This window comes from Bubalus bubalis, chromosome 12 (genome assembly GCF_019923935.1).
Source record: "Bubalus bubalis isolate 160015118507 breed Murrah chromosome 12, NDDB_SH_1, whole genome shotgun sequence".
Lineage (NCBI taxonomy): Eukaryota > Metazoa > Chordata > Mammalia > Artiodactyla > Bovidae > Bubalus > Bubalus bubalis.
In genome coordinates, this window is record NC_059168.1 from 46,951,727 (window position 1) to 47,095,905 (window position 144,179).

General features: G+C 42.0%; 2 protein-coding genes and 1 pseudogene across 2 annotated transcripts; 1 reads left to right on the top strand and 2 right to left on the bottom strand.

Annotated features, from left to right (window-relative positions):
• The window catches only part of LOC112578219, a 1,810-nt pseudogene extending 354 nt beyond the window's left edge, over positions 1–1,456 (bottom strand).
• A 6,573-nt stretch (positions 1,457–8,029) lies between these two features.
• Positions 8,030–90,844, top strand: EIF2AK3 (eukaryotic translation initiation factor 2 alpha kinase 3). Its single transcript, XM_006074737.4, has 17 exons — positions 8,030–8,674; positions 25,841–25,970; positions 49,607–49,801; positions 51,689–51,822; positions 55,594–55,828; positions 56,875–57,037; positions 58,017–58,157; positions 59,010–59,132; positions 61,114–61,331; positions 61,707–61,819; positions 66,878–67,000; positions 71,085–71,234; positions 72,972–73,749; positions 77,072–77,239; positions 81,516–81,617; positions 87,344–87,406; positions 89,643–90,844. Exons 1-17 carry the CDS (start codon positions 8,358–8,360, stop codon positions 89,841–89,843), a joined length of 3,354 nt encoding a protein of 1,117 aa, XP_006074799.4. The 5' UTR covers positions 8,030–8,357; the 3' UTR covers positions 89,844–90,844.
• Positions 90,845–113,447: 22,603 nt separating this feature from the next.
• On the bottom strand, positions 113,448–118,178 carry TEX37 (testis expressed 37). The gene is made up of 4 exons (XM_006074738.4): positions 118,098–118,178; positions 117,141–117,177; positions 116,311–116,403; positions 113,448–113,993 (listed from the first exon to the last, which is right to left on the bottom strand). The coding sequence occupies exons 2-4, from the start codon at positions 117,165–117,167 to the stop codon at positions 113,571–113,573; spliced, it is 543 nt and encodes a 180-aa protein (XP_006074800.2). The 5' UTR covers positions 117,168–117,177; positions 118,098–118,178; the 3' UTR covers positions 113,448–113,570.
• Positions 118,179–144,179: the final 26,001 nt, after the last annotated feature.

The following is a 144,179-nucleotide window of genomic DNA, read 5'->3' on the forward strand; positions in this document are numbered from 1 at the left end:
TCAATCATCTTGGTGGGTTGATCCTCTCTTCCCCCGCACCCTGCCCAGGCGATAGAGATGGTGAGTTTTATTTCATCTTGTCTGGATGGAGGTTTGATTTGTTCTCAAATGTTCCAGGATGGAAAGAGACACGGAGAAAGCACAGGGTTAGATTGTCAGCTTTGTTTTCGCCTTCACTGTCAAAGGAGAGAGCAGCATGACCGATTGCAGAACTGAACCTGGAGGCTGGATTTTCTTCATGTTTCTTTGGCTCCAATGTAAATCAGATCAGGTGTCTTGATCCTTTTTACCACCACCCTTCTCACCTGACTCTCTGGCAGGCTTTGTTCCCTGCACGGTCTGGATCAGGACTGGCCTTGTCACTTTGACCTTTTGGGACATTTGCTCATCTATCTTTTCACCTTTCCTGCTGGTCTTTGCTCAGATGGCAGAGCCGGAACTACTATTGCTGCTCTGTGTCTGAGCTCTGAGATCAGCAGGAGGGTTAGATTGCTTCCCCAGGAGCCTTCTTCTTTGGTGGAGCGGCTGGCATTACCTTTAGAGATTGCTCAGGTTTGGGAGGCTTAGAAGTTGAAGAGTGACAATTTTTCTCCTTAGTAAGTATTTTCTTTTCTAGAGACTTCTTCCTATCTTTTCTTCATACATTTCTGCTAGGTGCGGTCTGTGATGACTCACTTCCTGTCCTCAGCCTTTCCTTTTCCTGAATTTCTTCACTTTGTCAGCTTGTGTGTCTCTCCCGAGTTTGAAGTTCTAGTTTTGGCTCTAGAATGTCCCTAGCAGCTATGTCAACAAGCTTTGCCCCTCACTCACAGAGGCTGCTCACCCGGAGGTGCTGGTAGAGGAAATGTCTTCCTTGGGAGTACCCTGAGGCTTTACATTCACGATGAGTCTGTGGGTGGGAGGACCTGTACCATCATGCCTCTCTAATCATCTCGTCTGCCATAACTATCTTCATAGTCGTTTCCTCTTCCTTTGTATTTCTAATCCCTCTGGTGCCCACGACCAAATACTCTTCCTGCCACTGCCTGTCCTGTAATCATAGCCTCTGTCATAGTCTCTACTGCATCAGTCATCATAGCAATCCTGGCCCCCATGTCAATCCACATTCCCATGTGGACCGGACCATCCTACTATCCTATTTATCCTAACACACATCGTGATATTGGCATGAATCATAACTATCTCAACACTTGTCTCCAAAGCTATCATCACCTCTTCTGGACAAGTAGTCCTCAAAGCTGTCCGCAGCACGATGAGCCCTACAGTGTGAATCTCTTGGCCAAAAGAACCAAGTATCAGCCGAAGGATCCAGTATTGGATCAGCAATATCCATTTGAAATCTCCTGCCTTCTAGAAATCCTTCACTGATACTCAGGGTAGTACTGAGCAAGGAATCTAAACTCCGGACCTCAAAGTCAGGTTAACCAAAACCTTTCAATCTACTTGCTGGGTTCATGGGATAAATGCACTGGATGATAATGATGTATCAACTCAGGTTCATTGATTGTAGCGAATGTACCACCCTGGTGGGGGTGGACTTTGCTACTGGGGGTAGCTGTGGGTATGTGGGGAGAGGAGGTATATGGGAACTCTGTACTTCCTGCTCAATTTTGCTATAAACCTAAAATCTACTCTTTTGTTTTTTAAGATTGCTTTTTTGATGTGCACCATTTTTAAAGTCTTTACTAAATTTGTTACAATATTGTTCCTGTTTTCTGGTTTTTTATTTTTCCACCAGGAGGCATATGGGATCCTAACTCCCTGACTAGGGATCGAACCTGCACCCCCTGCATTGGAAAGTGAAGTCTTAACCATTGGACCACCAGGGAAGTCCTAAACTACTCTTAAAAAGTACAGTCTATTTAGGTCTGCCACCCATTTTTTGATTGGATTGTTTGTGTTTTGTTTTGTTTTGTTTTTTGCTATTGAGCTCCATAAGTTGTTATCACATTTTGGAGATTAATCTTTTTGTCTGACGTAAACAGACATTTCTCCAAAGACATACAGATGGCCAAGAGGCACATGAAAAGATGCTCAACATCACTAATCATTAGAGAAGTGTAAGTCAAAACCACAGTGAGGTATCACTTCATACCAGCCAGAATAGCCATCATCAAAAAATCTACAAACAATAAATGATGGAGACAGTGTGGAGAAAAGGGAACCCTCCTACTCTGTTGGTAGGGGTGTAAATTGGTACAGCCACTGTGGAGAACAGTAAAGAGGGTCCTTAAAAACCTAAATGTAGAACACCACATGACCCATCAGTCCCACTCCTGGGCATATACCCTGAGAAAACCATAATTCAAAAAGACACAAATGCCCCCATGTTCACTGATGCTCAGGGTACTGCTATTTACGATAGCCAGGACATGGAAGCAACCTAGATGTCCACTGACAGATAAATGGATAAAGAAGATGTGGTACATATATATAATGGAATATTACGCAGCCATAAAAAAGAATCAATTTGAGTCAGTTCTAATGAGGTAGATGAATCTAGAACCTATTATTTGGAGTGAAGTAAGCCAGAAAGAGAAAAATAAATATTTCATATCAACGCATATGTATGGAATCTAGAAAAATGGTACTGATGAACCTACTTGAAGGACAGAAATAGAGGCACAGATGTAGAGAACAGATTTTTCAACACAGTGGGGGAAGGAGGTGGGGATGAACTGAGAGAGTAGCATTGACACATATACACTGCTACTGCTAAGTTGCTTCAGTCGTGTCCAACTCTGTGCGACCCCATAGACGGCAGCCCACTAGGCTCCTCTGTCCCTGGGATTCTCCAGGCAAGAATACTGGAGTGGGTTTCTATTTCCTTCTCCAATGCATGAAAGTGAAAAGTGAAAGTGAAGTCACTCAGTTGTGCCCGACTCTTAGCGACTCCATGGACTGGAGCCTACCAAGCTTCTCTGTCCATGGGATTTTCCAGGCAAGAGTACTGGAGTGGGGTGCCATTGCCCTCTCCAACATATACACTACCATGAGTAAAATAGATAACCAGTGGGAAGCAACTCCCTTGCATAGCACAGGGAGTTCAGCTCAGTGCTCTGTGATGACCTAGAGGGTGGAATTGGGAGAGTGGGAGGGAGGCTCAGGAGGGAGGGGATATAGGTATACTCGGAGAAGGCAATGGCAATCCACTCCAGTACTCTTGCCTGGAAAATCCCATGGATGGAGGAGCCTGGTAGGCTGCAGTCCATGGGGTCGCTAAGAGTCGGACATGACTGAGCAACTTCACTTTCACTTTTCACTTTCATGCATTGGAGAAGGAAATGGCAACCCACTCCAGTGTTCTTGCCTGGAGAATCCCAGGGACAGGGGAGCCTGGTGGGCTGCCGTCTATGGGGTCGCACAGAGTCGGACACGACTGAAGCGACTTAGCAGCAGAAGCAGCAGCAGCATGGTTGATTCATGATGTTGAACAACAGAAACTAGCACAACATTGTAAAGCGATTATATTCCAATAAAAAAATAAAATCATCATACAATAAAAAAGTAGAATCTATTTTTAAAATGTTAAAGTCATTTTAAAAATTAACTGTTCCAGATCTAATTATGATTACATCAGATTTCTTTTTGCTATTGTTTGCATATATAACTTCTGCATGTACACCTTACAGATATGTCTCTTATCTTTTATCCAGGCAGATAAGCTTTGTATTATAACAGTTCTTATGCCATACATGCTTAATGTCAATACTGATATACTGGCATTTATAGCTACCACTTACTGTTGTTAATCTCTACCTGTCCCACCTGTTTCTTGTCCTCTTTTTCCTCTTTTTTTGCCCACTTTGAATAAATCACAGATTTTTATTATTACATTTCCTCCTATTAGTTATACCACCTTTGTATTAATATCATTCTTTAAGTGATTACCCTAAGACTATAACATGCATCCTTGACCTAATACAGTATAACTAAGTTAGTACTTTATTTTCCCAGATAATGCAAAGATGTTTGACTGCTTATTAAAAAATTTTATTTGTTTATTTTTGGCTGTGCTGGGTCTTCATTGCTGTACTAGGGCTTTCTTGAGTTGCAGAGAGCAGGGACTACTCTATTTGCTGTGTGTGAATTTCTTGTTGCAGTGGCTTATCTTATGCACGGGCTCTAGGGTGCTCAGGCTTCAGTAGTTGTGGTGCACAGGCTTAGTTGCTGTGGAACATGTGGAATCTTCCCAGACCAGGGATTGCAAATCCGTGTCCCCTGCACTGGCACTTAGATTTTCCACCACTGAACCACCTGGGAAGTTCAGTTTTAGGCTGCTTTCACTGCATTTACCTACTCCCACCTTTCAAGCTGTGGGCTTCCCCAGTGGCTCAGTGGTAAAAGAATCTGTCAATATAGGAGTCATAGAAGATGATGGTTTGATCCTTGGGTCAGGAAGATCCCCTGGAGGAGGAAATGGCAACCCATTCCAGTATTCTTGACTGGTAGCAAAGAGACAGGACACACTAAGCACACACCTCTTGTACTATTGTTACTTATTTTAGTTTTGCTATTGTCTAGTCGCTAAGTCATGTCCAACTCTTGTGTGACCCCATGGACTGTAGCCCACCAGGCTCCTCTGTCCATGGGATTTCCCAGGCAAGAATACTAGAGTTGGTTGCCATTTCCTCTTCCAGGGGATCTTCCCAACGCAGGGATCAACCTTGTTTTTGCTCCAGGCTCTTCAAAAGTGACAGTTGGGTTTTTTGGTCTCTTTGTATTTTGGGGGCCAGAATTTGCCCCAACTGTACATGCATGCACATGCATGTAGTTATTTTTAATCTCATACAGTTTCTTTATATTTTGCCGCTCGAGGAGAGATATGCCCAGGTCAAGCATTGCAGCACTGCATTAAAGAGTCCAAGGCCCCAGCCGGTCTCACTGATTCAGATTCCAGAGCTACTGTGTAGTCACTGTGACTCTGCAAGCTGTTAAAACTGGCACATACTCTTTTCCCTTCCAGTAATTTTTTATCCCATTCAGCTGACCATGACTCAGGACTTATCTTCTTTTTCCAAAATGGAACTTCTTGCATGTTTTTTTCCTTGAGTATAAAGCTTGACTCTCCTAACATTTTCAACCACTGTGCTCTCCTGCCTGTTCCCTTTCCATCATAGCACTTATCTTGATTTTAATAATATAAATATATTACTAAAATAGTGTCTGTCTCCCTAACTAGATAATTGTTAAGCTTCAGAAGGGCAGGGACCAGGCCTATTTTGTTCACATCTTTATTCCCATTACATACAGGTGGACATATGGTCCTCCCTGCATAGTAAATGAATAATAACAATAATAAAAACCTTCCACATAATTTACAAATGGCAAGCAGATTTCTGATTCATTAGCTCAGATTGTTATTGTTCAAGCCATGATCATCTTTTGAAAAAGTCACAGATCTATGAAGACTAAATCCACTAAAATATATACACAAGCTAATTTCAAATGCAGACTTCCCAGGTGGCTTGGTGGTAAAGGATCTGCTTGCCAATGCAGGATACGCAAGAGATGCAGGCCGATCCCTAGGTATGGAAGATCCCATGGAGAAGAAAATGGCAACCCTTCTCCAGTATTCTTGCCCGGAAAATGCCATGGACAGAGAAACCTGGAGGGCTACTGTCCATGGGGTCACCAAGAGTTGGACATGACTAGGCACATAGCACAGGGCAATTTCAAATGGGCATTACAAGTAGTCAACAATCATTTCTCATCTCACGTTAATTTTCTGACACTTTCCTCATATTATCTCTTATATTCTCTCACTTAGGAGATCTGATCTGTTTAGTTGAGTAGAAAGTGATTAACTAGTTTGAGCTCTCTCATCTATTTTCTCATTTCAAAATAATTTCTTTTTGGGGTACTTTCTAATCTCTACTTTCAACATGGAAGGCACAACAGTCTCTGTTTTCTCCAGATACTCTGGGTTCTTGCTTCCTTAATCACTCCCTTCTATCTACAGCAACTACAATCTCTTCCATTTATCCATTTTGCTCTGTCCTCAGATTTTCACTTATTTAACAAATATTTATTAAACACTTACTAAATACTTTGCATTGTTTTAGGCTCTTTGAACATATCAATGTGTAAATGCTAATGGAATTTATGTACGCGTGGAGGGAGATAGACAATAAATATGCAAATTATAGCATCATTGACTCAATGAACATGAGTTTGAACAAACTTGGGAGATAATGGACAGGGAAGCCTGATGTACTGCAGTCCATGGGGTCCCAAAGAATCAGACAGGACTGAGTGACTGAACCAAAAAGATTTTATTAAAGAGAAAAATAAAAGCAGGGGAGTAGTTTAGGAATTGAGGTGGGGTGGGGGGTTCAATTTTAAAAAGGGTCCGGAGAGGCTTTACTGGGAAGGTAACAGAGCCCTGAAAGAAATGAGAGAACTAGTCCCATGAGTATCTGGGTGTTACAGGCTGAATTGTGTCTCCTTTGATATTCATGCGTTTAAGTCCTGATCCTAGTACCCCCCGAATGTAACCTTATTTGGAGAGAAATCTTTTAAGGAGGAGATTAAGTTAAAATGAGGTGGTAATGAGGGCTATGATTTGGCCCACGTGGAAGCTGGAAAACCAGTGAAGTGTTTTATACATGAAAGACTGATGTACTGGGTTAGCTATTGTTGTTTGTTCCGTTGCCAAGTCCTCTCTGACTCTTTGCAACTCCATGGACTGCAGCAGTTCAGGCCTCCCTGTCCCTCACCATCACCCAGAGTTTGCCCAAGTTCATTTCCATTGAATCAGTGATGCCATCCAACCACTTCATCCTCTGTCTGGGTTTATTATATAGATGATAAAATGAAGATGGAGAATCATCTTTTGAATTTAGCAATGGCGGCCACAGCATGAGCAGTTTGGTGGAGTTGTGGCAACAAAAGTAGTGTGTTTGACAAGGGGACGAGAGGAATCGAAGACACTTTAGAGTTCTTCCTGTATTGAGCAACTATGAAATATGGTTGACTGTGGAAAGGGAAGTGGAGGGTTTTGCTTTTGGACTAAAGAAATTAAGAGCATGTCTGTATGCCAGTAGCTTAAAAAAAATAAGATCTTCAAAATTTTGATGGGGACATAGCCTCTCACATATAGCCACACAACTGGTCTCATCTTTAATGCTCTTTTGAAAACACTGCTGAGGAATTCACAGCAGTTGGGTGGTTTCTAAACCACAACTCTTATCACTTCACTCATCTGGTCAGGAATCTTCAGGGTGTCCGGAACCGCTGCATGAAAAGTTCTTATGCCTTGGCCAAACATTCAAATCTCCAGTTTGGCCTTTTGTGGTTTTATCTCTTTCTTGCCCTGTTAATGAACTACAAAGCATGGCAGACCAAGATCAGAAGGCTTGGATGAAAAGTCATGGTTCTGTAAATAACTACTTATGTGACTGCAGACAAATGACGTAAGTGCACCAGGCCTGTGCTCCTTCTCCTTTCTAACAAGGAAGGGGCGTGTCGGATAGACTAGATTGCTGTAGGTCACCGAAGAAATCAGCATCTTTAAACAGGCCGTAATTCCCAGCCCAGTGGCTGGATCTTCTACCCAACTCACGTTACCCCTTTCACCTTCAGGAACTACATGTTTTGTGCGGTCACTTATTTTTCCTGCTCTTCTTTTGGCTTTCCAAACGGACCAGGCTTTACAGCGGTAACTCCTTGAAAATCGGCCGCCTCCCCACCACCAGGGACTCGCCTTTCACTCTTCCTTTCACTTGGGACTGTCCTCTCCGCAGTCAGAATCCGCCACGTAGTAAGTGCTGCTTCCAACCAATCAAGAAGAAATTATCTCAGACTTTTGAGGGACATCCGCTTTCACCAATGATCTTCAAGTATTCTCTAGCGCCTCGCTTTGAGGGGCGAGGCCAATCAGCACAATGGCCAATCTTCTCTGGGGAATGGTGTTCTGGGTACTGCCAAATCAACCAATCAGGTAAAAATACTGCCTGGAGAGTCGTTTCTCATTGGTAAGCGCGTCCGGAAGAGGGCGGGCCTCGGGCCAAAGGCAATACAATTTGATTGGCAGCTATGCTGTTGACAACCCGGGAGAGCCCACCTGCTCCAACAAGACTAGCGTCGGTACCCAGAATGGCAGAGTCTGCAGCCAATCAGCGAGCAGATGCGCGGAAAGCTCGCTCAATGGGCGATGTCCAGAGGAGGCTGTCACTCAGGTGGCGCTGGCGGAGGCCGGGCTAAGACGTGGCCGAGGGAAAGCTGCTGGACTTCCTGACCATCTAGGCGGCGGCGGAGTCCCTAGAGCGTTCTCGCCTTAGTCGGGGATTCTGAACTGCGGGAGAGGCGGGCGCCGGCGGCTACACCTCCATGCCGGCTCGCGGGGCGGGCCGCTGATGGAGCGCGCCACCGGCCCGGGGTCGCTGGCACGGACGCTGCTACTGCCGCTGCTGCTGGGGCTCGTGGCGGGGACAGTGGCCGCGCGGCGCACCTCTGACCTCCTCGCACCGACAGCGGAGGCGGCGTTCGGCCTTGGGGCCGCGGCAGCTCCCACCTCGGCTACGCGGGTGCCGGCGACGGGCGCCGTGATTGCGGCCGAAGTGACGGTGGAGGACTCCGAGGCGCTGCCGGCGGCTGCAGGCGAGCAGGAGGCGCGGGAGCCGGAGCCGGAGCCGGAGCCGGAAGAGGAGCCCGATATTCGGCCGTGCGGCAGGTAAGGGGCGCGGGTAGAGCACCGGGATCGCTGACCCCTGGAGGCGACTTGTTTATGCGCGTGCGCCGCGGAGGTTCCGGGGGCCGCCGTCCCCCCTCCGCCGCGACTTCTAGCTGGCAGAGGACCACTGATGACCTGGGGGAGAGAGCGGGGCCGCCTGCCCATCCCCTGGACCAGAGAAGGGCCTCACTCTGCTCCCTGGCGCCCAGTTGTAGTTCCCTGGTGCGAGCAGCATCCTCGAAGGTACCTGGAGGATGCTAGGAGAACGGAGTGAGAAGTGGGAAAGAAACGTTACTTTCTTTCATTGCTTTCGAGCTTTACTCCTACCCCAATCAACTTACAGCACCCCTCATCGTTTTTTGTTTTTTGTTTTTTTATTAATGAATTACCTTATGTCTGTGCTAGTGTGACAGCTGTTTGGGGAAAGAACTTCATAAAGAGATTTCAACATTTTTCTTTAAATACATCCCTGTAGTGCCACGCACCAGGGTTGAGGTCAGTATTTCTCTAATTGAGATCTGTGGAACACCTGCATTAGAACCGCCCGGGGATGCTGGTTGACTGTACAGATTTCTAAGTCCCATTCCAGATTGACTGGATTAGACTTCCTCAGCTTAAGAAACTGGAATCTGCACATTTAATACGCACTGCAGACAATTCTTGAAGCTATGGTTTTGTTTGTTTGAATTTCGGCAGTTCTTTGATACTTAGAGGGTTTAGTATATAAACATTTAATATAGGGCTGTTTTGGTTGAGTTGTTTCATCTCCTTAAAAACGTTTCTTCAAAATACATGTTTTAAAGCACTTTTCATGGCTGGGCACATGTGAGGCATTTTAATGGTAAATTATTTCGCAGATGACTAACTTTAGCACACCCGAGGAGCAAGTGAGATCTCATTTAATGGATGGAATGATAACAGCAGCATTAGGTAAATTAAACCAGAGAGGGTTACTGGATTAGAAAGTATTTTAAGTTTAAGTGTAGTAATGACTAGATTATGACAAATTAGTTTTAATTTTTCAGTTAAATATCAGCGCTTTGATCTATATGCCTGGGTGAGGGCTCTAAGTCTCTTCAGTCGTGTCAGACTCTGCGACCCTGTGGACGGTAGCTCGGCAGGCTCCTCTGTCCATGGCATTCTCCAGGCAAGAATACTGGAGTGGGTTGCCATACCCTCCTCCAGGGGATCTTCCCGACCCAGTGATTGAACCCACCTTAGTAGGTGGGTTCTTTACCACTAGCATCACCTGGGAAGTACTAAAATTTTAGAAACACCCTTTGAATGTTTATATTTAGATGATTTTAAAATGCCAAACATTTGACAGAATTTTCAGAGGTTTTGCTAATGAATTAGCTAGCTATCCAGAAAGAATGTTTTTATTTATCTTAAACTTCTGAAGCACTTGCCCAAAGTGAGTTACATGAAGTAGAGTAGTATGTTTCATTTTTCCTAAAATACAGATCCACTGGAGCAGGTATTTATTGGTGCTTAAAAGGCCCTCCCATGATGCCCTGGGGTTACAGAGGTTAGGCAGATAGCCCCTGTGCTCCAGCAAGAGGTGCAGTCCAGCGGTGAGGATTAAATAAGATGACCCGTAATGACATTACAGGGCAGAAGCCATGCAAATTAAGTGCTATCAGTGTCCCATGTTTCTTGTGGTGTTCAGTGAGTGGTACTGGGGTGAGGTGGGAAAGAAGACAAGAAAACACTCTGGCAGAATGAGTTGCTTCCTCAAAAGTGGGTAGAAATGTGGTGAGCAGAGGCTGGACTTGAGGAAACAACGAGGGGCACAGAAGCTGTGTGTTTAGGGAGGGCTTCCCAGGTGGTGCTAGTGGTAAAGAAAATGCCTGCCAGTGCAGGAGATGCAAGAGACTCGGGTTTGATCCCTGGGTCCGGAAGATCCCCTGGAGGAGGGCATGGCAACCCACTCCAGTATTTTTGCCTGGAAAATTTCCACGGAGAGAGAAGCCTGATAGGCTGCAGTCCGCAGGGCCTCAAAGAGCTGGACACGACTGAGTGCATACACACACCCATTATTTTTGTTTGTATGCATCTGTGTGTATGTGTGCATGTGAGTGACCTGTAGGTACGAAAGAGTTACAAACATACATACATATGTGCTGGGCAGGGAGGGGTAGACGATAAGCCTAGAAAAATAGGTTGCAGCCATGCAGCCATATACAGCCATATGCTAGTAACATCATCATCACCTGGAAATGTTAGAAATCCAGAATCAGGTACCGCTGAGACCCACTGAATGAGTATCTGCATTTTAAGAAGATCAGCATGCAATTCACATGCACACTGCAGTTTGTTTGTTTTTGGCTGCACTCCTTGGCATGTAGGATCTTAGTTCCCTGAATGGATGCATGCTAAGTCACTTCAGTCGTGTCTGACTCTGTGATCCTGTGTACTGTAGCCTGCCAGGCTCCTCTTTCCATGGGATTCTCCAGGCCAGAACACTGGAGGGAGTTGCCATTTTCTCCTCAGGGGATCTTCCCAACCCAGGAATCAAACCTGTGTTGTTACGTCTACCTGCATTGGTAGGTGGGTTCTTTACCGCTAACGCTACCTGGGAAGCTCCCTTAGTTCCCCAACCAGGGATCAAACCCGTACCCCCTGCAATGAAAGTGAGGAGTCTTAACCACTAAACCATCAGGAAAGTCCCTCACGCACTACAGTTTGAGAAGTGTTGTGTAGAGTATCTCAAATGCCAGGCCTGATCTAAGTTATCTAAGTTTGTGCTTAGGGACTATTTCTCCGGCATTACTGTGTACAGTAAAAAAACTTGAGGTGTGGAAACCAAAAGGAGCATGTTATAGCAGTGCCCATGAGAGGTACACTGTCCAGTGGATAGAGAACAGAGTGGGTAGAGTTGAGAGAGAACAGAGTGGGTAGAGTTGAGAGATTGCAGGTGGAACCTTGGTTCTTGGCAAATAAATTGATTCCTCCTCTCTTGGCACCACCAGCTAAAGATGCAGATGGGATGGCTAGGGAATAGAGCACAGGTGGAAAGTGGCAAGATTAAGGGGAGCAGAGAGGAAAAGGTAACTGGGTTGGTGTTGGACATGGTGACTTGGCAGTGCTGGCAGGAAGTCTAGAGGGAGACATTAAGTAGGAACAGTGCCTGCAGGTGGAGAGATGTCAGGGTAAATGGTTGAAACTGTGCAAAGAGGAGCTTGTGATAAAAACTTCAGGAAATGCCCTTTATGTTTTAGAGAGATAAGTTGGCAAAGGAGACAGGTACAGCTGGCCAGGTTGTACAGGAGGCATAGGGTGAGGACTGAGAAGATGAAGGTAGTGGTAAAGATCCTGCCTGCCAACGCAGGTGGATGTAAGAGAGGGTTCAATCCCTGGGTCAGGAGTGACAACCCACTCTAGTATTCTTGCCTGGAAAATCCCATGGACAGAGGAGCCTCGCAGACTACAGTCCATAGGGTTGCAAAGAATTGGATGACTGAAGTGACTTACCAAGCAAGCAAGCATACTTAGAGAAGGGGTTAAAGAGTCATCATTTTTGGGAATTCCCTAGTGGTTCAGTGGTTAGGACTCTGAGCTTCCATTGCTGGGGGCATAGGTTCAGTGCCTGGCTGGGGAACTGAGATCCTTTAAGCCACGCTACACAGCTCCCTGCTCCCCACAACCCCCAAAGAAAAGATTCATCCTTTTTGGCCCCACTTCCTCAGTCCCTCACTGTTAAACCTGTTGGGATTGCTGATCTTCTTTATATATTCAGAGAGTGCGAGCTTATATAGACAGGTTGGAAAAGAAAGGAATAGGAGAGGAGGCGAAGGTAGTTGGCAAGCAGAACTGCTTCTTTCTCAGAAAGAAAAAGAGTGAAAAGAGAGGAGTTTTGCCTGCCAGAGAATAAGAGATATTTGGCAAACAGAATCGGTTAGGATAATATGGGCTGGGGTTTAGGTGTCTGCCTAGTAGCTTAAGATAGTATGGAAAGTTTGAGAAACCTTGAGTAAGTAAATTGGTAGAATCAGCAAGAGATAAATATGTAGTTTGTAAAAGACTTTTTTTAAGTGCGCTACAGAAAAAAGTGGAAAAAAAAAAGAGAATATCAGTTCTATAATAATAAACCAATATCCTGTTTATTTAAAGAAGGAAGATTAGGGGAACAAATTTGGATTAACCAAGCATTTATTGCAGATAACTGTGAAGAGCCATAGTCTTTGCAAAACTTTTAAAAGTAGGAGGTGGGAAATTGAGATCTTTGTTTTTACAGGTTGTATTTTGTCTCCCAAGAAGCAGAATGCAACTTGCTCATTCTTTTTTTTTTTCTCTTGATGGAGTTTTTATTTTCTTGTGATGGAATTTTCAATCTGGATGCTTACTCTGCATCTCAGGCATGTAAATGAGTGAATAAACTATTTTTTTTTCCCTTTAAAAAGTAGCTAAAATGAACTTGTTTTTCTGTAGCAGTCTTGTTGTCAGCGGTTCTTCTGGTAAATATTACATTTAGTTGAAATTTAAATGAGACGGTCATTTCAGAGTGTTGGGAAGAAAGTCAAAATCTCACCTCACTGTTCAGTTTTGTGTGCATGCATGTTGGCGTTAAATGATGAGTTACCAGTTTTCTGACTTCAGCACAAAAAGCAAACTGCAAGATGTCGTTTGGCATTCTTGTGATGGGTTGAGCATCCTCAGATTGACATCTGACAACCTTGGAAGTTGTAAAGCACTAGTTTTAGCTATCACACCAATTTTTAAAGTATTATGTTCCTTTTGCCTCTGATTCCCCTCTAACAAAAGAATCACTACATTTGACATTCATTTCATCTCTCATGTTTCTTTAATTTGTGCATCTGTAAACTGGAATTTTTGGATTTAATGAGTTGAAACAGGAAAACACTTCCCAAATATAAGATGATTTAATTCCTCTTTATTTCTTTCTCCTCTCTATCCTTTACAAGCTGATCTGATCTGAATCAATGGTTTAGAAATCTAGTCTTCCTTAGATTTTCAAATTCATAATCAAGCCTTTTTTTTTTCAACTAAAATGACTGTTGAATAATAGAATTACAGGATACAGAGTTGAAAGGAAACTCAGTTATCTGTTCACTTTTCTGACCCCAGACTTTTTTTTTTTTCACTTATTTAAAACTTTTTAATTTGTATTGGGGTCTGGTCCATTAATAATGTTGTGACAGTTTCAGGTGTACAGCAAAGGAACCTTATCATAGATACCATGTATCCATTCGCCCCCAAACTCCCCTCCCATCCAGCTGCCGCATAATACTGAGCAGAGTTCCATGTACTATACAGTAGGTCCTTGTTGCTTGCCATTTAAAATATAGGACTATGTACATGTCCATCCCAAACTCCCTAACTATCCTGTCCCCTCAGCAACCATAAGACCCCAGACTTTTAAAGTTGATTAAGAATCACACTGAAAGAAGAATTTGTGCATAACTTTCAAGGCAGGCTATAAGCCAAAGTAAATATACTTGGTAAACAATAGATTATCCTTCCTGTCTATAATTGTCTTTTTAGTGTAATTGACATCTGGACTCTGGCTTTGAGATTGACAGGGTAGAGGAAACTGTTCTGTATTCACACTCCTGGGTGCAGAAGGTGACCTGTCTTTATCACCTGCTGTAAGCTGTGGCTTCCACATGGTCCTTCATTCCATAAATACTGTCTGGAAACTCCATCGAGGTTTTTTTTTTTTTTTTTTTGGTAAGATAGGAGCTGATTGTATACTTCTATTACAAAACATTTTAAAATGCAGGAAGTAAAGCTGGTAGATTTTAGAACTAAGTGTGAGAGGGGGAAATTTTTTTTTTAAGTTTTTCAGAAAGAGACTTACAGACTTAAGAGAACAAACTTATTATGGTTGCCTGGGGGGAAGGGGTAGTTAGGGAATTTGGGATGGGCATGTACACACTGCTATATTTAAAATGGATAAGCAACAAGGACCTACTGTATAGCACATGGAACTCTGTTCAGTGTTATGTGGCAGCCTGGATGGGGAGTTTGTAGGAGAATGGATACATGTATATGGATGTCTGAGTGCCTTCACGGTTCACCTAAAACTAACACACTATTGTTAATTGGCTGTGTGCTAAATTACTTCAGCCACGTTGGACTCTGCGACCCTTTGGACTGTAGCCTGCCAGGCTCCTTTGTCCATGGGATTCTCCAGCAAGAATACTGGAGTGGGTTGCCATTTCCTCCTCCAGTTAATGGGCTATACCCTAATACAAAAGAAAAAGTTTAAAAAACATTGTTTTAATGTTTTCCACGCTGTTCTATTTGTCAATAACCATTTTATTTAAAAGATTTCATAGAATAAAGCAGACAAAGTGCTTTGAAAATGTTTAATTCTAATTGGAAATGGATATCTGCTGCTCTCACTTGGTTTATGCTATTGACAACTTAGACTGGATTTCTGTAAGGCTTAGCTGATATGTCAGAGTTATATAGTTGGTAATTTTTGGCACTATATTTGTTTGTATTCGGGGCATGACTAGTCTTGTGACAGGTTTAAATAAAGGAAGTTTGATCTGAACATTTACTTAGTAGGTGAGGACTACGAAGTAAAGTCCAATTAATACATTTGTTTTTCAACAAGAATATATGCTTCCTTGAGTGAGAGCATATATTTTAGGCAGAGGATTCTTTGTTACATAAAAAAAAAAAAAAGCAGATTTAACCCAATCACATTTTTAATTTTGGGACTGTTTTTTTTTCCTATGAAAGGAAATATGCAATTTTAAAATAAGCAGTTGTTAACATAGAAACCATTCATTCGATAGAACTTTCTACTGTCACCTACTTCTGTTTCAAATGGGAAAATTATTCAGGCAAAGTTCCTGTATGAAAGAATTCAGCATTTACTTATCAGACTCTGATAAACTTAATTATAAATAGGCAGGGATTCTGGGTGATGGAAGTCGGAGCAAACAAACTTTTTTAAAATTGGTATTCACTGTGGCCTAAGAGCATTTCTGCTCAGTTAAGGGCATAATCAGAGCAGTAACAGGATGTGTGACATTTTGATGAGATTTCTGGGGGGAATAAAAGCTGCACCTTATAGTAATATAGGAGTTGCCACTTATGTAGACATATAGTTAACAGAATAGTTGAATTAGAGTTAAAAAAAACCCCGAAATTTATACTTCACAGTTCTGTCCAAAATCTCTTTTAGGTGCATGACCTTAGCCAAGTCGCATCTTCTCACATCTTTCTCAGCTCCTTTTTTGTTTTATGTGAATAGTAGTATCTGCCCCAGCAAAATTTATTCATCCAACGAACATTTACTGCATCTTATTAGGAGCTCCACACTATTGGGTGCTGGGGATGGATACATGGACTGTCCTTGAGTCCAGGCCTGAGAGGGAGCTACAAGTGTTAAAGAATTAACTATACTGAGATGGATGATGATGACATAAGAGGAGTTTGAGAGCGAAGAGAACGGAGACATCAACTGAGCGGGCCCTTGAACATGAAGTGTCAAGGAAGATCTCAGCTGCTGGGATGATGTGAGCACAGGCTCAAAGCTGTGGTTGCCAAACCAGGGCTCCGGGACCCTTATGTACTTGCTTGTGGGGGAGCCAGGAGATTGGTTCTATGTTTTCCAAATAACCTAAGGGAGATTGGCCATTCACTGAGGAAAAGGCTAATTAAAAAGTCAAGTTTTCTCGGTTTTGCAGTGGAACTAAATACCAGACTTAATTAGTAATATCAGCTCTTTCTTTCCAAAAGTCTTGAATATTGTGATTAGTACTTAAATAGTTTCTCTAAAGATAGGAAAATTCATTAGAAGTGATATTTGGGGGACATATGAAATCATTTAAGACATGAGACAACAGAAAAATAAAGAAAAAGATATGAGCCAAGTTAACAAAGGAACTTTGTTCAAAGAGTTAGAAACCTAGGTAATGCCAGATTATGCATGATACCAAGCAGTGTGGCCTTTATTCATTGGGCACAGGGAGCTTTGGAAGTTGATCAGATCTCAGTTATAGAAACAAAACTGTCAGAAGAGTAGAGGAAGGAAGAAACCAGAGGAAGGAAGAACCAGAAGCAGGAAGTCTTTTTTTGTTTGTTTGTTTTGGGTTTTGTTTTCTGTTAATTTTCTTTTTAAGTCTTTTTTTTGGGGGGTGTTGTTTATTTTTGGTTTGTAGGCTGGACGTCTTTTTAAGATGTTCTAATGTCATAGAACAAGGGCACTGGGACTGAAGAAGAATGAAAAGATTTAAAGGAAGCTTGAAAAACAGATCAGGAGTACACGACTGTTGTTGAAATGCAGAGGGTGAGGGAGGAGGCAGGTTTCGTTTCTGATATAGATGTTCAGTGATAGGGTGGATGCAGAAAGCCTGGGGAGAGAAGGGAAGCTTTCTGAATGCATTGTGGTGATACCCTGCTGAAAATGCTGAACTGGGGTTGGGAGAGGGATGAACTGTAAATACTACATTAGTTTAGGGAGCTGTCAGATTACACATACAGTAAGTGACGGACTTTGGATAAAACTAGAACTCCTCGGCCTACATTTTGGAGATTGAAAACTGTCAGGATGGCAGGTGAGGATGGGGGCAAGAACTGGTCTAGAATGGGAGACAGCCAGTGTTCCAACTAAGGGCTTCCCTGGTGGCTCAATGGTAAAGAATCTGCCTGCTGATGCAGGAGACGTAGGAGACACAGGTTCAATTCCTGGGTTGGAAAGATCCCCTGGAGGAGGGCATGGCAACCCACTCCAGTATTCTTGCCTGGGAGGTACCATGGACAATGGAGTCTAGTGGGCTATAGTCCATAGGGTTGTAAAGAGTTGGACATGACTGAATGAGCACATGCACTGTGTTCCAGCTACCGCTGGAGGGACAAACCTGATGAGGGGAGGAGACCTGGCCTCAAGAGAGGTCATTGCAAACCTTTCTTGAAAGGGGCTTTGAAGAATCACACTATGAGTGAGACAAAGTGCTTGCTGCTGAATCACCCAAACAAATGACTTTGTAAACTGAAGCAGCCTGTAAGTGAGAGAAATTTCTAGAGTTTGCTGACAGCATTGATCAGTAGGCCATCTTAATCCAGGTAATGGATTATTATTATTTACTTATTTATTTGTTTTTTACTCCCAGGCAATTGCCCTTTGAGGTAAATCACTCTTTGCCAGACTGGTCTTGAGACACACTTCAGGTACTTGTTAAGCCACCATCTCTGAAACCCCTCTGCAGAGGGAACCTCTGAATCTTCACTGGTTTTTAACAAGCACTCCAGATTATTTTGGTAATCAGGTCAATTTGAGTTATGCTGAGCTGGGTGAAATCGTCCTGTTTTATCCATGAAAAAGCAATTTGAATGGAGCCATGAGCAGAACAACAGCAGGGCTGTGGGGATGGGCACACAGGGTTGACTTCAAAGCTCTGATTCTTTCCCCTGGAAATGCTGCCTGTGTAGTTCTTTTGATTTTTAAATAAGTTAAAGAGTTTTTCATCTCGTTCATAGACACTGCCAAATAGAGTGGATCATGGGGAGATAAATGGCCTTAGATTCTCCCTGTTTTTTGGGGTTTTGTTTGTTTGTTTTTGAGGAAAGGGGATCTTATTTTGACCTCTGGTTGTTCTGCATTCAGCTGGAGGACTGTTTTTCAGCAGTGTCTGTCTCCCTCATGTGGCTCTCAACCAATAGTATTTCAGAGCATCTCTCTCCAAGAATGTGATAAGATGTAACCGTCTCAACTGTTAAGTATCTTTTGCCCTCCAGCTGTTACTTATTTCCAGCAGCAGCAGAAGGGAAAGCCCTCTTCCAGTGATGTGCTTAAGACAGAGCCCATAAATTGTAGCAGTGGGGATAATGAATTTTTTGGGGGGGCACCTGACATGGGCTTCCCAGGTGGCTCAAGTGGTAAAGAATCCACCTGCCAGTGCAGGAGATGCAGGAGGCACAGGTTCAATCCCTGGGTCAGGAAGATCCCCTGGAGAAGGAAATGGCAACCCATTCCAGTATTCTTGCCTGGGAAATCCCATGGACAGAGGAGCCTGGTGGGCTACTTCATGGGGTCGCAAAGAGTTGGACATGCTTGAGCATGCAAGAAGAATTGACAGGGCTTGTTATGGAAATTTCTGTTATTCCCATGAAGAGGAGTTAAAAAGAATTAAGGATACACCATACAGATCTAAGAATTTGATTATACTAATATCAATAGCCAGTTAAGAGTGTGATGTACTTAATTGTTCCTGCCTGCATGTTTTTCTTTCTTTCACTTATTGCTTGAATTCACACATACCCTCTAGATACAATTCATCATCTGAAAATATCTTATTTTCTGAAAATATCTTGTTTATTTTAAAAAGCAGAATCTTTACGTAAGACATATGCGTCTTTTTTAAAGAAATGTTTATTCTTGGCTGTCTTGTCTTCGTAGCTGCTTGGGCTTTTCTCTAGTTGTGGTGAGCAGGGGGTTGCTCGCCATCCGCAGTGCTTTGGACTCTCATTGTCGTGGCTTCTCTTCTTGTGGAGTCCGGGCTCTAGGCACGCGGGCTTCAGTACTTGTGGCACACAGGCTCAGTAGCTATGGCTTGCAGGGTCTAGAGCATGGACTCAGTAGTTACGACAGATGGGCTTAGTTGCTCTGCAGCATCTGGGTTCTTCCCAGACCAGAGATTGAACCCATACAGCAAAGTGACTCACTCAATTGTAAGTATATAATATACTCAATTATATATACATATATGTATATTATTTTTCATTTTCTTTCCCATGGTGGTTTGTCAGGTATGAATTTTTTATACCTTTCCTTATGATATAATTTTTTGGCTTACTTTATCCTTCTTCTCCAACTCCCAGTAGATCTCTTTAGAATGCAAGATAATGTGTGGGGAAGGAAGTCCAGTTGTTCCTTTTCTTAATGGCACCCCACTCCAGTACCCTTGCTTGGAAAATCCCATGGACAGTAGGCTGCAGTCCATGGGGTAGCTAAGAGTCGGACATGACTGAGCAACTTCACTTTCACTTTTCACTTTCATGCATTGGAGAAGGAAATGGCAACCCACTCCAGTGTTCTTGCCTGGAGAATCCCAGGGACGGGGAAGCCTGGTGGGCTGCTGTCCATGGGGTTGCACAGAGTCGGACACGACTGAAGTGACTTAGCATAGCATAGCATAGCATAGTATGGCAAAATCTTATTTTCATAAATTCAGTTCAGTTCAGTCACTCAGTCGTGTCCAACTCTTTGAGACCCCATGAATTGCAGCACGCCAGGCCTCCCTGTCCATCACCAACTCCCAGAGTTCACCCAAACCCACATCCATTGAGTTGGTGATGCCATCCAGCCATCTCATCCTCTGTCGTCCCCTTCTCCTCCTGCCCCCAGTCCCTCCCAGCATCAGAGTCTTTTCCAATGAGTCAACTCTTTGCATGAGGTGGCCAAAGTACTGGAGTTTCAGCTGTAGCATCATTCCTTCCAAAGAACACTCAGGACTGATCTCCTTTAGAACAGACTGGCTGAATCTCCTTGCAGTCCAAGGGACTCTCAAGAGTCTTCTCCAACACCACAGTTCAAAAGCATCAATTCTTTGGCGCTCAGCTTTCTTCACAGTCCAACTCTCACATCCATACATGACCACTGGAAAAACCATAGCCTTGACTAGACGGACCTTTGTTGGCAAAGTTATGTCTCTGCTTTTCAATATGCTATCTAGGTTGGTCATAACTTTTCCTTCCAAGGAGTAAGCGTCTTTTAATTTCATGGCTGCAGTCACCATCTGCAGTGATTTTGGAGCCCCCCAAAATAAAGTCTTCCACTGTTTCCCCATCTATTTCCCATGAAGTGATGGGACCAGATGCCATGATCTTCATTTTCTGAATGTTGAGCTTTAAGCCAACTTTTTCACTCTCCTCTTTCATGTTTATCAAGAGGCTTTTTAGTTCCTCTTCACTTTCTGCCGTAAGGGTGGTGTCATCTGCATATCTGAGGTTATTGATATTTCTCCCAGCAACCTTGATTCCAGCTTGTGCTTCTTCCAGCCCAGTGTTTCTCATGATGTACTCTGCATAGAAGTTAAATAAGCAGGGTGACAATATACAGCCTTGACGTACTCCTTTTCCTATTTGGAACCAGTCTGTCGTTCCATGTCCAGTTCTAACTGTTGCTTCCTGACCTGCATATAGGTTTCTCAAGAGGCAGGTCAGGTGGTCTGGTATTCCCATCTCTTTCAGAATTTCCCACAGTTTATTGTGATCCACACAGTCAAAGGCTTTGGCATAGTCAATAAAGCAGAAATAGATGTTTTTCGGGAACTCTCTTGCTTTTTCCATGATCCAGCGAATGTTGGCAGTTTGATCTCTAGTTCCTCTACCTTTCCTAAAACCAGCTTGAACATCTGGAAGTTCATGATTCATGTATTGCTGAAGCCTGGCTTGGAGAATTTTGAGCATTACTTTACTAGCATGTGAGATGAGTGCCATTGTGCAGTAGTTTGAGCATTCTTTGGCATTGCCTTTCTTTGGGATTGGAATGAAAACTGACCTTTTCCAGTCCTGTGGCTACTGCTGAGTTTTCCAAATGTGCTGGCATATTGAGTGCAGCACTTTCACAGCATCATCTTTCAGGATTTGAAATAGCTCAACTGGAATTCCATCACCTCCACTAGCTTTGTTCGTAGTGATGCTTTCTAAGGCCCGCTTGACTTCACATTCCAGGATGTCTGGGTCTAGGTGAGTGATCACACCATTGTGATTATCTTGGTCTTGAAGATCTTTTTTGTATAGTTCTTCTGTGTATTCTTGCCACCTCTTCTTAATATCTTCTGCTTCTGTTAGGTCCATACCATGTCTGTCCTTTATTGAGCCCATCTTTGCATGAAATGTTCCCTTGGTATAGATAGGGAACTAAATTAAATTGACACTTTTATTCACTTGATAAATTTATTCATTTGCTAAATGAGTAAGTTCTCTGAAAGGTTTCAAAGGAGTTTACTTGAACTGGCTTGTCTTATTTTCTTTGAAAGGTTTCAGAGGAGACTTTGAAACTGGTTTGTCTTGGTCAACTTGTAGCTTTACTTTGAATTTCTATATATAGTATATGAAGTAGAATAGATAAAAGTAGCATTTTATAATCCAAACCAGGAACATAACTGTCTATGCTTGGAATTTGTATCATCTTTGAGAAGTAGACAAATACACCTAGCAAATTCCTAGAAGGACTGTTCAACACATCTTTTCATTCCACAAATATTTATTGAGAGCTTGTCATGTATCTGGGGTGTATGTTCCAGGATGTGAAGGAACAACAGGTGCAAAGATCTGAGGGAAAATTACACACCATGTGTTTGAGGAATTGGGGGAATCAGTCTGGGCATATTGATTTTAGGTATGTGGACACTGAGAAGCCTGTTACACAGTCCGAATCTGGCAGGCAGTTAGATATGTTTGCCCAGAGTTCAGGGAAGGGGCCTGGAACCAGAAATATAAATTTGGAAGTTGCAGATGTATGTCATTATTGTTGCTGCTGCTGCTAGGTCGCTTCAGTTGTGTCCGACTCTGTGTGACCCCATAGATGGCAGCCCACCAGGCTCCTCTGTCCCTGGGATTCTCCAGGCAAGAATACTGGAGTGGTTTGCTATTTCCTTCTCCAGGGGATCTTCTCAACCCAGGGGTCAAACCCACATCTTCTGCATTGCAGGTGGATTCTTTACTTTCTAAGCCACCAGGAATAGATGATATTTTAATCTAGGAGAGCACTAAAGAAAAGTACGTGTAGGTAGAGAATATTTTTGGAGATAGGAGAGATGAGGAGCAACCAGGAAACGAGACTGAGAAAGGAAGCTTAGAATGGAGAAAAAATGATCAGGAGAGAATGGTGTCCTGGAAGCTGTGTGAAGGGTGGCTGATGGAGGATCAACAACCAGGTCCTAATGTGTGTGTTATTCACTAAGTGGTGTCCCACTCTTTGCAACCCCATGTACTGGGGCCCGCCAGGCTCCTCTGTTCATGGATGGAATCCTACTGTACAACACAGGGTTGTTCAGTGGCTCAATTCTGTCCGACTCCTTGCAACCCCATGAACTGCAGCATGCCAGGCTTCCCTGTACTTCACCATCTCCTGGAGCTTGCTCAAACTCATGTGCATTGAGTTGGTGATGCCATCCAGCCATCTCATCCTCTGTCATCCCCTTCTCCTCTTGCCTTCAGTCTTTCCCAGCACCAGGGTCTTTTCAAATGAGTTGGCTCTTCACATTCAGGTGGCCAAAGTATTGGAGCTTCAGCATCAGTCCTTCCAATGAATATTCAGAACTGATTTCCTTTAGGATTGACTGGTTTGGTCTCCTTGCAGTCCCAGGGACTCTTGAGAGTCTTCTCCAACACCACAGTTCAGAAGCATCAATTCTTCAGCGCTCAGCTTTCTTTATAGTCCAACTCTCACATCCATACATGACTACTGGAAAAACCATAGCTCTGACTATACAGATCTTTGTTGGCAAAGTAATGTCTGCTTTTTAATATGCTGTCTAGGTTAGTCTTAGCTTTTCTTCCAAGGAGCAAGTGTCTTTCAATTTCATGGCTGCGGTCACCATCTGCAGTGATTTTGGAGCCCAAAAAAATAGTCTGTCACTGTTTCCATTGTTTCCCCATCTATTTGCCATGAAGTGATGGGACCGGATGCCATGATCTTAGTTTTCTGAATGTTGAGTTTTAAGCCAGCATTTTTAACTCTCCTCTTTCACCTTCATTAAGAGGCTCTTTAGTTCTTCTTGATGTAACACAGGGAATTACATTCAATATCCTATAATAAAGCAAAAAGAAGAAGTATATGAAAAAGAACATAGATATATGTAACTGAATCATTTTGCTGTATACCAGAAGCTAACGCAATACTGTAAATCAGCTACAATTTTTTTAAAAAGTGCCAGTAAACTAGGGGGAAAAATGTAGCTGATAGAGAGCAGGAGAAGTGGCTGGTCACGTGCTACTGGATGGTCAAGTGAATGGGATTTGTCAGTGTGAAAGGCATGGGTGAGTTCCATTAAAGCCTTTTCAATGGAGGGGTAGAGGCAAAAACTTGATTAGAAATAGTTCAGTACAGGAAGTGGGGAGAGGATTTGGAGACTAAGACTACACAACAACTCTTTCAAGGAGCTTTGTTCCAAAGTGGGGCAAGCAATGGATTGGAAGCTGGAGCAGGGAGAGTTGATGATTATGTGTAATCTGGTTTGGTTTTTAAGTTGGGAGAAATAGTAGCAGGTTTGATGGCTGGGGGTGGGGAGTGCCGTGTTAGAGGGGAAATAATTGATGGGAAAGCAAGAGGAGAGATTTTGAGGAATAAGTCCTCACATATGCATGGGGAAAGACCTGTTGCCTGAGTGGAAGTGTTGGGAGTGGATGGGAATGTGGACAATTCATTTGCAGTACTAGGAGGCGAGGGGGATTTCATGGGTCCAAGTACTGATACACAGAGAGATGAGATGGTGGGATCTCTTGATTATTTCTGTTTTCATTGGTAAACACCTATCTAGGAGGCCTAGTCCCTCGGATGCATGAGCTTGGAAGAAGTAGCATAGGAAGTTTGAGGACAAAGGCAGAATGAAATAGTTAACCTGGGACAGTGGGAGAGGATAGACTAGGAACCATATTATGATTGTGGAACAACATTTGTAGCCCTTTTGATGTTGATGGTAAATGAATAAAAGTGAGACCTGTCAGCATGGTTATGTTTGTCTTCAACCGCACAGATGCAAGATGGAGCAAAGGCAGAAAGTAGAGTTTAACTCAGGTTGGAGTTCTGCTAGTCCAGTGTGATGTGTAGGAGAGGAAAAAGGGAGTTGAAGGCATGAGCAGGGAAGTGCTTAAGATGAAAGATGTGGAATATAAGCTGGATAAGAGGAACTTCACTGGCAGTCTGGTGGTTAAGAGTCAGCATTCCCAATGCAGGGGTCCTGGGTTCAATCCCTGGTCAGAGAGCCAGATCACACACTCGGCAGCAAAGATCCCTCATGCAAGAACTAAGACCGGTGCAGTCAAGTAAATAAAAACTATCTTGGCTTTAAGGAAAAAACCAAAACCAAAATGAAAAACTGGATAAGGAAAAAGTAAAGGCATAATGGTAGTGAAGTTCAGGGTAACAGTGGTAGGATCAGTAGCTAATAGATTCTGGTGGGGTCAGAGAAGTAGAGGAGGTGAGCTGAAAAGAGGAGTTGGTGGCTTGGGGTTGGATGCTTAAAATTTCAGTGGGACAGAGAAGCTGTGATAGGTAATGACAGGGTCTTAGGGTCTGTTCATGGGAATGACTGAGGCAAGGTGGACAGATCATGAAAACCCACAGAATGTGTTAATAGGGACAATGAACCAGGAGCCCAGAATTCCCAAGGAATGGAGCCAGCGACCCAAAGATCAAAGGACAATTATTAGGAGGAGTAATGGATGGAATGATTTGATCCTGAGGGTTTTTAGAGAGGAAGGAAAGAAAATAGTCTAGAAATGGTAGTACGGTACGAGGACTACACTTATCCCATCACTGGACCTGGTAAAGGTGATGGAGAAAAAAAATTCTCATAGCTTCTGAAGGAGTGTCCTCAGGTTTCTTTTAGAGCAAGAAGGTGAGTGGACGTTCAGGGGAGGCTGTTTTAGGGTGAAGGCTTCAGGAGTTGGGGAAATACAAGAGTAAAGGACAGAACAGGGTATGTTGAGTTCCAAGTGGGGATTAGAGTGTGGGGAAGAGGAGTGACCTTGGATTCTGGGGCTTTTCATAAGTGGCACAAGCAGATAAAGGGCATAGTGCGGTTGTCTTGGAGGGCTCAAGACAAGATGGAAAGACTACAAGTGTCATGGGGATGTACCCCTGCTCCCGGCCCTTACTGATAGAGCCCTGGGGAGAAGCTGGTTTCTTTCTTTCATTCTTTATTGGCTGCACTGGGTCTTTGTTGCTGCTCTTTGGCTTTTCTCTCCTTGTGGTGCATGGACTTCTCCTTGTGGTGGCTTCTCTTGTTGTGGAGCACAGACTCTAGAGCTTGGGCTCAGTAGTTGTGGCACATGGACTTACTTGCACCGTGACGTGTGGGATCTTCCTGGACCGGAGATCAAACCCATGTCCCCTGCACTGGCAGGTAGATTCTTATCCACTGGACCACCAGGGAAGTCCGGGAGAGGCTGGTTTCTTTTTAAGTGTATGCCTTTGGTATCTTTTTAACTCTGTCCTTTTCGTTTTGAATTTTACAGATCATTAGTGATCATCAGCACTTTAGATGGCCGAATCGCTGCCTTGGATCCTGAGAACCGTGGGAAAAAGCAGTGGGATTTGGACGTGGGGTCTGGTTCCTTGGTGTCATCCAGCCTTAGCAAACCAGAGGTGAGACTTTTGTTATGTGTTGACAGGGAACCTTAGTTAAAATGAACACTTGTTGCTATTACTAGTAGATATTTGCTTATAGGACTGGGGCTCAGGAGCTGATCACCTAGGTGTGGGGGGTGTCTATCTCTAGCAAGCTGTGTCCCCTGGAGGCATTTGCTTAGCTCTTCTTTCCCTCAGTTCCCCCTTCTGTAAAATGAGGTGGATGATGTCACCTATTAGGATTGTTTGGGGCCTGAAATGAGTTAATCATATAAATGAGTAATTGAGGATACTATCTGCTGTACCAATAAAGCTCATTATCTGAGCTGTAACATGATCATAATTTCTTCTTCCTAACATCATCATCATCATCATCACGAGGTCCCTAGGAATAATAAAACAAATGTAAACAACTGTGTTTTAACAGTTGGAAATACATGTTGCAAAACCCCATAAATTATTCCCTTTGTGTTCCCTCAGTTGTCCATCTTAATTTTAAATATAATTCATCTGAAATTTTCTTGTAATTTTAAACAAATTGGATTATTTGCAATTAGTTGCTTTCAAAACTTTTCTGGCACATGACTCCTGAACTTGCGCAGGTGACTTAGCCCCTCAGAGCTTTAGCATCTGCATCGGTAAAGTCACAACATTGCCTGCCTACCTCGATGAGAGGAGCAGGTTGAGGGGAATTAAATGACGGAAGTTTATTTTTCTCACCTTTAGTCTAGACTTAGATGAAGACTCTCTCCTTTTCTGGCACTCTACCCTCTTGTTTAAATCATTTAAAACAGGTCCCTCTTTTGAGTTATGACTGCTGACATAGAAGCAGTCATCTGTTTTCCAGAACATTCTCAGGCTTTTACCTTGGTCTTAGAGGATAATCACTAGGGTACTCTTCCTCCTCCTGCCCCCACCCCCTCTCTTTTTTTTTGGGCCTCACCTTGTGGGACGTGGATCTTAGTTCCCTGACCAGGAATCTAACCCAAGCCCCTTGCAGTGGAAGCATGCAGTCTTAACCACTGGACCACCAGGGAAAGTGTTAATCTCTCAGTCATGTCTGACTCTTTGTGACTTCGTGGACTGTAGCCCCGCCAGGCTCCTCTGTCTGTGGAATTCTCAAGGCAAGAATACTGGAGTGGGTAGCCATTCCCTTCTCGGAGGGATCTTCCCCATCCAGAGATCGAACCCAGGTCTCATGCATTGCAGGCAGATTCTTTACTGTCTGAGCCACCAGGGAGGCCCCTCTGGAGCACCAGGGAAGTCCTCCTCTTTTTCCCCTTTCGTTATCAATCTTTCCCTTTCAAAAAGCTTTAAGCTGGTACCAAGTTTGGGAAAAACCTAGCATGAGGGGCTTGAGAATGACCTGATTAGTGGTGATGGAACATTAGGATGGAAAAACTGCATCAGTGACCCCACTGCTCTCTAGAAAACCCAGGTTGAATTATGTTCTGGAGCACCCAGGCAGATACTTAGGGAGGTGGCACTGCCCAGCCTCCACGCTTGCTGTGTGCTAAGCCTTGAGTAGACTTTCAGAGCGCCTGCTGCTTATCCAGCAGGATGCTGAAAACATCTGTCGAGAATCGTGAACTTCTGTGTTGTGAATTATTAATATAAAAGCACTTTGATTATAAATTAAGTTACAAATTTTGAATCAGGTGCAATAGTCAAATGAATTACTACCCAGACAGAAGAGTCATTTATTTGTGTCCTCCTGGGATAATGCTTGGGCATGCACATTTTGCTTTATTTTCAAACTAGACGTAAAAGATGATGAGCAAAATCAGAAGACTGTAAGCTGTTTACGCCTGAGGTAACATTCTGGTGTGTTGTAGTGGTGTAAAGCATGTGTGCTTTTACAAACTAAAATACGCATACTGACAAAAAGAGAAATTGCACGTTATGACAAATAGTTGTGATAACCTGAGTGCCATTGAGTGGGTTTAAGTTATAAGCAGCTGGTCAACCTTGAAGCTTTTCTTACTATAACAGTTATATTAGCTGTTTTTTAAACTATAATTCAATTTTCTCACTGTCCCTACCATATTCTGTGGTTTATTAGGGCTCTCTTGTTTTTTGTTTTGAAATTTATCTATTTTAACTGGAGGATAACTAGTTTACAGTGTTGTCATGGGTTTTGCCATGCATCAATAGGAATTAACCATAGGCGTACATTTGTTCCCTCCATCCTGAACCCCCCTCCCACCTCCATCCCTGCCCCATCCCTCCAGGTTGCTACAGAGCACTGGTTCTGGGTGCCCTGCTTCAAATATCAGACTCGCACTGGTTATGGGACTCTCTTGTTTTAAATGTCCTGTTTCTAGTTTAATAGAAGACAGCTTGATTTTCCTGCATGCTTCTGCCTTCAACATGTTGCATTGTTGTTTTGGTTGAGCTACTTGAAGAAGAAAATCCACAGGTAGTTGGGAAAAGGGAGTATTTTAGTAGCCTTTTCAGATAATTGTGGTCATTCATTTCTGGTTCTGCACAAGAACAGGTGAAAGTTTCTGGAAGGTTAGTTGCCCTGTGGAATCTGAAATCGTATCAATGAGCAGTTGTACTCTGTTGCAGTAACATCCATTGGCCTGTCCTGCTTTTTACTCATGCATGATCTTCTAACATCATTGGGAAAACATTGATTCATTGAGTTACACAGATCTTCCAAATGTTGACATATTTCCTTGTAGAATGTTTTATAAAGTCAAACTTTTTATTATCCCCACCAATCTCATGAGAAAATCCTTTAAGTACTGGGAAGCTCACATGGGAAGATACAGCTTTTACAAGATTCTAATTTTCACTTAGCAACTTAGATTTGATCATTAACATAGTCAATTGTTTTCCTCAAAGTAAGAGGTTCACTTTATTTTTGAGAACATGTCTGCCAGATACCCAAGTCTCATAATCGTAGCTTTTCTTTCAGTTTTTCAAGTAAAAATGGAGCTTTGTGAGCAGTGCTGCTAGTTCAGCTCAAAACTCAGTCTCACAAGTGCTTTTTCTCAAAACATGCTTCCATTTGTGGCTGAAGTCCTTCATGTATACCTCCTGGTTGGTTGGGCAGAATAGTAGAAAGGTACGTATTGGGGTCACAACTTGAAGAAATTAATTTTTATTGTTTCATCAGAACACTCTTTTTTAAAGTAATTTATTTTTAATTGGAAGATAATTGCTTTACAATGTTGCAATGGTTTCTGCCATACATCAACATGAATCAGCCATAGGCATACATATGTCTCCTCCCTTGTCCCAGAGCATCGGATTTGAGCTCCCTGCATCATACAGCAAATTCCCACTGACTATCTCTTTTACATATGGTAATATGTATGTTTCAATACTGCTTTCTCAACTAGTCCCACCCTCTCCTTCCTCCACTTTGTTCATAAGTCTGTTTTCTATGCCTGCATCTCCACTGATGCCCTGCAAATAGGTTCATCGGTATCGTCTTTCTAGATTCTATATATATGTGTTAATATATGGTATTTGTTTTTCTCTTTCTGACTTACTTCATTCTGTATATAGGCTCCAGTTTCATCCACCTCATTAAAACTGACTCAAATGCTTTCCTTTTTATGGCCGAGTAATATTCCATTGTATATATGGAGCACAACTTCTTTATCCATTCATCTGTCAGTGAACATCTAGGTTGCTTCCATGTCTTAGCTATTGTAAATAGTGCTGCAGTGAACGTTGGGGTATCATCAGAACATTCTTGAGTGAAACTTTTTCCCTTCTATTTTGTCACAAGTGTGTGACAAGTGAAGATTCCAGGACTACAGATTTGGTGCTAGATTGAGGCTGAAGCACAGTTTTGGTTACTGTTGCTTCTGCACCGTGAATGCAAGTATCACCCCAGGGAAAGGCAGATAGCACCACCTTCTTACGAAAACCGCTTGACCATCTGCACTTGAGACAGAAGCCACAGACCATGCTTTGAGACCAAGTGATCTAGTATATAATAGAAATATTAGGAGAGTATTGGTAAGGTTATAAACATTAACAAGGAGAGAGAACAGGTGAGCTTGGGTCACCTGTTACTCAGCAAGGTGTGCGTCACTCATCATCTAGAAGTTATGTTCAGAAACTGGACGACACACCACCAAAAGAGGAACAAAAACTGCTATTTGAAATGTCCCAGATTGGATACACAGCGTGACAATACCCTTCTGAACGCATCTGATAGACTATTTTATGACAGTCCTTAGCTTTTTAGGGAGAAAAATTAATTTTCTTTGTCTGAAGCTCAGCATTTGCTAGGGAGGTAGTGTAGAGAGAAGGACTGGGTAGAACCCAGCAGGCAGAAGGAACTGGTGGAGAGATGTAACAGGAGCCACCCAGGTGACAGTAAGTCTCCATTTGTTGACTCCTCTATTACAGTGTCAGTTTCTCCATACTTTCATCAGGAGTGGTATGAAGATGAAACAGATTAAACCCAGAAGACTGGAGAAGGTATATTCTCTATGCTGCTGCTGCTAAGTCACTTCAGTCGTGTCCAACTCTGTGCGACCCCATAGAAGGCAGCCCACCAGGCTCCCCCGTCCCTGGGATTCTCCAGGCAAGAACACTGGAGTGGGTTGCCATTTCCTTCTCCAATGCATGAAAGTGAAAAGTGAAAGTGAAGTCGCTCAGTCATGTCTGACACTTAGCGACCCCATGGACTGCAGCCCACCAGGCTCCTCCGTCCATGGGATTTTCCAGGCAAGAGTACTGGAGTGGGGTGCCATCGCCTTCTCCAATTCTCTATGCAGTGATTATTTTTTATTTTTATTCTTTTGCTATTTATTTATTTATTTTTGGCTGTACTGGGTCTTCACTGCTTTGTGGACTTTCTCTAGTTGTGCACGGGCTTCTCACTGCAGTGACTTCCCTTGTTGCAGAGCCCAGGCTCTAGGCACACGGGACTCAGTAGTTGCAGCATGTGGGCCCTATAGTGCAGGCTTAGTAGTTGTGGTGCTTGGGCTCAGCTGCCCGATGTCTTATAGAAACCTCCTGGACCAAGGACCAAACCTGTGTCCCCTGCATTGGCAGGCGGATTCTTAACAACTGGACCACGAGGAAAGTCCTCTGTGCAGTGATTATTAAAGTGATTGATCTGATGTTTCCCAGGTGACTCAGTGGTAAAGACACTTTTAAAGTTATTAGTGCTAGAGGAATTGGTTGTGAGTCACATGTACTTCTGTGTGATAATAAAGTGAGAGCATCACAGGAACTTTGTAGTCTGTGTGGTGTGGAGTATGCACCAGGATTCAGGGGCTAGTTCTAGTTGAGATGCTGCTGTTAACTGGCTGTGTGACTTGGCTAAATTATTTCAGTTGTTGTTGCTGTTGTTCAGTCGCTCAGTCGTGTCTGACTCTTTGTGACCCCTTGGACTGCAGCGCTCCAGGCTTCCCTGTCCTTCACCATCTCCCAGAGCTTGTACAAACTCATGTTCTTTATTTCAGGAGAGCTTTAATTTCCTTCTCTGTAAAATGATGGATAGGACTAAATTTCTAAAGATTGTCCTAACCTCAGGGCTCAGGTACCATCAAATACATGAAACACCCTTATAAATTATCTAGAGGAATTTTTTGATTTCCCTTTTTAGTACCTTTAAGGATTTGTTTAAAAATAACACAAATTCATGACCGTTAGGTACATGTCTTGTTGCCTCTCAACCTGCTCTGATGATGCCCTTAACCTTTTCTGACTTAAAAGGCATATAAAATAGCTTATTATGTTGCTTTAGTCATGTTTCAGTTATGTTAAGGAAAAAAGTAAGTTCCCAGAGCATAAGAGAGATTGATGGTTCCATTAAAAACAAGGGTTTCACATTATTTTTAGAATGAACTGTAAGCTGCAGGAAGGTTGAGTTGCCTTGGGACAGAGATCTGATTTGCCACTCTTTCCTCTTAACTAGGTATTTATAAACTTCCTCAAAAGAATAGTGATATAGACCAAGCTAAAATGTGTGTGTGTCTGTGTCTGTGTGTCAGAATGAATGATGAACCTAAAGTTTACTCTGTTACCTTCAGCGCATGTGCTCCTAGCTTCTATATCTAATACTTTCTTTAAAAATTATTTATTTTTAATTGATGGATAATTGCTTTATAATATTGTACTGATTTCTGCCATATATCGACATGCATCAGCCATAAGTATACATATGTCCCCTCCCTCCTGAACCTCCTTTCCACCTCCCATCCCATCCCACCCCTCCAAGCTGTCACAGAGCCACAGTTTGAGTTCCCTGAGTCATACAGCAAATTCCCACTGGCTATCTATTTAAATCAAATACTTTTGACAGTAGTTAAGAATTTTGTTTTCAGTTTTCAGAAGGACCACCTGAAATCCAATTTGCTTTTCTCTAGTGATTTATATGCAGAGTCAAAGCACTCAGGAGATTTGGCCGTGGTTCTTCACTAATGGTTTTAAAATTTTGTTTTGTGACATCAGTTCAGTTCAGACACTCAGTCGTGTCTGACTCTTTGTGACCCCATGTACTGCAGCACGCCAGGCCTCCCTGTCCATCACCAACTCCTGGGGTTTACCCAAACTTATGTCCGTTGAGTCGGTGATGCCATCCAGCCATCTCATCCTCTGTCGTCCCCTTCTCCTCCTGCCTTGAATCCTTCCCAGCATCAGGGTCTTTTCAAATGAGTCAGTTTTTCACATCAGGTGGCCAAAGTATTGGAGTTTCAGCTTCCACATCCGTCCTTCCAATGAACGCTCAGGACTGATCTCCTTTAGGATGGACTGGTTGGATCTCCTTAGCATGTTTTTTTTTTTTTTTTTAACCTATTTATTTATTTAAATTGGAGGCTAATTACTTTACAATATTGTAGTGGTTTTTGCCATACATTGACATGAATCAGCCATGGGTGTACATGTGTTCCCCATCCCGAACCCCACTCCCACCTCCCTCCCCATCCCATCCCATCCCTCAGGGTCATCTCAGTGCACCAGCCCTGAGCACCCTGTCTTATGCATCGAACCTGGACTGGCGATCTGTTTCATATATGATAATATACATTTTCCAATGCTGTTCTCTCAAATCATCCCACCCTCGCCTTCTCCTACAGAGTCCAGAAGACTGTTCTTTACATCTGTGTCTCTTTTGCTGTCTTGCATATAGGGTCATCGTTACCATCTTTCTAAATTCCATATATATGTGTTAGTATACTGTATTGGTGTTTTTCTTTCTAACTTACTTCACTCTGTATAATAGGCTCCAGTTTCATCCACCTCATTAGAACTGATTCAAATGCATTCCTTTTAATGGCTGAGTAATATTCCATTGTGTATATGTACCACAGCTTTCTTATCCATTCGTCTGCCAGTGGGCATCTAGGTTGCCTCTGTGTCCTGGCTATTGTAAATAGTAGCATGGTTTTTCTTTGGGGTCTCTGGATGGCATTAGGATCACAGTTCACCAAATCTAAGTAGACATCAGATTCTTGAACTATCTGCTTACTTCTCTATGTTTTGAAACACACTTATAAATACAAAGACCTTCCTTATCTGTATTTAGAATGCATATTATAACTGTGTATATATAGCTAGTCTATCCTTAGACAATATCTTTACCTTTTCTTTATTTAGAGATACCATATTTGTTTTTTGTTTCATTTTTCTGTTAAAATGTCCTCCCCTTTTTTCCTCTTAAAAGGAACAAACAATTCTATTATAAGTCTATACTTAGAGTTTGGGGTTTTGTTTTATTTTATTTTAGGCATGTTTCTCCCCAAGGGACACACTGCCCTTTGGTTTCAGACAGGTGCAGAAACAACTATAGTCTGAGAGCCTTCCAGCCTCCTCCCTGCCCTGCATCAGACTGCATTTGTTAAGATGGGCCTTCCAGAGGCTGAGGGTTGGTGGAGGGAGCCTATGAACAAGAGTACATTTTTAATGGTTACTTGATTTGTTCATAAAGGGTCCATCAGTAGACTGTTTTGAGCATTGCTTTATTAAAAGAGACTCTGTAATCTCTTTTAAAGATTCTCTAATTTATACTGAAAGATGTCTGATCGTTTGGCAGTTTTTCATTTGTACATAAACTAGCACAATGTGAGTCTTAGATGAGCACCATCTCAGGCGGTGGTTTATTTGGAAAAGTCGCTGTCAGTCATGGAGCAAGCCAATATTTAAATAATTGCTTAGGTTAATTGCTTTTCTTTTAATTATAGAAGTGAAACAGTGCTTTGATATAATTTTGTCTTTTTCATCCCTTAGCGTGGCTGAAAGCAGTGCTGTGAACTAAATCGATTTTTTCCAGCACACATGTTGTCAAGTGAGAAATTGATTAACTTTTTTTTTGTAGGAAACTGACTCCTTGTGCATATTGTTTATCTACTTTATGGATGTTTATTAATCTAAGTGAAGATATAAGTAGTTACTAAACTATTTTTCTCTATGAATGCCAAAAGTATACTTAAGCAGTTAAGCTAGTAGTTTTCCTTGAGGTATTTTGTTTTATAGGTTGAGTATAGGTTAAGGAAAGAAAGAATGAAAAAAACTTGGTATCTCACTGCTCTTGGGCAATAATTCAGAATCTTTGATGTTATAAATACCAAATTACTTCAGGATTTGTTTTTTCTTCTGCATTTTCTTTCTTTCTTTCTTCTTCTTTTAAATCTACATTTCCTTTTAAGCATGTCACACAGGATGCCTTTGACTAATACCCAAATCTACTGAAAGATTTCATAATTCTTCATGTTAGATCAACTAACTAGTTGTTAATGATGAGGCCCTCTCCTTAATCCTTGAGGAGATATGATTCCCTGGAACACCAAACGTTCAGCAAATAAGCTTCCTCTACTCTCCCTGTCACGTTAATTTCAACGTTCTCATTGAAATTTAGGGACAAAGACATCGTGTGTTAGTCGCTCAGTCGTGTCTGACTCTTTGCAAACCACCATGGACTGTAGCCTGCCAGGCTCCTCTGTCCATGGAATTCTCCAGGCAAGAATACTGGAGTGGGTTGCTATTCTCTTCTCCAAGGGGTCTTCCCAACCCAGGGATAGAACCTGGGTCTCCTGCATTACAGGCAGATTCTTTACCATCTGAACCACCAGGGAAGCCCATCATAATAGAGAGCAAACTTACCATGGTACTCAGTGCACTGTGAGCACCTGACTGCTGCTGCTTTTTTTTTTTAATATTTATTTATTTATTTTGCAGCATTGGGTCTCAGTTGCGGCACACGGGATCTTTCATACCATGTGCAGGCTTCTCTCTAGTTGCAGCTTGTGGGCTTAGTTGCCCTGCAGCATGTGAGATCTTAGTTCCCCAACCAGGAATGGAACCCATGTCCCCTGCATTGAAAGGTGGATTCTTAACCACTGGACCACCAAAGAAGTCCCTGCTTCTTAACCCTAGTGAGAGAGTCAGTGGTACTTGAACTTTAACACACCCCAAACTCAAACTGGTCTTTAAGGTGGCAGAGGGTCTTGCGGGACTGTGCAGCTGGGGTTACAACAATGTGCAGGTCCGGTAAGGTCCTAGCCTTTATGGAACTTACATGGCACTATGTGGAGCTAGCAGGGGAGCCAGATATAAAATTATTATAGTGTAAATATCATAGTCGAATTACGGTAACTGCCACAAGGAAGGGTAGAACTAAGAGAGGCTTAGCAGGGTACCTGACCTCCCAAGGTGGGAGGTCAGAGAGTGCTGCTCAGAAGAAACGGTGTTTACAACTGAGATCCTTTGAGGACAAAGAGCTGTAAGAGATGGACAGAGATGCAGAGAAGGACTGTTCTGGGAGAGAAAATGGCCAGCGTCAAGGCCTTGCAGCAGGAATGATCATGGTGTGCTCAGAGCACTAAAGAAGGCGAGGGTGGCAACTCGGATGAGGGTGAGGTAGAGATGAGTCCATAGAGGGAGGCCGGGGTCAGGCTGTACGGGGTCTCGTAATGTATGGGAAGCGTTCTGGATTTCATCCTCAGCCATGGGAAGCCGCTGAAAGGCTTTAACTGGGAGATACTCCTCCATAGTCAAAATGGAAAGGGTTTTTTGACGTTCTGTTTTGCTGAGACTTTGAATGAGACTGATGAATCAGAAGGTTGGCACAGTGAGGCATTTGTATTATAAGCCAGTAATCTCTAACTGTGGAAGTATTTACATTTAGAAAATATTTGTAAAGGGACTTCCCTGGTGGTCTAGTGGCTGGGACTCCGTGCTCCCAGTACAGGGGACACAGGTTCAATCCCTGGTCACAGAACTAGATCCCATGAGTGTGCTCAGTCGCTAAGTCGTGTCCAGCTCTGCAACTCCCGTGGACTGTAGCCCACCAGGCTCCTCTGTCCATAGGATTTTCTATATGCCACAACCAAAAGGTCACATGCAGCAACTAAAAGATCCTGCATGCTGCCATGAAAACTAAAGATCCTGAGTGCTGCAACTAAGACCTGGTGCAGCCAAACAAATAAATAAAAGTAAAATATTTATGATGTATTCACACCAGCCAGAAGTTGTGGAAATCTGGAAGAAAGTAGATAAATTCTTAAAATCCCACTAAACCAATCTCTCCTGTACTCTGCTGACTATGTATATTGTCTGTACTGACCATAGTATACTATGTTACATAGTTGTACTAACCATTAGTTTGCCAACAAAGGTCCATATAGTCAAAGCTATGGTTTTTCCAGTAATCTTGTATGGATGTGAGAGTTGGACCATAAAGAAGGCTGAACGCTGAAGAATTGATGCTTTTGAATTTTGGTGTTGGAGAAGACTCTTGAGAGTCCTTTGGACTAGAAGGAGATCAAACCAGCCAATCCTAAAGGAAGTCATTCCTGAATATTCACTGGAAGGACTGAGGCTGAAGGTGAAGCTCCAATACTTGGCCACCTGATGGGAAAAGCCGACTCATTGGAAGAGGTCCTGATGCTGGGAGAGGTTAAAGGCAGGAGGAGAAGGGGACTACAGAGGATGAGATGGTTGGAAGGCATCGCCTACTCAATGGACATGAGTTTGAGCAGGCTCCAGGAGGTGGTGAAGGATAGGGAAGATTCACTTGCTTCAGTCCATGGGGTTGCAAAGAGTCAGACACGACTGAGCAACTGAACAACAACAACCATAGAAAATGGACTGGAAGAGGAAGAAGAGCAGAAGTATGGAGACTAGTTAAGAGACTGGTCTGGAACAGATGGGGATAGCTTGCATTGGAGTGAGACAGGAAGTGGAGGGAAGTAAAGTGATAGATTAAAGAGATGTTTAGGGAGGGAAGTCTTTGTGAAATTAGAAGACCAAAGGAGGAATTAGTAGTAACTTAAGAACAAGTATGGAGAGGGAGAACATGAATTTGTTTAGATGTGATGAGTTCAAAGTGACTTTGAGAGCTCTCCAAGCAGAGATGTTAAGAAGGCATTGTATATGTGGGTCTGTTGCTCACAGAGGAAAAGTCTGCGCTGAAGAGAAAAGTTAGAAGTGTTAGTGTCCTGGGAACTGAGAGAAACCATCCCTTGGTAGAGGAGTATGGTGAGAAAATGACCTCCAACCAACCTTTCTGAATCCCTAACACTTTTTTTTTTAATTTTAAAAAATTATATTGGAGTTTTGTTGCTTTACAATGTTGGGTTGGTTTCTGCTGTACAGCAGCGTTAATCCACTCTCTGCATATATCCCCTCTTTTTTGGATTTCATTTCCATTTAGGTCATCACAGAACACTGAGTAGAGTTCCCTATGCTATATGGTAGGTTCTCATTAGTTATCTGTTTTATGCATAGTATCAATAATATATGTATGTCAATCCTAGTCTCCCAGTTCATCCCACCCCCACTTTTCCTCCTTGGTATCCATATTTGTTGTCTACATCTGTGTCTCTATTTCTGCTTTGTAAATAAGATCATCTATATCAATTTTTTCTAGATTCCACATATATGTATTAATATACAATATTTGTTTCTCTCTTTCTGACTTACTTCACTCTCTGACAGTTTCTGGGTCTATCCATGTCTCTACAAATGACCCAGTTTTGTTCCCTTTTATGGCTGAGTAGAAGGCAGTGGGACCCCACTCCAGTACTCTTGCCTGGAAAATCCCATGGATGGAGAAGCCTGGTGGGCTGCAGTCTATGGGGTCGCTAAGAGTCGGACACGACTGAGCGACTTCACTTTCACTTTTCACTTTCATGCATTGGAGAAGGAAATGGCAACCCACCCCAGTGTTCTTGCCTGGAGAATCCCAGGGACGGGGGAGCCTGGTGGGCTGCTATCTCTGGGGTCGCACGGAGTCAGACACGACTGAAGCGACTTAGCAGCAGCAGAATCACTAACTTATTAAAATTCAAGTAGAGAGTGATGAATCAGAGAGAAAAGGGTTTCAAGGATAGATTAGCTTTAGTAGAATTTTAGGATTTTCCTGCTCTCTTGTAGATTTACCCACCTGGTTGGTGTGAATTCTTTAAAAGTATTTACAAATATGCTTAGAATGCAGGTGCCTCACTAAGAGAACCCTTTGATTCGTCAAAGTCTGATTGAAGGCCTTCAAGCAGAAGAAAGTGTTAAAAAAAAAAAACAAACACCAAAACCCTTTCTGTTTTGACTGTGGAAGAATTGGGGGAACAGAAGAAGGAATGGGAAAAGCAGGATCCCCAAAATGGTAGAAACATTCATCAGTAGTTTGGGAACCAAGAGACATACCTTTTTAAAAATTAATTTATTAATTTTAATTGAAGGATAATTACTTTACAATATTATGATGGTTTTTGTCATATGTCAACATGAATCAGCCATGGGTGCACATGTGTCCCCTGTCCTGAACCCCCTTCCCACCACCCCCCAATCCCTCTGGGTTGTCTCAGGGCAATGATTTGGGTGCCCTGCTTCATGCATCAAACTTGCACTGGTCATCTATTTTACCTATGGTAATATACACGTTTCAGTTCTATTCTCTCAAATCATTCCACCCTCGCCTTCTCCCACAGAGTCCAAAAGTCTCTTCTTTACATCTGTGTCTCTTTTGCTGCCCTGCATATAGGATTATTGTTACCATCTTTCTAAATTTCATATATATGTGTTAATATGCAGTATTTGTGTTTCTCGTTCTTCCTTACTTCACTGTATATAATAGGCTCCAGGTCCATCCACCTCATTAGAACTGACTCAAATGTGTTCCTTCTTATAGCTGAGTAATATTCCATTGTGTATATGTACCACAACTTCTTAACCATTTGTCTGCTGATGGACATCTAGGTTGCTTCCATGTCCTGCTGCTGCTGCTGCAGCTGCTGCTAAGTCACTTAGTCGTGTCTGACTCTTAGCGACCCCATGGACTGCAGCCCACCAGGCTCCTCTGTCCATGGGATTTTCCAGGCAGGAGTACTGGAGTGGGGTGCCATTGCCTTCTCTGCTTCCATGTCCTAGGTATTGTAAATAGTGCTGCAGTGAACATTGGGGTACATGTATCTCTTTCATTTCTGGTTTCCTTAGGGTATATGTCCAGCAGTGGGATTGCTGGGTCATATGGCAGTTCTATTCCCAGTTTTTTAAGGAATTTCCGTACTGTTCTTCACAGTGGCTATACCAGTTTGCATTCCCACCAACAGTGTAAGAGGGTTCCCTTTTCTCCACACCCTCTCCAGTGTTTATTGTAGACTTACCTTTTTAAATAGCTGTGGAGGGGACTTTCCTGTGGTCCAGTGGTTAAGACCCCAAGCTCCCAGTTCAGGACGCACAGGTTCCATCCCTGATCAGGGAACTAGAGGCAAATCCAGCATCTAAAGCCAAACAAGGGAAGTTCTTTTTTAGAAAAATTCTAGCTAAGAAATGAAGAAAGAATGATAGAATTGAAAGTCATTCTTTTATCATTTTATTGAAGTAGTAGATCCTCAGTTGATACTAAAATGGTGAAAAGTTGATGGGACTCTTTAAAATGGAGGGACCAGACTGACTGCACTGAATCCACTGATTAATAGTAACACATATGACATAACTCAGGGGTTGGCAAACTTTTTCTGTAAAGGGCTAGATAGTAAATATCTTGGGCTTTGTGGGCTATGCAGTCTTTCTACTTGTAGTGAGAAAGCAGTAATAGGCGATACAGAAATGAATGGGAATGTCTGACCTTGATTGTTAATATAATAGGAAATATACAGCACAGCTTGTGAGGTAGTCTTGTCCCAAAACATCAAAGCTGCATCAGATCAAAGCTGCAGTTTTTATTACACCTTTTAAAGAAATACAGAGAATAGGGAGTTCCCTGGTGGACCAGTGGCTAAGACTCCATGCTCCCAATGTAGGGGGCCTGGGTTTGATCCCTGGTCGGGGAACTAGATCGCACATACTGCAACTAAGACCTGGCATAGCCAAATAAATTTTGAAAAGAAAAAGGGAGGGGGGGGAGAAAGAAAGGAAAGAAATACTGGGAATAAAGTAACAAGTCACTTGCAAAATCCACACTGAGAGACATTCTGTAGGATGAATAATCTGGTTTCTCAAGTAAATCAAAGCGAGAAAAAGGGAGTAAAAGGGGCCTGATAGGGGACAAAAAGAATAAAATGTGATATGTGGACTTTATATTCCTGTTGGAGCAAATGAATTATATAGTTCTAAGTGCTAAGTCACTTCAGTCGTGTCTGACTCTGAGACTCCATGGACTATAGCCTACCAGGCTCCTCTGTCCATGGGATTTCCCAGGTAGAAATACTGGAGTGTGTTGCCATGCCCTCCTCCAGGGGATCTTTCTGACCTAGGGATTGAACGCACGTCTCTCACATCTCCTGCCTTGGCAGGTGGGTTCTTTACCACTAGCACCACCAAGGAAGCCCCAATTATATAGTATATTTTTGCAACAGTCAGGGAAATTTGAATGTTAGATGATTTTTAAGGAATTCCTATTAATTCTGTTAGATGTAACGTTTGGCATGGTAGTTATTTCTCAGCAGCAAATACTGGAGTATGTGTAGGTGAAATGACATGATGCCTGTGACTGACTTTAAAATACTGCCCTAACAAATAGATGTAGCAGATGAGTGGAAAGTAGCAAAATGCTGATGATTGTTGAAACTGGGTCATAGACACATGGGGTTTTATTATAGTCATCTCTTTACATTTGATGTTTCAAAACTTTGATTTTAAGTTAAAGTTGAATATTACTCACCCAAAGTGTATGTGTTGATGGTGGGAGGTTAGGGCTGGATGGGTGGGGAGGTGGTCGCATAGAAAAAGAAGGAAGAACCAAATGAAAATATGTTTTTTTCAAATAAGAGGAATTTTTGTTTTTAGTCATTTCCTTTATTTTCTCAGTTGAAGTTCCTTCTGCCACTTGAAAACAGAGTTCTTATCCTCACATTCTGATTTCAAATAGCAGTCCTTGATTCTGGGTGCCACTGGTATGCATTATGCCATTCAGGTTTTGATCAGAAATGGTAACTAAATTACTTTTACTAAGCTGCTTTGTGACTTGGTGGTTAAAGACCGGGGTTGGATCTTTGATACCGAGTTTGCCTGCCAATTTGACAAACCTTTTATTTTAAAATTATTCACAGGAAAAAACAAATAGAGGGAAACCCCGCCACCACCCCCAAATAATAAGCATGTGTGTTTTTGAAAATGACTGAAGTGGGAAGCGAAGCACGTAATTAGTTTGAGATGCAGAGCAGCGAATCAGAACAAATGGCTCCTTCCAGAGACAAACTGGTGGAATGTGAAAATGCATCACCATAACCTACATTTTTTTTATACCAAGAGATTTGCAGCTGACTCTCTGGGTGACTCATTCCTATGCTGGGAGGGTGAGGTAATGCTTTTCTGAGAGGTGAGGTCATCTCTCTACCTGAACTGCAGGCCTCGACCGCTTCTGTGGCTCTCAAGGAAAAAGCGCCATCTGCTTTCACAGCTGCAGCCTCAAAGACTTCACAAAGATTGGTGCAGAGGTTAGCAGCCGTGAGTATGACTCATAAGCAGCCAATTAGTGAAGAGCAGCTATTTGAAAGTAAACTTTAAAATCATCATCCAGAAATATGACATGATCAAGGCTGGAATCATAATGCTTTTTTGTTTTGGGTTTTGTCCTCTTTTAAAATAAGTCCAAAAAAAAAAAAGGCAAATAAAATAAGGCAGTTTGTCTCCATATGGTCAATCACATGACATCTTCTTTGTTGTTTAAACCATATTTTTAATTGCAGATAAGTTTACTTTCTTTTACATTTGGAAGCAAAGGTGAACTTTAGCTCCTGTTCATCTGATGGAGGTTTTTGTTTGTTCTTTTTTGTGTGTAGGGGGTGGGGGGGGAGTGATTGAGGGTGGTTGCACTTCGAAGCCTTTGTATTCTCTAAGGACCTGCCGCTTGTTTAGAGAAAGAGAAGTTGTTTAATGAAGAGGAAACAAGTAAAAATAAATGTTATTTGTTTCCTGCAGACCCACCAACCGCTCTTCCTCTTTCTTGTAGTGATACACACCTGCTCTGCCTATTTGTCCTCAGCCAGTGCTTGCTGTTGACATTACCAGACAATACCTGTTTTTTAATTTTATTGAAGTTTTTATTACCGTTATTTTTATTATCATTTTTTTAAAAAATATTTATTTCACTGCATCAAGTCTGAGTTGTGGCATGTAGGACCTTTGATCTTTAGTTGCAACATGTGGGATCTAGTTCCCAGACCAGGAATTGAACTCAAACCCCAGGCATTGGGAGTGAGGAGTCTTAGCCATTGGCCCACCAAGGATGTCCCTTTTTACCATTTTTATATCATAGTTTGAATTTATTGTTCTAGTAAATAGAAGAGAGAATATAATGTGGACGGTAGAGAACAATAAACTCTTGATTTCCTAACTAATGTGTAACTTAAAAGGGGAGATTACTTTGGCTAAACACGATGGTAGCTTCACCATGACCTAAATCTGTTCTTAATGACAACTTTAAGTTGAACATTCTTCAAAAGATGAAAAGCTTTGATTTTTGAAATTAGAATTTTTTATCTGTTATCAGTAAATAGAAGAAAGCAAAGAATAAAGTAGTAATGTTAAAATTCTAAGATAATATGCAGTGGTATACATATGTATACATGCCAGTGTCATCTGAGAGCTCATTAAAAATCAAATGTTTATTTTTATTTATGTATTTATTTACTTTTGACCATGCTACATGGCTTGTGGGATCTTAGTTCCCGACCAGGGATTGAACCCAGGCCCCTGGCAGTGGAGGTGAAGAGTCCTAACCACTGGGCTTCCAGGGAAGTCCCCCCAAATTTAGATTTTTAAAAAATAAAGAGAAATAGTTGGAGATCTTTAAATAGCAAGAATTATGATGAACCTTCAATTTCATGGTATAGCCTTCTGAGTTTAATTACAGCTGCAAAGCTGAGTATCTGTTCTCTTTAATCTCTTATTTGGAAGTAATTTCACAGTACAAGAAGTTGCACACTTTTTGGTATGAAAAGTAGTACCAAAAAAAAAAAAAAAGAACCAACCCTTGTATTCCCAGATTAATCTGCTCAAAACTTATTTGCTCTATCATTTGAGTTGTATGTGTAATCTCTCCTCTCCCAAACCCCCATACATACTTTTTTTTTCTTGAAATATCTAAAGATAAATGAAATATCCATTATAGCTCTTTACTCCTAGATGCTTCAGTGTGCATTTCTTAATAGAGATACTCTCTTACATAACCACAGTACAGTCATCAACTTTTAATCTGTCGTCTATATTCCAGTTTTATCAGTTGACTTAATAATGTCTTCTATGGTGTCTTTCATTCCCAGTGTAGCATCTAGTCTAGGGTCAGGTAGTACAGTTACTTGTCACATTAGCTTCTTTTAATCTGGATTTTTTTCCCCACAGACTCTATCTTTTATGACATTGACATTTTTGAAAAATATTGTCTCTCTGGCTTTTTACTTAAAATTAAATAGAATTTTCCTTCTTTTGTGCTTGTCTGATGTTTTCTGATAATTAGATCCAGGCTGTGCATTCTTGGTTCAGAATGCTGTATGGGTAACCTTCTCTTAGGGTTTCCTGTCTATCAAACTCATTTGATCATCTAGTCAAGGTATTGTCTAAATTCTCCTATAAAATGACTTTTCTGTTTTTTTGTTTTTAATCAATTGTTACTAATAAGCAGTTGGGAAGATACTTTGTTGTTGTTTAGTTGCTAAGTCATGTCCAACTCTTTTGCGACCCTGTAGACTAGAACCTGCCAGGCTCATCTGTCCATGAAATTCTCTAGGCAAGAATATTGGACTGGGTTGCCATTTTTTCCTCCAGGGGATCTTCCCGACCCAGGGATTGAACTTGCATCTCCTGCGTTGGCAGTTGGATTCCTTACCACTGAGACACCAGGGAAGCACAGGAAGATACTTTACGACCATGCAGATATCCTGCTCCTCATCAAAATTACCCCCTAGATTTAACACCATGGCTGATTTTTGCCTGACACAGTCTTAACTGTGATGACTGCAAGATGCTAATTTTTCCAACTGCAGTCCTCCCTTCAAATATATCAGTAGACTCTTGGCATTTTATTGCAGTAAAAGCATTTCCTTCTCTCCCATATGTTGTTTATTTTATCTATTTGTTAATAATATGGACTCATAAATTCCTTTTTTTTTTTCAATGCTTTATAATTCAGTAGTTAATCATTCTGGTGCTTCAGTTCCAGATGTGGTCAGTGACATGTTTCCATCTTTTTTTTGTATATATTCTTACTTTTCAGACCAATAAGATATTAAAGATTCACCTTCTACCTGCCTTGCCCCAGCCCAAGAGTCAGCCATGTCTCTCAGAGGCCTTTGTTCTTTTGCTGAGGGAACGGAATTTGATAAAATCTGCCCACTAGGTTTGAGTGCATTAATTTTACAGCCACTGTATATGCATAAACATGTACACATTAACATATTTAATATTTAACAGTACAGTGAACAGTTTTTGAGACTGTAATATTGTCTCAGTATAGTTACAGCAAAAAGTATAGTAGGAAGACTTCTGTCAGTGAACTTCCACTGCTAAAATTTTCTTGGATTTCAAAGGAAAAGCATAAGCGATGCTAGCCTGAAGGCCGAATGGGATTTCAGTGGGCAGAGTTGGTACTGGGGTGTTCCAGGGAGAATGAATGACATTGACAGTGACATAAGTGAACAATAACAGTAATAACATTAAATATCCTGCCTAAGTAATGATGCCTGATTTCCACCCACGTGGGGAAAGGTGAAAGACAAGGAGGAAAAAAAATAAATAAAAAAATTAAAAAAAGAAAGACAAGGAGGAGAAGGTTGTATGAGGTTGTGTTTAGAGGACTTTGAATGTTGGACTTAGGATTTGGGGTCTTTAGTTAGAAGAAAATGGAGAGCTATTGAGGATTTTTGAATAGTGTCATAACAAGCTTAACTGACTTAGAGATTAATCTAGAAGATACGCAGAGGTTGGGTTGAGGAAATTTCCAGCTAAGACCTGTGAAGAGATTATTATAATAGTTCAAGCCAGAGATATAAGGATTTGAACTACGAAATGAAGGAAAGAAGTGGATTAGAGTCGTGTTTTTCAACCTGTTTTCTAGAACTCCAGGAGTGTGGGACAAACCTGGGGGTAGCGGGTGGGGGAAAGAATATATTAACTGAACAACAACTTAAAACTCTTTGTGACAGAAAAGGATCTCTTTAAAATATCCCTGTAAGTATCTCTTTAAAGAAAAGATTCTGCTGCTTAAGGAAAAAAGAAGTCCATAGAGAAAAAAAAAAAATTTTTTTTAAGTTTATATCGACATTTGTTTGGAGGCTTTTGGTTTTTAAACTCATACTTCTTTCATAGCCCCTTTTCCAAAGTTTTGAGCCTTCACAGTCAGGAAAATAGTTGTGGCATTAGCTGAAATAAGTCAAGCTGTGTCCTTTTTTTTTTTTTTTTTGCACCACATGGCTTGCAGGATCTTAGTTCCTTGACCAGGAATTGAACTTGGACCCCAGCACTGACAGCACCAAGTCCTAACCACTGAACCACCAGAGAATTCCTGAGTTGTGTCTATTTGTTAATGCTGAAAGGCCAGTGTCACAAAGGCATGTACTAATTTAAACTCTTTCTCCAGAAACAAGGTGTTCTTGGCCAAAACCTTTAGAGTCATCCTGGGCTCCTTTAGAGTCATCCTGGGCTCTTTTCTTTTGCTCGTGTGTATAGGGAATCCACCACGAAATCCTACTGGCTTTACCTTCCAATTGCATCCCTAATCTAACCACCGGCATCACCTCCACTGTCCACAACCACCACAGTCTCGGGCTTTCCGCTTGCTCTCCATCCTTGCCTCTCCAGCCTGTTCCCCTCCGCTGTCACCGTGTACTTCCTGCTTAAGACCTTTGCAAGGGCTGTTCCCCTATATCAGCAGAGTTAGCACTTGTGTTTAGAGTTTGCTCAGATGTTACTTTCTCTATGGGAGCCTGCCCTGAACTTAACCATTAATGACAGTCCCTTCCCTTCCTATGCATATACTTTCCCTTCCTCCTTTATCTTGTTCCATTTTTTTTCCTTATGGCATTTATCCCCTAACATAGTCTGTAATTATTTACTATGTTATTTAACTCCCCAGTCCAGAGTTTGAGAGCCACATTGGCAGGTGTTTTTGTTTTCTTTTTATTTGTTTTGCTTACTTGTGTATCCTAAGCAACTGAATAGTCCCTGACGTGTAATCAGTTTAGTTCAGTTCAGTCGCTCATCGTGTCCGACTCTTTGCAACCCCATGAACCGCAGCACTCCAGGCCTCCCTTTCCATCACCGACTCCCGGAGTTTACCCAAACTCATGTCCATTGAGTCGGTGATGCCATCTAACCATCTCATCCTCTGTCGTCCCCTTCTCCTCCTGCCCCCAATCCCTCCCAGCATCAGAGTCTTTTCCAATGAATCAACTCTTCCCATGAGGTGGCCAAAGTATTGGAGTTTCAGCTTCAGCATCATTCCCTCCAAAGAAATCCCAGGACTGATCTCCTTTAGGATGGACTGGTTGGACCTTCTTGCAGTCCAAGGGACTCTCAAGAGTCTTCTCCAACACCACAGTTCAAAAGCATCAGTTCTTCAGCGCTCAGCTTTCTTTATAGTCCAACTCTCACATCCATACATGACTACTGGAAAAACCATAGCCTTGACTAGATGGACCTTTGTTGACAAAGTAATGTCTCTGCTTTTTAATATGCTGTCTAGGTTGGTCATAACTTTCCTTCCGAGGAGTAAGCATCTTTTAATTTCATGGCTGCAATCACCACCTGCAGTGATTTTTGGAGCCCCCCAAAATAAAGTCAGCAACTGTTTCCACTGTTTCCCCATCTATTTACCATGAAGTGATGGGACCAGATGCCATGATCTTCGTTTTCTGAATGTTGAGCTTTAAGCCAACTTTTTCACTCTCCTCTTTCACTTTCATCAAGAGGCTCTTTAGTTCTTTTTCACTTTCTGCCATAAGGGTGGTGTCATCTGCATGTCTGAAGTTATTGGTATTTCTTTGGGCAATCTTGATTCCAGCTTGTGCTTTGTCCAGCCCAGCGTTCCTCATGATGTACCCTGCATATAAGTTAAATAAGCAGGGTAACAATATACAGCCTTGACGTACTCCTTTTCCTATTTGGAACCAGTCTGTTCCATGTCCAGTTCTACCTGTTGCTTCCTGACCTGCATACAGATTTCTCAAAAGGCAGTTCAGGTGGTCTGGTATTCCCATCTCTTTCATAATTTTCCACAGTTTATTGTGATCCACACAGTCAAAGGCTTTGGCATAGTCAGTAAAGTAGAAATAGATGTTTTCCTGGAACTCTTTTGCTTTTTCGATGATCCAGCGAATGTTGGCAATTTGATCTCTGATTCCTCTGCCTTTTCTAAAACCAGCTTGAACATCAGGAAGTTCACGGTTAACGTATTGCTGAAGCCTGGCTTGAAGAATTTTGAGCATTACTTTCCTAGCATGTGAGCTGAGTGCAATTGTGTGGTAGTTTGAGCATTCTTTGGCATTGCCTTTCTTTGGGATTGGAATGAAAACTGACCTTCTCCAGTCCTGTGGCCACTGCTGAGTTTTCCAAATTTGCTGACATATTGAGTGCAGCATTTTCACAACAGCGTCTTTTAGGATTTGAAATAGCTCAACTGGATTTCCATCACCTCCACTAGCTTTGTTCTTAGTGATACTTCCTAAGGCCCACTTGACTTCACATTCCAGGATATCTGGCTCTAGGTGAATGATCACAGCATCCTGATTATCTGGGTCGTGAAGATCATTTTTGTATAGTTCTTCTGTGTGTTCTTGCCACCTCTTCTTAGTATCTTTTGCTTCTGTTAGGTTCCTACCATTTCTGTCCTTTATTGAGCCCATCTTTGCATGAAATATTCCCTTGGTATCTCTAATTTTCTTGAAGAGATCTCTAGTCTTTCCTATTCTGTTTCCTATGAAAACCATACTGGAGTGTACCTGTGGGCCCCAGGAGAGACAGGTGGTTCTTTTAAATTGCTTTTGGTTGATAAGCTGTGCAACTTCGTATGCTGCTCCAGAGGCCAAAGTACATCAGGCATGAGACCACGGCAGTATTTCCTATGACATGTAATAGGCCCTCCATAAACGTTGTTAAAAGAAGGAAGGACAACTAAGAGCATGAAATCATTAAGCTTGGTTACCAGGCTTCTTGCTCGTAGCAGATCTGAGAAATTGAATGAAAGAAAGAGTGGGATGCTGCTTAAATCAATCTATGTTCCTTAGACCTGAATCATTGATGGTAACTGGCTTAGATAAAATAGGCCTGGAAAGTGCTGCATAAACTGTCCCTTTACTAGAAAATCACATTATCCATTAGCGTAGTAATCACCATAAGAACTCCTATAGTAACCTCTGCTTGAACTCACTTAGTCACAGAACTCTCATTTGGTCTTGTTATGGAACACTCTTGGCTCCTGGTGAACAGAGTTTGAGGAAAACCATACCTGTGGGCCCCAGGAGGGACAGGTGGTTCTTTTAAATTGCTTTTGGTTAATAAGCTGTATAACTTCGTATGCTGCTCCGGAGGCCAAAGTACATCAGGCATGAGGCCACAGCTCTTAGTTCCTGCTAATTCTTTTATTTATTTTTAAAATTATTATTTAATCATTAATTAAGTTGGTAATTATTTAATTATTAATTAGTCAATGTTTAACTATTAATTATTTATATTTATTTTTATTTTTATCCTTTTATTTTTATTATTTATTTGTTTTATTGACATATAATTGATTTACAATGTTGTGTTAATTTCTATGTACAGCAAAGTGATTCAGTTATATATACATATATATATATCCTTTTTCATATTCTTTTCCTATTTGATTTATCACAGGATATTGAATATAATTCCCTATGCTATACAGTGGGACCTTGTGGTTGGTTTATTCATTCTATGTATAATAGTTCACATCTGCTAGTTTTAACCTTCCAATCCATCCCTCCCCCACCCTCCATCCCTTGGCAACCGCAGGTGTATTCTCAGTGTCTGTTGTGAGTCTGTTTCTTTTGTGTAGTTAGGTTCATTTGTGTTGTGTTTTAGATTCCACATATAAGTGATATCGTATGATATTTATCTTTGTATGGTTTACCTCATTTAGCATGATAATCTCTAGGTCCATCCATGTTGCTGCAAATGGCATTGTTCCGCTCTTTTTTATGACTGAGTAATATTCCATTGCATATGTGTAGCACATCTTCTTTATTCATTCATAGAATCCTTTTAAAAGTTAGCTTTTATTTTAGGTATTTGGGAACAAGATGATCATTCCTTCCCTGGATGGAGACCTCTTCCAGTGGGACCGGGATCGTGAGAGCATGGAAACAGTTCCGTTTACAGTTGAATCACTTCTCGAGTCGTCTTATAAGTTTGGAGATGATGTTGTCTTGGTTGGAGGAAAGTCTCTCACTACGTATGGACTCAGTGCATATAGTGGAAAGGTGAGTAAAAATGTTCAGTTTGTTTGGGGAGAAGTCAGACTAAATAAGAATAGAAGAAATAATTTCTTAAACTGGACTATTACTGGTTGAGGTCTGTTATAATTTTCCCCCAAGGATATCATTTCTTTTGATAAAAGAACTGTGAAGTAGAAAGTGGGGGATATACTATTAAGAGAAACTGAATTTATCCAGAATAACAGAATAAACGACAGAGTCAAACAGCAGAGCCAGGAACAGCAGAAGGAAGAGAAGGAATAACTGGTCTTCTGTGTGTCAGGTGCATTTTTCATGCATCATTTTGAAATCATCACAATATTTCTAATGGTTACATTTAAAAATTTTTATTTGGATAAGGAACGCTCCAAGGATTAATAATAATCCTGATGGTAAGAATAATTGCTACTACTTATTTATTTCTCTAGTTTGAGCCTGTCATGAGAGAATCTAAGAAGCAAGTTCGTGCTCATTTTAGGATGAGAAAATTGAGGGTTTCAAAGGTTCAGAAACTTCCAAGGTCAGATTTGATTTAAATCTGTCTGATGAAAAAGTCATACTGTTAATGACCTATGCTTTCTCCATTATTAGCTTTTAGGAAATAAACTGACTCTTAAGATTGGGTCTTATAAATCCATTGTTGGGAATAACTAAAAATATGCTTTTTTAGAAAGGTAAAAAATCTCTTTCTAACCCCTGAATACATCAGTACTTGAATATTTGTATATAGACTTGAAAACAAGGAAGAATAGAAAAAAGGTCTTTGATCCTTGAGTTTTTCAAACTTGATGATCCCTTGTCTGAGTGTTCGGCCCATGGGCCCTCCTTGTTCTCGCAAGCTTTTTGCCTTCTCCAGCCACCTGCATCTGTATTGTTCTGAGGAGGCCTTATGGTCCTGTCTCTCCTTCAGTGCTCTCATCTGTAAAGCAGTGGGACTGAACCTGGGCAGCTAGTTTTGTGGTTTGATGTGCTGCTCCAAAATTCTGGTATCCTAGCAGGTACACTTCTTTCTGTGAGGATTTTGGTTACACCATCCAAAGAATTTCCCCTTTCCTTCGAATGAGGATTTGAAAGAGGTACTTGAAAATGCTAACAGCTGTTAGAGAAGGTTTAAATTTTTTAGAACTAAATGCTTCTGTTGTATGGAAACTCCAAGGTGGTTTTTCTTTTTTTTTAGCTCACCTTGGATTTTATTCATGGTATTATTACAAGAGATCACAACTAGCTCTCCATTTCTTCATGGAAATAAGTGCTCACAGTAAGACTGAAGTTGTCTAAATCCTGAAACTTGTTCCCTGAAGTAAATATTCACTGGCACTTCTATGGTTCTGAATGTTTCATTTTAGGAACTGGTGGTAATCTAGCTATTGCTGCTTTTTTTTTCCAGTTTTTTAAAATTTATTTTTTAAAAATTTATTGGAGTATAGTTGATTTACAGTGCTATGTTAGTTTCAGGTATACAGCAAAGTGAATCAGTTATACATATATCCACTCTTTTTTAAGATTCTTTTCCCATATAGGCCACTGTCATCGTTGTTCAGTCGCTAAGTGGTGTCCAGCTCTTTGCGACCCCTTGGACTGTAGCTTTCATGGGATTTTCCAGGCAAGAATACTAGAGTGGGTTGCCATTTCCTTCTCCATTGAACCCATGTCTCCTGCTTTGGCAGGCGAATTCTGTACTGCTGAGCCACCAGGGAAGCCCATATAGGCCATTACAGAGTATTGAGTAGAGGCCCCTGTGCTAAACGGTATAGCTGTTGCTTCTTAATCCTTGGGTACTTTTTACACATTTCCTCAATTTCCTTTCACTTTTTATAAATTATCGAGAGTCTTTTACTGTCTCTGATCTCCTGAAATGTGTTCTCTTTACTAATTTTACACCTGTCTTTTCAGGTGAGGTACATCTGTTCAGCTCTGGGTTGTCGCCAGTGGGATAATGATGAAATGGAACAAGAAGAAGACATCTTGCTTCTGCAGCGCACCCAGAAAACTGTGAGAGCCGTTGGACCTCGCAGTGGCAATGAGAAGTGTGTATTTAGATGATGTTGCTGTTGATGTTTAGAAGTACAGTAAGACCAGAGTTCATCGGCTTTTTCTTTGTTGAGATTTTCTGAACTGTTTTTGTTTCCCCAAAAGCATACTACTTTTTAAAGAGAAATGAAGCCCCTCAATTTATCTGTTTATTTAGGCTGTGCTGGGTGTTGGCTGCAGCATACAGGCTTCTCCAGTTGTGATGTGTGGCATGTGGGATCTTAGTTCCCCCACCAGGGGTTGAACCCACATCCCCTGCATCTGAAGGCAGATTCTTTACCACTGGACCATCAGGGAAGTCCCTGTAGCCCCTAAATTTAAAACGGCTTCATGACTATTAATATTAACAAATCTTGAGCTGAACTTCTCACCATGTGCTTTCAGATATGGTAACCAGGAGGAGTCCCATACAATGACTGTATATTAGCTTTGTTATTGTTATTGCTTAGTCGCTCAGTTGTGTTTGAATCTTGGCGACCCCATGGATTGTGGCCCCCCAGGTGTTTCTTTCCATGGGGTTTCCTAGGCAAGAATACTGGAGTGAGTTGCCATTTCCTCCTCCAGGGGATCTTCCCGACTCAGGGATTGAAGCCAAATCTCTGCGTCTCCTGCATTGCAGGAAGATTCTTTACCAGAGTCACCAGGGAAGCCCATATATTAGCTTAGTTTTAGGTTATGATACTTTTCACAGCAACCTCACTGGTCAAAGTTCTTTGAATACAGACAGACAAAGCTGATATGCTTTGCTTTACTTGGGCCTGTTGGACTCTGAAATTCTCTCTGGTAGATAGTTTTGTGGTTTGTCTGACTACCACCTCAATTTTAAAATAATACTTTAATCTATTTTCTTAAAGTGTTAAAGTATAATTTATTTGGTCAAATACTTTTTTGTTTCCTTTTTCAAATAATGTAAATTTTTACATTTAAAATAACGTGATTAGGAGGCAAGAATATACAATGGATTAAAGACAATCTCTTTAACAAGTGGTGCTGGGAAATCTGGTCAACCACTTGTAAAAGAATGAAACTAGAACACTTTCTAACACCATACACAAAAATAAACTCAAAATGGATTAAAGATCTAAACGTAAGACCAGAAACTATAAAACTCCTAGAGGAGAACATAGGCAAAACACTCTCTGACATACATCACAGCAGGATCCTCTATGACCCACCTCCCAGAATATTGGAAATAAAAGCAAAAATAAACAAATGGGACCTAATTAACCTTAAAAGCTTCTGCACATCAAAGGAAACTATTAGCAAGGTGAAAAGACAGCCTTCAGAATGGGAGAAGATAATAGCAAATGAAGCAACTGACAAACAACTAATCTCGAGAATATACAAGCAACTCCTACAGCTCAACTCCAGAAAAATAAATGACCCAATCAAAAAATGGGCCAAAGAACTAAATAGACATTTCTCCAAAGAAGACATACAGATGGCTAACAAACACATGAAAAGATGCTCAACATCACTCATTATCAGAGAAATGCAAATCAAAACCATTATGAGGTACCATTTCACACCAGTCAGAATGGCTGCGATCCAAAAGTCTACAAGTAATAAATGCTGGAGAGGGTGTGGAGAAAAGGGAACCCTCTTACACTGTTGGTGGGAATGCAAACTAGTACAGCCACTATGGAGAACAGTGTGGAGATTCCTTAAAAAACTGGAAATAGACCTGCCTTATGATCCAGCAATCCCACTGCTGGGCATACACACTGAGGAAACCAGAAGGGAAAGAGACACGTGTACCCCAATGTTCATCGCAGCACTGTTTATAATAGCCAGGACATGGAAGCAACCTAGATGTCCATCAGCAGATGAATGGATAAGAAAGCTGTGGTACATATACACAATGGAGTATTACTCAGCCATTAAACAGAATACATTTGAATCAGTTCTAATGAGGTGGATGAAACTGGAGCCTATTATACAGAGTGAAGTAAGCCAGAAAGAAAAACACCGATACAGTATACTAACACATATATATGGAATTTAGAAAGATGGTAACAATAACCCTGTGTACGAGACAGCAAAAGAGACACTGATATATAGAACAGTCTTATGGACTCTGTGAGAGAAGGAGAGGGTGGGAAGATTTGGGAGAATGGCATTGAAACATGTAAAATATCATGTATGAAATGAGTTGCCAGTCCAGGTTCGACGCACGATACTGGATGCTTGGGGCTGGTGCACTGGGACGACCCAGAGGGATGGAATGGGGAGGGAGGAGGGAGGAGGGTTCAGGATGGGGAACACATGTATACCTGTGGCGGATTCATTTTGATATTTGGCAAAACTAATACAATTATGTAAAGTTTAAAAATAAAATAAAATTAAAAAAAAAAAATAACGTGATTAGGAACTTCCCTGGTGGTCCAGTGGTTGAGAATCTGCCTTCCAATGTGGGGGGTGGGGATCTGGGATCAATCCCTGACAGGGAACTAAGATCCCACACGCTAGGGCAAATAAGCCCACATGCCACATCTGCTGAGCCCACAAGGCAAAACTAGAGAGAAGCCCGCACACCACAGCAAAGGGTCCTGCTTGCCACAACTAAGACCCAATGCAGCCAAATAAATAAATATTAAAAAACTAAGATAAAATTATGTGATTGGATTAAGATATGCTAGTGGTCATAAATTACATGCTTGAGTTTTTTAAACCTAATGTTTAAATTCTAAATTGCCGTGCAATAAAAAGAATTTGAGAGCCCATGTTTATCTTTTTGAAAGTGAACCAGACTTTGAACCATTCTTTGAGATTTTGTCTAATTTGATGCACAATCATTGTTTCCTGAAAACATTTCTCAAGTTCAATGAAGAATGTATTCTCTCTTCATTCCCTGGACTGTAAGTCGAGGGCTTTGCTGGCAACCGGAGCTCCTTTATCCTGATGAGATTTTGTTTCCCTAAATGTTGAGTGCTTGTTGGGTGTTCAGCCACCATAGGAGCAGATGTGCAACTTAACAGAATTTGAATTATCAGAATGGGAAGAGTCTGCCGTCTGAGATCCATATTCTTTGAGTATCTACTTTTTAACAGATGTCAGAATTATAGGGCCATTTTATATCTAAGTGTCAAGACCATTATAGTGTCAATAGACATATGATTTTTCTATATGTTAATTATAGAGGAAACATTACTGCTACCACTTTACAGATACGGACACTGAAACTCAGGTAAGGTTAAGGCTAACCAGATCTCAGTCAGAAGAAAACTAAGATTGAAACTGAGGTGTTATGACCTTCAGACTTGGTATTCTGGGTCACATTGCCTTTCAAGGCTCTATTTTCATAAAAATCTAAACTTGATGTATTCATCTTGCCTTTTACATTGGCTTATTGGGATATCCCAATAAGGGTTAATTTCTCTACACTTGAGTGAAATGTTTCCACACTTTAATTAAGAAGTAGGACCGACTGTAAGCTGCATCATTTTGATGTGACTTTGATGTGTTTTGAGAAGATTGTCTTGATTTAGAAATGTGAACATTTGTTAATCTTTGAGAGAAAAATCTATCCCATAGCTGTTGTCAGATCACAGCTCTCAGAACCAGTTTCTAAAGGGTCAGGACCCAACTTACGCCCTCTTGTGGCTGAAATCAGTATAGTGTGCTCTTTTCCAGAAGATTGTGTGTTAATTGTTCCTTTTCTCATCACCCAAATTTTAGTGTTTGTTTCTTCACTCTACAAGAGTTCTTTATTATTTGGTCCCTTTTTTAAAATGTAAATTTCTAAAACACGCCTTTGTAAATTTAAGGTGGAATTTCAGTGTTGGCCACTTTGAACTTCGGTATATTCCAGACATGGAAACTAGAGCCGGATTTATTGAAAGCACCTTAAAGCCCAGTGGAAACAAAGAACAGTCTAAAATTATTTCAGACGTGGAAGAGCAGGAAGCTGTCATGATGGATACAGTGATAAAGGTCTCCGTTGCGGATTGGAAAGTTATGGCGTTTAATAAGAAGGGAGGACACCTGGAGTGGGAATACCAGGTACCTAGAACCACTGAGAATTTATGACTGTGTTTCTTTCCTTCTCAGTCTGACCAGACATGTTGGGTAAGGGGAGGTGACTGCCATTTTGCAATTTTTCAACTTGTTCTCTGTGCTCTAAGAAATTTGTGATTTTACATCGGTTAGAATGTAAAAGTTGCTCAGTTGTGTTTGACCCCATGGACTATACAGTGACCCCATGGACTATACAGTCCTTGGAATTCTCCAGGCCAGAATACTGGAGTGGGGAGCCTTTCCCTTCTCCAGGGGATCTTCCCAACCCAGGGATCGAATCCAGGTCTCCTGCATTGCAGGTGGATTCTTTACCAGCTGAGCCACAAGGGAAGCCCTCTGTTAGAATGTGGCTATTATGAAAAAGACAGAAGATAGCAAGTGTGGGTGAGGTGAACAGGTTATAGCAGCATTTCTTTGAGCTAGATGTTATGGGAAACAGCATGGAGGATCCTTATAATATTAAACAGAAGTGAAGAGTTGATCTTAAATGTTCTTAAAACACACATACAAAGTAACTATGAAATGATGGCTATATCAGCTTGATTGTGCTAATTATTTCACAGTGTGTACATGTACCAAAATATCATACTCTATACGATAAATGGCTTCCCAGGTAGCTCAGTGGTATAGACCCGTCTGCCATGCAGAAGACACAGATTCAATCCCTGGGTCGGGAAGATCCTAGAGAAGATCCTGGGTCTAGGAAGATCTGCCTAGAGAAGGAAATGGCAACCCCCACCAGTATTCTTGCCTGGGAAATTCTGTGGAGAGAGAATCCTGGCAGGCTATAGCCCATGGGGTCACAAAAGAGTTGGACATGACTTAGCAACTAAACAACAATATCATAAGTACATACATTTTTATTTGTCAGTTATACCTCAGTAAAGCTGAACAACAACAAAAAAGCTGGAAAATGAAAACTTTTTAAATAAATCTGTGTCTTTAAATGGTATTTCAGGAGTTGGGATACATATAAATACTGCTTGTAGATATCTAAATTTTCTTTTCCTTTTTTGTTATTGTTTGTTTAGTTTTGTACTCCCATTGCATCTGCCTGGTTGGTTAAGGATGGCAAAGTCATTCCCATCAGTCTTTTTGATGATACAAGTTACACGCCCAATGATGGAGTTTTAGAAGATGAAGAAGATATTGTAGAAGCCGCCCGGGGAGCCACAGAAAACAGTGTTTACTTGGGTGAGTGGATGTCTCTTATCTCGAGATAGTACATGTTGAATCCAGGTTTTATTTCTACATGGTCTCTCCCTACTTCAGGTGTGCCTATAGTAGTTTTAATTCCTTAGTACATTCTCTGGCCTTAAGATTTATACTTTGATTTCTGTTCTGCAGTGTTTTCTCATTCTTTCAGTTCTGAAACTTCTAATTGCCATAGTGTATTCTTTTTCTCAGAGACCTTTATTTAAAATGCTTAAAAATGTTGCCATTATATAGCATGGTTTCATGTTACTTATGTATCCTCAAAGTCTAAAACTTTTTACATTTGTATTTGTATCTCTATCAACTTGCACCCTCTTAAAGATTATATTTAGTTTTTTCTATACATCTATACAGCTTATCTGAAAAATCAAAACAAAATTCTTGTGTGCTACTGGGCAATTGAAAGCCTTTAATATAATACATTTTGAAAACCCTAAAATCTAATTATTTGAACTAATTTTGTGGCCAAATACTCATAAAATTCTTTTAGCGCTATCAATGTGCTACCCACCCCTCAATCTCAGTGAAATGCAAGAATTTGAAAGAGTAACACGTCACACACATGATATGACAGTATTTAATTGAATTGTTAGTATCTTGTGAACGATAGGTGTTTAGGTTTTCTTAAAGAAAAGGTTACTTCATCTAAGCTATTAGTTTCCTAAAAGTACAATTATTTCTTTCAGTTTTCCTGCCAGAGGGGTTTTCCAGTTTTTACCAAAGATTATTCAGTGAGAACATTGTAACGTGTACATAATTTTCCTGCCCTGTTTTTGTTGAATAACCTTTGGGTCAAATTTGAGTGCTTCGCTCATGAGTCTTTGAAAAGAGCTGTGTAGCACATGAATAAATAACTGAAATTCGTCTAATTTTATTAAATCAAAATGAACCTTTTTGGAAAAAAAAAATCATTGGCACTTGATTCTAAATGTAATTGACAGGGTTCTGGTTGATTTAGGAATGTACAGAGGCCAGCTGTATCTGCAGTCATCAGTCAGAATTTCAGAAAAGTTTCCTACGAGCCCCAAGGCCTTGGAATCTGTCAATAGTGAAAATGCTATTATTCCTTTGCCAACCATCAAATGGAAACCTCTAATTCGTAAGTGAACTGTGAACTTTTATAAATGTTATTAAAATGTTCAGAGGCCTGATCATGACTGTCTTTGCCCTAGTTTTGAGTATCACAAGGATCACAACTATTATATACTCTGTACTGTCTAATGGCCCTCCTAATGGCTCAGCAGGTAAAGAACCCGCCTGCCAATGCAGAAACAGGTTCTCTCCCTCGAGTCGGGAAAATCCCCTGGAGGAGGAAATGGCTACCCACTCCAGTATTCTTGCCTGGAGAACCCCATGGATAGAGGAGCCTGGTGGGCTACAGTCCTTGGGATCGCAAAGAGTAGGACACGACTGAGCACACATGCTCGTACTTTCTAATAAATGGGGAAGGTATTTCAGAAGTTAATGAATTTTAATTATCATTTACAACATTATTTCATCGAAGCAACAGCTGCTTCTGTAGAAATCAGTGTTAATAAAATGTTTCTCTAGACAGGTTAGAAAAATTTTTAATCATTCTCTGACCATGCCTTGGTATCATTTAGTTTATATTTATGTTAAGAATATTTGTGAAACATTATCTGGCTATCACATCATATTCTTTGAGACACTCAAATGAATTGAATTCAAATATTAAGCCATCTGTTTTCTTCGGCTGTCTTTCTGTACCTTGTATATGTTTTTTTGTCACATACACCACATCAGATTTTAATGACTTGTATAAATGATTCATCTTCTCTACAAGACTGCTTTTCAAGGGAAAAAACCTTGGGCCATTGTTTGACTAACGTATTTAAACTGAACTGTGGTTGAATATCTGTGTTTTGAATGAATGAGGCATACACATTTTCATTAAAATCATAACAGTGAAGATTTCACCGTTTTCTTTTAGATTCTCCTTCTAGAACTCCTGTCTTGGTGGGCTCTGATGAATTTGACAAATGTCTTAGTAATGATAAGTTTTCTCACGAAGAGTACAGTAACGGTGCACTTTCAATCTTGCAGTATCCTTACGGTAAGTGTGATTACCTTTGAACTGAAGATGGTGTCTGACTCTTCTGTTTATTTTAGTTTATTAATTTGAAATTTAATTAATAGAATTCAAATGCAGGGTAATCAGTTGAAGGGCAAAAAATAAAATATCTTGAGAAGCAAAAGTTGTATATGATGGCCAAGGTTCCAGAGACTGTTTGCAGGGGTTTTGTCACATGCTAGATTGGACACACCTAACTTACCTATGTCTCTATTCCTTCATCTGTAAAACAAAGATATAATAATCCTGTGTATATCTACTTATCAAATTGTTCTAAGGTCTAAATGAGATAATGTAGTGTTTTTTTTTGTTTTGACGTGTACACAGTGCTATATTTATTTATTTTAAAAAACGTATTTGTTTTTGGCTGCACTGGGTCCTCGTTGCTGCATGTGGGCTTTCTTTGGTTATACAGAGCAGGGGCCTCCCACCATGAGTACGCAAGGGCTTCTCATTGTGTTGGCTTCTCTTGTTGCAGGGCACAGGCTCTAGGGCACGAGGGCTTCAACAGTTCTGGTGCCCTGGCTCATTAGTTGTGGCTTGTGGGACCTAAGGCATACAGGCTTCAGTAATTTGTGGCTCAATGGTTGTGACTCAACAGGCTCTGGAACACAGTTGTGGCACATGCGCTTAGGTACCCCTCAGCATGTGGAATCTTCCCAGACCAGGGATTGAACCCATGTCCCCTGCACTGGCAGGTGGATTCTTATCCACTGCTCCACCAGGGAAATCCAATAATGCTTAGTCTTAATTAGCACCAAGTCTGGCAAATAGTAAATGTTCAGTAAGCATTAGTTCTTGTTATTACCTCTTATTTAATGATCAGCTTATATAATATAGTCTATGTAATATCTGTATAGTGAAAATAGATATTTCCCATAAGAGCTATGTGAAAATGCTATACAATGGGATTATTTTAATTTTGTTTTAAGACAAAGAAAATTAGCTTGGAAGTCGAAAATAGGTGAAATTTGGCATGCAACACATTCCTATTTATTTAGGAAAGTGAAAGTAAAGTCGCTCAGTCGTGTCTGACTCTTTGTGACCTCATGGACTGTAGCCTACCAGGTTCCTCTGTCCATGGGATTTTTCAGGCAAGAATACTAGAGTGGGTTGCCATTTCCTTCTCCAGGAGATCTTCCCGACCCAGGGATTGAACCCAGGTCTCCTGCATTGTAGGCAGACACTTTACCATCTGAGCCACCAGGAAAGCTGGATATATTCAGATATGAAAGTTGAACATCTTTTAAACAGTTGAACATTAAAAAAAAAAAAATCCTCGAATCTGTATTAGACAAAAACATAGGCTCCTCGTCAGTTAGTTACCCTAGATGGTAGAACTGGGAAGTTATTGTAGAATTTAAATTGATTTAGTTAAAAAACAACAACAACAAGGTGCTAAAGTCTGTTATTGATCAACATAGAATGTAAAAGAGAACTGTGTAATCTGCCCACACTGTGTAAAACAGAAGTTAAAAAGAAAAGCTGCTTTCTAGGACAGACTCATTTTGACAGCCTGAAATGAACCAGAGAGCACAGTGGAAATGTTTTCCTTTCCTTGTGAAGAATGAATCATGCTAAAATTTGGTATTTTGTTGGGGCTAAATGGAAGGAAAGTTTAAAATCCTCGAAGGAAGTTTGAATACTAATTTTATTTTCCACTTAAAGGATTGAATTATTAATGAGATAATGAATAAGAGTTGTTTTTTTTAGTCTTATTATTATTCAGTAGAAAGAAAATGTATGGTGTTATGGAATAAAGAAAAATATATCTGTGTAGAAGGAAGAAAAAGCACAGTAAATGAGGCTGTGGAAATGTGCTAAAGAAGAGATGAAACTTTAAAAAAAGGAATTGAAAGTGTTATAAGTCATAGGAAATTAGATAATTATTAGCAATTAATGGTGGAACCATATTGGTATATCTTTTTAAAGAAACCCACTTCTAATGTTTATTTTTTTGAAGATAATGGTTATTATCTGCCATACTATAAGAGGGAAAGAAACAAACGGAGCACGCAGATCACAGTCAGATTTCTTGACAACCCGAATTACAAGAACATCCGCAAGAAGGACCCTGTTCTTCTCTTACACTGGTGGAAAGAAATAGTTGGAACCATCGTGTTTTGTATTGTAGCAACAACTTTCATTGTACGCAGACTCTTCCATCCTCATCCTCACAGAGTAAGACATTTTTTAGAATCTCATTTATTTCAAAGTGTTGGGACTATAGAAAACTTTGTGTGTGTGCATGTGTGTGCGCGCGTGCACGCGCCCATGTGCTGGGCAAGGGGTACATTTCCTTAAATTTCACCCTAAAATCACTGTTGCCTATACTTTTGTTTCCATGTGCTTGTCACCCCTGCTTCACTCTTCAACCCTGGCTCCACCCTGATCATTTCCCTTCCCTTTGACAAAGAAAATGCTGTTGTTTTGTGTTCTTCTAATACATTTTCTCAGTATTGTTTGTTCTTCCATGTTATTTTACAGCCTAATATTGTTAGCTAACTTCAGTTCAGCTTTTGTACTGAGAGTGATTTTTTTCCCCCACCTCTTCAGCAAAGGAAGGAATCTGAAACTCAGTGTCAAACTGAAAATAAATATGATGCTGTCAGTGGAGAAGCTAATGACAGTAGCTGGAATGACATAAAAAATTCTGGATACGTGTCACGGTAAGAGTCTTATGCTAAAGTGTGTGTGTGCTGTAGCTTCTGCTGGCAACTGTTCAAATCCAGAAAGGAATAGCCCTAGATATAGAGAACAAATGGATTGCCAGAATGGAGAGGAGTGGGACTGGTGAGCGAAATAGATGAAGACTAGAGTAGTTGTTCATTTGACATGTGCTCTAAACCTCCAGTTATATGGTAAGTCACAGGGATATAAGAGACAGTGTAAGGAATATGGTTAATGATACTGCAATAACTGTCTATGGAAACAGATGATCACTAGACTTACCGTGGTGATCATTTTATATTGTATACAAATGCCAAATCATTATATAGTGCACCTGAAACTTACATATTATATGCCAACTCTATTTCGATTAAAAAAGAAGAAACAACCTCTAAACTAAGATCTTGTTTAACTTTTTTTTTCTTTTTAATGTATGTGTACTAAGTCACTTCAGTCATGTCCAACTCTTTTTGACCTTGTGGACTGTGGCCCATCAGGCTTCTCTGTCCTTGGGATTCTCCAGGCAAGAATACTGGAGTGGGTTGCCATGCCCTCCTTCAGGGGATTTTCCAGACCCAGGGATCAAACCCTATTCTCTTATGTCTCCTTCATTGGCAGGCGAGTTCTTTACCACTAGCACCACCTGGGAAGCCCTGAAACAGACTTATCCTTCAAATGACTTAAACTCATTCAAAGTGGCATATAAGACGGATAGAAGTATAGTGTTACAAAAGTTTAGAATTACAGCCACCAATTACATCTCAGTAAAACTGAAATTAAAAAAAGAATTATGGTCACCAAATTGAGTTGTTATTCAGGTAACTTAGTTATTGAGGGTTTACCATGTACTGGGCTTGACATTAATAATTGATAATTATTACATTACTAAAATATGATATAAATAATAATGTTAATTATTATATTATTAGAGTATGATATAAATCTCCTGTGTTACTTAATCCTCAGTTATTTATCTTATCCTTATTCTGTCTAAAATAAAAAGCAGAAAAAGGGGAGAAATACACCAATAGAATAGATTATTGTTAACAGCAGAAAAAAGAGATTGGTTACTTAAAAAGCAGCCAATTCAAATAATTTGAAAGTAAAATATAAGTAGAGAATCTGTTAGCAGGTCTGTCAGGTGTACAGATTTTAATGCTTTGTGGGACTAGAAATGGTGCTATGGTTCGGTTTTCTTATTCCATGGATTATTGCTACATTTCCCCTTGGTTTTGATATTGTGCCTAGCACTTCCGTAATGTGGGGACAAGGGGAAGTTCTGTATGAAACTTATTGCTTAATATCCAGGATAACCACAGCTTTATGACAGAAAAGACTGATAATTACAACTAAAATGTGTGTTATTTTGATCATCTGTGGGTTTATCTAAGCTGCATTCATACTGTATCCTCAAAAATTGAGAATTGACTGTAATCAGTATGTTCTAGCAAAACGTACTGGGTGACCAGCAAGTGGGAAAGGCTTTAATACCCTTGCTAATAGAGATGCTGACTTATATGTCAGTGGCCAACACCACCAGCAGGCAGGGAGGGAGAGGAGACGGGCCCACCAGCTTCACGGACAATTCACTACCCGAGCCATTCATTGTTCATTCAACATCTATGCTGAGGAACTGGGTACAGGACAGTAGCTCAGGCTCTGGGGGAAATATCAATAAACCGGACTGGGCTTATCACCTGGAGGAGCTTAAAGTCTGTGGAGGAAGGTGATACTAGATAAAACATAAACATATAAGAAAAAAAACCATGAGCTAAGTGACTAATCCTGACCGTGATAATTCAAGAAGGTGTCATAAATGAGGTCACATTTTAATTAAACCATAAATCATGAGTAAGTGACAGGTAGAGATGGAGGGTGAGTGGGGTATGATGAATAAGCATATATTTGTAAGGCTGTTCTGAAGAGAATTGGAATAATGTACTCTAAAACTGAATCAGGCTTAATTTTCCTTTCATTTTATTCAATATGAAGAGAATGCTGGTTGTTTTTAAAATACCGGAGCTCTGTGTTTGTTGAGTGCCTGGTGTTTATTGAGTGCCTACTATGTTCTAAGCATCATTAACAGCATGAACTCTGGATTTAGTCATGAATTTAAGTCCAAAGTTGGGACCTGAGTCAAGGTGATACTTAGGTTTATAGAGTCTGTAATCATGTATAGGATATGATTTTATATATATATTAATACATATATATATATATAAAATAAATATATCTCTTTTTCAAAAGATATATCCATTTTCATATTAGTGTTTTCTTTAATGTAGGAAGATAATTCAGTTGGCCCTCCAGGAGGAGGACGTGAACTTCTGGGGCTTTTGCAGTTGGGGAGATGGATTTGTACTGAAGTACCTTGAGTAGCTATTTTTAGGTATACAGATTATTACTCTTCATTCTCTGGACAGTAATTGGCCCATGGAGGGTTGGGATATATTGTCTCTCCTCCTAACACCACGCTCTAACCAGCTGAGCCAACTGCTAAATTAATATGAGTGTACAAGTCATAAAGTAATAAACTTAGCCTTATAAGGGACACCAAAGGTAATGTAGTTCAACTCTCCTTTCCGTGGCCGGAAGAATATCTTCCACAGCACACATGCATGCATTCATTTACTTATTAATTCATGCATTATTTGATTGATATTTGTTAGACCTTCTATTTGCCAAGTAAAACTAGACTATGGAAATACAAAGAGAAAAAAGAATGCTTTCCTGCAGTCAAGGCTGTTAGTCGCTCAGTCATGTCCAACTCTTTGCAACCCCATGGACTATAGCCTGTCAAGCTCCTCTGTCCATGGGATTCTCCAGGCAAGAATACTGAAGTGGGTTGCCATTGCCTTCTCCAGGGGATCTTCTTGACCCAGGGATTGAGTTAGGTCTCCTGCATCGCAGGCAGTTTCTTTACTGTTTGAGCCACCAGGTAGTCAAGTCCCCTACAGATTAGTGGCAGTGGAGAGAGAAAGCTGCATGTAAATAACTGCAAAATAGTAAGACTTAATTTAAATATTCCATGTACTGTGTGCAAAGTGCTATAAGATCATTAAGATAGGGGTCTAGGAAGGCCTTACAGAGGTGGTAAAATGAGCAGAATGAATGAAGAATAGAATTTTATGAAGTCCAGAGAAGTTCCCATTGGAGCCAATAGTGGAAGCAAAAGCCCTCAAGTTTGAGAAAACCTGGTGCAAGCTGACTGGAATATACAGAGCAGAGAAGCAAGGCCAGACATTAATGGGGAAATAGGCTACAAAGTGGAGGTCTGCCTGTAAGTGCCAGATGGTGAGTTAGCTTCTGTCCAAATACCTTTGGTGATGAGCACACTGTCTCCTGAGGCATCTTAGCAAATTTCAGATAGCTTTGGTTCCTAGAGAAATTTCTGGATAAAAATGTACTTAAGGGACTTCCTTGGCAGTCCATGGTTAAGACTGCATGCTTCCACTGCAGGGGGCATGGATTTGATCCCTGGTCACGGAACTAAGATCCCACATGCTGCATGGTGCAGCAAAAAAAAAAAGTTACTTAAATATAATAGGACTGATTAAATCTTTTCCATAAAATATACAGGCACTGACATAAGAGTAAAATACATTTTCTACTTGAGTACAGAATGCCACAGGAGATAAAAGGTTACAGAATTAAGGATTAATTATTTTGATGGATGATGGAAAGTTTTGGATAGGACAGAAGAGTTTTAAAATTGCTGTGAAAAGACAGCCTTCAGAATGGGAGAAAATAATAGCAAACGAAGCAACTGACAAAGAATTAATCTCAAAGATATACAAGCAGCTCCTGAATCTCAATTCCAGAAAAATGAACGACCCAGTCAAAAAATGGGCCAAAGAACTAAATAGACATTTCTCCAAAGAAGACATACAGATGGCTAACAAACACATGAAAAGATGCTCAACATCACTCATTATCAAAGAAATACAAATCAAAACCACAATATTGTACCATCTCACGCTAGTCAGAATGGCTGCTATCAAAAAGTCTACAAACAATAAATGCTGCAGAGGGTGTGGAGAAAAGGGAAGCCTCTTACACTGTTGGTGGGAATGCAAACTAGTACAGCCACTATGGAGAATACTGTGGGTATTCCTTAAAAAACTGGAAATAGAACTGCCATATGACCCAGCAATCCCACTGCTGGGCATACACACTGAGGAAACCAGAAGGGAAAGAGACACGTGTACCCCAATGTTCATCGCAGCACTGTTTACAATAGCCAGGACATGGAAGCAACTTAGATGTCCATTGGCAAACGAGTGGATAAGAAAGCTGTGGTACATATACACAATGGAATATTACTCAGCTATTGAAAAAGAATACATTTGAATCAGTTCTAATGAGGTGGATGAAACTGGAGCCTATTATACAGAGTGAAGTAAGTTAGAAAGAAAAACACCAATACAGTATACTAACGCATATATATGGAATTTAGAAAGATGGTAACGATGACCCTATATTTGAGACAGCAAAAGAGACAGATGTATAGAACAGTCTTTTGGACTCTGCGGGAGAAGGCGAGGGTGGGATGATTTGAGAGAATAGCATTGAAATATGTATATTATTATATGTGAAATAGTTTCGAGTCCAGGTTCGATGCATGAGACAGGGTGCTCAGGGCTGGTGCACTGGGATGACCCTGAGGGATGGGATGGGGAGAAAGGTGGGAGGGGGGCTGGGGAACACATGTACACCCATGGCTGATTCATGGTAATGTATGGCAAAAACCACTACAATATTCTAAAGTAATTAGCCTCCAATTAAAATAAATAAGAAAAAAAAATTGCTGTAAGAATAAATGATTAACAAGTGATTCCCCATGAAGCAGAAGCTTTTTAACTTTTTATAAATTTCCCAAGGAAAAAATTAAAATGTATTTGCTTCATTTATACAAATAGAAAAGCAAAGAAAGCTAAATAAGAGTTTATTTACAGTCTATTAAGATAATTTCTAGGAGATTTAGTTTATACAAAGCAAAATTTAAAACTATTACAAACTTTTAGAAATTTACTTTTTTTTTTTTTTTTTTTTTTTAGGTATCTAACAGACTTTGAACCAATTCAGTGCATGGGCCGTGGGGGGTTTGGAGTTGTCTTTGAAGCTAGAAACAAGGTTGATGACTGCAATTATGCTATCAAGAGAATCCGTCTCCCCAACAGGTAATGGATGGCACTTTTAGTAAACTTGGAGTTGGAACTATATTATCTAATCTCAAAGGCAATATGTCCTTCTTACTGTACTCCATAGAGACTACAGAAAACATAGTTTCTGAATCTTATATCCTAAGTGCCACCAGGTATTCAGCTCTTTTAAAAATGTCCTTTACTCTGACTGCTTTGTATCCTCTTAAAAAATGTGCCCTGTTTTTGATTCTTAACAACTCAGGGCATTCCCACAGTGAATTTTTGATAACTACAAACTTCTAATACATATCACCATTGAAACATAATCTATATTTATTGTGGAAAATAAGAAATAGTGTTAAAACAAAGACCAATCCATGTCTGCTCTACCCAGTAATAAAGACTTTTAACATTTTAGGGTATTTTCTTTTGATTTTTTTTACTGGTCATAAATTTACCTCATTGGTAGCACAGTTATCAATATAATACAGTTTATCTATTGCTTCCTTTGTTGTGTGCTCAGTATTTTCCTTGCAATTAAGGATTTGTTATTGAAATGCTAAAATATTTTGAAGATATTTTATGACTGGATAATAGTCCAGTGAATACTTGTACCATATCTTATTTAACTGTTTGCTGTTATTAAATACTTAGGTTTCCAATTTGTTGAAATTAAAAATAACTTTGCAGTGTTCATCTTTTATAGAAAATTTTGATCACATCTATTTCCTTAGGAGAGATTCCTGAAAATAGAATTTTGGGGTCAGAACGTGTGCTGCTTAAAATGATTGGCTTTCAGTAATACCTTTCTTGCCATCTATTGTGGAAGCCTCCTGTGGGTTCTTTTCTTTAAATAATGACTTTATTTATTTTTGGCTGTTCTGGGTCTTTGTTGCTGCACGAGGGTGTTCTCTAGACGTGGCGAGCTGGGGACTTCTGTTCCTGCGCAGCACGGGCTCTAGGGCACATGGCTTCAATAGTTGAGGCGCACAGGCTCAGTTGCTCCAGCAGGGCATCTGGGATCTTCCTGGACCAGGGGCCAAACCCGTGTCCCCTGCATTGGCAGGTGGATTCTTAACCACTAGACCACCAGGGACATCCTCTCCTTTGGATTCTTGATGAAACGTTCACTAATTGCTGGACTGTCATTCTATTGAATAGTTAAACGTGCTGTCCAACAGATAGAGACACAGGAATGAGACGGTCTGAGTGAGACAGGCTGGAACCTGGACCCTTTGCTGCGATGCTTGCACCTGGACACACTTCTCCTCAAGCAACAAAATACAAAGAAACTATTAATACATAGGACTAATAAATAGTGCATGCATGTGCAGTTGTGGCGAATTGTGGACAAAAGATACAAAGAGATCAAAAAACCCAACTGCCTCCTTTGAAGATCGTGGATCAAGAGCAGGGTACTGCGCATGCCCTCTGCACACAACACCACCTAAGGGGTGGGCAGACCACCTAAGCCACCCCTCTGGCACAACCCCTGGACACATGCCTACACTCACCCCATGTAAGGAACTAACTTGCTCCTCCTCAGGCAGCGAGTGAGCAAGGGAACCTGTTGTTTATTCTCACTGCCCCTGCTATAGCAGGGGTACCTGTAAAGCCTTGCCTGAATTTCTTATCTGGCTTCTGATCAATTTCTATTGATTAAAGAAGCCAAGAACCCTGGTTGGTAACATGAGTGCTTTGATATATAATTTTCTTTTCTTTGGTATATAATTTTTGAGTAGTTTAAATATTCCTATATATTAGGCTCTGGATAGGATGTAAAATTAAGAAAGGCTTCTGCCCCCCAGACCCTGTAAGCATTTGAGGCGCTTGTATATGTACTCAAATAACTGCAAAGCAAGTAAGATTGTCACCCATGGCTTAGCTTAGTAAATAGGTTCTCATGAAGAAAGCACAGATGTAGCCAAAAAGCCATCAAGGAAAGCAAGCCTTATGATGGTGGTGATGTCTGCACCGTGTTCAAGGGGAGCCTGTCCCTTGGTGGACACATGTAGGGGAAGGACAGCCAAATGCACTAAATGGGCTGAGCGTAGTCTAGGCAAACACTTGCAGAGGTGTAAAGATTAGTAAGGATTCTGGCAGGAGTGAAGCAAGGGTGAAAATGGAGGGGTAGGACTTCCCTGGTGAACCAGTGGTTAAGACTCCATGCTTCCACTGCTCAGGTCATGGGTTTGATCCCTGGTCAGAGAAATAAGGTCCTGTAAGCTTTGCAGCATGGCCAAAAAAAAAAAAAAAAAAAATAGAGGAGAGTATGGAAGAAAGATGGGAAAAGTGGCTTCCAGCACCTGAAATGCCATGCAGAGGAGTTTAGATTTTATTCCATAGACAATCAACTTTGTGCCTTTGAGCAGAAGAATGACATGATCAAAGTGGAGGTGGTATGTAGTAAGAGACAAGCATGTAAGCATGTTCAGTAGATTTTTTTTTTTTTTAGAAGTTCAATCCTAAGATGCAGAGCATTAGTGCAGCAGAAGTGGAGACAGATGAGGAAGGAATTGTTCAGTCGCTCACTCGTGTCCGACTCTGTGGCACCCCATAAACTGCAGCACAACAGGCTTCCCTGTCCTTCACTGTCTCCCAGAGTTTGCTCAAACTCATGTCCATTGAGTCAGTGATGCCATCCAACCATCTCATCCTCTGTCGCCCCCTTCTCCTCCTGCCTTCAGTCTTTTCCAGCATCAGGGTCTTTTCCAATGAGTAGGCTCTTCAAATCAGGTGGCCAAAGGATTGGGGCTTCAGCATCAGTCCTTCCAGTGAATATTCAGGGTTGATTTCTTTTCGGATTGACTAGTTTGATCTCCTTGCAGTCCAAGGGACTCTCAAGAGTCTTCTCCAGCACCACAGTTCAAAAGCATCAATTCTTCCACACTTAGTCTTTTTTATGGTCCAACTCTCACATCCGTATATGACTACTGGTAAAGCTATAGCTTTGACTGTATGGACCTTTGTCAGCAAAATGATGTCTCTGCTTTTCAAATGCTTTCTAGGTTTGTCATAGCTTTTCTTCTAAGGAGCAAGCATCTTTTAAGTTCATGAGTGCAGTGGCCACCACAGTGATTTTGGAGCCCAAGAAAATAAAGTCTGTCACTGTTTCCATTATTTCCTCATCTGTTCTCTATGAAGTGAGGAAGAAATGAGTGTCAGGAATTAAAAGGAGGAGCTGATAGGATTTGGTCACTGAATGTGAAGAATTCAGAAATCTATTGGAATTTTCAGGGCAGGACCATTAACAGTAATAAAGCCCAGCAAGAAGAGTGGGAGTAGCTGACTCTCTCTTGGAGAAGGAAGAGGATATAACATATTCATTAATATTATGTTGTTTCAGGTGATGGCTGAATCCCTTGAATGTGAGCTTAGATCCATCAGAAAAGGTGTCAGAGCAGATCAACTCCAGATGCTTTTCTGGCTAAACATTATTGCCTGTGATATTCAGTGAAAGTGAAAGTGTTAGTCACACAGTCATGTCCGACTCTTTGCGACCCCATGGACTGTAGCCCGCCAGGCTCCACTGTCCATGGAATTCTCCAGGCAAGAATACTGGAGTGGGTTTCCATTCCCTTCTCCAGGGGATCTTCCTGACCCAGGAATCAAAGCTGGGTCTCCTTCATTGCAGGTGGATTCCTTACCGTATGAGCCACCAGAGAAGCCTGAGGCTTTAAACAGAGAAGGAAACACATACAAGCCTTTTGGATTCTTGTGTATACCTTGTCGGGGTGCTTCTTCTCTGTCCTCCAGAGCTGCCAGGCTGAGCCCTCTTTTCTGAATATTTCACTTCCACCTCTTCATCTCCCTATTAAGGAATGAGCATTAAGCAATTACCTTTAAGGGTCTGTAGTCATTCATTTTTCATCAGTTAAGAACTCTTTATTTGAATGGATGGGTATACTTGTAGCACTTATTTCTAGAAGAGAAAATAAATACTATACATTTTTTTTTAATACAACACTTTGTTGGTTTTTAGAATTATGCTACTAGGCTGATTTTTCTGTTTCTGATTTTTAGAGTCAAGCAAGAATTCTTTTTTTTACTATTTTGCACTGTTGGATATAATTGCTTCTTCAGAGCAACCTTCAGTGGCTTCTTTGTTTCTCTGTTTCAGAGAACTGGCTCGGGAGAAGGTAATGCGAGAAGTGAAAGCCTTAGCCAAGCTTGAACACCCAGGAATTGTGAGATATTTCAATGCTTGGTTGGAAGCGCCACCAGAAAAGTGGCAAGAAAAAATGGATGAAATTTGGCTGAAAGATGACAGGTAACTTGGTTTGACATAGACTTAAAAATGAGTGTTTCTTTCAGGTTAGTCTTTGATTTACATGAATAAAATATCCTTTCTATTACTATAACTTTAGAGGTTGTTTTTTTTTTTTTTTTAAACAAAAGAATAGCACATTACTGATTCTGTTTCATGTTTTAGAATTTTCTCTAGTTACTTACGTTGGTTTAGTTTTTAGAACATGAACTTTTTTTCCCTTTTTTTGCCCAGAACGTGAATTTCTAAACTCATTGGTAGATAGGGCTCTATGATTTATAATTCATTGAGGGATTTACAGTAGCCTTTCTCAATGAGAGACATTGTCTGACTTTTGTCTCCATTTTTTATTTTCAATTTTCATTTAGTTTCTTAGAATTGATGGTTAGCAATTTTACAACTCCTTTCTGAAGTAGTTTTAAACTACTTGCATTTAAAAATATATGACCTTAGGCAACCTGTAGATAACTCCTATGTTAAATATGCTATTCCCTAGGAGAGAAGGTCCTTTTAAAAACTACTAAATAAAAAGAAAAAGGAAACAGGTTACTTACCAAAGGGCTGGAGTAAAAATAGACTACTTACTCAATAGCATGAGTACATGCGTGTATGCGAACACGTGCGTACTCAGTTGTGTCCGACTCTGTGACCCAAAGGACTGTAACCCACCAGGTTCCTACGTCCATGGAATTTTCCAGGGAAGAATACTGGAGTGGAATTTCCTCCTCCAAAGGATCTTCCCCACCCAGGGATCAAACCTACATCTCCTGTGTCTCCTGCATTGGCAGGTGGATTCTTTACCACTGAGCCACCTAGGAAGCCTACTTACTAAGTAGACTACTTAGCTACTAAGTAAGCTACATTTTATTCAGCTGGAATAAAATTTCTGCCTAAAAGTACCTAACACAGCCCTAGGTCCACATGAGGTACCTAGTTAGCTGCAGTGACCATTGTCTATAGCCCAACCACAGAAGGACCAGGAGAAGTGGCTCTGTATGTCAAGCCCTGATTTGGATGGGGGCTTCCAAATCACAGGTACTGAGGGTTCCTGGCCTTGATCTTCCTTTGTGCCTTGTGTTTTACATAGAACCTGGCTGCTCTGGGCATGACAGTCCCAGATGACAGTTTCTGGTATGAAATCAAGCTTTTCAGTTAAGGAATGGCCCGACTGTGATCTTTGTCTCCTGTGGCATGTTTTCATTGAATTTCTGTGTCCTCCTTTGGTAACTGGCTTTATTATAGTTGAAGCTTTGGAAGCAAAGGGTGTAGTTACAACATTGTAAGTCAAGCTATACCTCAATAAAAATAAATCAATAGAGGGTAGGAGGGAGGCTCAAGAAGGAGGGCATATATGTATACTTATAGCTGATTCATGTTGTACAGCATGCATGCTAAGTCGCTTCAGTTGTGTCAGACTCTGCAACCCTATGATCCGTGGCCCGCCAGGCTCCTCCCTCCATGGTATTCTCCAGGCAAGAATACTGGAATGGGCTGCCATGCCCTCCTCCAGGGGATCTTCCTGACCCAGGGATCAACCCCACGTTTCTTACATCTCCTGCATTACCACTAGTGCCACTTGGGAAGAACATAACATTGTAAAACAATTATACTTCAGTAAAAAAATCAATTAAAAAAAAGATACTCTAAAAAAAATTAATAAACAAGCAGACAGAGGATGTAGTTCATGCAATTTAATCTGCACATGTTCACTCTTGTACCTTTTACTTCTCCCATTCTTAGCACAGACTGGCCACTCAGCTCTCCTAGTCCCGTGGATGCGCCTTCTGTTAAAATACGCAGAATGGATCCTTTCTCTACAAAGGAATGTATTGAAATCATAGCTCCTTCGCCACACAGCAGCAGGTCTTTTTCAGTTGGGATTTCTTGCAGCCAGACCAGTTCATCCGAGAGCCAGTTCTCTCCGCTGGAGTTTTCCGGGATGGACCACGGAAATGTGAGCAAGTCAGCAGATGTGGTATGCCAACTCCAGGACAGCTGCCTTACAGACTGCGAGGGGGAGGATGGTACCATGGATGGTAATGATGAAGGGCACTCCTTTGAACTTTGTCCTTCAGAAGCTTCTCCTTACATAAGGTCCAGGGAGCGAACCTCCTCGTCTATAGTATTTGAAGATTCTGGCTGTGATAACGCGTCCAGCAAAGAGGAGCCCAGAATGAACCAACCACCTGTGGGCAACCATTATGCAAATAAACTATCTGCGCTCCGGCATTCCGGTAGCAAATCTTCGGAACCTACTGTGTCTGTTTCTCCGTCAAGACCAACCACTTTAAGTTTAGACCTCACTAAAAGCTCGGTGGGAAAACTCCAGCCCAGTTCGCCCAAGGTGTATCTGTACATCCAGATGCAGCTGTGCAGAAAGGAAAACCTCAAAGACTGGCTGAACAGCCGCTGCACCATTGAGGCGAGAGAGAGGAGCGTATGTTTGCACATCTTTCTGCAGATTGCAGAGGCGGTGGAGTTTCTGCACAGCAAAGGGCTCATGCACAGGGACCTCAAGGTCTGTTATCTGTGGTTTGTCACCCGAGGGTTTCAACCTGTTTTATTTTTCTATTTATTTCATTTACTTATTTTTTAAAAATTGATCTTATTTATTTGAGTGCATTGGGTCTTTGTTGCAGCACACAGGGTCTTTCAGTGCGGTGGCTTCTCTTGTTGCAGAGCACAGACTCTAGAGTGCTTTGACTTCGTTAGTTGTGGTGCATGGGCATGCTGCAGTCCATGGGGTTGCAAAGAGTTGGACGTGACTGAGCAACTGAATTGAACTGAACTGATGGGCTTAGTTGCTCCCCAACACGTGGGATCGAACCAGTGTCCCCTGCATTGGCAGGTGGATTCTTAACCACTGGCCCACCAAGGAAGTCCTTTACTTATTTATTTTTCTTTTTAGAAGATTGACTTGACTTTTCTGAACCACTTTTCAGAGTCAGGCCCATCTGGGCCAGCCCCCTGGGAGCTGAGTGACTGCACGTCCCAGCCTCAGTTTGTTGTTACTGTTCAGTCGCTTGGTCGCGTCTGACTCTTTGCCACCCCGTGGACTGTAGCCAGCCAGGCTCCTCTGTCTGTGGAATTTCCCAAGCAAGAATACTGGAATGGGTTGCCATTTCTTTCTCCAGTACTTATTTATTTTTATTGAAGTAACACAATGTTGTGTTAGTTTCAGGTGAACAGCAAAGGGATTCAGTTATATATATATTCCCAGTTGAAAAGTTCTTTACTGTGTTCATTCTGACCTGTCACTAAGCCTAATGTTAAGCCTTCTAGGCCCTCTAACCTTTTTATATTTTGGTCACGTGTTTGTCACATGTCAGTCTCAGCATAACTGCCAGCAGTTCTCAGGGCTCCATATTTTAAGTCTTTTGGAGGTGCTGGGGAGAAAAGTATTTTTTTCTGCTGCTGTTGATCAAGAAGTCCTGGGTTTTCTTCTAATTGATAAGCCAAGGACACACTGTTGTTGTTCAGGTGCCGATTGTCTTCAACTCTTTGTGACCCCATGAACTGCAGCACACCAGGCCTCAGTGTCCCTTACCATCTCCCAGAGTTTGCACAAGTTGATGTCCATTGCATGCCAACCAGTCATCTCATCCTCTGACTTCCTCTTCTCCTTCTGCCCTTAATCTTTCCCAGCATCAGGAACTTTCCCAATGAGTCGGCTGTTCCCATCAGGTGACCGAAATACTGGACACATACCTATCCCCAAACCAGTCTTCTGGCAGGAGCTGGGATTATGCTTATTGGTGGATGCAAGCTCTAGATGCCACCTCCAGATAACATCCCACATGAACCATGAACTTGCTGCCCAGAAGAAGGGAATCCCTAAAGTCACTTCCAGATGCTTCCGGTGGAAGCATAGAGGGATGGATAGATGCTGGAGAACCAAAAAGAAACCAACGTCTGTTAGTGTTGGGTACATAGAAGCTGACACCAGAGCCCAGAGAGGGGAGGAATGAGGAAATTGAAGGCAGCACAGTCTAATCCTATCTCTTGTACAAGGTTATTTGAGGAAGAGTAGGGTGTTGTGTGCTAAGTCAGTCAGTCATGTCCAACTCTTCTTGATCCCGTGGACTGTAGCCCACCTGGCTCCTCTGTCCATGGGATTCTCCAGGCAAAATACTGGAGTGAGTTGCTATTTCCTTCTCCAGGGGATCTTTCTGACCCAAGGATTGAAACTGCATCTCCAGCATCTCCTGCATTGGCAGGCAGATTCTTTACCACTAGTACCACTTGGGAAGCCCCATTTGAAGCCCAACGAAAGTAAATTTTATGAGCTAAATGGCTTTTTTTTCCCCCTTATTTCAAAGGCCTATGAATGGTGGTCATGTTAGCTGAGGTTAGAGTAACCTGTAGGAAAAGATGATAATATTATATATGCATATATATATATATATATATATATATTTTTTTTTTTTTTTTTTTTTTTTTTGCTGTGGACCATTTTTAAAGTCTTTATTGAATTTGTTACTATGACTTATGTTTTGGTTTTTTGGCCAAGAGGCATGTGGGATCTTAGCTCCCCAAGACCAGGAATCCAACCTGATTCTCTGCATTGGAAGGCGAAGTCTTAGCTTCTGGGCTGCCGGGGAAGTCCCAAGATGATATATTTCTTGTGCAGGATTTTGAATGTGAGGAGCCCATGGTTAGGTGTATCCAATGAGCAGCTGCATATAAGAGTTTAGAATTTGGGACAAAGTTTAGAATTTGGGACAAGGTTTATGGGACCCTGTATTAGAAGAGACAACATAAGATTGTAGTTAAGGGAATTCCCTGGCAGTCCAGTGGTTAGGACTCTGCACTTTCACTAATGTGGGGCCCAGGTTCAATCTCTGATCAGGGAACCAAGATTCCTCAAGCTGCACAGCCAGGAAAAAAAAAAAAAAAATATATATATATATATATATATATATATATAAAAATTGTTGTTAAGAGCTCTTATTATTCTCCTTGACAGCCTATATTTCCCTTTTATAACAAGCTCAAAGATCAGTCTGTTTCATTCATTCACCATGTAGTAGTGATTTGCTACCGTAGGGCAAGAATTGGACACCTGGCAGTGGAGCAGATACCCTTTTCTCAAGGAGCCAGACTGCCTGGGTTTGAACCTGCTCTACTCCTTACTAACTGGGTGACCTTGGGTGATTTACTTAGCTTCTCTGGGCCTCAGTTTTCATATCTGTGAAAGGAGGGACCAATAGGACTAAAAGGGTTATGAGTATTGCATGAGTTAATAAACAGTAATAAACCACTTAGATCATCTTCTGGCCTATTGCAAGTGCTCTGTATGTGTTTGTTATTATTATAATCATCCTTTAGGTCAGAATGTAGAGGAGCTTGCCGAGTGTATAGAATAATGAGATTTAGTGTTATGTGGCTGCCCGGATGGGAAAAGGAGTTTGGGGGTAAATGGATACGTGTGTGTGTGTGTGTGTGTGTGTGTGTGTGTATGTGGCTGAGTCCCTTTGCTGTTCACCTGAAATTGGCATAACATTGTTAATTGGCTGTACCCCCAATACAAAATTAAAAATTAAAAAAAGAATAAGGAGATTGAGAATTAAGTACCCTAGACACTAGGGAATGTGAATCTCTAAGGATTTATTTAAACAGATGTTCAATGAACACTTGTTCCCCTTGCCTTTTCTTTATTCACAGTACTTGTCTAGAATTGAAGGATTGTTTTCATTTTCCTATTAGTCCATTGTAAAGGGAAAGATGCTTGAGAATATCAAGTGTCCTGTATTTATTTTCTGTAGTCATTTAAATGGTTCTCTTCCCTGTCTCTCCTCCATACACACCCACTGTGCTTTTACTTGCTTTTTTTTTTCCAGCCTTCCAACATATTCTTTACAATGGATGATGTGGTCAAGGTTGGAGATTTTGGATTGGTGACAGCAATGGACCAAGATGAGGAAGATCAGATGGTTCTGACCCCAATGCCAGGTTACGCCAGGCACACGGGACAAGTGGGGACCAAGCTGTATATGAGCCCAGAACAGGTGAGCTGTTCCTTTTCCTTCTGAGGAATAAATAGATTTTTGTTAAAATAGTTTTTTTAGGTATGCTCTGTCCTTTTTTTTTTTTTTTTTTTGGCCATGAAGTCTGGCCTGCAGGATCTTAGTTCCCTGATGATAGATCGAACCTATGCCACCTACTTTGGAAGCACAGAGTCTTAACCACTGGACCTCCAGGGAAGTCCCTAAATAATTTATTAATGAGGATGGCAGCAAGCTAGATATACCCCTGTGAATCTCCATCTGTGCTACATTTAAAATACCCAATAAAATAAAAATCTGAAAATGATGAAAACTGATAGTAGTGTTCCACAGGCAACACAGCTAGGGTGCAGTTCCTCAGCCTGGATCGGGGTGGATAAAGAAAAACACTCACAATGCATGAAGTGTGCTTGCCTTCTGAACCAGAACCTGACAACAGCCAGAAATTTAATGTTTGTTTATTTTTGGCTCTGCTGGGTCTTCATTGCTGCAGGCTTTTCTCTAGTTGTGGCAAGCAGGGGCTGCTCTTTGTTGTGGTGCGCAGGCTTCTCATTGTGGTGGCTTCTTTTATTGCAGAGCACAGGCTCTAGGCAGCGGGTTTCGGTTGTAGCCCATGGGCTCAGTAGTTGCAGTTCCCAGGCTCTAGATCTCTGCTCAATAGTTGTAGCCCACGAGCTTAGTTGCTCTGTGGCAGGTGGGACCCTCCCAGACCAGGGATCAAACCTGTGTCTGTTACATTGGCAGGCAGACTCTTTACCACTGGACCACCAGGGAAGTCCCAGAAATTTAGAGGAGACTTTGAATGTCCTCCTCCCAAACCTAACTCTCATTTCCCCTTATGTGAACGAGGTAGGAACTGTTTTCAGAGACAGTTGGAGGTAGTTTAGTGAACTGCCCTCTGTGTTCATCCACAGGCACGGCAGGAAACAGCGGCGGACAGGCTGAGCTGTGTTGCCTTGTGGGAAAAACTGTAAACGGAACGGAGACTGGAAGTGGTGGGAGCAGGGCATCCTGGGAGATTCAGTGTAGCATCCCCAGCGCTGTGATATTCACAAGCTTATAGATGCTTAGATGAGTGGTTCTCAGACTTTTGGGCCAGTGCCTGTTTATACTTAAATATGATTGAGAGCTTAATAATTTTTCTTGTGAGATTATATCTATCAATATTTGCCACATTAGAGATGAAAGCAGAAATTTATAAAATTTTAGTAATTCAATTAAAAATAACTGTCTTAAATCTATCAAATCTTCAAGATACTTTCTGAAAAATAAATATTTTCCCAAAGAAAACTAGTGAGAATAGTGGTATTTATTTCCATTTTTTTAAAGCTCTTTACTATCTGACTTAAAAGGGTTAGATTTCATATCTGCTTTTGCATTTAATCCCTTGAACTATGTTATTTTGGTTCAAGTATATTAAGCAAATCTGACCTCAAACAGATACGCAGTGGGGAAGGGAGGAACGTTTTAATACCATTTCCAGGTAGATATGGGCATCACCAAAACTCAATAAGCAAAAGTTTCTGAAGTTTCTGAAGAATCATTTGCCTGTGGAATCTAAAACCATAGCAGTGGACATTCTGTATTCTGCTACTGTTACACCCATTTCACACTTTGAATGGACCTCTTTTTCATGCATGAGTTTTTAAAGTTGTGCATTGGTCATTTGGAAATTATTGGGTCTCTACGTTATGTGTCTTCCAAAAATTGTCACAATTCAGTATTGTTGTTGTTTATTCGCTAAGTCGTGTCCAACTCTTTGCAATGCCATGGACTGTAGCCACCAGGCTTCCCTGTCCTTTATTATCCCCCAGAGTTTGCTCAAACTCATGTCCATTGAGTCGGTGATGCCATCCAACCATCTCATCCTCTGTCACCCCCTTCTCCTATTCCTCTCAATCTCATATAGTATTTTTAAAAATCATCAATATTTTAATATCACCAACCAAGCTCACCAGAAAGTGCTTTTAAGTATTAGGAAAGCTGTCAGGTTCCCAGTGATGAACACAAATTTTCCAAAATTCTGAAGTTCACTTCAAAGTTCAACTTTTATCTTTGGCAACAACTGTCAGTTTTCCTTGAAGTGCCATTCTCACTTCATTCATCTTTAAGAAAATACTGTCAAGTATCCAAGTCTGAATAACCACAGTTGGTCTACCAGTTTTTCTTTCAAGTCAAAGTGGTGCTCGATGAGAAGAGCTCAGTGAGAAGTTCATATAGGAACTCGAACAATTGCATAAATGCTTTCTCTTGAGACAGCATTTTACTTCAGCATGGAGCAGAACTGCTTTATGAACACTGCTCACTGTGTCACACAGAATATTAAAAAGATGCGTGCCTAAGGGGCAAGACGTAATAAAATTAATCCGTTTTACTGCTTCAGCAAGGATATTTTAAGTGAAACTGTCCTTCTCTGTCTTACTTCCACTTTCTCTTTCTCTTTTTCTCTTTTCTTTCTTGCTTTCTCTTTCCCTTTTTTTCTTTCTCTTGCTGTTGCTTTCTCTCTCACTTTCTCTTTTTCCTTTTCTCTCTTTCTCTTTCTCTCTCTTGCTTTCTCTTTCTCCTTTTCTCTCTTTCTTTCTCTTTCTCTATCTGTATCTCTTACTTTCACTTTCTCTCTTTTTTCTGTTTCTCTCTCGCTTTTTCTTTCTCTTTCTCTCTCACTAGCTCTCTTGCTTTCTCCTTTTCTCTTTCTCTCTTTCTTTTTCTTTCTTGCTTTCTTTTTTCTCCCACCCTACTCCCCCAGTATGTAAACTGAAGAACATAATTACTACTAGTATGGTTTGGTGTCACTGCCTTAGTTTGTGCTAAGATTCAGCAGAGCAAATGTCAACAGAGTGAAAAGACAAATCATATCTTAGAATTATTATGAAAATAGTCTTGACTTTGTAGACCTCCTGAAAGGATATTGGGATCCATAGGCCACACTTTAAGAACCAATGGATTAGATTATCTTTGGAAGGTTTTATCAGAGACCAGTCATAGGAATCAGCCTTTATTTTACTGTTGTACAGTATCCTTCTAGACTGCCTGAGTTGTTTGCATTATTTAAGTGTGTTATTTTTCATGCTTAACATTTTCATTTTTTAATTTAATTGGTTTTTTTTATATAGTCCTATACTTAGACATCGTGAATTTCAAGATAAAGGAAAAATAGTATTAAAGTATTTAGGTAGGGAAAAAAACAGGTTACAGCTTAAAGAGCTTGTTTTCTGTAAGACTCAACTCTAGAAGACAATAAACCAATAAGTACTGTTTTGATGAAAAATAGCTATGACCTGCAAAACATGTTTCTGGACAAAAGTCATTCATGTAAAAGAAAATAGGCATTTTTAGGTAAATAAGAGTTGAAAAAAAAATCTTGGGGTATTGGCTGGTGGTCCAGCGGTTAAGACTCCATCCTTTCACTTTTGGGTGTTTGATCCCTGGTTGGGGAACTAAGATTCTGCATGCCTCATGCTGTAGCCAAAACATTTAAAAACTAACTAACTAAATAAAAAATATTGATGTGAGTATTCTCAAAGTTCCAGCCCTCCTTGGCCTTTGCCAAATGTCAAGTTATGTGTCTAGCTTCATTTTCCCAAATGAAAGGCTTCTTATGAGTCCTAGAAGGTCACTTTTAATTTGAATGAGACTTTTTAAGAGTCTGTTGGGTTGTAATTCGTTTGTTCCTTTTAGCAAGTAAGTTTTTGTTAACACCTTCTCTCTACTTAGCCCAGTTCTGGATGGTAGGAATACAAAAGAAGCAGCTCCCTTCCCTCCAGGTCTTTATAATCTAGTTGTGAAGAGTAAGAAATAACACACATGAAAAATACAGCCGAGAATGCAGAGAAGTCCATAATTAAGTGCCGTAATGAGGGCTAACCACAGTTGATGAGTGGTTTGGAAGATTTTCTCATAAAAATAGGTGAGGACTAAAATAGTCAGAAATGAGAGATTTGCTTTAGATAGTGCCGGCTTTGAAAAACTTCACCTCAGGGGTATGGGGGCAGCTTTTCCTGGCTCCTGGCTTCCGCTGGGCCTATTTTACTGATGCATATCTCAGAGCTATACCTGGGCTTCCTTCTGTGATGCTGAGTAGTTTAATTACTCTTGCTGTGGGTGATTTGAAGAAAAGAGGCTTCAGAGATGATTAACTCTTTGCTAACATTTTTACCTGCAGGATTACATTTAAACCAAGTAGGGACTAAGTCAGTGTTGGGATTCACTCACGCTATATGATCATCTGTGATACTGTCTCTGTGACTGTTCTCCTAATCTTCTTTATTTGGGATTTCAGATTCATGGCAACAGCTACTCTCATAAAGTGGACATCTTTTCTTTGGGCCTCATTCTGTTTGAATTACTATACCCGTTCGGCACTCAGATGGAAAGGGTCAGGGTAAGTTCTTCCCCTCCCCTCCAAAAAGGCAGAAGAAAATACTCTTCAATTGACAAAAGAATGAGTTGGAAGAGAAAAATAAGTTATTCTTAATACCAACAACTTGGTTGACTGCAGGTAGAAGAGAAATAATTTGTAGACTCTTTGCTTCCATTTAAAGCTCAGTCTTCAAAAATTATTGCGGTGAATTGTCTGTTTTCTTGCTGTTGCTTAAATTCATCATAACTTAACCATATTTTGCACTCAAATTTGTCATAAGGGCAAAGCTAGGGGAACCACAGGGTGGGGCGATGGTGGCGGTTAAGAGAATTTTCCAGAGAACAAATGACCACACAGTCATATGCTTAAAAGCTGAAAAACTAAGCATAGTTAAGTTTTCTTTCCCCTCTCAAACTAAACCATGACTATTGCCCTTAAGGAGTATAGTACTGAAAGTCTTAAAAATAGTGTCTAGAATATATAAAGGATGACTAGAGTTCAACAACAAAAACCAAACAACCCTGTTAAAAAATGGGCAAAGGACTTGAATATATATTTCTCTGAAGATTACAGATGGCCAATAAGTACAGCATCACTATTCATCAGGGAAATGTGAATTAAAATCACAGTGAGATACCACTTCACACCATCCAGAGTAGCTATCATAGAATAAAATAAAAGCAGAAAATAAGTGTTGGCGAGGATATGGAGATATTAGTGCTCTCCTGCATTGCTGGTAGGAGTGTAAAGTGGTACATTCCACTGTGTAAGACAGTGTGACACTTCCTCAAAAAGGTAAACATGGAATGACTGTGTTCTCCTAGGTTCTACTCCTATTTCTCCAAGAGAAATTAAAACATAGGTCCACACAAAAACCGGTACACAAATGTTCATAGTAGCATTTTCATAATGACTAGAAGGTAGGAGCAACCTAGATGTTAATCAGCTTGGATCCTGGCTTGGATCCCTTGTTTCCTAGATTTCATGTTTTGTTTTGTTTACTCTCTTATTATTATTACTCTCTTATTTTGCTGGAGCACATTCTGCCGTAAATTTCTCAGAAAGAATGTATGAGAAGGAAAATTTTAGAGTCCTCGGGTATCTGAAAATGTATTTTTTTTTCCCTATCCTTATACATAATTGATAAATTGACTAGGTTCTAGTTCTAGATTGAAAATAACTTTCCTTCAGAACCTTGAGGGCATTGCCCCATTCTCTTATAGCTTCCAACAGTGCTGTTGAAAAGCTGGTACCATTCTGATGTGTCTTTTTTTTTATATGGGGTATTTTGGACCTGTTATATCTTCCTTTCTGAGGGCTTTAGGGATTTAGTTTTTATCAGTGCCGTTGTGAAATTTAGTCCTCTCAGATCCTTCCAGATCTCCCCACCAACCCCGCCCACCCCCTGCTCACTTACTGTACTTGGCACTTGGTAGATTCTTTCAGTTAGAAGGATTCATCCTTCAGTCTAGTAAGTTTCTCATATTTTTTTTGGATAAATTCTTCGATTTTTTTTGTTTTTTTTCTGGGACTCCTGACTTATTCCTAAAAATGTGTAATTTTTTTCCCTCCTATTTTCTATCATTGTCTTTTTGTACAATTTTTTGCAGAAGTTCTTAACTTGTTCTTCTAACTTTCCTAATTCCTTTGACAATTCAGTTTTTATCGTCTAAGATTGTTCCTTTTTTGTAGTATTTGCACTCTTTTTACATGAATTCAGTCTCTTCATATTGCTGAGAATCTCAATTATATGTATGTATGTGTTTCTTCCCCCATACTGTCTCTTTCCTTTATTTTTTTTTTTTTAGCTTTCTGTTTGAAATTATTATAGATGCACAGAAAGTTGCAAAAATAATACAAGAGATACCCTCCATCTAATTTCTAAGTGTTACATCTTACATAATTATAGTACAACATAAATTTGACATTGGTACTTTGTATTCTATATAGCTCCATGGTATTTTATCTCTTTATGGTTTCTGTAACCAACATTGCAGTCTAGATACAGAAGTGTTCCATCCCTCTTGCTACCCCTTTATAGTCACACTTACTTTCTCCCTACTAATATCTCTGAGTTTTGTGATGATTTGTGTGTGTGTTTCACATGTTGACAATCCTGTCTGTTCATATTTAACAATGGTGCTCTAAAATGGTAACCAGAAGTGGACATTAAAAAATAAACAAAAAAGGGAATTCCCTGGCAGTCCAGTGGTTAGGACTCAGAGCTTTCATCTGCTGTGGAACCCTATTCTATCCCTGGACAGGGAACTAAGATCCTGCAAGCCACGCAACCGAAAAAAAAAACCAAACAAACCTGAAGTGGACGTGACTGTTAAGTATTATGATCCAGTGCTTTCTTTGGGGATGCGGTGGGGGAGAACACTCACATGTTAGCATCTTGGACTTTCCTCATTCTCTCCAGAGAAGAAGCTTCATTCTCCTGCCTGAGAAAGAATTGGGATGGATGGGGGTGGAGAGTGTCTTATTGTTGCAGATCTTCACTCGTTCTGTTTTCCATGCCCACCCCCGACTCATCCTTATGCCTCTGTTTGGAATGCCTTGGTTCAGTTTCTTCAAAGGACAAACCTCTGGTGTCCTGTGAACAGTGAAAGCGTTAGTTGCTCAGTCCTGTCTGACTCTTTGCGATCCCATGGACTGTAGCCTGCCAGGCTCCTCTGTCCATGGGATTCTCCAGGGAAGAATACTGGAGTGGGTTGCCATTCTGTTCTCCAGAGGATCTTCCTGACTCAGGGATTGAATCTGGGTCTCCCGCATTGCAGGCAGATTCTTTACTGTTTGAGCCATCAGGGAAGCCCTTTGTGTCCTATGGGGGTATATAATATCACTTCATATACAGAACTTCCGACAGCTCTCCTACAGCCATCTTCATCCCTCACCCCCACCTCCTGCAGGTTCCACACAGCTAAGCAGTCCCCATCTGTTGGCCTATCCCCCGCGGGCACCCTGTTTACCTTTCTCTGTTGAGCTAAAGTAGTTACACTATGTTTCCATCTACTTTCTCTCTCTTTCCAAAGATGTGATCTTTTCTTCCATTGCACTCATTTTAAAGATTTAAAATGTTTTTCCTTTCTTTGGAGTTGTTTTTGTGAAACTGTTTACTTCGAAATGTAGTTAAAAAAACAAATCTGCCATGTTTACTCTTTTTTTTTTTTATTTGGTTGCACTGGATCTTAGTTGTAGCACAGAGGATCTCTGATCTTTTGTTGTGGCATGTGGGATCTAGTTCCCCGACAAGGGATTGAACCCAGGCCCCCGGCAGTGGGAGTGCAGAGTCCTAGCCACTGGACCATCAAGGAATTCCAGAAAATCTGTGTTGTTCAGCCAGAACCCCTCTGAGATTCTATTAGTGAATGTAAAAGAGACTATTCAGTGATTTGACCAAGATGTTTTTTGAAAAACTAATTTTATTGAGGTATAATTTACATACAGTACAGTGTACCCACTTTGTACATTTTTATGTGATTTTGATACTTTTAAACCTTCCTGTAACAACCACTACATTCAAAGTACAGAATATTTCTATCATCCCCCAAAGTTGCCTTTTGTTCCTTCCCAGTCAGTCTCCTGTTCTTTCATCCCTTCCTGATTCCAAGCAACCACTAATCTATTTTGTCTTAGAAAGTTTCATATGAATGGAATCATACATGTATATAATTTGTGTCTGCCTTCTTTGACTCACCTTAAAGGTTTTAAGGTTCACTCATTACTCAGTGTGTCAGTACTTTTTATTAAGTAACGTGCCATGGTATCTATAGTTCCTGTGTCCATTTACCTGTTGGAAACACCTGTAGTGGAAGTTGCTGTGAACATTTGTAAACTGGTCTCTTTGTAGACATACATCTGTTTTTCATTAGTCTTGGGTAATGAGGAGGTAGGATTGGTAAATTATGTGTAAGTGGTTTAACTGTATAAGAAAGTGCCATTTTATATTCTCACTCACAGTGTAGGCGAGTTCTAGGTCCTCGGCATCCTTATCAACACTTAGGTTTTAGTCTTTACATTTTTGGGGTATTCTAATAGGAGTACAATACAATCAGATTGTGGTTTCAGTTTGCGTTTCTCTGATGACTAATGACCTTGATCATCTTTTCAAGTCCTTTGCCAAGTACATGTATTATGACTAATTTATTCCAGCCAGTGGGTTGCCATTTCATTTTCTTAATGATGTCTTTGAAAGGGCAGCAGGTTTAAAAAAAAAAACAAACATGTTATGGGATTAAAAATTCTGTGATTCAAGACTCCAGCATTTATCTGCACATTGTTTGGTTCAGTTCAGTTCAGTTCAGTCGCTCAGTCGTGTCCAACACTTTGCAACCCCATGAATTGCAGCACGCCAGGCCTCCCTGTCCATTACCAGCTCCCGGAGTTCACTCAGACTCACGTCCATCGAGTCAGTGATGCCAGCCAGCCATCTCATCCTCTATCGTCCCCTTCTCCTCCTGCCCCCAATCCCTCCCAGCATCAGAGTCTTTTCCAATGAGTCAACTCTTCGCATGAGGTGGCCAAAGTACTGGAGTTTCAGCTTTAGCATCATTCCTTCCAAAGAAATCCCAGGGCTGATCTCCTTCAGAATGGACTGGTTGGATCTCCTTGCAGTCCAAGGGACTCTCAAGAGTCTTCTCCAGCACCACAGTTCAAAAGCATCAATTCTTAGGACCTACCTATTAGCAGGTGAAACACTCCCTTCTATGGCCCATGTCATAGATTCTTCTAGTGAAGTTTCTGTTTTCCTTTAGTGGGAAGTGACAAATGCCAGCCCAGTTCATGTTTTTGTTTAAGTACATTTTAGCTTATTTCTCAAGAAATATGAAGACATACTTTATTTCATTTCTCAAAACTGATTCATTACAAAAGGAGTATCAGGGACTTCCCTGGTGGCACAGTGGTAAAGAATCCACCTGCCAATGCAGGGGACATGGGTTTGATCCCTGGTCCAGGAAGATTCCATATGCTGTGGGGCAACTAAGCCCCTGAGCCACAACTACTGAGCCCACGTGCCACAGCTACTGAAACCCATGTGCCTAGAGCCTGTGTTCTGCAACAAGAGAAGCCACCACGATGAGAAACCCACACACCACAGCTAGAGAATAGCCCCCACTTGCTGCAACTAGAGACAGCCCAAGTGTAGCAACGAAGACCCAGAGCAACCAAAAATAAGTAAGTAGTAAGAATGTTTTAGTGGACTTTAAAGCACTGTGCCAAATAGTTTGCCTGAATTACCTCATTTAAACCTCAAAGGAATCATACAAAGTAGACACTGTTACCCTGTTTGTATGAAAATTTCCCAAAAAGCTAGTTTATTTTTTATATTCAGAATTTAGCACAATTGACTTAGTTTTCTTCACTCAAAAAGAACACTATGTCCTTTTATATCAAATACAAGTGATTAATGACTAGTAGAAAAAGTTACCCACTTAAGAACACAAATGTGTGTTCATGAATGATTGAATTATTTTTTATGCAGATCAGTCCATTTTCAGTTAAAATCCAGATGTCAGGATCATGTACATTTCTAATATATGTAAATTATTTGGTGATTTGATGGCAGGTAAATCTGTGCCCAGGAAGCACTGATGTGTAGATTATCAAGTCAGGAAAAGCTATTGATAAATTTTCCATTTGCTTAATGTTCAGCCTTTCTTACAGTATCAAAAAATACCTCTGTTTAAATAGATCCACATATCAAAATAGATTTAAAGATAAGTAACACTTTTCTTTCTTTTCAGATCCTAACTGATGTAAGAGATCTCAAATTTCCACCACTATTTACTCAAAAATATCCTCGTGAGGTTGGTATAATTCTCATCTTTTATTTTCTTTAAAATAGGACATGAAGTCAGCAGTCAGTTCATCAGTTTCCACGTTTTATAGATGAGGAGGCCTAAGGTCTAAAGAGGAAAGTGACCAGATCCTGACAACATACAACTTGTTAAAACCAAAGGCTGGGGAATTCCCTGGTTAAGAGTGTGACCTTCCACTGCAGGGGTGCGAGTTTGGTCCCTGTTCTGGCAGCTAGGAGTCTGCTCCATGCTGCATGACAGCCCATTCAGGGATTGTAACAACCTTACCTTTTAGTAGGGCTTCCCAGGTAGCTCAGTGGTAAAGAACCTGCCTGCCAATGCAGAAGATGCAAGAGACGCAGGTTCGATCATGGCAACCACTCCAATATTCTTATCTGGAAAACTCCATGGACAGAGGAGCCTGGCAGGCTGTATGTAGTCCATGGGGTCACAAAGAGTGTGACATGACTGAGCAATTGAGCTTATGCGTGCCTTTCAGTAAGGCTGAACCTAAAGACCTCACCTTCATAGGAATCAAGTTGCCATTATAATCAGGCCATTAATTTCTTTATCTTAATGAATTTGAGACAGATCTTTAAAACCAGCTTCTTAAAAAAAAGTCACTCATTTCCCTTGATTTTGTGTGTTGGAATTATACCCCTCAGAGAAACAGTAAACGATTCAGAATAGTGGGAAGAGAAAGTTAAAATGGTCTTGATGGTGAAAACTGTGTGTAATGAACTTTTGAAGTTTCTTTTTGCAGTTTTTGTTTTTTTATATTATGTCCACAAACATATCACTTTAAAATTTACGCATTGATGGATCTTGGATTTTCTTAGTAAATTCAGTTGAAGTAAATTAAAATTTGTGGCTAATTATCAAATTGGAAAAAGTCTAATTGATCTTTCAGTATTTTAAGTATATTGAAGGATTGCATTAAAAATGAACTTTATAACAATATAGAGATATGCTAACTTAAAGTGACATTTATTTTACTAAAAATTAGTTTGTTGTGTATTTTGCAAAGTGGTGAATCAGTTCCTGGGGGAATCACAAGGATCTGTGTTATATTAAAGTGGTTCCAAAAAAATCAGGAAAAGGGGCTAGGTACTGACCACTGGCATGATTTATTTTTCTTTTATTTATTGGGGTATAATTGCTTTACAGTGTTGTGTTAGTCTCCGCTGTACAATGAAGTGAACCAGCTATGCATTTACATATATCCTCTCCCTCTTGTATCCCTCTATTTGCCCCCTTATCCCACCCATCTAAGTCATCACAGAGCACTGAGCTGAGCTTCCTGTGATATAGCAGCTTCCCACTAGCTGTCTCTTTTACACATGGGAGTGTATGTACATCAACGCTCCTCTCCCTGTTCATCCCATCCTCCCCGTCTCTCTGTGTCCACATGTCCCTTCTTGGTGTCCCTATTTGGTATGATTATTTTTTAACTGAAATCTTTATTGAAGTAATTGTACATTCACATGCAATTGTAAGATGAATTTATTTTAAAGGTCAGATTGTGTTTCAGAGATGTGATTTAAGGCCCTTTATATTAGGAAACAACCAATTAACCTGAAATAGTCCATGTGTATTTGGAGCAAGACTTGGCCGAACTATGACCTATAGGCCAAATCCAGCCTGCTACCTGTTTTGGTAATAAAATTTCATGGGAACACTGGCAGGCCCACCTGTTTATGTACGGTTACGTACGGTCTGTGGCTGCTTTTGTATTTCAGTGGCAGAGCTGAGAAGTTGCTCACACACAGATGTAGAGAACAAACATATGGACAAGGGAGGGTGAGGTGAGGTGGGTGGGATTGGGTGGGATGACTTGGGAGATTGGGATTGACATACATACCCTGCTGATCCTATGTATAAAATAGATAACCAGTGAGAAGCTTCTGTATAGCAAAGGGAACTCTACTCAGTGCTCTGTGGTGAGCTAAATGGGAAGGAAATCCAAAAATGGGGGGATATATGTGTACCTATAACTGATTCCCTATGGAATCAAGTGGCTCAGATGGTAAAGAATCTGCCTGCAATGCCAGAAACCCAGGTTCGACAACATTCAGCACAACTAACACAACATTGTAGAGCAACTATATTCCAATAAAAATTAATTTAGAAAAAAAGAGAAACTGGCTCACCAACTTAACATAGTTACAAAAACATATTTGGCAGACTCCTGATTTAGGCAATGGTTTAGTGGCCCCTTGATCACAAAACAATTTTTATCTTTCAGTATGCCATGGTGCAAGACATGCTGTCCCCATCCCCTACTGAACGGCCAGAAGCGGCGAGCATCATTGAAAACGCGATCTTCGAGGACTTGGAGTTTCCAGAAAAGACACTCCTCAGGCAGAGGTCTCGCTCCATGAGCTCGCCGGGAGCAAAACATTCAAGACACTCCAGCAGCCCCCACAGCCCTTTGCCCAGCAATTAGCCTTAAGTTCCGCTCACGCCCCTAACAAGTGACGTCAGAATAGCCTGCTTCAGAGGAATGTTGCTTTTCCAAAATCGCAAACTTGAAAATATGGTTCTCCACTTGATTTTGTTTTAGGCTGCCTTTTCTAAATCAGATTTTAAACTGGATTTTGGAGCTCACACCTCATCTGAGCCAACTTTTGATTTTCGCTCCAGTCGAGGGGAGGGCTGTCACGTGCGGTCCTTTCCCTCGTTGGTCTGTTGAAACTGGCTGGCCAAGCATTCTGTCCTCACGTTTTGCCTAGGGAGGTAGAAGCAATCCCTAAAATGTACAGAGAGAATTACGAAATGGAAATATTTTTATAGTACAGAAAAATGAAAGTCCCTACATGGTGGTAACCATATTGTTCTAGAAAGACGCTTTCTAGAGAGATAGTGGAAGTTTTAAAACTGATTTCAAAACAAAGCTGACTCCATTTTTGTCCCTGGTGGGTGAATTAGGAAGCTGCATTATTTTGGAGGACAAGTAGCACAAATTATATAGCTAGTTTTCTAGGGTCATTTGTAGCATTAAATAGCTTTATTCCTCAGATAGTTCTAGGGAGAAAGGTTTTTAAGAGTTTTTTGTACTTTTACCTCCAATAAAAGGAAAATGAAGCTTTTTGTGTAAATTGGTCAAAAATTCTGGCTTGGAGAAGGAAAAAAAGCCGTAGTAAGAAACGAATCATATATTACAACTAACTGCTTCATTTATGGACTTTTTAAATGTAACGAAATCTTAAATGTCTTAAATATAATACTGTAGGTTGATACTGTCTCAGAACTGATTGTAGATAACAGTTTAATCATCTAACTTGCTAACATGTTTTTATTTTTCACTGTAAATAAGTTTATTTTTTATTTATAAAAATTCTGAACTCAATCCATTTGGGTTGGTGGTGTACAGAACGCACTTAAAAGTGTGTTAACTATTGTGACTTCTTTCAAGTCTAAATGGTTTAATAAAACTTTTAGAAATGATTTATGGTTGATTCTTATTTGAAGGAACTAGCTCCAAAATGGAATTTTTCAGATTTTAAAATGGGATCATAGGTCTCAAAAGAGTCATAACCCTACTCTCAAGAAAACTTATTCCTTATAGATGATCTTATTTACAAAGCAGAAATAGAGACACAAATGTAGAGAAGAAACATATGGACATCAAGGGCCAGGGGATGAAATGGGAGATTGGACTTGACACATATACACTATTGATACTATGTATAAAATAGATAATTAATGAGAACCTACTGTGTAGCACAGGGCTTCCCAGGTAGCTCTGTGGTCAAGAATCTGCCTGACGATGCTGCAGTCGCAAGAGACAAGGGTTCAGATCCTGGATTGGGAAGATCCCCTGGAGTAGGAAATGGCAACTTGCTCCAATATTCTTGCCTGAAAAATTCCATGGACAGAGGAGCCTGGTGGGCTACAGTCCATGGAGTCGCAGAGTTAGACACGACTGAGCACACACACACACATACACACACACACACACGCTGTATAGCACAAGGAGCTCTATTACAGTGCTCTGTGGTGACCTAAAGGAGAAGGAAACCCCAAAAGGGGGATATACGTGTATGTATAACTGATTCACTTTGTTATACAGCAGAAACTAACACATTTCAAGCAACTATACTCCAATAAAAATTAATTGAAGACAATAGAAAGAAAACTTACTCCTAACCTGTTCTAATGGACATGAGTTTGGGTAAACTCCGGGAGTTGGTGATGGACAGGGAGGCCTGGCGTGCTGTGGGTTCATGGGGTCGCAAAGAGTCGGACACTGAACTGAACCTGTTCTAAATAGGCATCTTCTCGTCCTCTCCCAAAGACTTCACAGGACCACGTCCTTTTCAAAATTCACTGGACTCATAATCCAAACACATTAGCTCAGTTTCTACTCTGTTCCAGAGACATAAAGACCATCCTACCCTAAAGGGAGGCTGCGCAGAGCAAAGGCTATGGCAAAGCCAGTTATGTTGGGATCACAATGTGTCTGATGGAGGCATCCGGCATGCAGAGCTGCCAGGCACAAACTCGCCAGTCACAGCCTTCAGGGTTGTGATGATTGTTTCCATCTTACAGACACGTCATGTCTGCCCCATAGAGTTTGAGCAGTTTGTAAGCTGGGCACACGTCACAGATCTTTGTGTGCTCTTCCCAGATTCTCACTGCTTAACGAGGCTCCAACTGTCTTTCTTCCCTGTTCGGCTTGGCTCCTAGCCAGTTCAACTCTTTTTTTTCTTCCTCTCTTAGCCTGCTTCAGTTACTATTTTCCTCTTCACCCCAGCGAGGGATCCTGTTGATTTCTTGCCATTCTGCCAACTTGGTTCCAGCTGCAGACCCTTTGACCCTCACAACCACCCTGAGAGCTAGCTATTTAGGGATTTCCCTGGTGGTCCAGTAACTAGGACTCCAAGCTCCCAATGCAGGAGGCCCAGGTTTGATCCCTGGTCAGGGAGCTGCAGATTCCACATGCAGCAACTGGAAAAAAAAAAAAAAAAAAAAGATCTCGCTTGCTGAGACTGGGACCTGGTGCAGTCAAATAAATAAAAATATATAGTAAAATAATAATAAAATTAAAAGTTATAAAAAATACCATGGCAGATGTTATTATTACCATTCTTATTGTAAAACTCAGGTCCAGAAAGATGTTGTGATTTGCCCCTTGATAACAGCCAATCAGAGCAGAACTGGGACCAAATCCCAGGAATTCCAGTCCCTAGTTAAGGTTTTTGTCTACTCCCTCATACCAAGCCGTCTTAAGGATTTGCAAGTATCTAACCTGGGCTTCCTTGGTGGCTCAGATGGTAAAGAATCCACCTGCAATGCAGGAGACCCGGGTTTGATCCCTAGGTCTGGAAGAACCCTGGAGAACAGAATGGCTACCCACTCCAGTATTCCTGCCTGGGAAATCCCATGGACAGAGGACACTGGTGGGCTACAATCCATGGGGTCATAAAGAGTTGGACATGACTGAGAGACTAACACACTTTCACATGGGGTCTGTAATCTTTGTTGCGACACATTCGAATCTAGTTCCCTGGCCAGGGATGGAACTCTGGCCCTCTGCATTAGGACCTCGGAGTCTTAGCCAATGGATTAGCAGGGAAGCAAGCCCCCCTTCTTTCATTTTAATTCTGCCTGTGCCTCTGCTGGCTATCAGTAGGAAAGCAGTGTTGGAAGCTCAGGGGCTGGGCCACAAGAACCTGACAACTCCTCAGGGGCCGCCAGAATGGACTCTCCTGCATTGTCTCCCAGAGCTCTTTTTCTGGACTCCAAACCCTACCTCCTCCTTCAAGTTGTTGCTTTTCTGACATCTTTTCAAGCCCCCTCCCTCCAGATTTGCCCCACAGTATGCAGTTGAGCCAGTAACTGGTACAAATCAATCTCCTTAATAGCTAAGATCCCAGAAGGTACGGGTACCCCTTCTTGTAATCCCATCAGCATCCAGCATAAGGTGTGGTACTTGATCACTTATTTGTCAGATTGGATTTGGAGAACATAACATGTAACTGACATAGCTGCAGCCCTCAGGAAATAGCCAAATGAGGAGGAAAGGAAATGTACCAGTTACGGCAATAAATATTTGCAAAGTGAAGGAGAAAAGATGGTTCACCAATCCTAATGTTAAAAACAGATTAAAAAATCTCAAATCCTGGACATTTTCTAAAGGAACAAGATCTTAGGGTTTAATTTAAATGAGAGGAAAAGTGGGCTGGGACCCTGAGCATCCATTTGGCTCTGCCTGATGCTGTTGCTTTAGCCTACTACCTTCTCCATTTTTCACTGAAGTGGGTTACATCCCCCACCCCTGCAGGGCTGGGGTCCCATAGGGAAGTCACACAGCTTATAGACTCTATGCTGGGAGTGAGCACATGCACACAGCTTCCAGATTCCCCCAGTCAGGAAAGCAATACCTTGGCAGTGAGTACTGGTCCAGAGGTCAGGAAGACTGTGAGAAATTCTGAAAACGAGCTACCTAGCCTGCCCTTTGCCTCCTAGAAAACAGAAAAGCGGACACTTAGGATGTTCCAGTTTTTTTTTTCCGGATTGTTTCTCACTGATACTTTCCTATGGATGCATTTACAGCAAAAGTGATTGTATTTCTCCAAGGAAGTGGAGACAAAACAAGTTTCCAGTGCAATCACGGATCATGGAGTGACTCCGTCTTACTCCTGGAGTAAGTCAAGGGCAAAGCAGGAACTCTGGATGTTTTCTGGATCACTTCCAGGGACGTTTGCTCTTTCGAGAACTAGATTTGTAAGGCACTTTGCTTAAGGAGACTTTCCCCTCCAGATTCTAGTCCTGCAACTACCGTAACTGCCACCAGGGGGCTCATTTTCACCTTTTCTCCCAAGAAATCGAGTCGGACACGGCTGAGCAATTTTCCTTTCACTTTTCACTTTCATGCATTGGAGAAGGAAATGGCAACCCACTCCAGTGTTCTTGCCTGGAGAATCCCAGGGACGGGGGAGCCTGGTGGGCTGCCGTCTATGGAGTCACACAGAGTCGGACATGACTGAAATGACTTAGTAGTAGTGGTATTAGTAATACAGACCTTTCAGGGGCTTCCCTTGAAGCTCAGCTGGTAAAGAAACCACCTGCAGCGCGGGAGACCTGGGTTTGATCCCTTCGTTGGGAAGATCCCCTGAAGGGAAAGGCTACCCACTCCAGTATTCTGGCCTGAAAAATTCCATGGACAGTCCATGGGGTCACAAAGAGTCGGACACGACTGAGCAACTTTCACTTCACTTTCACAGACCTTTCAAACAGGATCTTTGGACATTATAGTGATGTGAAAGTGAAATACATTCAGTAGAAACTGTACTTGGAATTTAAAATTTTGATCTCTTCCTGAGCTAGTGATACATTGCGTGACATATTCTCTAGTGATGCTGGGAATTCGGCCACACAGGAAGAGAAACAACAAGTACCACTTAAAATCATTCTGCACCCAGACAGCTATCCTGTTTTTCACTTTCAGTACTATCTTAAAAAAACGAGGACTTCCCTGGTGGTTCAGTGGATAGGAACCCACCTGCCGAAGCAGCGGAACAGGTTCAATTCCCAATCCAGGAAGATTCCACATGCCACAGAGCTGCTAAGCCTGTGATCCACAACTACTGAGCCCGCACTTTAGAGCTCCAGTGGCACAACTACCGAGCCCGTGTGCTGCAACTGCTGAAGTTCGTGCACCTAGCCTGTGCTCAGCAACAAGAGCCGCCACTGCAGTGAGAAGCCTGCATGCGCACCGCAACTAGAGAGTAGTCCCCGCTCACTGCAGCTGGGAAAGCCTGCCACAGCAATGAAAGGCCCAGTGCAATTAAAAATAATAATAGGCTTTGTATTAGAAGATTTTGCCTGACTGATATGCAGATGACATCACCCTTACGGCAGAAAGTGAAGGGGAACTCACGAGCCTTTTGATGAAAGTGAAAGAGGAGAGTAAAAAACCTGGCTTAAATCAACATTCAAAAAACTAAGATCATGGCATCCGGTCTCAGCACTTCATGGCAAATAGATGGGGAAACAATGGAAACAGTGACAGACTTTATTTTCTTGGGCTCCAAAATCACTGAAGATGGTGACTGAAGCCACGAAATTAAAAGACACTTGCTCCTTGGAAGAAAAACTATGACCAACCTAGACAGCATATTAAAACGCAGAGACATTACTTTGCCAACAAAGTTGCGTATAGTAAAAGCTATGGTTTTTCCAGTAGTCATGTATGGATGTGAGAGTTGGACCATAAAGAAAGCTGAGCACCAAAGAATTGATTCTTTTGATCTGTGGTGTTGGAGAAGACTCATGAGAGTCCCTTGGGGTGCAAGAAGATCAAACCAGTCAATCCCAAGGAAATCAGTCCTGAATATTCATTTGAAGGACTGATGCTGAAGTTGCAGCTTCAATACTTTGGCCACCTGGTGTGAAGAACTGACTCCTTGTAAAAGACCCTGATGCTAGGAAAGATTGAAGGCAGGAGGAGAAGGGGATGACAGAGGATGAGATGGTTGGACGGCATCACTGACTCCATGGACATGAGTTTGAGTAAGCTAAAGGTGTTGGTGATGGACACGGAAACCTGGTGTGCTGCAGTCCACAAGAATCGCACAGTCAGACACGACTGAGGGACTGAACTGAACTGAGGCTAATATTCTGAGCACATTTAAAATAGGTGAGGCTATAATATTCAGAAGGTTGGCTGATTTAAATGCATTTTTGACTTAGGGGTGTATGGGTATGTAACTCCATGGTAAGTTGAGGAAAATATATAGTTGAGAGCTGGAATAGAAAACACTCTTCCACCTGTAAAGGTATTCCCCCTCCTCCAGACATCATGAGAACACCATAACAAGCAGGTCCACAGTAACTGACTTAAACATGCCAGACATAAAAAAATTCAACCATCACAAGTCCCATAATGCCTCTGCCATGAGCTACTTTTAAATTCCTCAAGTGGGCAATGACTTAAAATAATAAACCTAGGGCAATATGTACTGGCTACTTCCAACAGCTTTAGCATCCCTCATCCTTGGCTCAGCATCCCTCTTTAGAGCAAGAGAGTAGCTTCTTTTGCTGCTTCCCCTGCTCGGGCTGGTGCAATAAGAAAAATGGGGAAGGCAGGAGGAACAGCCCAATCAAAGGCTTGGTGGGGAGGGGAGGAATGAGAAAGTGAGATCTCCGTAATGGGAGTGGAGAGAAATAAAAGAACTTGACAATTATTTTTGAGGCGGGAAGGCCAGGGACACTGGAATTAAGTGAATAATTCAGTCAGTCAGTCAGTCAATTCAGTCGCTCAATTGTGTCCGACTCTGCAACCCCATGGACTGCAGCACGCCAGGCTTCCCTGTCCATCACCAACTCCCTGAGCTTACTCAAATTCATGTCCATCAAGTTGGTGATGCCATCCAACCACTTCATTCTCCGTCTTCCCCTTCTCCTTCCGCCTTCAATCTTTCCAGCATCACCGACCCTTTCAGGGTCTTTTCAAATAAGTCAGTTCTTCCCATCAGATGGCCAAAGTATTGGAGTTTCAGCTTGAGCATCAGTCCTTCCAACGAATATTCAGGACTGATTTCCTTTCGGATGGACTGGTTGGATCTCCTTGCTGTCTGAGGGACTCTCAAGAGTCTTCTCCAATACCACAGATCAAAAGCATCAATTCTTCAGCACTCAACTTTCTTTATAGTCCAAGTCTCACATCCACATATGACTACTGGAAAAACCATGGCTTTGACTAGATGGACCTTTGTCTGCAAAGTAATGTCTCTGCTTTTTAATATGCCGTTTAGGTTGGTCATAACTTTCTTCCAAGGAGCAAGCGTCTTTTAATTTCAAGGCTGAAATTACCGTCTGCAGCAATTTTGGAGCCCCAAAAAATAAAGTCAGTGAATAAGTGGTAGAGGAGAAAAAGATGAATCTTGGATTTCTTTTTTTCTTAAGGTTTATTTTATTATTTATTTATTTTTAATTGATGGATAATTGTTTTACAGTACTGTGTTGGTTTCTGCTAAACATCAACATGAATCAGCCATAGGTATACATATGTCCCCTCCCTCTTGAACCTCCCTCCTACCTCCCTTCCCAGGCTCTTGGATTTCTAGCGCAGAAACTTGCATAGAATCTAAAAGAAGGAGGAGGTGGTTTGGTTTGCTGCCTTTTGAAAATAATGGATTTCCCAGGTCTCTGTGGTAAAAAAAAAAAAAAAAACCTGGGGCTTTAGTCGGGAGAAAATGGGAAACCATTCCAAGTTTCTGAGCCAGGGAGGCTCAGATGTGATGTGATCCTTAAGATCCCTGTGGCAAGTGAGGAAGAGAATGGACTGGAGAGAGAGGCCTTCACCCAGCAGAGGGGGAAAAGGACCTGTGCCTGGTCTGCGGGAGCCAGAAGACACCTCTTGTCCAGTGATTAAGCCTGGGCTGGCTCCCAGGAGCCCAGGGCCACTCCTCTGTCATCACTCTCTAGTGCTGAGAATGGAAGGATTTCTCCAGGCGCTGTTGCAGTGGGAGGCTCCCCGTCTTCTGCCTCCTGAAAAGAAGGGAACTTTTATTTTATGATTTTTTTGTAGTTCTACTTTAACTTTTTTAAAATCAATTTTTATTGGAGTATAGTTGCTTTACAATGTTGTGTTTCTACTGTACAGCAAAGTGAGTCAGCTATATGTATACATATATCCCCCCTCTTTTAAAAATTTCCTTCCCATTTAGGTCACCACAGAGTACTGAGTTCTCTGAGCTATACAGTAGGTTCTTAGTTGTTGTCTATTTTTATATACAGTATAAATAGTATATATATGTCATTCCCAATCTCACAATTCATTTAGAAAAATGGTACAGATGAACCTATTTGCAAAGCAGAAATAGAGACACAGAGAACAAACAAACAAATGTATGGATACCAAATGGGGAAGGAAAGAGGGGTGGGATGAATTGGGAAATAAGGACTTTTAGAACTCACTCTTTTCATACTGTTCATGGACAGCAAGGAGATCAAACTAGTCAATTCTAAAGGAAATCAACCCTGAATATTCATTGGAAGAAATGATGCTGACGCTGAAGCTCCAGTCCTTTGGCCACCTGATGTAAAGAGCCAACTTACTGGAAAAGACCCTGATACTAGGAAAAATTGAGGGCAGGAGGAGAAGAGGGTGACAGAGGATGAAATGGTTGGATGACATCATCAACTCAGTGAACATGAAATTAACAAACTCTGGGAGATGGTAATGGACAGGGAAGCCTGGCATGATGCAGTCCATGGGGTTGCAAAGAGTCAGACATGATTGACCTATTGAACAACAAGAGCTCACTCAGAGAATATGTCAGGAAGGATAACAGCAAGGTTGGGATCAGCTCAACCTTGGCATCTGCTTTGTTGCTAGCAGAAAGAACATGGGTAGGAAAAGGAGCCCAGACGATGCAGAGTTCACTAGTCAGAACTCAGGTGCTTTCAGGAGACAGAAGAAATCCTCACTCCCCAGAAAGGTCAGAAATTTGCCCAGTGGCAGAGAGAGGCTTTGATACTGAGAAGTAATGAAGGGGAGAGGGTGTTCTTTCTTCAAAAGGATCTTTTGAAGAAATACTCAGACTAAAGGCTGAATGGATGAAGATACAGTTGTACTCTGATATGTTGCAAATGAGTCAGCAGCCTAGATGGAATGATTAAATGTCCGTGAGGCAGATAAGTGACAAATCTCCAGGTTGCAGAGGAGTGTGAGTAGTATGATTGCAGCCAAATGGAATGGCTTCTATATCTGTTTAAATGGAATATTTTCATCGGGATAAAGTTTAGAAGTACCTACACCAAACACCACACTGGTTATCTCAGGAGAGAGGAGTAGGGGAGGAGGGTCAAAGGAAGAGATTATTAACTCCAATCTTCATCTCATCCATCCTTTGACCTCTTTCAACAGAGGCACTATTTTCAGGATTAACAATAGTCAAGGGCTTCCCTGGTGGCTCAGTAATAAACAATTCGACTGCCAATGCAGGGACATGGGTTCGATCCCTGGTCCGGGAGGATTTCACATGCCACGGAGCAACTAAGCCCATGCATCACAACTACTGAGCCTGTGCTCTAGAGCCTGGGAGCCAAAGCTACTGAAGCCTGTGAGACCTAGAGTCCATGCTCTGCAACAAGAGAAACCACCACAATAAGAAGCCAGTGCACCGAAACTAGAGTAGCCCCCGCTCACCACAACTAGAGAAAAGTGTGTACAGCAGTGAAAACACAGCACAGCCAAAACTAAACAAGTAAATAAAAATAAAATTATAAAATATCAAATAATATCAATTAATAAAACAAGAAAAAGGAAACCAATAAACTATTTCCACTATTTTAATTGATCTCATCTTTGTATCCTGCTGTTTATAGTTTAGACAGATGTGATATGGTCTCATTTAATTCTGCTGGGCCCTCTGCAACTCAGATATTTTCACGGCAGTTTTATCCATAAGGAACCAACACCATTGTTAAAATAACTACAGTCACAAAACAGGAAGCTTGTAATAATCCACTTATCATCCCACTACCCACAATTTCACATCTGAATTTCCTTCAATCCAGAGGGCAATTTCAAAGAGTGACAGGTAAAAAGAGAGACTGCTTTGTAGTCACAATCAGCCATATTACTATTTACTTGTTTATTATAATTTTCCTTGAGCTCTTTAATCTGTTTCCACAACTGCAAGTAACAGGTTTTGAAGATCAAGGGGATAAGATATATAACGTTTAGCACAGAATCCTACAAGTAGTAAACACTCAATAAATAGAAATGAAAACAAAATCATAACCTCAGTTTCCTCAAGTCTAAAATGGGTATAATTTGGGACTTCCCTGGTGGTCCAGTGATTAAGACTCCCCACTGCCAATGCAGGGAGCTCGGTTTCCCTCCCTGATCTGGGAACTAGGATCCCCCATGCCCTGCAGCATGGCCAAAAAAGAAAACAACAATAGAAGTAAACAAATAGGGCTTCCCTGGTGGCTCAGTGGAAAAGAATCTACCCGCCAATGCAGGAGACAGGGGTTCAATCCCTAATTTGGGAAGATCCCAGTTGCCAAAGAGCAACCCAGCCTGCAAGCTGCAACTACTGAAGCCAGAGTGCCCTAGAGCCCATGCTCCACAGTAAGAGAAGCCACTGCAATGAGAAACCCACACACTGCAATGAACACTAATCCCCACTTGTTGCCTGCAACTAGAGAAAAGCCGGAGCAGCAACGAAGACCAAGCACAGTCAAAATTAAATACATAAAATGGGCATAATTTGTTGCAGAGTTACTATGAGGATTAAGTGACATAATTTCAGTTAAAGAGTCACACAAAAGTGCATATATGCAAATCTACGATTACCTGATGGGGGAGACAGAAAGGTAGAGAAAGAACCCCTGGCTGTTAACTACCCTCAAGGAGTAGAAAAGAAGGAAACAGGAGACGAAAGCAGGAAAGATCCCAAAGTAAAATATGTAGCTTATAAATTTCATACTGTTTCTGCAAAACTACAGACATTGAATATACATATGACAAAGACCAGAGGCTGACAGTTGATGTTACGAGGATAATGTGTTAGGTTAAGATGAAAGTGTGGTTATTATTAAAGTAATCAAGAGACGCCCTTTGTTACCCGAGGGGTGTGGGGCTGCCCTGTGGGGCCAGGCAGGTGGGGGGTGGTGCTGAAAATTCCCCCTTTCTTTCAGAACTTTGACCCTAAGCTTCAGGTCAACAGGGCAGCCTGAGAATCTTCCTTGGTTTGACTCCGCGGGGAGCCGGGGCGCAGGGTGGCCAGAGGGTTTGAAGACCAAAGGTATGTGAATGAGACATCTATTCTCTGGCCCGCGGTCTGATGTCTGGCTCCTGCGCAGCCGGGAGCGGCGCCAGGAATTGTCGGTGCAAAGACCGGTCCGGGAGGAAGACAGCTCCGATTGACCACGTGGGGGCGATAAGACACCGAGGGAAGGCTGGAGCTCCGCGGACCGTGGGGTTTGACTGGGTGGTACCTAGTCAGTCCAGTGGCTTGTCCCTATGTGGGGCAGATGCAGGAAGGCGAACTGGACAGGGGGCACTTTAGTGGGGATGTGATGGACCGCGGACGCTGCGCGAATGGTGTGCGCTGCGCGAAGGAGCTGGTACCTCCGCGTTGTTAATTACCTCCCACCTCCAGCCCTCTTTCCCTCTCCCCTCCCTTGGGTGGAATGAACCTGCCTGGGGCTCAGACCTGCTGCCCGCGGTAGGGTGGGCTCCTGCGCGAGTTTCAAAGGCAAACATTCCTGGAACGCCGACTGTACATCCACTCCTATACTAAGCACTGTATATTCATGAGATCTCTTCTAATCTTCACAACCGCCTTGGGAGACAGTATTGCCTCCATTCTATAGCGGAGGAAAGGAAAACAGTCGAAGGATTTACCCACAATAGGGATAATCAGGCACACCAGGCGGATTGTAAATATTTTAAAATAAATATATGAATGAAGAGAACTCAACCTCCCTGCTCAACAGGGAAATACGAACGAAAGCAACAACGGGGATCCCATTTTTCCACTCGTCGATGGCAAGAATTTGAAAGATTCACCTGTGGGTGTGCGTGTGTGATAAAAAGAATTCTCCACAGTGTTAGGAATGCAAAGAAGAATGCATTTGAATGAATTTTGGTATCTGTTGAAATTTGCAAACAAATTCTTCTTGATACAGAAATTCCCCTTGTGGAATCTATTCTTCAGAAATAGCCACACACTATATTAACCTTAGTGGGAAAGGCAAATAAGGTTTTGTTTTGTTTTGTTTTAAGGTGATTTACCTGCAATTATGCAGCTATTGAATGAGCCTGGAGTCCAAACCCGCTGTATCTGATTCAGATAATCGCTGGCCTTGGGCATCGTTTGGAGCGGGGGAGGGGGAGCGCTCCCGCGTGAATGCGATTCATGGGCAGTGGAGTCTCTAGGGGTGCCTGCTAAATCGCACATTTCTTTGGGAACCTTTTCTAAGGTTTGAAAAATCAAAGGCTTTAGGAATTGTTATCCTAGAACATGTTGTTGTTTAGTCCTTAAGCCTTGTCAGCTCTTTGCGACCCCATGGACTCCTCTGTCCAAGGGATTCTCCAGGCTAGAACACTGGATTGGGTTGCCATGCCCTCCTCCAGGGGATCTTCCCATCCCAGGTATGGAACCTGCCTCTCCTGCTTTGGCAAGCGGATTCTTCACTACTGAGCCACCTGGGAACCTACATTTAAAAAAAACAAAAAAAAAAAAAAAAAAAAAACAAAAAACTCCCTGGATGATTTTTAAAGCTCTGCTTTTCTATCTCTGCAGCAGGTTAGAATACTGGGACCTTTAAAAATGCCATTAACCCCCCGCCACACTCCAGCCTTAAAAACCCACACTCTCTGTCTGTGACGTCCAGACATCAGGCTTTTTTTTAAGCTCCCAGGTGATTCCCAGATACAATCAAGGCTGGGAACCACAAGCCTCAACAGTCATAGTCCTGCTGGCCCAGGAGTGTGGGCAGAAATGCAGAATCTCAGGTTCAACACCTCAGACTGGCTGGTTCAGAATCCACACTTTAACTGGAGCCCCCAAATGATTCATAAGCAAATTAACGTTTGAGGTAGATGTGGGTGAGGTTTTCCATTTATTTCAGCACTCCTCCAGTAGCCTAGCCTCAGTATGATAGTGTGGAGAGAAGACTGGAACTATGAGTAGCCACCTACAAGTAGCATAAACAACTGGGCCATGGTTAATTCTACCAGCATCTCCTGCTGTTGGTCAATCGCTAAGTCATGTCCAACTCCTTGCAACCCCAATGAACTGCAGCACACCAGGCTTCCCTGTCCATCACCAACTCCGGGAGCTTGCTCAAACTCATGTCCATTGAGTCATTGATGCCATCCAGCCATCTCATCCTCTGACACCTCCTTCTTCTCCTGCACTCAGTCTTTCCCAGTATCAAGATCTTTTCCAATGAGTCAGCTTTTTGCATCAGGTGGCCAAAGGACTGGAGCTTTAGCTTCAGCATCAGTCCTTCCAATGAATATTCAGGGTTGATTTCCTTTAGGATTGACACTTTGATCTCCTTGCTGTCCAAGGGACTCTCTTGAAGTCTATCGACTTCAGCACCACAGTTCAAAAGCATCAATTCTTCAGTGCTCAGCCTTCTTGCTTTTCTTTTTAGTTTATTATCATTTTTCCAATTGGTATGGAATCTCCTTGTCTTACTGTTCTTGCTGTATTCCCAGCCCTTAGACTTGTGCCTGGCATATACCATTAAACAAATATTTGCAAACAAGTAAGGAGTTGAATTCAAAAATAATTTTTCTCCTGCACTGTTGGCCTTTTTTCTTTTTTGGTATGTAAGGGACTCAGATGCTTCTTTCATTTGTGTTCTAAATACATACACACACACACACACACACACACACACTATATATATATATATAGGCCTCCCAGGTGGCACTAGTGGTAAAGAACCTGCCTGCCAATGCAGGAGACATAAAGTGATGTGGGTTCGATCCCTGAGTCAGGAAGATCCCCTGGAGGAGGACATGGCAACCCACTCCAATATTCTTGCCTGGAGAATCCCATGGACAGAGGAGCCTGGTGGCCAGACATGAAGAACCAGACACGACTTAAGTGAGTTAACACACACACATATTTATATATTTTGTGTGTGATAAAATATACACATAACATAAAATGTACCATTCAAACCACATTTAAGTGTATAGTTCAATAGCATTGAGTATATTCAGACTTTTGTGTAACCATCACCAATCCCCCTCCAGAACTTTTACATCATCACCTTTCCACCTCCTCCTATCCCTGGGCAATCACCATTTCTCTTTCTGTCTCTATTGGTTTGACTACTCCAAGTACTTCTTATAAGTGAAACATATACATATATACACATACACATATGTGTACACGTATGTGCACATATGTGTATATGTGTACATACATATGTATAAACACATACACACATATTTTGAAAGTGAAAGTCATTCAGTTGTGTCTGACTCTTTGTGACCCCATGACTGTATAGTTCATGGAATTCTCCAGGCCAGAACACTGGAGTGGGTAGCCTTTCCCTTCTCCAGGGGATCTTCCCAACCCTGAGATCGACGCCAGGTCTCCCACATCGCAGGTGGATTCTTTACCAGCTGAGCCACAAGGGAGATGTTTGGAAATTAATGCACACGTTCTGGCTTGTTGTGTGGCCAAAATACTCTTGAGACATTTAAATAGGTGTTGAAATTCCCTGACGGTCCAGTGATTAGGACTTGGGGCTTTCTCTGCCAAGGTTATTGCTGTTGTTTGTTGTTTAGTCTGTAAGTAGTATCCGACTCTTTTATGACTCCATGGACTGTAACCCATCAGGCTCCTCTGTCCATGGGATTTCCCAGACAAGAATACTGGAACGGGTTGCTGCTGAGTCACTAAGGGAAGCCCTCATTGCAAAGGGTCCAGGTTTAATCTCTGATCAGGGAAGGAAGATCCCATAAGCCAGTGTGTCTCGGTCAAAAAAAAAAGCTGCTACTCTGATCCACCTCCACCCCTCCATGCTGTCTCTTGCACCCCACTTTGTGATTTAGCTCCATCAGAGATTTACTACTGGCTGATCTTGTCAAGACTTCCAGGAACTCGGCATTCTCTTCTGCTGCTTCTCAGAGCACCAGGGAGCCAATCTCCAGGTAAACTGGATAAAAATGCAGATGCTTGACATTTGCTCCAGACCTAGTGACTTTCCACCCACACCTGGTGGGGCTGAGGAATCAGCATTTTATCAAGGTGCTCAGATAGTATTGCCTTCTAGGCGTGACTTCAGAGTTTCCAATCCACAGTGGACGGCCACTTGATCCAGAAGAGGGCACACTGCAGCACAAGCCTGAGGTCTGCAGCCCTGCCCTGCCTTAGGTACTTATCCTTCTGTGAAATGGGGCTAAGAATTCCCAAGTCACAGAGATGAGATGAACATCTTGGGAGATAGCATCTGCGATTGTGTTTTGTAAACGCTGAAGAATATACACATGTAAGGGCTGTTAGTATTATCTCAGAGAAGCCTCCCAGTCCTGTTTCTGCAGCCTCATCATCAAGGCCCCACCCCAGGCCAAGGAATGACAAAAACATCCCATCAGGTTGACATCATGGTGGGGGCAGGGAGCTCAGTTCATGTGTCATGTCTTAAGCAAATGAAGTAAAACACTTTACTAACATTTACCAAAAATTTTAAAATATCCATTAATGTACATTCTTTTTATTTTCTTTTAAGTACACCTCTTTATTTTTTTAAATTGAGGTATAGTTGATTTACAATGTTGTGTTAGTTTCAGGTATACAGCAGAGTGATTCACTTATATATATAATCAGTTATATATATATATATATATATTCTGTTTCAGATTCTTTTCCCCTATAGATTATTACAAGGTACTGAGTATAGTTCCCTGTGTTATCATGTTTCATGTACTGGTTTGAATGGTAAATAATCCACCTGCAGTGCAGGGGCCCTGGTTTGATACCTAGGACGAGCAGATCCCCTGGAGAAGGAAATGGCAACCCAATCCAGTATTCTTGCCTGGAGAATTCCATGGACAGAGGAGCTTGGCGGGCTACAGTCCATGGGGTCACAAAAGAGTCAGACACGACTGAGCAACTAATGTGCACATTTGCACCTTGTAAGATGGGTATAATTATCCTCATTTTACAGATGAAAAAACTGAAGGTTTTAATGGAAATGGGATTTCATGAAAGAAAGAAGCCAAGCTTCAGATCCTGTGACATTTGGCTAAATCACCTGATCCTTCAGGTTCCTCGGCTATAAAGCAGAGTGAGAGGTAGATTATCTCCTCAATGGTTATGAGGGGTATTTCATAAGGCATGTGCCTGGCCTGACACTGGGATTGGCACATGGGTCCCCTCCATAGCCCCTGCTCCCTATTCTGTGCTCTACTCCTATTCCCCGGGGACCTCAGGGAGCTCTAAATATGGAAAGCAATGAAGACAGATGGGGTGGCTACTAGTACCCAGCCATGTTCATGCAGGAATAACCAGGCATGGAGCTAAAAGCCTTCTGCTGAGAAAATTGCCATGTCTGTTGGCCATAGCAGGCTTCTCCTGGATCCATTGATCAACCGGTCCAGGCTAGGATCAGGACTGGGAAGGCATGGGGTCAGGGATATTGGGGGTGGGGGCATGGCGCGGGGGGCTGACAAACTTTATTTGAAGTTCTCACCATCCTGCTTTTCCCAAAGATGACTCTGATTGGTAGACAGTAGAATTCAGTGGGCAAAGGTGTGGGCCATCTTCGAGAATGTCTGCCCAGGTAATTTCACTTGACATGGCCAGGTACAGAGAGCTTCGCTGGCTGAAGTTGGACAGACCACCTTGTCTGGAGCCTGATGCAGCTGGAGGCCAGAGCATGGAAAGCAGCTACAGAAATGTCTGGAGGTCAGGCCTGGGACTACTTCCCTTCTGTGTCTCTGCTTGGAAAGCCTGTCCTCTGCCATTCATTCCTTCGGTGTTTATCTAGCACCTGCTGTGTGCCAGGTCTCAGGAGCCACCAAGATAAATAAAAATTTTATATTTTAAGTAATAATCTTAAGTGTTAGTTGCTCAGTCATGTCCAACTCTTTGCCACCCCATGGACTGTAGCCTGCCAGGCTCCTCTGTCCATAGGATTCTCCAGGCAAGAATACTGGAGTGGGTTGCCATTCCCTTCTCCAACAGATCCTCCCGACCCAGGAATTGACCTGGTCTCCTGCATTGCAGGCAGATTCTTTACTGTCTGAACCACCAGGGAAGCCCTAATCATTGTAAAGATAATAAAAATAAAAATTAAAAATATCTTACTCTTATTGAGCCTTCACTGTTTGCCAGGCTCTAGGCATTGACTCATGTAACCCTCACAGCATCCCTATAAAGTATGGAAAAATGAAAGGACCTAGGAACCCAAACTTCTTGGGACAGGAGATTATCAAGGCAGGCTCTTTGGAGGAGGTGATAATGCAGTTGGGAGAAAGCAGGACTTTCTAGCAGACCGACAGAAGCAGCAAGTGCAAAGCACAGAAGTGTGAAATGTGTGTGTGTGTGTGTGTGTGTGTGTGTGTAGGGAAGGCAGGGAGGTGGGGTTGGAAAGGTTGATGCCACGTATGAAGGGCCTTTGCTGTGACGACCCCAAAGGTGTGGTTCTTCAGGGAGATGAGCAATAATCAGACCTTTTTTCTAAGGTTCCTCTAGGGGTAATACAAGGAGGAACTGCAGGGGGCGCTCCTGTGCCAACAGAGGACACTGCTGCAGCGCGTCCGGAGGAAGAGCCAAGTCAAGAGATTTCTGAGGCAGAAACTTGGGACTTTAGTGGCTGTTGCTCAGAGAAAGCCCAATTTATCAGTCTTCAGACTTGAGAACGTGAAGGTAGTGCCTCATATGCAGCGTGTTGGGGTCTCATCCTCCTCTTTTAAGCGGATCTCTCCTGGGATTCCCCTCCACTGTCCTCTCCTGCTCCATGTGACCCAGGGCTCAGCTAGTCTTCTTGCCCTGTCCAGTCCTGGAGCTGTCCAGGTACGTCTGGACTCTCAATTGTCTATCTTAAGCAGACCCAGTCATACCCCTTGTAACGCTAGGATGAACCCCTGAAAGGGGGCTTCCATGGTGGTCCAGTGGTTAAGAACCTACCTTGCAATGCAAGCGACACTGGTTGGATCCCTGGTCTGCGAAGATCCTACGTGCCTGAGAACAACCAAGCCCATGCACCACAAGGAGAGAAGCCACCGCACTGAGAAGCCCGGGCACCACGACTAGAGAGTAGTCCCTGCTGGCAGCAACTAGAGAAAGCCTGTGCACAGCAACAAAGTCTCAGCATAGTCAAAAATAAGTATTTTTAAAAAGAAACATGTAAAGAGAGAGGGAGACATAAAAAAAAGAAAGAAAACAATATTATTCATGTTTTCACCTCAACTAAGTCATTTTGTGGAAGAAACTATATGTTCAAACAGCTAATTCACATGACAACACTGGGGAAAATGTTAGTTATTAACAAGTACTGAGAAGTAGTGCAATTTCGTTCTTAGATACCTTTTTTATGGACATGTTGGAAGGCATCATGGATAAAAGAGATTCACTAAAGAATATAACAGTAAGGGAGAAGGGAACATACTAGGTAGGAAGCATTTTACAACTGATGAGGAGACAAATGTCTGTGAGTCCAATTGTTTGTTATATTTATTCATTTATATTTTAGATTCAACATATAAGTGAAAGCATTCAGTATTTGTCTTTCTTCTGTCTGACTTATTTCACTAAGCATATTACCCTCCAGATTCATTTGTGTTGTTGCAAATGGCAAATTTTCGTTCATTTTTATGGCTGAGTAATATTCCATTATTAGTTAGTGTAAGTTGCTCAGTCATGTCTGACTCTTTACGATTCCACGGACTGTAGTCCACTAGGTTTCTTTGTCCATGGCATTCTCTGGGCAAAAATACTGGAGTGGGTTGTCATTCCCTTCTCCCGGGGATCTTCCCAACCCAGGGATCAAACCCAGGTCTCCTACATTGCAGGTGGATTCTTTACCATCCGAGCCTCCAGGGAAGCCTAATATTCCATTATACATATATTCAGTTACACACACACACACACACACACACACACACAAGGAAATGGCGACCCACTCCAGTATTCTTGCCTGGGAAATCCCATGGACAGACGAGCCTGGTGGGCTATAGTCCATGGGGTCACAAAGTTGAACACGACTGAGCGACAAACACACACACACACACACACCACAGACATAGAGAACACACTGGAGGTTACCTGTGAGAAGAGGAAAGGGGGAGGGGCCAGAGATTGGGCTTTGGGACTAAGAGGCACAACACAACATGGTAAACCAACTTCAATAAAAATTTAAAACCAAACCTGTTTAGTAAGTGATTTGGTAATATACATCAAGAACATATATACTTTGACCCAGTAACTTCGTCTTTCTTTTTCTACTGAACTGGAGAAAAAAGTTTATTCTGTGACGTTACTTGTAAGAGAAAATACATCATTGGAAACTTGGATGCTGAACAATACTAATTATGCAATAATTAGTCCGTGCAATAATATTTATGAAGGTTTAAGGTTGAGTAACAGTGTGTTTACTTAATGCAACAAGACCAAGCAGAATGTAAAATAATGTGTTCAGTGTGAGATTTGTAAATATGCATATAAACATGTAAAATGTGCATATAACTAAACACAGACTGTATCACAGGTGTTATGTTCACTCAAAAGGTATGAGCATTATTAATACCCCTTACAGATGAGTAAGTTACTGTTCAGAGAGATGAAATAAGTCTTTGGAATACTCCTCAGCTGGTAAATTGTGAACTCAGGAACCCCAGTTTTGCCTGGCTCCCCCAAACTGGTGGATTTCCAGTTATGTCTGGCTCCACTGCACAATAATTTAAGAGTTACCTTGACTCCCTGGGCATCAAAAAGTCAACCAAAGTTGTCAGTGAGCAGTGGGATTACAGGTGGTTTCTTTTTCTTCTTCACACTTTTCTTCATTTTGCAACATATTCCAGAGAAAATATATGCAGATTACATATTTAAACTTTTATATTTGAAACTAAATAGTGAACATATTTGGAGCATGTGCTAGATAAATGTTTATATCGACCAATGTGCAAAAAGCTCCTATAAATTGATGAGAAAAAAGATAAATAACTCAAGGGAGAAAGATGCAACTCAGAAACCCAATGGTTAGATTCAGTAGCCAAAAGATTCAATATATTGCTAGAAGTTAAATTAAAACTATGATGGTACATTCTGATGAACCAGCAGTTAATACTCCATGCTTCTACTGCAGGGGACTTGGTTTCAATCCAAGAACTAAGTTCGCACATGTCTTGTGGTGTGGCCAAAAAAAAAAAAAATGCCAAAAACAAACAAAAAAAACCGCCAAAACAAAACATGATGAGATACCATTTTCCATCTTATCAAATTAGCAAAATTTTTAAAGATTCATAATATCCACAAGCTGGTGGCGAGATGGGAAAAGAGGCACTCTTACCCACTGCTGGCAGGAAGGAGGCTGTTCTGATAGGATCTATTAACACTATATACTCACATGGTTTGACCTGGAAATCCCATTTGTACAATTCTGCCTAATAGAAATCAAAGCACCATTTGTAAGGATATATGTTTATGAATAATTATTGTGGCATTATTTGTAGAGAGGGAATTGGAAAAAGCATGACTATCCACCAATATGAAAATAATAAATCAAAATCTATCAATTCAATGGATTATCAGGCTGTCATGAAAAAGAATTGGATCTATAAGTAATGGAGTGTGAAAAGGAATAGAGTACTGTGTATAGCATCACTACTGAAGTGTGATTTATCTCCCAGCAGCACTGGCATCATCTGGGAGCTTGTTTGGAAATACAGAATCTTGTTCTCATTCTTTTTTTTTTTTTTTCTTAATCTTTTTCTTTTTTTTTTTGATGTGGACCATTGACCATTTTAAAAATTTTTATTGAATTTGTTACAATATTGCTTCTTTTTTTATGTTTTTTAGGCTGTGAGGTATGTGGGATCTTAGCTCCTTGACCAGGAATCGAACCTACATCCTCTGCACTGGAAGGAGAAGTCCTAACCACTGGATCACCAGGGAAGTCCCTCGTCTCCATCCTTGACCTCCTGAACTGGAATCTGCATTTTAACAAGATTCCCTACAGAAACACCAGTGTTTAGTGTGATCCTATAAAGGGGATGCCTTCTCATATGTCATGGCAAAAATGGTCCCACCACTTCATCTGAAATAGATGGGGAAACAGTGGAAACAGTGTCAGACTTTATTTTTCTGGGCTCCAAAATCACTACAGATGGTGACTGCAGCCATGAAATTAAAAGACGTTTACTCCTTGGAAAGAAAGTTATGACCAACCTAGATAGCATATTCAAAACCAGAGACATTACTTTGCCAACAAAGGTTCGTCTAGTCAAGGCTATGGTTTTTCCTGTGGTCATGTATGGATGTGAGAGTTGGACTGTGAAGAAGGCTGAGCACCGAAGAATTGATGCTTTTGAATTGTGGTGTTGGAGAAGACTCTTGAGAGTCCCTTGGACTGCAAGGAGATCCAACCAGTCCATTCTGAAGGAGATCAGCCCTGGGATTTCTTTGGAAGGAATGATGCCAAAGCTGAAACTCCAGTACTTTGGCCACCTCATGTGAAGAGTTGACTCATTGGAAAAGACTCTGATGCTGGGAGGGACTAGGGGCAGGAGGAGAAGGAGACGACAGAGGATGAGATGGCTGGATGGCATCACTGACTCGATGGACGTGAGTCTGAGTGAACTTTGGGAGTTGGTGATGGACAGGGAGGCCTGGCGTGCTGGGATTCATGGGGTCGCAAAGAGTCGGACACGACTGAGCAACTGATCTGATCTGATCTGATCTACCAAAGTCCGACCTTTACTTCTACATTAACTTCTCACTTTTAGCTGGGTGCATGGCCACCTGGGACAAAGATTATGTTTCCCAGCCTTTCTTGCAGTTGGGTGGGACCATGTGGCTGAGCTCTGGCCAAGAGGACATGACTGGAAGTGAAGAGGGTCATTTCTGCCCCTAAAAGGGACATTGACTGAATCCCCCTGGTGGTTTCTTACTTACATTTTTTTAAGTGTGCACTTATTTTATTTATTTATTTTTGGCTCTGCGGGGTCTTTGTTGCTATGAGGACTTTTCTCTAGTTGTGGCAAGCAGGGGCTACTCTTTGATGTGGTGCAAGGGCTTCTCATTGTGGTGGCTTCTCTTGTGGAGAACCACTCTAGGGCATGCGGACTTCAGCAGATGTAGCACATGGGCTCAGTAGTTGTGGTTCCTGGGCTCTAGAGCACAGGCTCAATGGCTGTGGCACACAGGCTTAACCACTCTATGGCACTGAGATCTTCCGGGACCAGGGATCAAACCCATGTCTCCCGCATTGGTAGGTGGATTCTTTATCATAGAGCCACCAGGGAAGCCCTGTTTCTAACTCTCTGCTAACTGAAAGTTATCAGTCACAAAATCAGCCACTGTATGAGTTTGTTCAGTTGCCATAACAAAGTACAACAGTCAGAAATTTACTTTCTTCCAGTTCTGGAGGCTGGAGGATCTAAGATTAAGATCTGGCAGGGTAAGACATCTTTATGGCTCCCAGGCTAACGTTTTGCTACATCTTCACATAGCCTTTCTTTGGAGAGAGAGAGAGAGTGTGTGTGTGTGTGTATCTTCCCATAGCCTTTCTTTGGAGAGAGTGTGTGTGTGTGTGTGTGTGTAGAGCTCTCTTTGTCTGTGTGTGTTTACTTTTTTCTTTTTCTTTTTAAAGACCACCAGTCTTTTCAGATTAAGCCTTCACCCTTTTGACCTCATTTAACCTTAATTACCCCCAACTCCATGGGGTCACAAAGAATCAGACACAACTGAGTGACTGAACTGAACTGAAAGGCTCTGTTTCCAAATACAGTCACGTTAAAGGTTAGGATTTCAACATATGAATTTGGATGGGGGACACAATGGACTCCACAGCAGTCACCTGGGACTCAGAGCTAGAAACTGCTACAAAGAATGCCCTTTCCTCTTCTCTCACCTGCTTACCTCTAAACTGTTAGATGAGAGACTAACTAGTACATTTTTCAAGACTTTTTACTTTGGTTCTCTTTGTTACAGCACCTTAGCCTGTTTCCTAACTGACCCTTACATTTGTGTTCCCCAAGGTCCACTGAGCAAGAAGAAACACAGGAAATGAAGCCCTCTAAATGGTTACTGTTGATTGCTACAAGGGTTGGAGTGCAGAATGAATTAAGAGCATTGAGGTAAAAACTTATCCAACAGCATTTTAAGGTTTACAATCATACCCAACTTTCAATGACTATGGGAAACATGATTGTTTTCCCTTTTGTAAGACTCCTTACAGCAATGTTCTTACTTATACTGAAACACACATATTCCACCCTTCATACATACCAGTTTCCCTTCTTCCCTCCCTCCCATCTTCCTTCTATGGCGGGGATGCTGTGCCCTGGGGCAGGCCAGGGAGTCAAGTCAAACCAGGCAGGCCAAGTCAAGCACAGTCTTAGTGCCACTGGATTGTCTTTCCAGAGTTTTATTTTTAGTTCTCTGATCCATACATCAAGGGATTTCCTTGTGAGAGGGAGGAATTTCCACAGGGCCCTTGGAAGGTGTTCTCAGCCTACCTACTGGTAAAATGGCATCAAGGGGCCCCATCGGTTCAATATGGGAACCTTGTCTGTACAGTGATAAGGACAGGCACAGCCGGGCAGTAGAAAGTAGCCTTTGCCCACGTCTGGGGCAGGCTGGCGCTCAGGCTCTAGAAGACAGGGGAAGTCAGCACTCTGTCGAATCCGGTTCGGGTCGCCATGGGCCAGGTACAGAGCATGGGAAGCTGGGTACACGGATGGACAGTTGCTGGTGAACCTCCATTTATCCTCCACTGGGGCCACATGGTCCTGTGGTGGGAAGAAGCCAGGTTGCCCCAGGTCCTTGGCGGTCATGTGGGGTCTTTTGAAGGCAGGGTATCCATCTTCTAGCTTGGGGTTGGGGCTGGGGGTGGGTCTGTAGAACTCTTTGTCCCGGAGTTGGGTGTCCAGCTTTGCTTGCTGCGGAAATAAATCATATACAAAAAGAGGGCTGAGAGAGGCAACAGTGAGGCTTCTTCCTAGGTAGTCTCCAAGACAGAGCACACTTGGAACTTCCCTGGCAGTCCAGTGGTTAAGACACCATGATTCCACTATAGGGGCATGGGTTCAATCCCCGGTTGGAGATCTACGATCCCACATACCGCAAGGTGGCCAAAAAAAGAAAATTAAATTTAAAAATAAATAAATGAGACAGGGTATACTTTTCTTTATTTTCTAGAGATTAGTTTTTGAGTGGCAATATATACAACAGAAGGACGTACCAAAATAGTACAAAAGGGTTTATAGCGAAAAGTAAGTCTATTTCCTACCCTCCTTCTTTCTCAGGTCCCCTCTCCAGGGACACCCACTGTCATCAGAGTGTTCTGTGTCTTATTAGAAATATTTTATGTACATGTAAACTTACACGTATATATCCAGATGCCTTCCATCTGTACACAAGTGATACATATTATTATTCCAGTCTGCACTTTGCTTCTCCTAAATAATCTCAGAAACTGTTCCACCTTTGTTTGTATAGATCTTCTTATTAATTTTAGTGGGGTTACCTCAAGATATGAAAAGATGTCTTAAACAAGACTTAAAAAGAGCAAGGGCTTCCCAGGTGGCTCAGTAGTAAAGAATCTGCCTGTAATGTAGGAGTCGCAGTTTTGATCCCTGGGTCAAGAAGATTCCCCTGGAGAAGGAAATGGCAATCCACTGCAGTATTCTTGCCTGGAGAATCCCATGGACGGAGGAGCCTGTGGTGCTCCAGTCCATGGGGTCTCAAAAGAGTTGGACACGATTTAGCAACTAAACAACAATGAAAAGAGCAAATGATAAAGGAAAAGACTGACACATCTACCTATATTAAAATAAGAATTTCTATTCAGTGAAAGAGTGAAATGACGAGTCACAGACTGAATTTTGCCACTTATATAACTCACACATGTAAGATGTCCAGAATATTTAAAGAACCCATACGAATTAATAAGAAAAAGACAAGCCACTCAATAGAAAAGTGGACAAATGACATAAGCAGAAAAATAAATAGCCATGAACAAATGAAAGGATGAAATCACTGAAATGAAAATTATGACCACAAGAAAATATTATTTCAAGCCCAGCATCACCGACTTGATGGATATAAGTTTGCGCAAACTCCAGGAGTTGGTGATAAACAGGGAAGACTCGCATGCTGTAGTCCATGGGGTCGCAAAGAGTTGGACACAACTGAATGGCTGAACTGAAGTCGGCAAAAATGAAAAAAAGTCTGACACTCCCAAGGAATGACAAGATTGGAGAGCTACCTGACTGACTGTCCTGGTGGGAAAGTAAATTGATACATCCACTTTGGAACAGTGATGTCACCTCCAACGAGCAATTCCACCCCTGGGAGGGGTGAACACCTGCACAGGAGGCCCTGCCTCATCTTCATTGCAGTATTTGTGGGTGGGAGGAGTCACAAAAAATAAATAACCCCAATGTCCACTGACAGGAGAGGGGACAAATGCGTCATGGCATCTTCGTGCAATATAATATTTATACCGCAGAAAATGAAGAACATGTCATAATGTTCAGCAAAACAATAGAAGTCAGAGAAGAGGACAAATAATATGATTCAATTATATAATGAAGTTCAAAAAGAGCAACCCTAAATAATTTATTTAAAGAGATTGTTGTTGTTTAGTCACCAAGGTTTGTCTGACTCTTCCAGACCCCGTGAACTGTGGCATGCCAAGCTTCCCATTTAAAGAGATACATACATAAAGGTAAAACTATTTAAAACACACACACATATAAGGGAGTGCTTAACCCAAAACTCAGAAGAATGATTACCTCTGGAAGTCGGGGGAGGGGTGGGAACAGGGAGGGGCACGCAGGGCTCTAATGTGTTGTGTTTTAAGCTGGCTGATAATAGGTACATTGGAGTTTATCAACATTATTTAAACTGTAAATGTTTTTTATTTACTAGGTGTTGTATGGGTGACCTACTTGGTGTATATTTGAAAACAATACACACGAACTTCCCGGGTGATCCAGTGGCTAAGACTCCGCCCTCCCACTGCAAGGGGCACTGGTTCCGTTCCTGGTCAGGGAAGATCCCGCATGCCCCGAGGCATGGCCAAAAAAAGAAGTAAAACAGTACACACACGTACACACAGAATACCTCTTTAGATCTCCTGGCTTCAGACACTGTTCTCAGTAAGTGCCCTCAATGTCCACACTCACAATAAAAATGGATAAAGAGGATTTCAGTGGGCGGTTGAATGGAAGGCAGGACTGAGTGACTTCTTACCTCTTCTGATGTGACCCTGGCATATTTGTGCTTCCCATAAGGTTTGTAGTCGATCATGTAGGAGCTTTGGTATATGTCCAAATCCACAGGGGCCTAAAGGTTAAGGGAGAACACTAAACAAGAGATTTCAACATGTCGTTCTTCCACTTAAAGGCTTTCAGTGACTTCTCATTGTTTGTAGGACAAAGGTTAACTTTTGAGCCTGGAATTTGGAGCTCTTCATGATCTGGTTTCTACTTGATTCTACCATCTAAACCCCCTTGGCCCAACTCTATGCCCATTACCCCAGCCTCACTGCTTTTGACTCTTCCCAGGTAGCTGGCACATATTCTTATCTCCGGCTGAAAACATGAGCTGTATTCTTCACCTGCTGGCAAATTCCTACACATCCTCCAAAACCCATATTAAATCCCTTCCCCCCAAATTTCTCCCTCTCATCTCTCTCTACCTTCCAACAATTAAACTCTTGTTCCTCTGCTTCTATGGCACATTTTACATCCCTCAGTACAGCAGTTATCATGGTGTGCTATCACTGACTTAGTGAAGGATACTCGATTAGGATTTAATCTTAGGCATCTCTGCAACCTTAAAGCCCAATGCACTGCCCGACACACCATGGATGAACAATAAATGTACACTAAGCAAGTAAAGGAATCTCCAGAAAACTATAAACTCTTAACTTTCTTTGCTTATTTAAAAAAAAAAAAAAAGAACGCCATGCAGGGTTGGTAACCAGAGGGAGCTTCAAGGAGCCTGGCCCTCCCTGGGGCTGTTTGTCAATGCTGCCGATCTTGAGGTGGTCACAGTGGTCAGAAGCCCACAACACTCACCTGTCCGGGGAACACCACACCTGACATAGCAGACGACCTAGACACAGACAAGATGATTAGCCCCGTTTCTGCCACAGGCAGGGAAAATAGTCTAAAGCTCCACCAACCAATCACATGACTCAATCGCCAGGCATTGGTGACGGCAGCAGGGAAAAATGGGTTGGTGGACGGGGTCCTGGGGCACAGGGGCTACAGCAGGACTCAGAGGGAATCAGTTGTTGAGAACATCAGATTTACCCCTCAGGCAGAGGTGAACCTGATAGCAAGTGCTGTGCTAGTAAATGTTTAGCAATCTCCTTTTTGGGCGAGGGAGGCAAATAAACCCCAGTTTATAGTATTTGCGAAGTTCTGCTAAGTCATTTCCACCCTGGCCCATTTCGACCCACTCCAGTATTCTTGCCTGGAGAATCCCATGGGGTCGCAAAGTGTCAGACAGGACTGAAGCGACTTAGCACTCATGCAAACAGAATGTGCTCCCAGAGCCGGGATGACTCCAGTGCATGGGGTCCCTGGGAGCCAGGGTTCTGAACAGCCCTGAGAAAGCAATGGTCAGGCCTGGAACTTAGAGGCATCCTGATGCAGAAGCACAAACTATGTTTCTAGTGGAGACTGAAGGGATCCAAGGTGATGGTTTTGAGGCTCTGCGTTCTTGGTGAACAACAGCTGTGGATGAGTCCAATCACTCCCTAATCCTGATATCTTAGTGGGGAGGCCTTTCTACCTGGGCTTGGGGGAGCTCTCTGAGCCCACTCCATCTCACATACTTGGCTCTCTAGGTTCTGGATGGCTCCTCCATTTCATTCCCGTGGCATCCTGCCCTGAGCGCCATTCCATTCAGGGTCCGTGGACCATCAGGGTGGTTGAGAGACCTCAAATAGCACCCGTGTCCCTTCCTTTTTGTGCATAGACAGCTCCTCTCCCAGACAGGAAGCCAACTTCAATGCAAAGAGCACCTACCCTTCCTTCTGCAGAGAGGATAATGATGTTTCAGCCCTGCCAGTTCCAAGTGTCCCTGCCACCTGGACAGGCTTGCTGCTGTGTCCCTCACCACAGCGGTCTGTGAGATGAACCCTGACCCATATGATGTTGGCTATTTTGGTCACAGTCCCTGGGCATTGTGATGGAGTGACTGGCCAACCTCCTGTGTGTCTGTCCCCTAATCCCTGGCCCACCCTTTCTCACGGAGAGCTGATCGTATTCCAGCACACCTGAGCCAACATGAAGCCTGGCAGCATCGAAAGGTACCCAGAATGCAAGGCTTTCCAACGCTCTGCTGAATCAGTCTATTTGCAGGTTAAAAAGAATCTCATGGGGATTATGACATTAGACTTTCTGTGACTGAATCCATCTCATACCAGAGCCCTCCCAAGCATCTGTCGCTTGAAAGCCTGGCTTATCCCTCCTCTGTCTGTCAAAATTCCACTCTCTTTCACAATTATTTGGATGGTTGTAATCCAAAACAAAAAATAGTAAGTGTAGACGAGAATGGGGAGAAGCTTGTGCATTGCTGGAAGGAATGTAAAATGATGCAGTCACTGAGGGTAAGTGGATAAGTGCTTGACGGTTTCTCAGAAAATTAAGCATAGATTTGCCGTGCGTGTGTGCATTCGTGCTAAGTTGCTTCAGTCATGTCTGAGTCTTTGTAACCCTATGGACTGTAGCCCACCAGGCTCCTCTGTCCATGGGACCCTCCAGGCAAGAATACTGGAGTGGGTTGCCATTTCCTTCTCTGATAGATTTGCTGTTTGATCCTGCAATTCCACCTCTGAATATGTACCTAAAAGAACTGAAAGCAGGGACTCAAGCAGATATTTATACATCTGTGTTTCTGGCAGCATTTTTCACAATAGCCAAAGGGTTGAAACAACCCAATAATCCATCGGTGGATGAATGCATAAACAGACTGTGATGTAGACACACAATGGAATATTACTCAGCCTTCACAAGGAAGGGAATTCTGGCACATGTTACATGTGAGAACCTTGAAAACATGCTAAGTGAAATAAGCTAGACCTTAAAGGACAAATATTGCATGATTCCATTTACATAAAACACCTGGGTGGTCAAATTCATAGATACAGAAAGTAGAACGGTGGCTGCCAGGGAGCTGGGAGGAATGGGTATCGAGTTTCAGTTTGGAAAGAGGAAAGAGTTATGGAAATGGAGAGTGGTGATGATTGTGCAACATTGTCAAAGTATCTAATGCCACCAAACTGTGAACTTAGAATGGTTCAAATGATAAACTTTACATATATATACCATTTGCATAAATGTTAATATATTTACTCTCATACACACCAATTCCACTCTAAGGGCCACCTCTTCCACAAAGCTTTCCTTGGTTTCTCTCTAGATACACCATAGACTCCTTTCATTGACCCAACCAATATTTATTGAGGACTTATTTGGTGTTGGGCATTGTTCTGAACCTTGCAGATTCATCAGTGAACAAAATAGATGGAAATTCCTGCTTGCATAGGACTTACATTCTGGTGTGAACAAGACGCAGAGTAAACCAAGTCCTAAGTGATTCAGCCTCCATTAGATTCAGCAAAGAAGCAAGATAAGGGAAACTTCCTTGGTGGTCCAGTGGCTAAGACTCTGCGATACCAATGCAGGGGGCGTGGGTTTGATCCCTGGTCAGGGAACTTGATCCCCACTAAGACCCAGCATAGCCAAATAAATAATTTTTTTTTTTTTTTTTTTAAAGAAGCAAGATGGCAGAATGACTGAGGCACTTCAGATTGGGGTTGAAGTTGTCCAAAAAGGAGAGAGATATTAAAGCAGCAATCTAAGCACAGAAAGAACCAGCCATGCAACTGTATAGTTCCATATATACAGTAGGTCCTTGTTGTTTATATATTTTATATAGAGTGGTGTGTATCTATTAATACCAAATTCCCAATCTATCCCTCGTCCCCTTCCTCTTGTTAACCATGAATGTGTTTTCTGTATCTGTGAGACTATTTCTGTTTGTAAAGTCCATTTGTATCTATTTTTCTTTTAGGATCCTACATGTAAGTGATAGCATATTTTTTTTTCCCTTTCCAAACTTACTTCACCTAGTATGATCGTCTCTAGATCCCTCCCTGTTGCCAGCAAATCTTTAGTTCCTTATTGATAAAACATATATTCATAGATTGGATGGAAAACTAAAGGAGAAAAGGCTTTCCCAATAATTCGGTGGGGAAAGACCTGGAGAAAAGGGCTTCCTAGCACAGGGGTCAAGAGTCCAAAGCTTGTAAGACAGGATCAAGAGTAGAACAAGAAAAGCCAAGGAAAGGAGTGGGTGAGGGCATGAAACCAAGAGAGGGAGCATGTTGTGCATCTGTGACTGTCCCATTTTTCATTCTCGCTTCCCTTTAGAGAGCTGTTTCTCTCCCTTTCAGGAATCATGTAGTTTAAGTGGTGCTGATCCTACCCCAGCTCTAAATGGGTGTTGTTGTCCCTAGAAAATTCCAGCTCTAGGCTGCCATTCAGGGAGAGGCTGGTGACCCAAGGCGGGCTGGTGAGTACCATTCCCAGCTCTTGGGGAAGAGGATCTCTCTTTCTGAGACAGCATACCTCAGGGTCCCTATTTCTTCACTGAGAGTTGAAACACTGTGTTATGTTTCAGACTTCCTCCAACCAGACTTCAAATAGTCAGGGATTTTTGTAAAGCTTGTGATGGACCATGCAAAATATCACGTGGTGCCAATTTTTAAGTTTGTACAGTGTGATGATTGTTTTTCAGTCGCTAAGTCGTGTCTGAGTCTTTGAGACCCCATGGACTGCAGCGTGCAAGGCTTCCCCGTCCTTCACTGTTTTGACAGTCCATGGGGTTGCAGAGTCAGACACGACTGAGCATGCACGCATGCACAGGGCCAGATTGGGTCTGATAAAAACAACAGTTATAGTGCAATACATGTTATTTTTCTGAAATACACAACACAGGTAAATTTCTCATGGTTCTTGCCTTCTCCTTCAACAGCACGTGTGTGTGGCAGGGCAGGGGGGCAGGGGGCATCTTTTCCACGCTCATTAGGTATGAAAAATAAACCAGAAAGCAAATCCTGGTTGTTATTTTTAAGCCTAAATCACATACAAGTGCTAGCTTCAAATTGTGTGGGCTAAGATAAACTAAATTTCATAATACACCAACATAAGTTCATAATACACCAACACAAGTGTATTCCTAAAAGCACGGTTAAGGTGAAGTAAATGTTGTTTAAAAAGCACACACCAAAAGATAGTGTGTGGACAGGATTCAATAAACAGTGTATGACAAAGCACCGGGCACAGCAAAGGCTCTCAAAAAATCCTCCCCTTCTGCCTCTGGGAGGAAATTAACCTCTGCATCTTTATTTCTTTTCTTTTTTTACATTGAAGTGCAGTTGATTTACACTGTTTCAGGTGTACAACAAAGTGATTCAGTTATACACACACACACACACACATTCCTTTCCGATTCTTTTCCATTTTAGGTTATTAGAAGATATTGACTATAGTTCCCTGGGCTAGATAGTAGGTCCTTGCTGTTTATTTTATATATAGTAGTGTGTATCTATTAATTCCAAATTCCCAATTTATCCCTCCTCCCCTTCCCTTTCGAAAACCATGAATTTGTTTTTCCTCCCTCTCTGTAAGTCCATTTCTATTTTGTAAAGTTCATTTGTATCTATTTTTTTTAGGATTCCACATGTAAGTGATATCCTATATTTGTCTTTCTCTGTCCAAACTTACTTCACTTAGTATGATCATCTCTAGGTCCCTCCCTGTTGCTGCAAATCATCTTTGTTTCCTTATTGACAAAATACATATTCATAGATTGGAAGGGAAGGCTAAAAGAGAAAAGGGCTTTCCCAGTGGCTCAGCCGGTAAAGAATCCACCTGCAATGCAGGAGACACAGGAGACAACAGGTTCCATTCCTGGGTGGGGAAGATCCGCAGAAGGAAACTGCAATCTACACCAGTATTCTTGCCTGAGAAGTCCCACCGACAAAGGAGACTGGTGGGATAGTCCTTAAGGTTGCAAAGAGTCTGAAAGGGCTGAGCGTCTAGGCAAACAAAGGAGAAAAACGCGCACAATGCCTTGGCACCTGATCTGATATGCTGCAGGAGCTTAATTATTGCAACCTTCATTCATCTGAGAGAAATTCCTATTGGCTTTCTCTGAAGAAAAACCTGGGCCCGCAGTTTCTGTCTATGCAAATTCAGCTTGCTAATGTTGTTAAATCACAGGAGGAAATTCTTCTGGAAGCCCTCGAGTTCCTCCAGGCTTATATTAAAGGGATTACAATCCATTTCCTTCCTAATTCGCCTAATGCGCTCTGGGAAGCCCTCAGGCCGGGGATTAAAGCATTTACGCCTTTAATTAGGAGCAAACCTTCCCCCAGAGCCTGAAGCACAAACAGCGAGTCGACACTACAAAGGCCTCCTCCCAGAGCAGTGGGGATATTGATCCCCATCCGGGAGCCCGGAGTCTCGGAGGGTTTAGCAAACGCTGCTTTTCCCAAACTGGGTATCTGAGCCGGGAAGGCCCTCAGTAGAAATAGAAACCCCTTCACGCCAAGAGCAAACAAACAAACAAAAGTCGATCCGTGGAGTTCAGCAGCAGCGGAAGCATCTTCAGGAGGGGGAGGGTCCGCGGAACGGTCCCACCGCCTCGCTCTTCTAGGTTTTCCCTGTGCGCTCACCACCGGGTCATTAGCTTTGAAGTGGAGGGCTCTGAAAATTAAGCTGTGTTTGTGCATCAGCGAGGTCTGTCCCCACACGGATGCTTTCGCCAGCTCCCAACACAGTCTGCTAGCCCCTCCCACGCCAGATTCCTGGGAAATTCCTGGGTCGCCAAGCTATGGATTTCTTCAAGGGCAGCGCGGTGACTGCTTCAGAGTCGCCTGGGATGCGCATTAAAACCCAGATTTCTGCTGCCACCTTCAGCGTCAGAATTTCTGGGAGAGGGAGCCAACTAGGGAATCTACCTTTTCGGAAGCTTCCCCGGTGATTCTTAGGATTCCTACACTCCTCTGGAAGGAAATCCTGGCTGGGCCACCCCCAGCCTTTGTGCAGAAGAAGCTGAGACCCAGAGCCTTCCAGGATCTTGTACAAGGGCAGTCAATCGACTCGCTGCGATTGGTACACTGGTGGATGTGTAGGGTACTCCAGAAATTATGCCAAAAGAGCTGGGGAAATTGTTAAATTGGGACAAAATGTGGGGCATTTGGCTTCATTTATTCAACACACACGTATGACCACCTTTGGTGAGCGAGACGTGTTAAATGCTGCTGCTGTGTGCGTGTATGTGTGTGTAATAGTAGTAGTAGGAGGAAGGGTGTGTTGTTGGAGTGATGATAAAAAATGGAAAACATGGGACTTCCTTGATGGTTCAATGGTTAAGACCCTGCACTTCCAATGGTAATGGACTTCCCAGGTGGTGCAGTGGTAAAGAATCTGCCTGCCAAGGCAGGAGACGCAAGAGATGTGGGTTTGATCCCTGGGTCTGGAAGATCCCCTGGAGAAGGGCACGGCAACCGACTCCAGTATTCTTGCCTGGAGAATCCCATGGACAGAGGAGCCTGGTGGGCCACAGTCCATGGGTCACAAAAGAATTGGACATGACTGAGCATGCGCATACACACTTTCAGTGATCAGGGAACTGAGATCCCACATGCTACATGGTGCAACCAAAAAAAGAAAAAGAAAAAAACACACCAGGTTCCCGCCATCTAGCACTTTATAACCTGGTGAGTGGGGGGGAGAATGAACCAGCACAGGTGGAAGTGTGGAGGCAGGACCATGTGGTATAGAGTCGGGCCGGAGACCTAGCAGAGACGTGGTGGTGAAACCAAGTCTTAAATGAAGAGCTTTCTTTTGCCAGAAACTGGCCCTTCTCTGAAGATTCCATTTCCTGTCCACCCCTGCTCACCCACCCCCCTTTTCTCTGAACATTTAAGACACTCCAGCAGATATCTGTCACTTTATAGATGCTATTTCCATTAGGTATGCGTTTTTTACTTCCTCAAGAGATCTGAACTGCCTTTTGCCTCTCTACACCCTCTGAGCCTAGACTAGACCTGTAAATGCTGGGTCTTCCATGACACTCTTTGATTGTCTGGGGAATTTTTCAAGGTCAAGCTGGAAGGGCAGGCTGCGGTAGGACAGTGAAGGCCCTCAATGCTAAGGAGTGTGGACTTTCAGACAAGAGGCTGAGTGCGAAGAGGAAAGAGTTTGAGAGTCAGGTGACTTTGCATTTGAACCCAGCTCTATCACTTACTGGGCTTCCCAGGTGGCTCAGTGGTAAAGAATCTGCCTGCTAGTGCAGGAGATGTGGGTTCGATCTCCAGGTCAGGAAGACCCAGAGAAGGAAATGGCAACCCACTGCAGTATTCTTGACTGGGAAATCCCATGGACAGAGCAGCCTGGCAGGCTACAGTCCATGGGGTCACAAAGAGTTGGACATGACTGAGCATGCACCCATGCACTACCACTTAACAACAGTGTGTCCTTGGATAAGTTACTTATGTTCTCAAGTGGTCAAATGAAGGTTGAAAATGCCTTGCTGGCAGGAGAAAGGGATAAAATGCTGTGTTGGTCCTGCTCAGCACGATGCTGGACACATACTGCAAATGGGATGTACTCAGTGAAGGAGAATGAGTGTGGTAGATACCACGCAATAGTAACATGATGAAAGGGACGTTTTAAAGAGGTCAGTGTGGATGAGTGTGCAGCACAGACAGGAAAGGGGACACAGCCGGAGAAATGACAACAGCTGGAGCCTCTGCAATCAGCCGGGCACTTGAGAATTGGCTGGACAGTTGGAGATGCTGGTAACAAACAACAGAGCATGTACCCTGTGCTGGTCACTGTCCTGACAGCATCATCGTGACCCTACAACAGATTCTTTTTCTTTTTGATTGTGCTGGGTCTTAGATGTGGCTTGTGGGATCTAGTTCCCCAACCCAGGCCTCCACTACATTGAGAGTGCGGAGTCTTAGCCACTGGACCACCAAGGAAGTCCCTACACAAAGCCTTTTTCATCCCTCTCTTCATTTTGTAAATGAGGAAAATGAGGCACAGAGAGGTTAAGTGACTTGCTTAGGGTCCCTTGCGCCTAGTAAGTGGCAGAATCAGGATTGCAGCCTCAGCTGCCTTGGGCCAGAGTCCACATTCTCCATCTGAGGGCCGTACAGCCTCCACACACCTGGAGAGACAATGGACAGGGTTCTAGAAGAGGGCAACCTGTATGCTGCACTGCAAGGGATGGTCTTCCTTGCAGTGTCCTGAAATTGCCTGAGAAAGTGAAAAGTGGTTCCTAATCTAGAGACTGGCACCCATGGCTGGGCTGTGGTGTCCTCCTGCTAAATGTGAAGATTCATGTAACACACACATTCGACAAGACCCGTGTGACTACAGCGGATCAAGGCAGAAACAAGACTACTCTGTAATTATGTCTGAACCCAGACAAAGGAGGAACCCTGTCCAACACACAAAAATGACCAAAAAGCTTCATTCTGGCTAATGAGCCACTCCTGCTTCTCATCTTAACCCTCCTTCCTGATAGACAAAAATTATTGTGATACCCAATTATAGAGTTACACCTGCTTCCCAACATTGTCCGATACAGACCAAAGCCCCGCTTCCTCGAACTCTCCCTCAAAACCCTAACACAAGGCCAAATCCTATGATCAGTACTTCCTGACACCTCATTCTAACAACTCCCCCTTGTGTGTCTTCTCTCTCTGGACACAAACCTAGTTGTTCAGTCCCAGGCAGGTTCCTGGATGGAAGTCACTGACAAGTCATTGGAAATCCCAGTGTTTCAATATCCAAGCTGTTTCCCAGATTGCCTCTCCCTGTCAGAAGTGGGATCTTGGTCAGGCTATGCCATGACTGGAGCCTCAGAAACAGTCACTATAATTATCTTTGTGTTCCCCTAATCCCAGGTCGGAGAAGGCAATGGCACCCCACTCCAGTACTCTTGCCTGGAAAATCCCATGGATGGAGGAGCCTGGAAGGCTGCAGTCCATGTGGTTGCTGAGGGTCGGACACGACTGAGCGACTTCACTTTGACTTTTCACTTTCATGCATTGGAGAAGGATACGGCAACCCACTCCAGTGTTCTTGCCTGGAGAATCCCAGGGACGGGGAAGCCTGGTGGGCTGCCGTTTATGGGGTCGCACAGAGTTGGACACGACTGAAGTGACGTAGTAGTAGTAGTAGTAATCCCAGGTGGCTCAGTGATAAAGAATCTACCTGCCAATGCAGGAGACTCCGGTTTGATCCCTGGGTTGGGAAGATCCCCTGAAGAAGGAAATGGCAACCCACTTCAGTATTCTTGCCTGGGAAATCCCACGGAGAGAGGAACCTGGTGGGCTACAGTCCATGGGCTCACAAAAAGTCAGACACAATTGAGGGACTGAGCACACACACAATCTCCTTTACAGAAAAGAGAAAGAATTCTTCATTAAAGTGACGGTGAGGATCATATTGACATCAACAAATTGTTAAGAAGATTCAATAGGGACTTTGGTCCAGTGGTGAAGAATCCACCTTCCAACAAGGGTTCAATCCCTGATCGGGAAACCAAGATCCCACATGCCCTGGGACAACTAAGCCCATGAGCTGCAACTAGAGGGCCTGTGTGCAGCAAGCAAGACCTGACCCAGCCAAATATATATATAGGGCTTCCCTGGTGGCTCAGCTAGTAAAGAATCTGCCTGGAATGCAGAAGACCTGGGTTCGATCCCTGGGTTGGGGAGATCCCCTGGGGAAGGGAATGGTTACTCACTCCAATATTCTGGCCTGGAGAATTCCATAGACTGTATATAGTCCATGGGGTCGCAAAGAGTTGGACACGACTGAGCTACTTTCACTTTTTTATTAAAGAAAATTCAATAGCAGAACATGCAGCCATGTCTAGCATGGTGACTGGCAGAAAGAGCTTAGACTGCAATTCTTAATTCATTTTATTGTTATTTCAGCAGTTGTCAAAAGCATTTAAAAAAATTCATCCAGATTATTGGCTTCTCTGTATTAAAACAAGGCTCAAGTTATGGAATATAGGTGAAGAATGAGGTATTGAGTGCCCCTATATCATACGTTTTTCCCAATAATGAAGCTTACTCTTCTAAAAATTGAATATTACAAAAATTAAACTGTGTCATATTTAACAATCTTTTTCTTGTGTTTAGCACAGGATTAGGCATTTCTCAGAATAAAAATACACAAATGACCAATAAATGTATCATTTCAAATCAAAGGAATGCAAATAAATATGAAATTTCCTACTTATGAGTGCCAAAAGGAAGTTTTATTAATAAGTATAATGTCCAGTACTGGCATGAGGCAACAGGCACTTTTTCATACATGGTAGTCATGAGTATAAACGACCATAGCTTTTTCAAAGGCAGTTAGAGCTACCTGCCTAAAGATCAGAAGGCTGTACTCTTTGACCTAGCAGTTACACTCCTGCATGTTGGTCTGACATCAGTTATCACGCACATGTACCAAGACAGGCATAGGATGGTTCATTACGGAATTGCTTGAAACAGGAAAAACTTGCAACAAATGAAATCTACATTGGCAGGAGCTGATTAAATAAACATAGAAAAATCCACACTGAAATATTAGCACACCTTTAAAGGAAATACAATAGACCTTCAGATGAACTGAAATGAGAGGATGTTCATGTCCATGAGAAGGAGATACTATTTCTGAGAAGATATTAAAGAATAATTGTGATATCCTTAGAGATGGTTGGATAAAATCCTTTTGCCTAAAGACCTGGAGGTGAAATGGAGAATTACACCTCTCGGGGTCTCTTTTCCGTAGTAAATCTAAACTGTATCCCGTGACTGCTCAGTAACTAGTGATTATTATGATGGTTGATGATGAAGAAAGAAGTGGTAAAGATTCTATGCCCCAAAGAATTAGAACACTACTATCCCTAAAAGATCTTACTTTACCTAACAGTTACCCCAGCATATTAGCAGCCCTTATTTTGTCTCTGTTTATCTCTGTTGCCTTCCCTAAATTCTTTCCAGTGCTTTTTGGGCCATGGGTCTGGGGTCAGTGGTGGGTCGGGCTATTAGATGTTGAAAGGGCAAGGTGATCAGTAAGTCACACTCCCATCCCCTCCCTACCTGACCTGGCACTGGCACCGTAATCTGTGAGAGGATCTGCCTTTATGCCATCACGTTGGAATGAAGTGCCGAGAGGAGCATCTTCCCAAGGAACCCCGTTGACAGATTGGTCAGTCACCTTGAGGTCAGACCCCCTCATACCTCATACCACAAACCTGGCCACGAGAGGTTGGGAAAAAAGACTGACTTTTTTGAGCACAAACACTTTCAAGGTAAGCTGGTGGATCTTTAAGTGTGGTCCTTGGACCTCCACAAGTAACTGCTAAAAACAGTCTCAAAATCCCATTCCCTATCTTCCAAATCAGATTTTGATGGGAGAAGCTGGAGTCAGGCATGGGAGTCAGCATGTTAGACAAGTTCTCAAGAAGATTCTTTTGTGCCCTGAAGCTTGAGGACAACCTAGACAGACTTTGGTGATATTTTGCCCATAGGCAAGTCTTTCAGCAACCCATGATGATTGATCATATCTTTGTGTGAAGCATTTGCAGACAGTCAAGTGACCTTATGGCTCCATTATCCTGCGGTAGAGAATAACTAGAAGTAAAAAATGCAACTTGGGACTTCTCTGGCAGTCCAGGGATAAACACTTCACCTTTCAATGCAGTGGGGTACAGATTCCATCCCTGCTCCAGGTGCTAAGACCCCACATGCTTCAGGGTCAAAAAGCCAAAAAATAAAACAGAAGGAATATTGTAACAAACTCAATAAAGACTTTAAAAATGGTCCACATTAAAAAAAAAATCTTTAAGAAACAAATGAAGCTTGATTTAAGTGGGTGCCTCTGTGTATATTCCAGCAAATATCAGACGGAAGATAACACCAAAAACAGTGTTGGGAAGAGAAATAAGAAAATTTCAAGACATATTGTATAGATACAAGCCATTTACTCTGTGTGTGTGTGTGTGTGTGTGTGTGTGTGTGTGTGTGTGTCTGTACTTCATGGCATGTGGGATCTTAGTTCACCAACCAGGGATCGAACCCATGCCCCCTGCAGTAGAAGTGAGGAGTCTTAACCACTGGACTGCCAAGCAAGTCCAATATGCCATTTACTGATACTTAGCAAACATTTATTGAACAGCTCAGAGATATAGATACGAATTTATGAAAAAGAAAGATTTTAAAACTTGAAATAATTACCCTTAGTTCTGAGATTTCCTCCCTGTTTATGTCTATTTGTAAAGTATCGTGGACACAGGCGCCAAACCTTCAGTGACGATTTTTCACTCTTCCAGGCCTCACATACCAGAATGTCCTAGGCAGGGAAGGCCCCTTCCCAGCTCCAGGACAGTGTGTCTGAAGCATTCCTCGTCTGCTTTTGTAGATGGTCCCTGCTCAGTAAGGCAGTAACACCTGGCTCTGCCTCTCAAAGCCCCAACGTGCCCCAGACATCTACCCAGTTCCTGACTTCCATCAGACTTGAGCACAGGTTTTCCTCTCCATCCCACTCCTTCCAAGTCAGGCATGATCCCAGATCCCTACCAGGTCCATCCCACAGCCCAGTCTCAGCCTTGCGTCATCTCCTGCATCCCAGGGATGTTCTCCCCTCCTCTACGTCAGCTTCAATGTCCCATCTACCATCTCTCTCACCTTCTAAACCTTAAATACCAACACCGCACACCTCCTGTGAACTCAAGGCTTTCTTCTCCTCTAGAAAACATGACAGTTTCCATCAGACAGGACTGAGCAACTAACGCTTCACTTCACTGTCTTATGAGACACAGAGGAGGGCTCAGAACTCAGAATCAGTGTGTGAAGGGGACGCTGAGGGTGACAAAGGCTTCCTGGAGGAGCTGAGCCCTAGGTGAGGTGTGGGAATGACTAGGGCTCTGCCCTTCACACACTCACATACATACACACAAGCACACCTCTCAGCAGGTAAGCTGGTTTTTGCTGAATCAATCCCCTTATCTGAGGCTGTCTTTGGTATTCATTTGAGCTGAACTGAACTGACAAAGAAAAGCTGTGGAGTCTGAGACTATAATAGCTTCAACACTTGATGAGAGGGGTGAATGTTGTGGAAAGAAAGTGGACCGACTATCCAAACACTTGTTTTCATGGCCCAGCTTGCCACTAACCAGCTGTGTCACTCTGGTCATTTAATTTTTCAGGGGGCAGGAATGAGGTAGGAGCAACAGGACCTAGTGAGGAGAAAGGGAGAGAGAGAGAGACATCATTGGTACCTGGGACCTGTTTCCCCATGACACAGACTTCTAGAAGACAAGAACCTCTCGTCATTAAAAAAAAAAAAAAAAAAAAAAACTATTTATTTATCTGGTGTGTCTGGTCTTAGTCGTGGTGCATGGGCTTAGTTGCCCCCTGGCATGTGGCATCTTAGTTCCCCAACGAGGGATCAAACCTGCATCCTCTACATTGGAAGGTGCATTCTCAATCACCGGACCACCAGGGAAAGTTCCAAAGCTCTCATCATTTTATTGTCTATTATACTTCTAGGGTTGGACTATACTGTGTCTTAAAAAAAAATTATCCTCAAAATAAAAATGTTAGGATCTATGGTAAAATTTCCCCTCGATTCTCTGAATCAGGAATAACAAACTCAACTAGTTTTATTTGTTTAAATTTATTTTATTGAAGTATCATTGATTTATGTGTTAATTTCTGCTGTACAACAAAGTGACTTAGTTATACACATATGTGCATATGTTCTTTTTCATATTCCTTTCCATTATGGTTTATCATAGAATATTGAATACAATTCCCTGTTGCTATATAGTGGGACTTTGCTGTTTATCCCAAACCAGACTTATTTTAAATTTCAAGGGTACTGCAGATCCTATGACCATGTTTAACTTTTATTTTCTTCATAACCCTCACACCTTGCTGGTGAATCTGTCTGCCTCGGTTGGACATGGTGCCTTAGCACCTCATTTGGAGATAAGAAGAAGCTGTTCTTTTCTTCTCACACCTGTAACACCACTTCCAGGAGTCCAGCCAGCTCTGACTCCCATCTGCAGACCGTGGGCGTTTCCACCCTGGCTTCATTGTCTCCTATCCTTTTTTTCCTTCCTTATTATTTTGTATCTTGTTGTGTTGTCTGTATTTTTGCAAATCACCCTGAACCCTTCTAGAATAAGGCCAGGCACACACATGTATCTTACTGATCATCAGCATTCTCTTTCGGAGACCACTGAACTGCTTGATTCAACTCATTCCTTTGTTAGTGTTTGTTACCCACTGGCCTTTTCATACTGTTTGTAGGGTTCTCAAGGCACCTTTAGCCATCTGATATGAAGAGCCGCCTCATTGGAAAAGACCCTGAAGCTGGGAAAGATGGAGGGCAGGAGGAGAAGAGGGTGACAGAGGATGAGATGGTTGAATGACATCACCAACTTAATGGACATGAGTTTGGGCAGACTCCGGGAGATGGTGAAGGACTGGGAAGCCTGGCATGCCGCAGTTCATGGGGTGGCAAAGAGTCGGACGTGACTGAGCAACTGAATAACACACTGGTCACCCTGCCAGGGGGAGGGCAACACACACTACACAAGTAATAAGAGAGAAAATTGATACCAGATAGAATTAGTGCAAAGGAGGAAATAAGCAGTAAAACAGGGAAGGAGGGCAGCATTTACCCAGGAAGGTGCAGGCAAGGCCTCTCTGAGGACTGACACTTAAGCAGGGACTTGGAGGACAAGGCAAGGTGGGAGAGGCCAGCCCAGGGGAGAAGCACAGAGAAACAGGCTGGGTGGGTTTCAGGAGGGGCAGAAGGATGGTGTGTGAGGGGGAGAGGAAGGGCAGCAGGCAGGCAGAGATGTGTCAGCCAGGTATGTAGATTTTGGTTTCAGTGCAAAGGGAAAGCCCTTCTTGTACCAGAAATGACAGGTTCTGTTTCTGAAGATGACAGCCATACCATTGAATATCACTTTGAATGCAAAGGCAACAGCTATGGATACATGCAATGACTCGGATGGATCCCAAGGGTATAAATGATGCATGAAAAAGAGAAGCCCATCTCGAAGGGTCACAAACCGCACGATCCCATTCATACAACATTCTCAAAATGACAACGTGATAGACAAGGAGTTTATAGACAATTATAGAGTGGACTTCCAGTATTCTTGCCTGGAGAATCCCATGGACAAAGGAGCACGGTGGGCTACAGTCCATAGGGTTGCAAAGAGTCAGACATGACTGAAGCAACTTGGCAGGCACCCACATAGGGTGGATGCCAGGGGTCAGGGGAAGAAGACTGGGTGACACTATGAAGTGTAGCATAAGGAAGATCTTGTGGTGATGGAACAGATTTGTATCTTAAAAAAAAAAAATTAATTAATTACTTTGGTAATTAGTTGCGACATTGGTCTTAGCTGCAATATTGGGATCTAGTTCCCAGACCAAGAATTGAACCCAGGCCATGGAGCATGGAGTCTTAGACATTAGACCATGAGTAGATTACTAAGAACTCACAAAATGGACGCAAAACAGCAATATCTTAGGTTTGTCTAGCATCTTGTGTGGACACATAGAAATATGTACATAAGACATTTGTGCTTCAGAAAATATTTGTGTGCATAGGTCGTGATTTATGAGCATAGTAATAGATCATTCGATGATTGGGATCCATTTATTGGGGGGCTCTGGTATTATTATGTGGGTTCAAGCCTGTGGATTCTGAGACATAAACACAAGTAACACTGATGAAGGATTACCAACACAGAAGAGCTTCCAAGAAGCAGTGTGCTTGGAGAAACCCAGTCAGAACTGATGCTGTCAGTGGCTGTGGTGAGAGGGTCAGAGCCCTTTGAGGAATAAAGATACCCTGTAGCATTGAGGTTAGGGTCTCACCTCAGGGTATGGTTGGCCTAGGCCAATGTCTGAAGGAACTTTTGAAGGAGCTGCCTTAGAACGGCAGGTCAGATCCACCCCCAAGCCCCCACTCACCCTGTTCTGCAGCCAGATTGGCCCTGCCTTGACTCTCTGGCCCAATCAGTGCCCTCTGAGCTAACACTAGGGGACCTGGACTTCGCGACACCACCCACTCAACAATCCTATCTTTATGGTTATTAATGTCAATATCAGTGAAAAGGACTTACCTACAGAACCCTTCATCTGGCCACATGGATGGGTCTTGTCATTTCAATGAGACCAGTGCTGCAGAACTGGACAGGAGGCTCCCATCCCAGGGCCATCAGAACAGAAAGAGCATTTTAGCTGTTTACATCTCCTGGTCCTGAGAACTAAAAGAACACACGCTTTTGCAGAAACAAATGTTCTATGCTCACACTGATCTTTTCAATTACGTTAGAAAGGTTTTGGTTTTGTTTTGGCTGCGCTGGGCAGCTTCTGGGATCTTAGTTCCCTGACCAGGGGTTGAACCCTGGGAGACAGCAGTGAAGAGTCCTAACCACTGGACGGCCAGGGCACTCCCCACAAAGCCATTTTATGGAAATATGTGTGGAAGTTAACTTGACTTAAAAAAAATTCTTATTTATTTGGCTGCACTGGGTCTTGGTTGCGGCATGTGGGATCTAGTTCTCTGACTAGGGATCAAACCCGGGCCCTCTGCATTGGAAGCGCAGTCTTAGCCACTGGACCACCAGGAAAGTCCCGTTAACTTGACATTTAAGACTTTACAAGTAGTAAAGGAAATAGCATGACAAAAGGATATCTTTGCAGCAAGCCCTGAAGTTCTTACTGTCTTCCTCAAGTATTTATAATATCCAAGCTTGCATGATGTCATGAATGGCTCTCCTCCTTCCAGCCTCAAAAAGGAAATAAAAGCCTTAGAGGATATGAAGATTTGACCATATTCCAAGCCTCAAGGTGTTAGAAGTTTAGAGCTCTTTGAATTCAGACATTTACTTGAATGTCTCATGGCATCTCAAACTGAACTTGGCCGATGCATATTTGGGAGGATACACGGAAAGAAAACTGAGGAGGCAATACGCTAGAAATCAGGATGTCAGTTACCTCTGTAGGGAGGGCTATTTGTGATCAGGAAGGATGCTGATGCAGTGAGTGATTTGCGGGGTTCCAGGAGTTGGTGATGGACAGGGAGGCCTGGCGTGCTGCGATTCATGGGGTCGCAAAAAGTCGGACACGACTGAGCGACTGATCTGATCTAATCTGATCTGATTCTTAATCTGGGTAGAGATTACGTACATATGTTAGAATAATCCATTACATTATGTACATTTTAGGGCTTCCCTGGTGGCTCAGAAGATAAAGAATCTGCCTGCCGTGTGGGAGACCTGGGTTCGATCCCTGAGTTGGGAAGATCCCCTGGAGAAGGAAATGGCAACCCACTCCAGTATTCTTGCCTGGAGAATCCCGTGGGCCAAGAAGCCCGGTGCGCAGGCTTCTCATTACAGTGGCTTCTCTCATTGAGAGTACAAGGCTCTAGGGCACATGGGCTTAAGTAGTTGCAGAACGTGAGCTCAGTAGTTGCAGCTCCCAGGCTCTAGAGCACAGACTCAGTAGTTGTGGTGCACAGGCTTAGTTGCTCCTCAGCATGTGGTATCTTCCCGAATCAGGGATTGAACCCGTGTCTTCGGCATTGGCGGGCAGATTCTTTACACTGAGCCATCAGGGAAGCCCCAAGCAATTTTCTTTATGTGAACTTTTTTCCACAATCAACAAAAGGAAAAGTTGTGTTGCCCACACAAGCCTGGTCTTCTTCCCTTCTCTACTATTTCAGTAATTGGTGACACCACCATCCATCCAGTTACTAAGGTCTAAGACCTGGGGGGTTATTCTTGACTCTTTTCCTCCCTTTCCTCCACCTCTACATCCACTCCATCACAGCCTCAAAAGTTTTCTCCTTTCCCTCCAAGCTTCACACCTCCACTGTCACTACTCCATCCATCCTCCATCAAGTCTCTGTGGATAACATTACCACTGACATCCACTCTTCCTCTTCAACACAAAGACCATGAACTCCCTAAAAAAACTTATTATTTGAAATGATTGCAGATTCACAGGAAGTTACAAGTACAGAGTGTTCTCGAGTTGCCCCCAATGTTAACATCTTGTGTAACTATATTATGCTGTCATACCAGGAAATTGACATGGATATAATCCATGGAGTTTATTAAGATTTCACCAGTTTGACCTGCACTTATTACTTGTTTGTTGTAGTTGTTGTTTTTCTTTCTTTCTTTCTTCTTTTTCTTGGCTGCTTTGCGCATGAGGAATCTTAGTTCCTGGACCAGGGATTGAACCCATGTCCCCTGCACTGGCAGATGGACTCTTGACCACTGGACCACCAGAGAAGTCTCAGCAACCAATTCTTAATTCATGCCACTTAACATCATTTATTATGACGTGCCAGACATTTTATAAAACACCCTGCAAGGCTCACTTCTTTTTGTCCTTCCCCGTGGGTCACACAGCTTGGACAAAAAAAGGTAACTTGCCCTAAGTTAAAGAACTGAGGCACTGAGGGTCAAACTTCGCTTGACTTTGCCACTCTGCTTCGTGGCCTCTGACACTGCTATTGAATTCAGTTCAGTTACTGGGTTCTGCCAGCTGCTGTCTGTGCCAGCTCTGTGCTGGCCCAGGGCACTGCTCTGCCCTGCAGCTGAGAAAGCCAACCATGAGGCATATTTCCAAGACTGCTGATGGCAGATGGCAGTGTCTGTACTAACAAAGGACGTTTATATTTTACATACCACTTAGTGAATTTTATTGGTTCTACCTAGAACAACTGGTCACCCCACTCCAGTACTCTTGCCTGGAAAATCCCATGGACGGAGGAGCCTGGTGGGTTGCAGTCCATGGGGTCGCTAAGAGTCGGACATGACTGAGCGACTTCACTTTCACTCTTCACTTTCATGCATTGGAGAAGGAAATGGCAACCCACTCCAGTGTTCTTGCCTGGAGAATCCCAGGGACAGGGGAGCCTGATGGGCTTCCGTCTATGGGGTCGCACAGAGTCGGACACGACTGAAGCGACTTAGCAGCATAGCCGCAGAACAACTGGTAAGGCCCAGCTCAAAAGATCCTGGAGCTCACAGTAGTAAGGGGAAAATGCCTGGTTGCTTCTTCTGCACATGGTTCTTCTGTCTCCTGACTCACAGGGACCACGGCAGACATCTGTGAACATTTCTCTGAGCCAGAAACTGAGTGAAGGACTGAGAGTTTGAGATTAGCAAATGCAAACTAGTATATACAGAATGAGTAAACAACAAGGTCCTGTATAGCACAGAAACTATATCAATATCCTGTGATAAAACAGAATAGAGGACTTCGCTGGTAGTTCAGTGGTTAAGAATCCACCTGCCAAAATAGGGGACGTGGGTTTGATCCCTGGTCCGGGAACTAAGCTCCCACATGTCTCACAGCAACTAAGCCTGTGCACCACAACTACTAAAGCCTGTGTGCGCTAGATCCCATGCTCTGCAACTAAAGAAGCCACTGCAATGAGAAGCCCGTACACTTAAACTAGAGAGTAACTCCCACTTGTCACAGCTAGAGAAAGCCCTCCTGCAGCAATAAAGACCCAGTGCAGTAAAAAATAAATGAAAAAAGAAAAAGAAAATGAAAACGAGTACATGTGTGTGTGTGTGTTACTTGCTCAGTTGTGTCTAACTTTTTTGCGACCCCATAGACTGTAGCCGGCAAGGCTCCTCTCTCCATGGAATTCTCCAGGCAAGAATATTGAAGTGGATTGCCATGCCCTCCTCCAGGGGATCTTACCAACCTAGGGATCTAACCCCAGGTCTCCTGCATTGCAGGAAGATTCTTTACTGTCTGAGCCACCAGGGAAGCCCCAATACGAAGATGATTAACAGTCAACTACATTTCCCATAAATAGGTAATAAAAACCCATTTGAAATGGTTTAAAAGTTCAATGTTTAAAGCAACAGTTAGTGCTTCCACACTTTTTTTTTTTTGATAATCTGATGAAAGCCATGGAAACTTTTTCCAGAAATATGGATTTTATGTGCAAAAGAATCCTATCTGCACCATCAAGGACTTCTCAGAGCCCCTGAGGCCCATCCATTGACCCCAATGATAAGACATTGTTCTACAGATTTACAAATGGGCAAATCCTTTGTGAAGCAAATATTCTTCCTCTGACTTGCATTTTATAACTCTCTCTCTGCTTCTCACTCTGTATCTCTCCCTCTAAACACATACACATCACTGTATATTTGCTCATGAACTGTCCACTATTATCTTTATTCATTATCAGAGTAGTTTCCCCTTCTTTATATACTATATTGCAAACCCATGTTATCATAATAAGCCCTTCTTCCATCTCACAAAACACTAATTAAGCAAAATTTAAGCTACATCATTTGACTAAACTGATACTGCAGATCTTTAATTTTCAAACTGATTTTGCCTTTGAATTGATTTGTAAGTTTCTTGCAAAATATGTTCAGTATTGCTATAGTCCTAGAGCTACAGAACCAAATCCATCTGAGGAAGCAATTGGGGGATAGGATACACCTTTGCTACAAAAGTTGGCCACTTGTTCACGTAAGAGAAATAGAGACTGTTGATAATATAGTCATCTCTTCTGGTTACTATTTGCAGGGGACTTGGGATTTAAAGGGGCCTCCCTGGTGGCTCAGATGAGAAAGAATCTGCCTGCCAATGCAGGAGACACAGGAGACATGGGTTCAATAAGGGAATGGCTACCCACTTTAGTATGCTTGCCTGGAGAATTCTATGAATGGAAGAGCCTGGTGGGCCACAGTCCATGGGGTCTCAAAGAGTCGGACACAACTTAGCAACTAAAACAACAACAAAATAACAACAGGGAACTAAGATCCTACATGCCATGTGGCATGACCAAAAAAATTTTTTTTAAAAAGTGATCATGCACTACCTACTCCATGTATATTATCACTAGTCCTCATGACAATCCTGTAATGGATGAGAATGCCAGTTTTACAGATGAAGAAACTGAGGACCAGAGAATTTAAGGACTTCACCCAAGAGCACATAGCTAGGAAGTGACCCATGGTTTGTTTGGCTTAAAAGGCCACTCTTTTTCAGCTACCATGTTGCCTCTCTGGTTTTGGCTTCAATTTGGACGGGGACACATGTTTATAGAGTATACCCCCTTGCAAGTAGAAGTGTTCATTTTATCCTTGAGTAGTCCTCTACTGAAATGTCTTACAGCACTAAAACTAGAAACTGGGACTTCCCTGGTGGGCCAGTGCTCAAGACTTCGCCTTCCAATTCGGGGACTAAGGATTCAATCCCTAGTCAGGGAGCTAAGATCCAAAAAAAACCAAAACAGAAAACAGAAGCAATATTGCAACAAATTCAATAAAGACTTTAAAAATGGTTCACATTAAAAAAAAATCTAAAACAAAAACAAAACAAACAAACAAAAAACCCTTGAAACTGACAAAACAGATCCTTCAACGGAACTAGCATAGAATATTTTTAGGTTGGTGTCTTTAACACTGCCATACAACCTGTTTATTTTTACAGTAAGCCAGGAATTTGGCAATTTAATTCAGAACACTTTTTTTTTTTTTTTAAATCTAAGCTCATGCAGGGCTAGAGGCTGATTTTGAACTGAAAGAGCAGAGTCTCAATTCCATGTATGCCTAAAAAATTTTTTTTCTTCTAAGATCATTCCCAAGTGGATAATTAAATCCAAGATTTTCTCCCATTGGCCCACTTTTTCTCTGTTAGGTAACATAAACCTGTCCTAGAAAAAAAAGTCTACGGTACCAGACAACCACCTGCTTTCATTGATGGACAAGCAAAGCAAGACGTGGCCTTTTGCATCAGGAGATAATTAAGCAACTGGACAGTTTCAGTTTGTGTCAAGAGTCACCCTTTCCCTTTGATCTATACTTCAGCTAAGGTGCATCACAGATCTTAGGGGTCATGGGAGAAGAGGGCAGGGCAAGAGAGAAATTTCAGTCCACCTTGAAGTGTGAAGTGTTTGCTTTTCACCAGACATCTCATCTCACTTCCTCTCTAGTGAAAATCTACCCTCCATACTCCTTAATGAACCCACCCTGGCATTCTTCAGCTGCCTTTCCCAAAACTTTAGGAAGCTCAAAATGAAGTTATTGCTTTCTGAAATACCATGAAAGCTGTGTATTCTAAAACACCCTGTGAGGTTTTTTGGAGGCTTCTCTGAGTTTTTTGTTTTTGTATGCAGAAAGTGTTTTGTGGCCAGAATCTAAACACAACATCTCTGAATTACTGAAAATTGTCATCATAAGAATTTAAGTAAGAGTCACAGCATTTTATTGAACCCCTCAATTACAACTCTCCTTTTATCCCTTATTCCATGAAGATTACCTCACACTGAGGGCCCTACAGACACACATATGCAAAAAGAGGGCTTTTATCTGGTTTGAAAGGCTGAGGGGAAAGGTTAAAGATTTCCAGTGACTTTTTCTAGCCTTAAAGCTTTCTTCTTATCTTTTTTGCTCCTATGTCTTCATACCATCAACGCAGTAAAATTTGGAATTCTCTCTCTTTACATCTTTGTGCCACCCGCAACCACAAAACCCTGAGGCTCTGTTAATTTCAAAATGATTAGACAGAGCAGAGATAAGGGACCAGGGAAGCAGAGCCACTATCCCAGGAATGCTGACCCTACCCTTCTTCTTCTTCTCTTTTTTAAATATTTATTTAAATTATTTATTTTGTTGCACTCGATCATAGTTGCTGCCTTTGGGATCTTGTATCTAAGTTGTGGCATGTGGGATCGAGTTCCCTGACAAGGGATGGAACCTGGGCCCAGAGTCTTAGTCACTGGACCACCAGAGAAGTCGTCCCCTACCCCCACGCCCTCCACCCTACTCCACCACAGTCATCAAAATTACTTTCATCTTAATTTTAGAGATCAGAAGTCCTAGAAAAGAGCAGGATGTCACTAGCATCCTTGTCAAAGCCATAGCCTGCAGACAAAAACATGGGCTCCCTAGGACTCCAGGATTTCATTTCTTACCTTGTGCAACTGTGAAATAAACTATCTGCCATTACAATTTGAAGAAGACAATGATGCAAGTGATTGGCTACTGAAGGCAGACTAAAATGTGGAGCTACTGCTTTTTGATATGTGTGTGAGTGTTAAGTTGCTTCAGTCATGTCTGACTCTTTGTGACCCTCTGGACTATATATAGCCCGCCAGGCTCCTCTGTCCATGGGATTCTGCCATGCCGTCCTGCAGGGGATCTTCCTGACCAGGGATCGAACCTCATCTCCTTAGACTGCTGCATTGCGGGCAATTCTTTACCAGTGAGCCATCTGGGAAGCCCTTTTGATGTGTAGATACAGCTTTTTGAAAGGCTGATACAGTGAGAGCTATGTTTCCCTATGGGAATAGAGAAAGTGATTTTGCTCCAAGACGAGGCATTTCTTTATTCAAGGACCATTTGGACATAGGCTTCAACATTTCCTGGGCTGGCGATTTCCGTGGTGGTCCAGTGATTAAGACTACACACTTCCAATGCAGGGGGCAGGTGTTCAATCCTTGGTCAGGGAACTTAGTGGCATGGACAAAAGAAAACAAACAGAAAAGCAAAAAAAAAAAATCAATTGCTGGGCTGTGTGGACTTGCAGATGTTCCAGGACCTCTCTGGACTTCAGCTGCCATCAATATATGATGGTGGTGTTATTAGTGTCCAGGGGAGCTGAGAGACATGGGAGAGACATGGAAATGGATGAGCCATCTGGCTACCTGTCTCCACTACTGGTCCGTTCCTGTTGGGGAAGAAGTAGGAAAAAGTAGATCCTACTTTTTAAGAAGTAGGATCAAGAAACTGGAGGAAGGAGGCAATTCAATCATGCTCTTACAGCCAAACATCCTGTTGTATCTTCTGAGCACTGACCACACGTGGGTGTTGTTTTTGGCCATACTGCATGGTATGCAAGAGAGTTTCCTGACTAGGGATTGAACCTGTGTCCCCTGCAGTGGAAGTGCAGAGTCTTAACCCCTGGACCACCAGAGAAGCCCCTATCATTTTGTTTCATTGAGAAAAGTGTTTTCTCTCTGTGATTTCCATTTATACTCCAGACTTGGGCACTGCCTTTGCTGTCAGTCAAATTCTCTGTTGACTAATGAATGCTCCTGGGTTCTAGAGCTTTTAAGTTTTGGTTTAGCTCATCTTGACTTTCACACTCAGCCAGCTGAGTGGCTCTTTAAGTGGAGAACTGGGTGGTTTTTTAGGTTACCTTGTGCCTGGCAGGTACTGCGCAGGGCACAGAAGAGGGGCTCATTGTTGACTAAGGAAATAGAGGCCTGGGTTCAGTTTCATATTAAAGCCTCCAGGATCCAGGTGTTCCTCTTGGCACATCTGGAAGTTGGGTGACATCAGTCCAAGGGTGTGCTCTGCATGTGAGAAGTAATTCTCAGAGACTTGAACTGCTTCTCTGTGTCTAAACACTTGGACAGAAGTTTATTTTCTTCTTATTTAAGAAAGATTTCAAAACCGTGTGCAGGGAAAAAAAAGTTTAGAAAGAAATCACCAAAATGTTACCAGTAATTGTCTTAGATTGGTGGAACTCTGTGTTATTTCTTTGCTTTCAACATTTGAATATTTTCTAAGTTTTCTGATATACATGTATTAGTTTATAATACTGTATAAACTTTTTTTTGAGCTTTAAAAAATTAAATTTATTGAGATAGTTATAGACTAGCATAGTTTTAAGAAATATGCAGAGGATTCCCCAGTGGTCTAGTGGTTAAGATTCTGAGCTTCCACTGTAAGGGTCATGGATTCAATCTCTGGTTGGGTGGTTGGGAAAGTTCCATATGCCACACAGTATTGCCAAAAAAAAAGAAAGGAAAGAAAAAGAAATATGTAGATTCTGTGTACCCTTCCCCATTTTCTCCCAAGAACAACATGTTAAAAAACTGTAGCACATCGGGATTAACATTTTATATAAAATAGATACCACCAGAATCTATAAAATAGATAACCAGTATGTGTAAAATCTTGCCTGGAAAATCCCATGGACAGAAGAAACTGGTGGGCTACAGTCCACGGGGTTGCAAAGAATCAGACACCACTGGGCATCTGAGAATATATAAAATAGATAACCGATCAGTATACATAATGGGCTTCCCTAGTGGCTCAGACAGTAAAGGGTAAAGAATCAGCCTGCAATGTGAGAGATCTGGGTTTGATCCCTGGGTTGGGAAGATCCCCTGGAGGAGGGCATGGCAACCCATGGCACTCTGATATTCTTGCCTGGAGAATCCCCATGGACAGAGGAGCCTGGCGGGGTACAGTCCATGGGGTCACAAAAAGTCGGACATGACTGAGTGACTAAGCACAGCACATGTATATGTAAAATAGATAACAACCAGGATATATAAAATGGATAACCAACAAAAACCTAAGTGTAGAGCACTGAGAACTATACTCAATATTTTGTAATAACTAACAAGGGAAAAGAATCAGAAGAATAGATGTGTATATATGTATATACCTGAATCACTGCTGCACACCTGAAACTAACACAACATTGTAAATCAACACTTCAATAAAAAACGAAAATTAAATTTAAAACACTATAGCACGATAGCGTAACAAAATACTGACATCTATAAGGTCAAAACATATGTTTCCTTTAAGTTTTTTTTATAGCCACATTGACTCTTATCCCCCAACTAACTTTTAAAAATATTTATTTATTTATTTGGCTGTGCCAAGTCTCAGTTGAGACATATGGGATCTAGTTTCTGGACCAGAATGGAACCTGGGCCCCCTGCACTGGGAGTGTGGAGTCTTAACCAATAGTCCACCAGGGAAGTCCCCAACTAACTTTCAATGCTGCCTATACCAAACAGAGAACAAGGTCAGATGCTAAGAAGATAAACGTACAGGGACCAACAGAGACTCCAGTCCGGATGCCAGCCTACATAAATTTGTTTTTTTCTAAAGAAATTTTTACCAATGATCTGAATTCGTATTTAAAATATGCAAGCTCCATCTGTCCAGTGCTCCTTTCCTAATCTTTCTCAGGTTTTATTTCTATGAGGAGACTCCTACTATCAAGTGTAGATTCAAATAACCACCAGGAGAAGTCCTTTTTTAATTGAATGTCTACTGTCTATACTAGATACTATTCTATATTGAATATTGAGTGTGAAATACTTTGAGTTACATGAGGACCAAAAAGGGCTTGGACATAGTTTGAATGATAGCTGGGGAGATGCTACATAGTGGCACATATTTTAATAATACAGTTTGGAAAGTCTGACACCCCTGTTTTGTCTTCCTGGGTTTATTCCTGGATTTGAAACTGTCTGGGTTGTATTCAGTGGTACATAAACATCTGCTTGAAGGGAGACTTTGAAGAGATCTCTGCATTAGTGTCATTCACATAGAAAACTGAGCAGTCACAAGGGGCTAGACGCACTGTTAGGAAAAGAACAAATAAAGCCGAGAGGTTTATGAGAAGCACTGCCAGTTTGACTGTTGCCTATTCCGCCTGACATTTTGGCTGTGTCTCCTCTTCAATCACTGCAAGTTGTCAGGGTGTTTGTGGATAAACAGAGTCCCTTCTCTGGGTGATCTATCTTCTTGCCCTGCTTGGTTTGTGCACGGATCACTGCCTATCCTTGGTGAAGTGGCCTAGAAACTTCAACAAGCATTTTTTTAAAAATCAAATGCTGACTTAATTGCTCTACAAATGCAGATACAAATGTCTCTGTGTCTCTGTATGGCTCCCTTTAGACCCTGAGTGAACTGATGAGGTCTCATCACCAACTGGAAGCATCCTGGCTTCTTACAGATTAGAAAATTTGGACATCTTAGGCTCTTCTTGGCCTGGTCACAAGCTTGCCTCTCCATTTCTCCAATTTCATCTACCACTTCCATTCATTTTCCAAAATGATTTTTTCTCCTTACCATCTGTCATCTTCCTTTCTTAAAATTCTGTCCCAAATGCTCATTCTTCCTTCCTCAGCAATCAGCCAGCTCAAATGCCACCTGCCCCAAAAGCCTTCTCTGATTGCCCCAGATTT

Excerpts from the sequence above, each read along its gene's own strand:
- EIF2AK3 (XM_006074737.4), top strand. The coding sequence starts at position 8,358 with ATGGAGCGCGCCACCGGCCCGGGGTCGCTGGCACGGACGCTGCTACTG. Across the intron at positions 25,971-49,606 it reads CCAGCCTTAGCAAACCAGAG|GTATTTGGGAACAAGATGAT; the intron begins GTGAGACTTTTG and ends CTTTTATTTTAG. Across the intron at positions 81,618-87,343 it reads CTCAGATGGAAAGGGTCAGG|ATCCTAACTGATGTAAGAGA; the intron begins GTAAGTTCTTCC and ends CTTTCTTTTCAG.
- TEX37 (XM_006074738.4), bottom strand. The coding sequence starts at position 117,167 with ATGTCAGGTGTGGTGTTCCCCGGACAG. Across the intron at positions 116,404-117,140 it reads GTGTGGTGTTCCCCGGACAG|GCCCCTGTGGATTTGGACAT; the intron begins GTGAGTGTTGTG and ends CTTAACCTTTAG. Across the intron at positions 113,994-116,310 it reads CCAGGGTCACATCAGAAGAG|CAAGCAAAGCTGGACACCCA; the intron begins GTAAGAAGTCAC and ends TTATTTCCGCAG.